This window comes from Episyrphus balteatus, chromosome 2, assembly GCF_945859705.1.
Source record: "Episyrphus balteatus chromosome 2, idEpiBalt1.1, whole genome shotgun sequence".
Taxonomy (NCBI): Eukaryota; Metazoa; Arthropoda; class Insecta; order Diptera; family Syrphidae; genus Episyrphus; species Episyrphus balteatus.
This window is the reverse complement of record NC_079135.1, coordinates 39,432,711-39,576,889: the sequence shown is the minus strand read 5'-3', so window position 1 is coordinate 39,576,889 and position 144,179 is coordinate 39,432,711. Positions and strand designations below refer to the sequence as shown.

Sequence of the window (144,179 nt, the reverse complement as noted above, 5' to 3'; positions counted from 1 at the left end):
ACCTTTCTTTTAATGTCTCACTCGATGGATTTTGAAGAAATTTTTGAAAATGTATTTTTTTTAGTCAAGGGGTTAACCTTGATTTTTTTCTCGAAAATCCGAAAAAAAATTAATTTGTGATTTCTTACATCATTACGATTGCAAATAATTCAGCAACCAGACCTCGAAGAAACTTTTGGGTTTCGGCTATGAATAGAGCTTAAAGAGACCTTTCTTTTAATGTCTCACTCGATGGATTTGGAGAAAATTTTTGAAAATGTATTTTTTTTACGCAAGGGGTTAACATTGATTTTTTCTCGAAAATCCGAATAAAATAAATTTGTAATATCTTACATTATTACGATTGCAAATAAAACTCAGCAACCAGACCTCGAAGAAACTTTTGGTTTTCAGCTATGAATAGAGCTTAAAAAGACCTTTCTTTTGATGTCTCACTCGATGGATTTTGAAGAAATTTTTGAAAATGTATTTTTTTTAAGGCAAGGGGTTAACCTTGATTTTTTCTCGAAAATTCGAAAAAAATAAATTTGTAATTTCTTACATTATTACGATTGCAAATAATTCAGCAACCAGACCTCGAAGAAACTTTTGGTTTTCGGCTATGAATAGAGCTTAAAGAGACCTTTCTTTTAATGTCTCACTCGATGGATTTTGAAGAAATTTTTGAAAATGTATTTTTTTTAGTCAAGGGGTTAACCTTGATTTTTTTCTCGAAAATCCGAAAAAAAATTAATTTGTGATTTCTTACATCATTACGATTGCAAATAATTCAGCAACCAGACCTCGAAGAAACTTTTGGGTTTCGGCTATGAATAGAGCTTAAAGAGACCTTTCTTTTAATGTCTCACTCGATGGATTTGGAGAAAATTTTTGAAAATGTATTTTTTTTACGCAAGGGGTTAACCTTGATTTTTTTCTCGAAAATCCGAAAAAAAATTAATTTGTGATTTCTTACATCATTACGATTGCAAATAAAACTCAGCAACCAGACCTCGAAGAAACTTTTGGTTTTCAGCTATGAATAGAGCTTAAAAAGACCTTTCTTTTAAAGTCTCATTTGATGAATTTGGAAGAAATTTTTGAAAATTTATTTTTGTTAAGGTAAGGGGTTAACCTTGATTTTTTCTCGAAAATTCGAAAAAAATAAATTTGTAATTTCTTACATTATTACGATTGCAAATAAAACTCAGCAACCAGACCTCGAAGAAACTTTTGGTTTTCGGCTATGAATAGAGCTTAAAATGACCTTTCTTTTGATGTCTCACTCAATGGATTTTGAAGAAATTTTTGAAAATGAATTTTTTTTTTGATTTTTTTTTCGAAGATCCGAAAAAATAAATTTCTAATTTCTTACATTGAAAAATAGATCTGTTCATTGTGAACTCGTATCTGTAAACCAAAACTGGTTTCGATACTTGTATCTGAAGATATCGGCTTCTGATTGTAAAAGAAATCGTTTGGAAGTCATTCAGCAAACAGATCTCGAAGAAACTTTTGGTTTTTAGCTATGAATAGAGCTTAAAGAGACCTTTCTTTTGATGTCTCACTCGATGGGTTTGGAGAAAATTTTTGAAAATATATTTTCTTTTGGTAAGGGCTTAACCTTGATTTTTTCTCGAAAATCCGAAAAAAATATATTTGTAATTTCTTACTTTATTACGATTGCAAATAATTCAGCAACCAGACCTCGAAAAAACTTTTGGTTTTAGGCTATGAATAGAGCTTAAAGAGACCTTTCTTTTGATGTCTCACTCGATGAATTTGGAAGAAATTTTTAAAAATGTATTTTTTTAGGCAAGGGGTTAACCTTGATTTTTTTCTCGAAAATCCGATAAAATATAATTTTGTATTTTTTTAAATTGAACGATAGGCCTGTTCATTCTTAACTCGTATCTGTAAACCAAAACTGGTTTCGATACTTTGATCTGAAAATATCGGCTTCTGATTGTAAAAAAAATCATTTGGAAATAATTCAGCAACCAGACCTCGAAGAAACTTTTGGTTTTCGGCTATGAATAAAGCTTAAAAAGACCTTTCTTTTAATGTCTCACTCGATGGATTTGGAAGAAATTTTTAAAAATGTAGTTTTGTAAAGGTAAGGGGTTAACCTTGATTTTTTTCTCGAAAATCCGAAAAAATAGATTTGTAATTTCTTACATTGAAAAATAGATCTGTTCATTGTGAACTCGTATCTGTAAACCAAAACTGGTTTCGATACTTTGATCTGAAAATATCAGCTTCTAATTGTAAAAAAAATCGTTTGGAAGTAATTCAGCAAACAGATATCGAAGAAACTTTTGGTTTTCAGCTATGAATAGAGCTTAAAGAGACCTTTCTTTTAATGTCTCACTCGATGGATTTGGAAGAAATTTTTGAAAATGTATTTTTTTTAAGGCAAGGGGTTAACCTTGATTTTTTTCTCGAAAATCCGAAAAAATAGATTTGTAATTTCTTACATTGAAAAATAGATCTGTTCATTGTGAACTCGTATCTGTAAACCAAAACTGGTTTCGATACTTTGATCTGAAAATATCAGCTTCTAATTGTAAAAAAAAATCGTTTGGAAGTAATTCAGCAAACAGATCTCGAAGAAACTTTTGGTTTTCAGCTATGAATAGAGCTTAAAGAGACCTTTCTTTTAATGTCTCACTCGATGGATTTGGAAGAAATTTTTGAAAATGTATTTTTTTTAAGGCAAGGGGTTAACCTTGATTTTTTTCTCGAAAATCCGAAAAAAATAAATTTGTATTTTTTTAAATTGAACGATAGGCCTGTTCATTCTTAACTCGTATCTGTAAACCAAAACTGGTTTCGATACTTTGATCTGAAAATATCGGCTTCTGATTGTAAAAAAAAATCGTTTATAAATAATTCAGCAACCAGACCTCGAAGAAACTTTTGGTTTTCAGCTATGAATAGAGCTTAAAGGGACCTTTCTTTCGATGTCTCACTTGATGGATTTTGAAGAAATTTTTGAATATGTATTTTTTTAGTCAAGGGGTTAACCTTGATTTTTTTCTCGAAAATCCGAAAAAAAATAAATTTGTAATTTCTTACATTATTACGATTGCAAATAATTCAGCAACCAGACCTCGAAGAAACTTTTGGTTTTCGGCTATGAATAGAGCTTAAAAAGACCTTTCTTTTAATGTCTCACTCGATGGATTTGGAAGAAATTTTTAAAAATGAAGTTTTGTTAAGGTAAGGGGTTAACCTTGATTTTTTCTCGAAAATCCAAAACAAATAAATTTGTAATTTCTTACATTGAAAAATAGATCTGTTCATTGTGAACTCGTATCTGTAAACCAAAACTTGTTTCGAGACTTTGGTCTGAAAATATCGGCTTCATTCGGTAAGAAATAAAAATCGATTGCAAATAAGTCCGCAACCAGAGGGCCCTATTTCAGAGCTTACTACATCAACTACATCAGCTACATTTATTACTTCAACAACCTCAAAAGACACTAGTTGATTCCAATTGATCGTCGGGAAAAATTTGTTATGGTTTAAATTGTGCAAATGTTCAAAAAGTGATTCGGGAAGTCCAACAGGCCGCCGCAATTAATGTTGAAAGTCATTGATGTAGCTGATTGTATTTTTTTAGGCAAGGGGTTAACCTTGATTTTTTCGCGAAAATCCGAAAAAAATTAATTTGCAATTTTTACATACATAGTTTGATGTTTCATATCAGCCTTAGCAAATATTTACAATATACCCACAATCCAGGTGCACAAATGTTACACATTTAACCTTTACCGTCTTCAATCCAAGCTCAAAAAATTTGTATCATATGCGACAACATGTGGGACACCAGATTTGTCGTGTTTATCATTAGCATAATTAAGACTACAAAATGAGGATTCACTATCAAAATATGAACAAAATATAAATCCAAAACAAAAATATTGTAATATCAATAATTAAGTGTTTTGAGAGGTCGATAATAATAATTTTGAAACCAAGACACGCTCCAAAAAGGACAACAATTCCGGATTAAATTAATAACTCCCCACGAATAGACTAGTTGGTTGGTCATGTTTCATGTGTCCGACAACTAGTCCATGATTTGTGTTCTATTTTTCTCAACTTATACACAAGGACGAAAATACGGTGATAATTCTCTCAAGAACTTTTCCATCCGATATGACACGTACTCGAACATATACCTCCACCACTATGGGAGCAACTATAAGATGGTTCAAATAAAACTTTACCAGCAACGATATGAATGAGCAAAGTAAAAAAAAAAAAATAATAAAATTATGGCGTGATGAAGAAGGAATCAGGCATTCAGGACGAAAGAAAAACAACAACAACAAAAACAAAAGAAAGTGGCGTTGGAGAGGAAGAAAATAAAGGAATTGTACTGAACTTGTTTTTCCCAGAAACACAGTCGACACGGGGAGAGTGATAACAGAAAACGTGAATAATAAAAGTAATTGGAAAAGTTTGAACTTTCTGAATAAAGAGCTGGAATATGAATTTGTATTTATGTTTTGTACATATACCTTCCCACTTAGAAGTCTTAAGGCACAACCCCAGTCAAGGCATGGCAGTGGCATTGAAAAACAAAAAGAAAAAAAAAAGACAAAGATTCTAAGAAATAGATACGAAAACTGCATTGCAAACAAAAACAACTAATCATTATTGCCTTCCAACTATATCTTCGGGTATTTTATAGAAAAAAGGATACGAAAATTTAAATTATTTATTTGAAATAGATTCCCTTGAGGGAGGAACTTTTTAATGAATTCTCCTATTTGGTCGTCATCGTCATGTCATTTCAAATAGAATCTTCACTTTTGTTCTTTTAGTGTTTTTTTATTTAAAACGAAATGTTCTTGAGACTCTCTCATTCTTATTTAAGTTTTGCTTTAATTTCTACTTTCTATTTTTCAAAGTTGTTTTTTTGTTGAAATCATCTCAAGTCCGTTTTTCTAAGTTGATCTGATGCCGATGTTTCAGATAAGAAGAATACAAAATTTCTTCCATTTCTTTCTTTTTTTTTTTATTATCTCCACTTGAGGAAAAAGTATACAAAAGAAAACTAATCAACCCAACCACCACGCATCGCATCCTAAAAAAAAAAAAAAAAACGAAGAACCCAAACAAGAAAATTCTTTCAAGCCTTCGACCTACTCTGGTATGATGGTTTTGGTTGAAAATATAGAAGTGCTGCTGATGGTTATGGAAGGGCTCTGGACAGTGGACATCCAGAAGCACTCAAAAACACTTCACAAATGGAAGCAATTACCTAAATGGAAATGGAGTGTAAACTATTCACTGGCTACAACCGATTAAGTGAAGAATGAATGTGAAGAGCTCTTAAAGGTTATACCTATCTGGTTTCAAAATCAATACCAGTGTTGTATATACTTGCTCTCGATTTTTTAAAATAAAACAACTAGTTTTGATTGCAAAATCGGGATATTAAAAAACGGGATTATAAAAATCGGGATTATAAGAAACGGGATTAAAAAAACCTGGATTTTAAAAAGCGGGATTATGAAAAACGGGAATATAAAAAGCGGGATATCGAACCCAATCCAGTTTTTAATATACTGAACGGACGTGATTGGTCGGCTCCTTACAACTTTGTGAAATCCGCATTAAGATATCGAAACCAAATCTTAAGAGAAGCGTTTTAATTAAATTTGTAACCAAATCAAATAAAATGCACGACTGGGGTCGCACGTACTTGCTCTTATACTAAAGTAACTCTTATGTTAAAGCTTTTTATTCCAGAAAATTAGGAAAATTTTATTATTTGATATTTTCAAGAAATTTCATAAGAAGTGTAAAAAAATAAAATCTGTTTTTATAATTAATTAAACACCGTTTTAAATGATGTTTTTCAAAAAACCAAGTATGCCATTTTATTACTTGTATAAAAAGGTATTTTTAGAAAAAAAATTTCGAAAAACGTTAGAGCCGTTTTTTAAAAAAATAATTTTTTATATATAAAAAATTTCTAACATTTTTCAAAAAAAAAGTTGGTATGCCATTTTTAAGAAATAATTGATTTACGCATAAAAACGAAATTTCAAAATTTTTCACTAACTCGTTTTCAAAAAATTGATTTTTCAAAAAAAAATTTTGAAACATTTTTTAAAAATCCAAAAATTATTTTTTTGAAAATTTTCTAAAATTTTAATATTACTTTTACTTAAACGCTTTTGTATAAAAATTTTCGTTGAAATCGGGTTAATCTTGTACGAGATATTCAAAAACCAAAAAAACCGTTCTATGGCAGGTACCGTTAATAACGGTACAAAAAATATTTTTTTTATTTCAAAAGTTGGCTCTTATGGTAAATACTAAACACAAAAATTTTAATCAAAATCGTTAGAGCCGTTTTTGAGTTATTTGGTTTGAATTGAGAAATTTGTATGGGAGGTACACTTTCTAAGAGAGATACAAAAAAAACAAAAAAAACCAACTTTCAGAATTCCATAAAAATCATCTGTACCAAATTTGAAGAAAATCCGTCCACCCGTTTAGGCTGTGGAAATGTGTACAGATGGACGTACAGACGCACAGACGCACAGACGCACGGACGGAATTGCGAGACCCACTTTTTTGGAATTCTCCATCATCGTAATGTTGGTTTTGATTAAAACCTCAAATTTTTTTTTCGACACGAAACCAATACTTGCCCTATTGAGCAAGTAAAAAATGTATTGCAAACCAAGTGCACCTCCCAACTAACAATTTTACTTCCACAAGGGTCTAACGAAGCTGTTTCGATTTTAGAAATATTGCTTGTATACGACCATAGAGAAGCCCTTTTGGCCCACCCGAGAAGCTTGATAGGCTTTAGAAGAGTCATATGCAAGTTGATTGGAGAGACTCAAAACATGTGTTTAATGCCTTATAGAAACAAGCAACATTCAAGATTTGAAAATCTGTATTACTGCTACAGGCTTTTAATTTTATTTAGAAGCTCGGAGCAGACTCGTCGAAGGCTTGTGAAAGTCTAAACGAGGTATATTCCAAATAGAATAAAGAAAAAAAAATATTTTTTTTTCATTTTTTTTTTGTGTATCTTACCTATTACATTTTATTTTTTCATTTTCTTCTTTGTTTTTCATCCAGACAAGTTTTGCTTCTGAAATTAAATTTCCAAACACAATTATATTAAGAAAAAAACTTCTACTTACTTGACGAATTTTGCTGGATTTGAACCTCGTACATCCTGGTTGAAAGTCCGGTACCTTACCCATCGAGCTACTCAGGTGTATAATAAAAGAGTTTCAAATTTGGAGTAGTTGAAACCAGAACTTTCTAAGGGCTTCCATTTGTGTTTTTTTTTTCAAAGTTATTATTTTTGGTTAGGTATTTTATGATTTTTTTTTATTTATAATTTTATTTAAGACTTAATAATATTATATTCTGATTGTCAAATCTTATCATTATTGAGAAGATGAAAGAGAATAACTTTTTACTCAAGAACAATTTTTCTGGAGCAGAAAAAAATTCGGTTTTTTTAGACTTTAGAGGTTTCACCCGGATGCCGTCAACTTGCATTTTTCCGAAGCAGAAAAAAAATTTTCAATTTTTTTGGGCTTTTTCTTAAAAATAAGAGAATTAACTTTGTTTTGAACTTAGGTAAAAATCTAAAATGTCTATCAATATTTTATAATTAAATAAGTGGAGAAGATTAAAATCTTGTTTTCCTTTCTTCTCTACTTACTTGAATATGAACTCCAAATTGGTCAGTAAACCATTTTTAATATCACTATTTTAAACCAATTACCGATATGAAAAGATTCACTTTTTTATTTATTTCTTTATAACAATGAATAAAAAAACCAAAAATGGTCAAATATTTCTTATTCCCGATTTCAAAGTCAAACGTCAAAAAGTTTAAAAATACATTGAGTACAATTTTCACAAAGACTGTGGACCTCAATAAGAAATTGATCGACAAAGTAAACTGCCTTAATTGATTTCTTATCAAATCATGAAAATCATAATGTTCCTATGCCTTCTACTTTTTAAGAAAATTGAAAAATAGACAAAATACTTTCTTTATCGGAATCACTCGTTTATTTCAAAAATAATTGATTAAAATAACTTCATTTTAAAATTAATATTAAGTTTATAATTCTAGCTTTTGAAAAAAGTATCAATCAAAACTGTAAGTGTTGCCGTTGTTTTTTAATAAATTTTTTTTAATTTTAAGTATTTTGTTTAGAAAATTGCCCCTCCCTCCAAAACGGGGGGACATTGACCCTCCCTCCTATAGTAAACAATGATTGTATTTAACCCCTCTACAAAATCTTATTATCAGTTCTTGGTGCTTAGGTAATCATACTTTCCCCTCAAATGTTTCTGTTTTACTGAGTAAAACTAAAAATGCGAAAAAAAAGATAGATTAAAATGGCCATACTTCGGTCAATTTTCAATGAAAAAATTTAGTGAGTACAGCATTTTGAAGGAAATTTAATCTTCTTTTTTTGTTTGGAGCAACGTTTATGTCTATTTCAACCCAAAAAAAATGTACAAGTAAAAAAGCAAAAAAACTCAAAAAATCGATTTTTTTGATATTTTTTTTATGATTGTTTCGACTATTTTGGTATGAAAATTTTTTTTTTCAATTTTTAAAAAAACATTATTCCAATAGGAAATTTAATTCTCTACAAAAAGTTTTATGTGCAATATATCAAAATTTTGCTTGGTTTACGAGGTATATTGAAAAAACCAAAAAGGGGGCTTTTGCACCCCTATCTTCAGTTTCCACCCTCTCATTTAATAGCACTCCGCGGTTTTATCTTCTTTTATAAATCATTGAACGATTCCTGCAATAAAAACCGGTGAACGTCTTACTTCCTTATTACCCTGTTTTTTTCGACATAATCAATAGCCTAAATACAATTTCTTTTGCAAAGCCATTTAAAAGAAGTCAGTTATTGGCTTTTGTTTCTTGTGCTTCTACAATGGAATTTCATGTGGCCGTATTGAAATTTCAACGAAATGTTTACATTAATGCTTGTAGAAATTTTAAGATTCCACTTGCACTAGGTTTCTAGGAAGCGGTTAACGAAAGTTAAGCCTCGAAAGTTTGAATTTTCGATTCACAAACTAAATACAAGCCCTGTAGAGATAATAGCTGCAAGAAATTAAAAATCTTAACCTCGTGGAAGTAAAATTGTTAGTTGGGCTATTTAATAATTTTTTATTATTAAAATCATAAATTTGTCATTCTGGCAGACGGCTTTTACCATGTCTTTAAAGATTTGTTAACCGAATTCAAATATATACTTATGATTGTAATAAAATCAATTTTCTAATCTAAATCTAATTAAATCAGTCTTGATGTTGTTTTTTTTTACTTCTTTATTAATGCCATTTTCCTCTTTTTTCTAATGTCAAAAAATTCGTTTTTTTTTTTATTTTATTTTTACATTCATGCATTATGCCTTTAAATGCAAATAATTTCGTAAAAGAAACTAATACATCGCCCTTAATAAGCATAAGTAAAAAGAAACTAAGTGTTTTGAAAAGAAACGGATCTAATATTGAATTCATATTCGGATAACATCAGAAAAGAAATGGTTATTTTTTGTTTGCTTAAGTTCTTAAAATAGTTTCATTTAAAAAAAAATTGGTGTACATAAATATGAAGATGAGACCCCAATTTTGGTAATCACATTATCTATGGGTCGGGATTTCAATTTGCGAACAGAAATGTAAAGACAAACAGGTTAATCAAATTTGATTAAGAAGTATGAACGTTAAACTAAATCAAGGGGCACGGTAGTGCCCAGCCAAGTTCTCTAGCAACTTTGGCACTACACCCTTATTTACAGGAAACAACTCAGGCCATTTTCGACCCCCCTCTAACTTCCACACCAAAGATACTAGAAATTTCAAACTCGCTTCATTTGTTAAGCTAGTCAAAACAAAACTCCTCACAAAATTTCAGCTTGCTACGATGAGTAGTTTCTGAGATATAGGGCTTCGAAAATCTCAAAAACCGTAACTGACTGACTGACTGACTGACTGACTGACTGACTGACTGATTCACTCACTGACAGATCATCAAAATTATGGAGAACTTCCCGTTATCGTAGAAACTTGAAATTTTACACGGTGATAGGACTTGTGGTGTATACAAAGGAAAAAATCGAAAATTTGAGATTTTCAATTCAGGGGGCGTGGCATCCGCCCATTTCCGCTGAATTTTCATCAAATATTATAGAGCACTTCTGATTATCTTAGAATCTTGAAATTTGGTAGAATGGTAGAGTTGGTTGTTTATACAAAGGAAAAAATTTTAAATTTGAGAATTTCAGTCAGGGGGCGTGGCAACCGCCCATTTCCGCTAAATTTTCATCAAATATTATAGAGCACTTCTGATTATCTTAGAATCTTGAAATTTGGTAGAATGGTAGAGTTGGTAGTTTATACAAAGGAAAAAATTTTAAATTTGAGAATTTCAGTCAGGGGGCGTGGCAACCGCCTATTTCCGCTGAATTTTCATCAAATATTATAGAGCACTTCTGATTATCTTAGAATCTTGAAATTTGGTAGAATAGTAGAGTTGGTAGTTTATACAAAGGAAAAAATTTTAAATTTGAGAATTTCAGCAAGGGGGCGTGGCAACCGCCCATTTTCACTGAATTTTCATCAAATATAGAGATTTTCAATTCTACAGCCTTACCTTGCAAAAAGTAGTGAAATCACAACAAAAACATTACTGTTAAAAAAAGAGCCAAGTTCTCCTATGTTGAAATTATGCTGGCACAAAAAGTACTGAGATGTAAAAGTGTACCAAGTTCTAAAGTTTGGGTTCAAATTCGTATCAATAAAATTTTGATTGTTTACTTGGCAATTTTTGAAATAACTTTAAAAATCGGAAATTAAAAGAAAAATTGTCAAGAGAACAATCAAAAATTTAAGTGTATGCAACTCTATTTTTTCATACGGAGGAGGGGTTGAAATACACACTTCAAAAATTTGCACTTTTTTCGTTATTTTTTTCTTACATTAGTGCTTTTAAAATAGCGCCACAACATTGCATAACCTATATATTGAACTGCTGGATATGTAGAACAATCTTGCATTTGAAGAGTTTGCCCAAGTTTGCACCCCTGAAAATAAAGACCCCTTGAAAAAAAAGCGACCCCTACTTATAGACTTTTATAAATATTATGTTATTGAGAAAATTTCTCCAGGGATACCTTTAAAAATATGTAAAGAAATAGTCTTCCAAATTTCAAAAGAATCGGTGCAGTAGTTTTGAAGTTATGAGGGGCACCGGCTTGAAAACATTAGTTGTGGGGAGAACGATTTAAAGTTTTGAACCCTGGACTAAAACGTATTAAAATGCTCATAACTTGATGAATTTGGTTCCAATAGACGTACAATTTGAAAACAATATTCTTGAGATATAAAAAATTTTTATTGCAAATAAAAACAACAAAACTGGGTTTCCCAGGAAAAAAGTGCCTATGTTTCAGTTATTTTTTACTCTTAGGAACTTTAATATTTTTTATTAGAATGAAGTCTTTAGTATTTGACTAAAAACTACGAGGTCATTAAAAAATGGTACAAATATGTCCATAATATTGCAAAATATTATACAAAATCAATTGAAAACGAAAACATTTTTTTTCTACATTTCATCTTTAAAACTTAATTTCTCAAAAACTGTTTAATGAAACAACTTGACTCAAAAAATAAAATAAATAACTAACTTTAAGAAAAGTTATAGCACATGGTTGTACGTGCATTTTATGATTTTTAATATTTTTTTTTTCTCCCGTCTAATCGGGAGGTAAGTGGGTAAGCACTTAAGTGGCTTTTAATGTACCAAGAAAATGAAAATTTTTCCTTCCGAATAACTTTTTTGTCATTTGGTAACTATTTGATGTGGAAAATGTGCCCAAATATAAAGTGTACCAAGTTCTAAAGTTTAGGTTCAAATTCGTATCAATAAAATTTTGATTGTTCTCTTGGCAATTTTTCTTGTAATTACCGATTTTTAAAGTTATTTCAAAAATTGCCAAGTAAACAAACAAAATTTTATTGATACGAATTTGAACCCAAATTTAGAACTTGGTACACTTTTACATCTCAGTACTTTTTGTGCCAGCATAATTTCAACATAGGAGAACTTGGCTCCTTTTTTAACAGTAATGTTTTTGTTGTGATTTCACTACTTTTTGCAAGGTATGGCTGTAGAATTGAAAATCTCTATATTTGATGAAAATTCAGTCAAAATGGGCTGTTGCCACGCCCCCTGGCTGAAATTCTCAAACTTTAAATTTTTTCCTTTGTATAAACTACCATCTCTACCATTCTACCAAATTTCAAGATTCTACGATAATCAGAAGTGCTCTATTATATTTAATGAAAATGTTTAATGGATGCCACGCCCCCTGGCTGAAATTCTCAAATTTTAAATTTTTTCCTTTGTATAAACTACCATTTCTACCATTCTACCAAATTTCAAGATTCTATACGATAATCAGAAGTGCTCTATAATATTTGATGATAATTCAGCGGAAATGGGCGGATGCCACGCCCCCTGAATTGAAAATCTCAAATTTTCGATTTTTTTCCTTTGTATACACCACAAGTCCTATCACCGTGTAAAATTTCAAGTTTCTACGTTAACGGGAAGTTCTCCATAATTTTGATGATCTGTCAGTGAGTGAGTGAGTGAGTGAGTCAGTCAGTCAGTCAGTTACGGTTTTTGCGATTTTTGAAGCCCTATATCTCAGAAACTACTCATCGTAAAAGGCTGAAATTTTGTGAGGAGTTTGGTTTTGACAAGCTCAATAAATGCGAGTTTGAAATTTCTAGCATCTTTGGTGTGGAAGTTAGAGGGGGGTCGAAAATGGCCTGAGTTGTTTCCTGTAAATAAGGGTGTAGTGCCAAAGTTGCTAGAGAACTTGGCTGGGCACTACCGTGCCCCTTGATTTATCTTGCCCCAGCGGGACCCCGTCACGCAGTTCAATGTATGCTTCTGCTAAAAAGCACTGCCATACGGCATTGGTAAAATATACAATTTTATTCGTGTTCACTTTAATAAAAAATTGCTATTAATTTTAAGATTGAATTCACGGAGAAAAAAAAACAGCTATAAAAACAAGTGAATTCTGTATTAAATTAAATGAATTTCTGCATGATTTTTTGCCAAGAAGATATCCGTCTCAAATTAAGTGGACAAACCCTCTAATTTACTTCAATGTGCTAATGAAAAATAATCCATTTTATTTAAGGTAAAAATCTTCTTATTTTTATGTGAAGACGAAAACAAATACTGGTTGCACTTTCCCTTTTTTTGGCTTTTTTTTTTTATTTTCTCATAAACTGAGTGCTTCTGTAATAAAGCATTCTCTGTTACATTAAATTTCGCATATGTTTGCTCTGTTCTCTATATGTCAATTGATTTACATAATCTGATTCCAAATTTTTCAGAATCCCATCAATTTTGACTGATCGTCCTCTATGATTTTTCCCTTTCCAAATATGCCAGTTCAGAAAAAAAAATAATTAATAGCCTTTGTAAATCCATATAATATCTATCTACTAAACACTGAATCATAAAATTGATTAAATAAATGTGTATACAATAACTAAATTCCGAAAATATTCAACAACGCATAAATAAATTAATTACTTCAACAATTCATACCTAATGCACATGTTTTTTTTTTTTTATATGAGAATCTGGCTCCTCTTTTAATCGTATGATGCTTGATTTTTCGAACTAACCTTAAATTGAAAAAAACTTTTAATGAAATAACAATTTTACTTTTTTTTAAATGTAGTTTGAATTTCAAATATTCATATTGTTGGACTTTTTGTTTACACGAGCTTAATAACTATAACAAAATTGGCTTATAAATTTTTAAGGTTAAAAATTATATTTCCCACTAAAATCAAAACAAAGAGACACGGAGTTATATTGGATTAGTTTTTTTTTTATTGTAATATAAACAGCATTATATGCACCTAATACTCGTGTATAGAATTTGAATTTCATGGGAAAATTATAATCAAATTCATGACAGAGAAGTTTATTTATACACTGACACGTGTCCTGGACTCAAATTCAAATTTTCAAATTCAGTATGAATAAATTCATTGATTAAACTTTATTTGAAATAAAATAATTTTAAGGTTGTGAATTTTGTTAGTTTTCACATGTGTACGGAATTTTTAAAACTTCAATATGCCACATATAAAAAAAAAATTAATTTGAATCTTTTGGAATATTCAATTTTTTTCCTGCTTTTCATGGATTTTGAAATTTTTATTCACGTGATAATGTCTTATAAATCGATGAACCATGCCAGCATCCGCGAAAAAGTTACGCCATTTTCTTCCGTTCCACTTGAAATTTTTAGCAGTGCGACAAAAATTTCAATTCAAAGTTAAAAATAAACTATTAGAGATACAAAAACCTTCCTTGGCTTATTTGAAAGACAATAACCTAAAATTTAAAACATATGAAGGATTTTTAAAAACTCCATCATTTCATAGGGGTAAAAGAAAATTGAAAAAAAGTGGCTATTTTCTGAACGCGACGTTGTAGAAAGTTGATTTTTTTTTAATCAATAGATTAATTTATTTTAAAGCTGACAATGATATTAAAAAAATTCTTAAAAATTTTAAAACCATGTTATAAATGGGTTTTTTTTTTATAATTAAGACCTTTGACAAAGTAGTGATTATAGGTAGGGTTTTTTTTTTGACAATTTGAAAAACGTCATTCGAAAGATAATAAAAAAGAAAAATGGTCTGATACGCATTGTTTTCAAGTCTCTGCGTTTCGAAATATTAATTTTTGAAAAACAACAACTTTTTTTGGGTTTTTTTTTTAGTTGGTTTTACTTTTTTAAATTTTTCGTAGCGTTCAAAAAATTTCAAACTTATACAACATGTAGTGCGCATTGCGCATGCATGTGCAAAAAATGATTTTTGACCGAATAACGGGAAAAATAAGTGTTTTGACCGTTTTAACCGTTTTTTATTTTTATCAAGGGGCACGGTAGTGCCCAGCCAAGTTCTCTAGCAACTTTGGCACTACACCCTTATTTACAGGAAACAACTCAGGCCATTTTTGACCCCCCTCTAACTTCCACACCAAAGATGCTAGAAATTTCAAACTCACTACATTTGTTGAACTCGTCAAAACCAAACACCTCACAAAATTTCAGCCTCCTACGATAAGTAGTTTCTGAGATATAGGGCTTCGAAAATCGCAAAAACCGTAACTGACTCACTGACTCACTGACAGATCATCAAAATTATGGAGAACTTCCCGATATCGTAGAAACTTGAAATTTTACAAATTTGAGATTTTCAATTCAGGGGGCGTGGCATCCGCCCATTTCCGCTGAATTTTCATCATATATTATAGAGCACTTCTGACTATCGTAGAATCTTGAAATTTGATAGAATAGTAGAGCTGGTAGTTTATACAAAGGAAAAAATTTAAAACTTGAGAATTTCAGCCAGGGGGCGTGGCAACCGCCCATTCCCGCTGAATTTTCATCAAATATTATAGAGCACTTCTGTATGTCGTAGAATCTTGAAATTTGGTAGAATGGTGGAGCTGGTAGTTTACACAAAGGAAAAAATTTAAAGTTTGAGAATTTCAGGCAGGGGGCGTGGCAACCACCCATTTTCACTGAATTTTCATCAAATGAAGAGATTTTATATTCTACAGCCATACCTTGCAAAAAGTAGTGAAATCACAACAAAAACATTACTGTTAAAAAAAGAGCCAAGTTATCCTATGTTGAAATTATGCTGTCACAAAAAGTACTGAGATGTAAAAGTGTACCAAGTTCTAAAGTTTGGGTTCAAATTCGTATCAATAAAATTTTGATTGTTTACTTGGCAATTTTTGAAATAACTTTAAAAATCGATGGTTAAAAAAATTGTCAAGAGAACAATCAAAATTTTATTGATACGAATTTGAACCCAAACTTTAGAACTTGGTACACTTTTACATCTCAGTACTTTTTGTGCCAGCATAATTTCAACATAGGATAACTTGGCTCTTTTTTTAACAGTAATGTTTTTAAAAATTTCTTGTAAGCTTTTTATATAAGAAAATTGATATAATGAAAAAAGAAAAAAAAAGGTAAATATTTGTTTTAGCTTTTTCTTGTAAATTATGATAGGATTCAAAAAGTTATTCCGTTTTTCTACAAAACATACAGATATATGTAAATATGTAAGGTCTTTATCTTTAGCTTAAGTACTTCACTGTAAGATTTATTATCTTATAATTTTTTTACAAGAAAGTTGACAAATAAATAATTTTTAGATCATTTTTTTTAACAAAAGCACACGACATATTTTCTCATGACGTTATCACGTAATCATCGTTCGTAAACCGACTTTACAGACAACCACTTTTTTTCAAATATTTTTAGTTTTTTTTTTTTTTTTTTGAACTAATAACTTTTTAAACTAGACTTATTTGGAAAATCCTAAAAACTTATAATTTTTAAACAATAAATTATAAATGTCTTTTCCATTCAAACAACTTCATCTATAATAAGAATGTCAAAAATTTGCATAAAAGCAATTCGTCTATGCGAAGTAAAAGAATTTTTTGTTGAGAGAGTATTTTTTTTTTTTTTTCAATACGCTCACTATACTTGCTATGGTATATCATTAATCAAATCATGGAAAAATCTGAAAGCATAAGGGCAAAAAAAAGAGTAAGTGCTTCTATTGGAAATATTATATAGGTCAATAGCACCATCATTAACACAAAGTTTTTTTCTTATGTTTTTTTTTTTTTTTTTTGTGTGTGAAAAGAATGATAGTCAGTTGAAGGAAGGCGTTTCTTTTTAACATTCTGTACAAAGGATTTGCTTTTTTGTCAAAAATAAATGCTCACTAGGCAATTTTGTGTGTGTAGAATAAAAAAGAAAAAAAAAATCGACGAGTATAGAATCTGTATACAAGGTGAATCGATGATGTCTATTATATGAATGGCTGGGTTTAAGAAAAGAAACAAAATTAACGTTTTTGTTCTCTTCTTCTTCTTCTTCCGAGAATCATAAACATTAGTCTTCCTCAAATCGAGTGAAGAAGGATAATGACAGTTAAAGCGAAATCGGAAAGTAAAAGGATTTAAATTAAACTAATGGCAGCACCCCCCAAGTGGAGGTTTCTGGGGGATTTGTATTATCGTAACTTTCAATAAGATGGATTTGATTACTTGTAATAGCTTTTGGCATGGTATTTAATGATTTCTGAACTTTGTAGAGATTTTATAGAAAAAAAAATTGAATAAAATGGGATATTTTTTGTATTTCTTTTTGCAGAGGTGAAAAACTTAAAAGAAACACTTGGCAATGTTTGGCTTGAATAGTTGGAGTTTTTGTATGTCATTTTACGTTATCTGAAATTAAATTGAATTTATTTTTAACTTTACTATACACAAAACCGATCAATTTTTAAATCACGATTTAAGAATTATTTTTGTGTGAGTATAATTTGATTGTTACGTGTTTAAGTTGAAATGTTGGGTGTTTTCATAAACGTCGTCGATTACCCGCTTGTTGTATTAATGAACACATTGATTCTGCCGAACTTTTTCAGCGATCACTGAATGTTCATAGAGGTCAGACAAAAACAAAAAATGACCACGGAATGAGTTTTGTTTAGTTGGGGTTGAGCAAAAAAATATTTCCTGTTTCATTTTCCGAAACACGTTTTTGAACAGCATATATTACGATCGCAGATCTGACTTTATGAACACGTCTATCGATGGCCTAAGTATCCAGAAGTCTAGGTTTGTATCCCAGCCTCCACCACCTTAAAACATTTTTTTTTTTTTTTACAAAGCCTCCGAGAGTATCATTGTCTTCTTAGCCGGATTAGGAGTTTAATTGTAGGTCTCTTCCTTCCAAATTAATTCACTACAAACTATTTATTATTAAAGTTCCGATTTGGCAGAGTTTATTTAAATCAACCAAAGCTTGTAAAACTCCTACAAGTTTCTTGATTCTATAAAGAATCAGGTGGGCTGCAAGCAAAGAAGGTATATGTACTTACAAAGGTTTTTCCATTAGCTTGAACCAATTTTTTGGAAGACAGGTTCCGACCCTATAGTAAAGAAACAATTTTCTTCTAGCCATTATATTATAATAAATATTAAAACCGTAAGTAAAGAAAACAATATAAAAATGTTATGACCATAACTCTTTCATTTCATTACACACAATTTTAGTTACTCACTTACTCATGTTTCATGTATCCTTGTGCTAGGTTTTTGATACCCTACACAATATAGGTCCTAGGTTTAGGACAGGAGAGTATACTTTATCGCACTTTTTCAGAGAGAGTGAAACAAGACTCAGTTGAGTGCGTTTGACATTTTTCCAGTCAGAGAATTCATTTCCTTTATTTATTTTTCTTTTCCTATTACCTTTGCGCAAAAAAAAAAAAGAGAAATAAAAGTTTGTTTTTTTTTTATTTTATTTTATGTTGCAAAAATAAGTTGATGAATTTTTTTTTATTGGATATTTTTATGGTTGAGAGAGCATTGAAAGCAATTTCAATTTAGCCTTGTACAGTTTTAGCAGGAACATTCTTTTCCAAATTATTTGATATAGACACATATACTTTTTTTGTTGTTGTTGTGTTTGTTTTGTTCGTTATTTTTCAATTTGATTTTAGCGGACCTACATAATGTAGCTGGAGTAACAGTTAGGACCGAAATATCTGCAATGAATGGTTTAAGTTGTTTATTGTTTTAGCATCCATATGTTTTTGATTTTTTTTTTTATATAATTCCTTTTCCTTTTGAGATTCGCATGAATGAACATTGTAAACATTGTCTTTTGAGTTATCCAGCAAATATACTGATATTAATCTTGTACTAAGGAACTGACCTTAGCAAGGAATGTAAACAAAGTGACTCCATCTTCTTGGAAAAATCTTAAAGTAGGTCAAAATTTTAAAGAAGAAAAACATTAAAAGTGAATATGTACAATAAAATAAAATGTTGATTTTAAGAACCAGTATTTGCATATATACATACATTTGTATTTTTATTTTTATTTCATTGCGTTTGCATTTGCATATGTATTTGCATTTGCATTTGCATTTGCATTTGCATTTGCATTTGCATTTGCATTTGCATTTGCATTTGCATTTGCATTTGCATTTGCATTTGCATTTGCATTTGCATTTGCATTTGCATTTGCATTTGCATTTGCATTTGCATTTGCATTTGCATTTGCATTTGCATTGGCATTTGCACTTGCACTTGCATTGGCATTTACATTGGCATTTGCATTTGTATTAGCGTTCGCTACTGCATTTGCATTTGTAAATGCATTTGTATTAGCGTTTGCTATTGCATTTGCATTTGAATTTGCATTTGCATTTGCATTTGCATTTGCATTTGCATTTGCATTTGCATTTTCATTTGCGTTTGCATTTACATTTGCATTTGCATTTGCATTTGCATTTGCATTTGCATTTGCATTTGCATTTGCATTTGCATTTGCACTTGCATTGGCATTTACATTGGCATTTGCATTTGTATTAGCGTTCGCTACTGCATTTGCATTTGTAAATGCATTTGTATTAGCGTTTGCTATTGCATTTGCATTTGAATTTGCATTTGCATTTGCATTTGCATTTGCATTTGCATTTTCATTTGCGTTTGCATTTACATTTGCATTTGCATTTGCATTTGCATTTGCATTTGCATTTGCATTTGCATTTGCATTTGCATTTGCATTTGCATTTGCATTTGCATTTGCATTTGCATTTGCATTTGCATTTGCATTTGCATTTGCATTTGCAATTGCATTTGCATATGCATTTGCATTTGCTTTTGCATTTGAATTTACATTTATTTTTACAACTACATTTACATTTGCGTTTGCGTTCGCAATTTGCATTTGTATTTGCATGCAAATCTTCTTCTCTTAAATTAAATATTGTTTAGCTTAAGTGAAAAATATAAAATGTTGTTTATGTATGGAAACATCATACTAAAACAGGAATCTATTCCACACCCAATGGAATCCCCTAATGTGGATCAACTACTGCTTTGGTCCATTTGCATCATATGATGTCATATTGCGTACTCTCCATGCAGATCGAGTAGTTTATACATATTCTTAAGAAATAGTATTTTTTCTTCTTCGTTTTCACATATACAAATGTTGACGATGAAAAAAAAAGTTGTCTTCTTCTTTCAAAATGAATAATGCACCAAACAATAATCCGCAAATTTAAATTTGAATATGTTTTTGACATTTTCTTTCGAGTCCCTTTTTTTTTGGTTGATAAAAGCAACCTATACGACTCGTGCTTTTACAAATAGGATACGACCGACAAGTCTGCGACGACGAAGACTACTCGACGTCGACAACTATTCGAATGAATGCTTTACCACATTTTTATGCGCCAACAGAGGAAGCAACAAAAAAAATTAGAAAATAAACGAATTTATTCCACAAATTGGTAAATAGAATATTCTGCATCTGCATTGGCAACAATTCAAAATATTTTATTTTCTATCTTTTTTTTTTGTCTGTGCCTGTGTATGTTTGCTTTTATGTCTTTATTTTGGTTTTTGCTACTGTGTCTGTGTTTAACGTTAAAACCATTTAAATCAGCTTTTTTTTCTTTAGAGAAGTTTGCATTTTGTGTTTAAAATCCGATTTAGTTTTATTTATTGGATGCAACCAACATCGACATGGTCAAAATAAGTAGGAAGAAGTTTTAAAACTTTTGGTATCAAAGTGCAAGGAAACACTAGCTAAAAGAAAATTAGGTTTTATTCAAATTTTCAGAAGAAAAAATCTTCTTTAAAGAAATGAGATGGTCAGTAAAGTAGGGTAAACATTTCAGAATATTATTGCAACTGAAAAATATTTGAAAAAACAAAATTTGAACTAAAAATATTTTGCATTGGGCTAGGAACACAAATGCGGTTTTGGTCGCGCAACTATTTCATCGCAAAATAGATCACAACGATTTCAATGACTGTGAGGACACTTTTCAAAATTTTAATAGCGGAAGCATTTTTGTTCACACGCATTAAAATTCTTGTGATACATTTTTGCTACCGAATAATCGCGCGACAAAAATCGCTAGACCTTGGCCTTGAACAAAAAGTTATTGCAAATGAAAAAAAAAAAAATTGTAGGTATTGAAAATACAATTTTTTTGCAAATAAAAACATTTTGCAATAAAAAAAAATATTGCAAATATGCTAATTTTTTTTATATCCAATAAAAATTTTATTTTCAATGCAAATTTTTCTTATTTGCAATAAAATTTTTTTAATGCAAAATATTTTTGGTTGCAACAACTATTTTTTAGTTGCAATACCTACATTTTTGAATGCGAATATTTTTCGGCTGATACAAATATTTTTTTTAATGCAATTTTTTTTTTGTTTGCAAAAAATATTTGTTTTTTGTTTTGAATTTGCAATGGTAAGAAAATTTACTAAAAATAAATATTTACATTTCTTATAGGGGAGGGTGGGACACTTTCGACGGTGGGGCACATTTGACTTTATCAATTGTAAAAAAGGATAGTTGATTTTTAAATCAAATTTTAAATGGCATTGTTGGTAACATGTTCTCTCCTACCATAAACGAATTTTTAAATTTCTCTCTCAACTGCTGTGTTGTCTAGAGTATTTCTTTGTATTTAAGTGATTTTGTGTAATATGCATGAGGCAAGCGATAGTAAATTTTGTGATAGTGAAATATAATGCTGTCCATTGTCCAATTCAAATTGTATTATTAAAACAGTTTTTAAAGAAGAATTATATTCAGAAAGAATTGTTGCCACCGGTTCTTGTTTTTGGGCATTCTCCTTTAGAGTTAAGGTCAGGCTTTGGTGTAAACCTTTTTTAACATATATTGTAAAACATTAATTTTGAGAATTTCTAACCTGTAATACTATATTCAATTTTATTTTCTACTTAAAGTATCTATGTTTCATTTTTAACATACTTTTTGGAATTTTGAAAGTTTATCTCAAATAACTACATCTTTCTTTTTCTATGCATCAGTTGTTAAAATTATAATATATAAGAGATATTATATCTCCCTTAGGTTACTATAGACCAGTGCCAATAATTTTTGAAAATAAAAAAATTATTAGCAGCATATGGGTGGTGGGAAAATTTAGGATAAATGGTATATGAAAGGGGAAAAATAAATTGCCCACAAAAAAATTGGGGGAAAGGGGGTGGGTGGGCGAAAAAGTGGGGTGGGTGTCAAAAATCATGTTTTTTTACAATTTCTGTCAAAACTAGACGTCCTAGCGAAAAAATACAAAAGCAAAAGTTGTAGGTAGTATAAATGTCTACAACTTTTACTCAAACAATTTTTTTCTATAACCTCAAAAATATTGGAAAAAATGCAAAAATACGATTTTTTGATTTTTTATTTTTATCTTTTACAAAAATGGTTGGATTTTAACAAAACTTGGTTAAAAACTACTTTGTTATGTTTTCTATCTATTAAAAATGTTTTTTGAGCAAAAAGTGAATTTTTGGATTTTTGACGAATTTAATTTGAAAAAATAGCCTGTTTTTCAATCAAAAAAGTTACCGAAAAAATTTTTGATTTTTGAAAAGTTTGAAAAGAAAATATTTAGATTAAAACCTATTATTTAAGATTGTGTGGAAAAACTATACTTTTGTTTTAGAAAATATTGAGAAAAATTGAAAAAAACAAAAAAAACGATTTTTAAGATCGATTTTTCCGTAAATGGCAGTAATGTTGGCGAGAAATAATTTTCCATAGAAACCAAACTATACTTTTCTAATGGCTTTTGACCTTCTTAACTTGAATCTAGCATTTGAATAGTTCAAACGTGCAAAGTTTTTGAGATATTGAATTTTGAACGCCCAAAACATTATTTTTGTGATGTTTTGACATGGTTATATGTCGAAAACGTAGTGTGATAGATTTTTTCTGACTTCGGATTCGAGCTCAGCGCACAAAAAACCATTAGAAAAATATACTTTGATTTCTATAAAAAAAAACTTTTTGTTTAGTGAATTCGAACAAGGCATTCGATTTTTTCTTCCCTGTTCGAATTCACTAGTCAAAAAGTTTTTTTTTATAGAAATCAAGGTATATTTTTCTAATGGTTTTTTATGCGCTGAGCTCGAATCCGAAGTCAGAAAAATTCTATCACATCAAGTTTTTGAGATATTACCATGCAAAACATCACAAAAATAGTGTTTTGGACGTTCAAAATTCAATATCTCAAAAACTTTTCATGCAAGAGCTATTCTAATGCTAGATTCAAATTAAAAAGGTCAAAGGCCATTAGAAAAGTATAGTTTGGTTTCTATGGAAAATTGTTTCTCGCCAATATTACTGTCATTTACGGAAAAATTGATCTTAAAAATCGTTTTTTTTGTTTTTTTCAATTTTTCTCAATATTTTCTAAAACAAAAGTATAGTTTTTCCACACAATCTTAAATAATAGGTTTTAATCTAAATATTTTCTTTTCAAACTTTTCAAAAATCAAAAATTTTTTCGGTAACTTTTTTGATTGAAAAACAGGCTATTTTTTCAAATTAAATTCGTCAAAAATCCAAAAATTCACTTTTTGCTCAAAAAACATTTTTAATAGATAGAAAACATAACAAAGTAGTTTTTAACCAAGTTTTGTTAAAATCCAACCATTTTTGTAAAAGATAAAAATAAAAAATCAAAAAATCGTATTTTTGCATTTTTTCCAATATTTTTGAGGTTAAAGAAAAAAATTGTTTGAGTAAAAGTTGTAGACATTTATACTACCTACAACTTTTGCTTTTGTATTTTTTCGCTAGGACGTCTATTTTTGACAGAAATTGTAAAAAACCATGATTTTTGACACCCACCCCACTTTTTCGCCCACCCACCCCCTTTCCCCCAATTTTTTTGTGGGCAATTTATTTTTCCCCTTTCATATACCATTTATCCTAAATTTTCCCACCACCCTTATGCTGCTAATAATTTGTTCAACTTTTGCCCTCTGAAAACCGGATTGGCACTGGTCTACTAGCAATGTTTTACATTTTCAATATACCTATTAGGTAGTACCTTACATAAAATATATCAAAAGCAAGTACCGTATACGGTACTTACACCAAAAACCCTTAAGAAACACCATAACATGGAAAAGCTTTTTAAATTTTCAAATTTAAGCCCCACTTTGATGCCTGATCTAAAAATATTAACTAAAGCGGAAAACTTCAACTCAACATGGTTGAATGAAGAACACTCAAAATAGTTTTGCAAAGTGCAATATTTTACCTTGACAACATTATGCATATGAGATCTTGCTATGTATGAATTTCTCAAAAGAGAGGAAGAGCTGATGAAATAATGCTTAATAATAATCTCATCTGCTGGTTCCTTTGGCACTCATTTTCGTATGTGTGTAGAGTAGAGGTACATCATGTAAAATGTAATGAAAAGTGAAAGTAAGTTTATAGTTGGATGTTACAGAGTATTAGTTTGTGCATATACAGCAGAACTAAGAACAAGTACCAGAAATGCACTTTCTGGAGTAGATAGATACGGATACCTAATCCAAAAGCTAGTAATGGTATTTAACTTCGTTATTATGAATGGAACCTTAATTTTAATTTCATTTGCCTTCAGTGCTGTTATATCTGCATCTTTCGTTGGAAACTTTATCATGTCATGTTGTTAGTTGCGATAGAAGATAGAAAACAGAATAGCAAATTAACTTTGACATAAATATTTCATGTTTGAAGTAAACATTTAAGATCTATCAAAATTTAAGCTGTTGTCTGATTTAAATAAAAAAAAAAATTTAAATATAATTTTACATACCTAATTGAAATTTGAGAAATCCTTTCAAAGCTCTCAAGAATAGAATATATTTTTATTGAGTTGTTGCCCTAGGATTCAAAATAGCACCTCAAAGAAGAAAAAATGGTTAGGAAATTTGTTCGCCAAAGTTTAATACCAATGCTCAAAGTCACAGTCCAAGAAGTTAGTGAAATACCGATCAGAAAAAAAAATATAGCCAGACATCTGGTTTAGATGTCGCATGCCTAATAATGAAGATAAAGTTACCTTATTCTTCCAATCTTCAAAGGGAAGGGCAAATTACAAAATAACGAATAAAATATTGGAATTGTTGGAGAAAATGCTGATTTGCGATGTAAGATGCTATTGGTTTCGCTATTGGATTTTTGGAAAAACAAATTTTATGCTCCAAAAACATGTTCCGCCACTTTTTTTGTTTTATGTCTTTGTTTAGTTTCCAGTATTATTTAAAATATTTGACAGAAAGAAGGACATTTTAAGTACAACTTTGAAAAAAGAGGACAATTTACTGTTTTCTTTTAGTAAACATTTTAAAGAAGACACAGAAACGAAAAACAAGACTCTGTCCTACCTAAATAAGGACTGCGAAAAATAATTAATCTGTCTGATGACCAGCGCAGTTGCAATCCTAATAATTTTTTTCTTTATGCACAAAAACTAATTTTTTTTTCAAAGCCAAACCTTGCCAGTTTTTTGTGGAAAAAGATATCACTTCTGCGGTAAACTGAAACCAGTGAGACTTATTGATTGCATGGGAATAAAATAAAACTAATTGCTTGCTGTTTGTTTTGAAACTTGATAGGCTTATTGGTTTGTTATTAATTAAGAAAAACTAACTAAATTGATATATTCTTTATCTATGCATTTTAAGCTCAATGTTATTAATTTATCAAATGATTAATTTTGGTGATGCACTGCAAAATTGCAAAAAAAAAAAGCTTTTTTTATTTAGAAAAATATCTAGTTACCTATTCCAAAATTCATTTTTTTGCAATAAAAAAAAAATATTGTGGTAATTTGATCATTTTCTGTATGAAAACAAATTTTGAAAATAAAAAAATTTGCGTTAAAATGAAAATGTTTGCACTTTATTAGGAATTCAAAATTTCCACCTCAAGGATCTTTGGTTCCACGTAATCCTTTTTTTTTTTAAATTATTGTTCGACCTTAAAAGAATGTTGCTCTTTTTTATTTGCCTGTGTTATACATTTAAACAATTCCATTTATTTAATCAATTTGTTAAAAATATAAAAACAATTAAAATAATTTTATAACTTTTTGACACCAAAATTAAAGCATGCAAATAAAAAAGTGATAAACTATCTACAATCTATAAATAGATAACATTTTTAACATTTTCAGAGCGCACTAAAATAATTAATTTAATGCAAATATTTGTAATTTAATCTTTCGTATAAAATTTAAATTGGTTTACTGTTTATTGCTGCATCTCTCCAACCAACACTTTGTGGCATAGATATTAAAAAACGCAACCACACAAAAAAAAAACTTAATTAAAATTATACAAAAAAAAAATCATTCAAGCTTAATAGTCCGTAGAATTTAAATTACAAATTTGTTTTATATACCTAAATTTCTTTTTTGTTTTGAATCCTTTTTTTACGTTTATCTCATCGCGATAAAAATACTAATCGTTATGGCTATGTCCGATGTTTCAAAAGAAACACACAAAAAAAAAAGGAAAACCATATCCAGTATATGCCCTCCAAACTTAGCCTGTGATGACCACTCTGTCATAACTCATTGGTCTTTTGTTAAATTTTTATTCATTAAATTTAATGTTACACAAGTGACCTTTGGGTGATGGTTGGTTAATATCTAAGGCCCAAAGTGTCGGTGGAAATTGTTGTTTCATTTAATTATAACAAACAAGGAAATGAATATTTAAGGTAAATACATAATAGATATATAGCCTGAATGGCTTTAATTACATGTCTGATGTCCCTAAGCTGTTAACAGCTTTGAATAATGGTTAGAATCCGTTACATTTTGCATTGGAAAATTAATGAAAGCATTTGTAATATATACACCATGTATTTATAAATGTGTAATGGTATATGTATATATGTTTGTACATTTGGGATGAATATTTTGCTGAGGCAACGGAATTGTGGTATTTTATTGACTATAGAAGTATCTGTTACCCTTTTATTGTGTATTGTATTTTGGTCAGCATATTGCAAAGCCACCGAATAGACAGATCCTGATTGACACATAAGCTGCCAAAATGAAGGATTAAATGATTAAAATGTTCGTTTGAGACTATTTTGTTGAATAGATTGACTTAGACAAATTAATATCGACAACAACATGAATGAATAATTTACGACTGAGAATGTTTACTGATTTTGATTTTAAAGACCACTTTTCTTCTCTGTGTGTTAAGGAAGGCATAATTAATTAATCTATTTTGGGATTAGATGAAGGTTTTAGTGAAAGAATTTTTGTTTTTTTAAATATCTGTTCGATGAATGGGAAAATGGGAATGACAATGGAGGCGCTATATTTATAGACAGAAAAATGAGTGTGGGTCACTGGGACGTATGAGTAACATTTTGTTGTGTAGTAGAAGTTAAATAGTTAATATAAATTTTCTAACACTGACTAAGTTTTCAAAAGGTGTAAAAATTCTCCAATATAAAAAAGGTCTTCTTGTGATTAAATTTTGAGTTTAAAAGTTTTTCGTTAATAATCCAAAAATTTAATTTTTCACGGGGCAAAAACGGTAGATATCGACGGTTAAACTGCAAAACCTCGTAAGTCGTTTTTGGCTCTTTGTTTAGAAATCGAAAAAAACCTCTTTAAACAATTTAAAAAATGAAGGAAATAAAAAAATTGTTTATTTGATAACTCAAATCAACTATTTTTTCATTTCTTAATTTTTTAAAAAATTGTTCAAGAGGTTTTTTTCGATTTCTAAAAAAAGAGCCAAAAACGATTTACGAGGTTTTGCAGTTTAACCGTCGATATGTAAGTTTTAATCTCATATTATAAAAATAGCAGAAAACAGTTTATTTAAAATAAATATTAAAATTCCTTGTCATATCGGGAATCAAGTTTGTACAAAGAGTTTCATGGAAAAAAAAACTGCAATTTTGCTTAAATAACGCGATTTTTTTCAATCTCCATCACCACCTCCTCATTTAGTGACAAAACGCAAGCAAAAAATACTTCCTTCAAAAGCAGATGATGTGTTGTGAAATTTTAAAATATTTTTCTTTTTTTACAGAAGATAGTTGGCAAATCAAGAAAAAAAGTTATAATTATTGTTTAGTAACGTAAAATCATTACTTACACTGCAACCGATACACTTAGTAGTTTCGAAACTACTATACTACTTAATAAGTTTACATATTTCAACATTAAATTAATCAGTCTCAACTCGACTGCAACTTCATTTCCTTAATAGTTCATTTGTTCATTTCTCCATCGCAGGATAACGTGGTTTAATTCATTAGAAATATGTCTACCTTAACTATTGTATGGATAAGGTACCGAACAGACAGAGGTTTCAACACACTACTACATATCATGTTACAAACTCAATTAACTGATTACTTCTATCGCCCTAAAGTAAGTTTTTTTTGTAGCTCATTTCTAAAGCTAACACACCGACAAATACTCGGTTACCTACCATTACCATCTGACGTACCTGGCACAACAATAATTCTTCCAACGATATCCCTTCTTGTACCTTTAGTTTCTCAAGAGATGACAATTTTGAAATGAGTGTACTTTTGCAAGAAAATGCAATTAAATAAATTGAAATAAAAAATATATACATACTTTTACTCGTACTGACGACAGATGGCAAAGCCAACACAATGTTTATGTAAGTGATGGGTAATGAAATTGAAGGATCGATGTCAACATATATTTTAACTCTTCCAATTAATCATCTGATAAAACTTTTTGAAATCGATATACATGGAAGTTGAGGAAGTAAAGAACTTTTTTAATCAAATGAGAAATTAGGATGTTCTGTCAAATACCTACAAAATAGTTATTCAACTAGTGGAGTGATTTCGAAAGCAATAAAAAACACATGGAAGAAATTTATATGGCGATATCTGTAATAGATTTTAAAGACGTGAAAAAAAAAACTGTTAATAATAGGTTTTTAAACCAAGAGGAACATTTTTACCGGTTATGAAGTTACTGCTTGTGCTTTAGTTGTGTAGTGTAGTATATTTTCCTGGAACGATTAACGAGGTGGTAGAAAACATCAACTTTTATCTTACAAAGAAAATATCATAAGTCTTTAGCGAAGAGTTACACTCCAAGCTAGAAATAAACTGGAAAAGAGGAAACTGGAAATGAGAAGGCCCAACTATAATAAGCATGAATTCTCATTCTCAAAATTTACCATCAATGGACAAAAAATGAAAAAAAAAGCATCACTAACAAAAATAGACGCATTTTGAAGAATTCACTTTTAATCGGGGATTGAGCCCAAAAAGTCTGAATTTGGAAATGCCATTCTTTCATCAAAAACTTTGTTAGCAAAAGTACCCTTTGCATTGAGCTCGAAAATTCAATTTTTTTTCGAATTTTGTTTTCTGAGATAAATACTGTATTATCTTCCCATAAATATGGTAAAATTGTCTTCTTCGAGCTCAATGCAAAGGGTACTTTTGCTAACAAAGTTTTTGATGAAAGAATGGCATTTCCAAATTCAGACTTTTTGGACTCAATCCTCGATTTAAATTGAATTCTTCAAAATGCGTCTATTTTTTTTAGTGCATTTTTTTCATTTTTTGTCCATTGATGGTAAATTTTGAATAGTATAATTATATTTTTGTGTTGTAATATTTGGTAATTTTTAGTTTCCCGTAATAAATTCAGTTCTCCACAGATTTTTTAACAGACACACCGAAATTATGACTTGCAACAGAAGATGCACTAATTTCAATGTTAAGTTCCGCCGTTTTGCCCAATTTTTTACAAATTGGAGCCTTAATAAGTCTGTCATTTTTATACGTACTTGAAACACGTAAAATGCATTACCTTACCTTACCCACGTTTAAAAAGAACGTTTGTCAAAATACTTTTTTCCTTCAAAAATTAGTACTTTTTATACAAAAAATGCATCTCCGAAGCATAATACCAAGGGAGCGGGTCATAATTCTGCTTGTCAAAATTCTGTACGACAAAATTCTGTGGGGTCAAAATACTGTAATACCATAATTCTGTACGTCATTATACTGTAAATACAAAATTCTGTACGTCAAAATACTGTATCAACAAAATACTGACATGCAAAATTCTGTTTTGTAAAATTCTGTACGGCAAAATACGATATTTTTTTACAGCATTTTTACAGAATTTTGATTTACAGAATTTTGATGTACAGAATTTTGAAATACAGTATTTTGACCAACCAGAATTTTGCTATACAGAATTTTGACTTTCAGAATTTTGTTCCTACAGCATTTTGCACATACAGAATTTTGACATACAGTATTTTGGCATACAGTATTTTGAATACAGAATTTTGCAACATACAGAATTTCGACCCCAACCCTAATACCAACTATATGACTGACATTGGCCATCATGAGATTCACCATAATATACTTATTAAATAACCGTCAACTTCCTTATTTTATGTTTAACCGTTACAGATTATTCTCATCTGTTAGAAAAATGTTCATTTTGTCAAAATACTTTTTCCGAATATTGTATGTTGCCGATGGTAGTTCATTTTTATCAAAAATTGAAATAACTTTCTCCAAAAAATCTCGATCCCATTATTTTGATGTACCTACTGTCAGATTCTGACCCTAATAAATTACTGACCTGGGGGTGCGACACTATGTTAATCATATGTTTTTTGAGTCGCTGAAACCGAATCTGAAGTCCATTCTGCCCCCCATCACGACATGTTTTTGAGAAAACCTAAAAAAAATGTAACAATCACAAAAATTTGTTTTTGTTTGATTTGAGGGTGCGACTATGTTAATTATATGTTTTTCGGGTCGCTAAAACCAAATTTCAAGTCTCTTTTGCCGTATCACGCCAGGTTTCCGAGATAACCTCAAAAAAGCTAGAAAACCTGACGTGATCGAGTAGGTACAACGGACTTCGGATTTAGTTTTAGCGACCAAAAAAAAACATTATAAATATGATTTGTAAATAGTGGCTTGAAATTTGAAGTTTTTAATTTTTTCTTTAATGTTTACATAACATATTCTAAAAATTTGTTTTTCATACAGTTTCACACTTGTTACAAAAATGTGTCACGCCCGTTACATTTTTGAATTGTTTTAAAAACACGGTTTTTACAAATTTCTTATGATTGCTGGAAACGTAATAAAATCTTCTTTCATATTAAATACGATATCCACGACGTTTCATTAAAAAATCTACAATATGCCTTCTTAAAGTCACCGAAACAGGCTGAATTGATTTTCTAATCGCAGGTGGCCATGGCACAGAGGAATAGGTAGATGACTTCAGAGCCAGACATAGTGGATTCGAGCCCAACGGTCGGCTAAGAAGTTTTTTTCTTAATCGCCAGCTTAACTGAAGCCACCTGTGCGATAATATGAGACAATTTTCAACTATGTCTCCTCCTCTGTGCCAAGTAGTTCTATGTTATATGTTCTTTCTTTGTTTCTATCTGTCTTTCTCTTTGTCATTGTCTGGTGTTGTCTCAGCCAAATGGCCTCAGTTGCCGTGCTGTTAAAAGCTGAAACACAATCACTCTTTGCCGTCGATTTTGACAACTGCCAAAAGTTCAACCATACGAAACCTGTGTAACCTCACACAATGACTCTTTTTCTACGTACGCTTTTTTTGACAAACGTAAGGAAACGTAAGAGAGCGAGCAAAAGTTCAACCAGACTGAACTTTTGCTCGCTTTCTGACATTTATCAGACATAGTTACAGTCACACACATAATTATTCGGCCATATGTGAATAAAAAAAAAATAAATTATTACAAAACTAGGTGTGTTTTTTTGTTTCTCTATATAGATTTTGCACAAAAAAACGACATCGAGATATTTTAAATAAAAACAATTTACGTTTTAAAAACAATAATAATTTAATGATGTTGTAGACTGAGTTTTATTGTTTGTTCTGTTTAAAAAACAATTTATTTTGATTGGTTTTGTTACTAAATGATTAAAGAATAAACAAATTTCTATGCATTTTTTAAACACATTAATATCCTTCTTTATTTTCCCACTTTTTAAATCAAGATAAAGACTTGGCCCAATAATTTTGTAAGTGACTGTGTTTTTTTTTATTTGACAGCAGATTTTATGTTTCAATCAGCTGTTCGAAGTCAAAGTGACAGAAGCGCGCTTTGAGGATTTCTCAACGTAACGCGATGACGCGTCTGGCAAAGCATGATTGTGTTTCTGCTTTAAGTGTAAGTACTTCGTACATTTATGTACTTTGTACTATGAATATAATAATTACAATGATTTTCTAATGTCACACCCATCGCATCTTTATTTAAGAGTTTATGACGTTGAAAGACAGGTTAGCTAAATGTAATTAAAAAAATATATTAACAACTTAATACATTAGGTGTTGAAACTATTAAATATCTTATTAAATAGCTTCTATGTCATGTCACTGTCACACCCGTTACAATGGAAATAATAATAATGCGCATATACACATACATAATCCGTTCCATTCCATAATCCGTCAGCAGGTACTTTGTGAAAAGATTACAAAATTATCTATGAATCTACTCGTATAAAGGAAACTTGTTATAAAGGGTTCACAGGAAAAACGGCACATTAATTTTAGAAATCAAATTTGAGCCTTGCTAACAAAATAAATAAATGATATACCTATGCGTAAATAAATTGAGTTTTTCTCGGAATGAGTTGGAATGGAATGAGTTAGAATGGACTATGAACCCTTTTTATTAAAAATGCTGAATCTACTAAACCCTATAGGAAACTTATTAGTCTGGATTCTAATTTTCAAATCTAATCAATGTATTTTCCAATGAACAGACTCATTGGATTTATTTAAACAAAAATATCTCGACCCATATGTACCTAAATATTTGAAAATCAAATAAACTGTCAATGTCATTGACCTAAATTATACAAATATTTACCTCATTTGCATTAGCCACTCAAATGTAATCCAACAAAAATATTATTTATGATTTATCACAGCACAGTGTAGATATCTGCATACGAATCGCTGATGCTGTCTCACTTTCTCTATATTTTCTAGGTCCTCATATCGACCCATTAAAATTTCATAAGCATTTGAATATTTCCAATGCTTATATTTGCTGCTGCTGGTGCTTTTTGTCCCTGAAAAGCGTAAACCAAGCATAGCAAGAGCAGACGCATTTACATTTCCATACAAGCATTTCTATTAAAATCATATCACATCCTTTAATACGACTAGCGGAAAGAGTGTGATTTGTAAAATTATGTGAGCAGGATTTGAATGTAGGCTATAGGCACCCGCCAGCCTTAATGTAATAGTGTAATAACACAGCGTACAGATAAGATAGTACTTGAAGTGGTGTGTTTGTGTATGTGCGAGGACATTTAAGTCACCTCATGTGTATGTCACCATACAGTAGTTTCCACTTTAGGACTTTTTGAGTGTTTCAACTTAATATTAACCTTCTCTCACTTGATTTGAGGGCATTTATATTCTTAAAATTAAGAGTCCTTTATTTCACACTGTTTTTTCATAATATAATTTTCTTTAATTTGAATTCAAATTGAGGGTTGGGGGAAATAATTTCAGGCAGTTTTGATATTGATTAAAATAGGTATATTTTTATGAGAGTTTGGATTAATATTTCAACCTAAACTTTAACGTACCGTCAAGACTTCAAAACACTATGTGTAACAATAGGACATTGTTTAACAGGTAGGCACGGCGAACGACTTTGGTGTGGTTTTCTAACGATTTCTGTATTATGAGCTGTATGAATGAAGAGGAAAAGAAGGAAAAGTTCAGCGTCTTGACAACACCAACGATTCAGCTAACTCAGGCCTTTAAAGCCTATCCTTGTTCATAAGAAATTCTTTGTGGTTTAATAAGCACAGGTGATTAACTTGCTAGTCTGCGTGGTAATAAAATGGAAATGTCTAAGGTCTACCTGTGTCGGGTTCCGTCTGACGACCACTTTAACTTTACCTTAAGTGATTAACTTGCTAGTCTGCGTGGTAATAAAATGGAAATGTCTAAGGTCTACCTGTGTCGGGTTCCGTCTGACGACCACTTTAACTTTACCTTAAGTAATCTAAAGCAAATTGCTTAACAATTGCACTAAATAAATTTTATTTGTTCAGTTTCAATAGAAGTACAACAAACCTGTCAAGAAATATGAAATATTTAATTCAAAAACGGGTCTTAAGACTTTGTTAAAAAAATATCTAATAAAAAATATTACTTTTTGAACCGATATTAATAGCGTTTTCGATTGGCTCTCCGGAAGCGTCCGGAATCATTCAGAAGCCTTCTGAAAGTGTTTTATTCGCACAAAACTGACAGACAGAACGCTTCTCAGAAGAGAAATTCTCTTCTCGATTTGAAATCAGAAGCACTAATACATGAACACTAAAATGTCAACAAAAAAATACTCACTCATTCTTTTTTTGTTGTCATTCAAAAATTAAAATTAAATTAAAATTAAAATTAATAAAAAGATTAAAATGGGTACCTTAATGCAGTGGAATTATTTTTTTTTTTACATTTTCTTCTTCCGTCGTCTTCAGATTTATAATTTTTATAATTTTTTCGTTTGAAAAAAAAAATAATATCAATATTTAAAACTTGAAATTTCACAAACACAAAAAAAAAGAGAATTAAGTGGAACCGACTTGGCCTGTTCCATTCGATTTCAGAATGAGTGAATTCTTGAGTGAAACCAATCGAAAACGACATAAAAAAGTGGGTCTTGCAATTCTGTCTCTATATCAAGTTGTAGCAAAAACTACTGAATCGATTTGTTTTAAAATTATTATTTTCCATATGACTTAAATGGAAAAAGTTATTTTTCTCTAAAACGGGTCTAATGATTTTGATTTGAAATAAAAAAAAAAATAAACCGTTATTAACTGTACTTTAAAACTTTCTCATATACGACTTAACCGAATTCGACTGTAATTTTTACACAGAAGCCGTAATATTAAAATGTCTAAAAAATTTCAAAACCCTCAGCGTTGGATTTATTTTAATTCAATTTTTTGAAAACGGTCTCATAATTTTTTACAATAAAATGGTTCCTACAATTTTCGAAAGTAAAAATCCAAAAATTCTTTGTTATAAAAGAAATTAAATGGAATTAATGGATATTAAAAGCCCAACTTTTAGTCCTTTTTTACAGTTCTTATAAAATGAATGAACGATTTAAATTAAAATTAGCAAATTTTACCATAAGAGCAAATACATGCGACCCACTTGTGCATTTTATTAATATAAAAAACAACGTTCCTCACTATTCATATTCATATTGTATTACTGCAACAAATTAAGAACAAAACAGATTAAAGGAAAATTAAGTAAAACAAAAAATTGCATGTGTAACAAGTCTGTTAACACTAATCACACTTTCTCTTTTTATTAATTCTGCATTCCAGCAGGTTCCAAAAAGATTCTCTTCCAATTTAACATAGAATGTATTTTGCAGTCCACATGGTTCTTGTCTGAGATATTTGTTTCGTGCAGTTTTTTTGTAAGTACTGAGTTTGTTTTGGTATAAAGTCGGTAAATTAGTCTCTTCGAATACTGCACTACCGACATACTTTCGAATATTATGCTATTTAATGGTTGTGCTAAAAATCAATTTCGAATTTAGGTAACATTTGATTCTACACTTTGCTAAATTTTTGAAAATAGTTTGGTTCTTTCTGTTCTGCAATCCCCGAAACTGTTAAGTATTAAGTTGAATTCCACAAATGTTCACAATTATTTCTATAATTTATGTTCCCATTTTCTAAAAGAAGGGACAGGATGTTAAAAGCCGTGTTTTATTCATACTCAGTATTTTACTGAGTAAACATTTTATGCTCTAAATAACAAAAAACGATTGCTTTTATTTATTTTTTATAATCCTTTATTGTTCAAGGGTAAGAAATTTATAGCTTTGAATAAACTTCGACAGAAAAACGTGCCAAAAGGTGACAGTGACTACGAAAATTATTCTCACACACTTCAATTACATTGGAAGAACAGCCACACAAAAAAAAAGTTCTGACGTGGGGCAGCGACTATGTTAATCAAGTCCATTTTGCCCCATCACGTCAGGTTTTCGAGATAACCTTAAAAATGTCACCGCCACACAATTTTTTTTAAGGGGGGGGATGATAATTATATGTTTTTTGGGTAGCTGGAACCAGATTCGAAGTCTATTTTGCCTTATCACGTCAGTTTTTCAAGATAACTTCAAAAAAAAAGGTCCTTCCAGTTTTTCTATGTTTGGATTCGGTGTCAATGGAACGGACTTTGGATTCGGTGTAGTGACCCAAAAACATATGATTAACATAGTCATAAATATTACCTATAAAAAAGCAATTTTCACATTGACCAATGCGCAACGGACTTTTTTTCTGGAACTAAAATTTGCTAAACGATCATTGAATTTATAGCCAGTTAATACCTGTCATCAAAGAGGAACAACAAACCGAAATTCTGGACAGAAGATTAGAAGTTAGGAACTTCTCTTACTAGGACTAGTCCGTAAACTCAGACAACGATACCTGCCAGTGGCGGAGAGATCTAAAAGCACAATTAGGCGACGACGCGACGCACGCCCTACTAACAATTTTGCTTCTATAATGCTTTACAGAAGCAACAATTGCATCTGTAAAGCTTTATAGCTTTACGGGCGGTCTCGTTATTTTACCTAAAAAGAAGTAATATTTTCCAAATCTTTTTCTTGTCTTAGCAACATTTTCAGTTCAAAGTTTATTCTAAACATTTTTATTTAGTACAGAAAACATAACGTATCTTGGTGCAAATTCAAATCACTTAACGAGCTTAATATTTTTATTTTGTAATAAATTTGTATTTATAAATTTTGTTTATAAATTAGGAGCAAGTACGTGTGACCCAGCCATGTTGTTTTTGACATCAATGAAGTTTGATGCATAATCGTAGCATAGGTATAAAAATGATTAGAAAGTTATTCAAAAACAATTCTTCGGCTAGTACTGTCTTGCTTTAAAAAACTATAGACTTCCTAAACTGATAATGTCTATCGTCATATATTACCTTTTACTACCGCAATTGTTGAACTGACACTCATCTCAGATGCAGATAGAATAAAAAATTATTATACTTCGAATTCGTTTAAAAATAGATTGTTATCGCAGAAACTTTCAATATGTTTTGTTTTTATTAAAAAAATATAAATATAAAATTATTAATCCAAAATATATGGCTTATTATCAGTCTCTATATATTATTGAGCTTTTATATAAACATAGTCACTTATTAAATATTGCTATCTTCTTCCTCATCTTCAGATGAACCAACCATTTTCTCGTATATATCCGAAACACCATATTCCTGAACAATTCTCAAGTTTCGAACACAACCCTTGACTGGTGTTACCACACAAAGTGGTTTTCTTCCATCAAAATATCCATTATTACGCTGATATTCTATATGTCTTGCTTCTAAGAATCCAACAATCCAATCAAGACACGGACACTGCCATGGATTTCCTTCGATAGAGATCTTTTTGAGAAATGGAAAAGTTGCATTAACTTCTGGTAAAAATGTCAATTTATTGTGATCGATAAGTAACTCGGTTAGATCATTGAAACCTTCTAAGACATCAGCAGGAATTTCTTCAATATAATTATTGCCAAGGTGTAGCTTTTTCAGTTTTTTCAAAGGTGCAAACATTCGAAGATCCAATTTATCATGAGAATTATGCCCTAAGCTTAGATAATCGATACTTGGGAGACCAGAAAACGTGTCATGAGGTAATGTCTTGAGATTATTTCGATTAAGCAGGAGTTTTCTTAGTCTTGGCATGGATTCTGCGAAAACATTTTTGTTCAAATTTATCAAATTGTTTCCACCCAAGTCGAGTGTGTCCAAGCTCAGCAAAGATGAAAATGTATCCTCTCCAATTTCGGCAATGTTGTTATTCGACAGAAAAAGCTTCCTTAGAGATCGAAGGCCAGAAAATGAAGTGGAGTCAAGAACCCTAATTGAGTTACCAAAGATATAGAGATTTTGAAGAAGACTCAAATGTTGAAACGGTTGTCCAGAAAGGCCACCGATATTGTTCTGACTCAAGTCCAAATGCATTAGCTTAACCCGGTTAAGTCCCATGAAAACATTTGCGGCTAGAGATTCAATGCTGTTGTAGGACAAATTCAAAAGCTTCAAGTTAGACAAGCCTTGAAATGCGCGATCTTCAATATTTTTCAAAGGGTTTGATATAATGTTAAGGGTCTTAAGCTGAGCTAGCTTTGAAAAACTGTTTGATGGAAGCTGTAAATATGTAACTGATTTGTAACAAGAATCTAGTAAACTTTCTATTATAAACTTACCACATCAAGTAAGTTCTCGTTGATCGATAAAAACTCCAGTTTCGGGATCTCGCCAAAAAATATTGTCTTCAGAAGATTATAGTTTAAATTCAAATATTCAAGTTGCAAGAGTGTTTGAAATGCATTTGGTTGCACTGTTTCCAAATTATTGTGAGAGAAATTCAGCGACCGTATATTTGACAAGTTCTCCAACATGGAACGTTCGAGCACGTTAAACTGGTTATCACTGGCATCTAGAAACAAAAGTGTGCTTCGTGGATTAAAATAACTAACTTTAAGAGTAGCCAATTGCGTGCCAGATATATTTAAACTCTGCAACGAAGTTAGATCTTTCCATCCATGATCGGAAGCAATTATGTTACCAGCACGAGAAAGATTGAGCCTTTCAATCACATTCAGGTATTTGGCTTCATGTTCTAAAGTTTATCATACAAAAAAAAAAAAATTGTAAGATACAATAAAAATGCACTAATTTATATGGTTTACCTCGAACAAAGAAAGAATCCCCAACTTTATTTACAATTGTAACATCTTTCCATTGAGGTGTCATTTCTTTAGATAGATCAGCCAGTGAGGCTAGATTAGAACAAGTTACACTATCATCGATTCCATTTGATTGGCAATTTTGGGCTCTCACAAACGGGTTTAGAATGAAGAAAATCAAAACAAACTGCGACAGCTTATATGCTGACATCTTTTTATTTGTTTGCAATAAGTTGGTGTTTTAATCCGGCAAGGCAGTAAGATGTTTCTTCTAAGGTGGCTCTGAGACAACTGTTGAGATTGAGACTTTTCTTGAAGTAGAAGCTTTGTTGACTCTCTGGTTTGGTTCTGATTCTGATAGCTGAAAAGCTAACCGCAACTGAGTGTTCTTTGCACATTCGATTTATTAAGAAAAAATGTGCCTTCAAGAAAATCTAGCCAAACTTTGCCATTCAAAGGTAGTAACATAAATTAAATATGTTTGAGAGTTGAAAAAAAGTATAGCTATTATCCTTAAGTTAAATATTTAGAGTTTTTTTTTGGCAATTTTCCGAACATGTCTTTAAAACTTTTTTTTTTCAAATAAATAATAAATCAAATAATTGATTTGATTTCAGACAATTTTAAACTTTTTTTTCACGAGACCACATTCTAATGACTCTGATACGACTATAAGCCATAAATGCGTATCTGTTTAAAAGTTACTGGTAAAAAATTAATAACTTGTTTTTTTTTCAGATTTTCCAAAAAAATTAAGATGGTGAAAAAAATGTGTGTTTAAGAAATATCCATCAAAAGAAAGGTCTTTTTAAGTTCTATTCATAACTGAAACTTTTATCACTGGCCATAAAATATTTGAATGACTGTAAAATCCATTTTATCTCATCAAAATAAAGAGAAATTTCGTTCAAATTCATAATTTCTGAATTTGAAAGAAATTTTGCTCTATTTATGAAAGAAAATGGATTTTAGAGACGTTGAAAAAGATTTATCGCCAGTGATAAAGTTACAAAACAGGCGCCCTGGTTGCTTAGTTATCTGCATCCAATTTTTTGTTTTCTGTTTTGGAGGCCGATAACCTGGAATCATAAGTTCGAAACAAGTTTTGATTTACAGATAAGAGTTCGCAGTGAACAGGCCTATGAATTTATGTAAAAAAATTAATAATTTTTTTTTTTCAGATTTTCGAATAAAAATCAAGGGGCACCTACCCCTTGGCGAAAAAAGTGCATTTAAAAAAAAATTCCTCCAAATCAATCGGGTGAGGCATCAACAAAAAGGTATCTTTAAGCTCAATTCATAACTGAAAACCAAAGGTTTCTTAGAGATCTGGTTGCTGAGTTGCTTGCATCCAAATATATATTTTTTTGTGGGGACCAATAATTTATGACCGCGACTTTGTGTTCATTGAACCACATTTTGATTATAGCCTGTACCTGTGCTATTGATCATTATCCTGCTAATGGAAAACCTAGGTATAACAATGGCCATTTTTCTGCAGCTGTGGAACTCGAACCAGTTATAAAAAGATTATTTTTAACTTCCCTTACCAATATACCTAGATTCCGTTCTAGAGCTTGTTATATGTAGTCGACCGCCGGTGATTATAATTAATATTGTATTCTGTTTTCAATGATAACGATTAGGTTTTCCTTTGAACCTTTGATTTCTAAAGTTTTCTTCCACTGATTTTATGTGATTGGACTCATTTGAGTAGTTTTTTTTTTTTCTAAAATCATAAAAGGTAAAAAATATAAACTGAACATTGCGGCCATTAGTAACCTTTTGCTTATAGTTTAAAGACCGCTTTCACTAATCTTAAATTTCCTTGACTTGAAAAACTCGGAAAACTTTAGTTAAGAAGTGCAGTAGAAAACTGCGTGCACGTTATTACAAGAAGTCATAACATAACTATAAAAAAAAAAACCTGCCAAAAATCAAAATTAGCGAATTTGACATACGGTTTTCCATACAAAATCGACAAGGTTACTAAATTATTACAATCCGAGAACTGTTAACCCTTTCGAACCCAAGCTATGAAAATCAATATTAAAAAATGTTCATCACATCACAACTAAGAAATATGAATAGCAAAAAGTTATTTTTCAAAATAATAAAAAGCAAAACAAATGTGTTACTCTCATGTTGCATGTAAGTAACATGCACTGCCTATGACCACCAAAAAAAGTCGGACAACTGAGAAAATAACTTTTTATAGAACAATAATATAATTCAATATAAGTTCAAGTGACCTCAACTCCAAAAGTTTATAAAGCGTTTCGCCCAGGAACAATAATATATGCTACTTCTTCTAAGCCAAAAAGCAAAACACTTTCTGGATTAACTTTTTTTATATCTTTTTTTTCAAAATTATGACCATATAATAAAAAAAAAATTTTTGCAAAAAAAAAAAGAAAAAATGTGAAATTCAAATCCTTTTTCGATACAAAAAAAATTAAAGGTATGATATTTGACTAAATTTTTGTAATAATCCAGTAACTAGGCATCATTATCTTTCAATTGAGCCCTCGAAACCTAAAAAAATTTTTAATGGAATATTTTTTACCAATTTTTAAAAATGTGTTACATGAAAGTAACGCTGGGTCCGAAAGGGTTAACATAGTCTACCAAATGGTAATTGCTAGCATATACCTACCTACTCGCGCATACAGCATTTTAGAATTCCCATACCTATACTTAATAAAAGTATACCTGGATGACGAATATTAAAAAGATATTAAATGTATAGAAAAAAGTTAATTCATTTTGTATTTATAAATTCTTTTTTTTTTTTAAGTAAAAAGATTTTTCCCAACGGTAATTATCTTAATTGCTTAAATTTGCTCAGTTTTGCTAGTTTCTCATACCTAAATGAAGCTTCATTTGGATTTGGACTCTCTCAATATTGATTCATGCGCAGAAAACACAAAGATTGTTGATTAAATATTTGTATACATATATCTATCTATCAGCTGTTGGATACATGCCCCTTTACCGCCACCAGACGCCATAACATACAATATTTCCTTTAGAAAACAGAGTTACCAATTTGTTTGTTTTAAACTTGTTTGGCATAAATAAAGGGTATTCGCAATAAATTATCACAATAAAACGCATGGATGGTTCGCACAAATTTACTTTGTTAGCTCAAGTTGCTTAGATTGAATAACTTTTCATATAAAATAACAAATCTTTATTACAAAAAAAAAACTAATAGAATTAGTTTGTCGCAGGAAAAATACAATTTTGTATTTAAGTTAAAAAAAAATATTTTATTTCATATACACTGAGGGAAAAGCCACCATAAAACAACCTGAAACCAATGAAAACCACATTGGTTTAACTATTATTCCGAATGATTTTGTGTTGAAGATGAACATTTTAAAATCAACGTGGAAAAAAGGTTAATTTTTTATGGATTCGTATCATAAAGTCACATAAATCAAAGTAGTTCATCTTTGAAACAACGACGTTTCAACTTCAATTTATTTTTTTCCCTCAGTGTAGGTATTGTATTTTAGCTTTAAAAAAATGTAATGTAAATGTAAAAATGTAAAAATGTAATGTTTTTCTATTCAGAAAACAAGTTTTCAAAATTTTGGGATTTTGATTGTGTGGTGTTTTGAAGAAAAATTTAATGAACAAGAGGATTTTGTATTAAAATTGCAACATAAACTTTTTTTTTGCCTTAGAAAATTCAGTTTTAATGTAAACAAAAGCCTTAGAATTCTGTGAAGGAATCTTTTTTTTTTCTAACTTTTCAAAAACACTATTCCTATCATTTGTAGCACATCGATAACTCTGTTGCACTTGTCGTGTCTCGTGTACCTACTCAATCGCTGTTCACTTTTATTTAATAATGAATCTATCTTCTATCTAACAGCATGAGCCGGCAAGAGATTCATTTAATGATTCAGTGTATCGGTAACCTTCAACGTGTTCGGAGCTATTGTTTAAGTTTAAAGTTTTAAATTTTATTTTTTTAACTTCCCTTCAACAATATTGCGTCATTTATAATAGGTGCATTGATTACACTCAACTAAAAATAACTACATATAAGCAAAAGATTGATTAGAATACTAATAAATGATAGATAACATTATTTGATACGCATTCTTATATTAAAAATTCATATTGTGTAATGAATAGTTTAAAAAATATGACAACTTGCTGGTTTCGAGCTGTGCCAGTAATTAGCAAACAATTACAGCAAAATGGCAAATTTTTTAGTACTCAAACTGTCATTAACCCGTTACCCAAATCAACTTTTGCTGATCCAGTAATTAAAGACCAACCTGTTATTGACACAAAGGTATTATTTGTCTGTCAAGTTGTTTTTGTTTACTACTCGTTTTTGTTTGACATTAATCTAATTGATTTGTTTATAATTTTGCACAGAATGTGGTCATAGCGAAATCAACAAATCCGTTGACAGATTCGTTCGGGCGCCATCATACGTACTTGAGGATTTCATTGACAGAAAGATGTAACTTGCGATGTGAGTTTAACAACTTGTTTTGCATCAATTTCATTGATAACATTAAAAAGTGATAAAATGTATTCGTGCTTGTGACAATACGCTTACATAATTTTGTTTGCGATGATAGGTATTGAACGAGATAAGAATCCAAATTAATGTTTCTAGAATAGTAAATGATTACCATATAGATGAATGTATGTTGTAGAATGAACGGGTGAAAATTTAGCATTAGGAACAAATGCTAATCAGTTTTCTCAATTCTTAATTTTTGACTAGGAAATGTTTTTTCTTTAATATTTTTTTACTGCTCAAATATGAAAATATGAAAATATTCCTTGGATTGAACACATTCCCGGTCGAAGTAAATATAGTAAAATAATCAAAATACCAGAATATTGACCCATACTATGGTCCTCGATTACAAAACGATTGTTGACTATGGAAAAGTTGTGAATTCAGTAGATATTTACAAGCAAAAGATATATTTTTTTTAACAAAAAATGCACTTGTTAATAAAAAAAAAAGTACTTTTTTGAGCAACTTAAAATATATGGCTAACTAAGCAACTTAAAAAATCGTTCAATTTATCGCAATAAAATGCACGATCAAGGTTCGGACTTTACTTCGATCGAAGTAGATTTACTTCGATTTTGGGAAAAAAAATAAAATCTACTCTCCTACTTCTCTTTTTCAGGATCTACAATCTACTTCTATTTCTTGATTGAAAAATATTTTTCAAATAATAAATTTAGAGAAAGGGATTTAACTTCAACTTTAAATCTTGTCGAGGCATTGAGAAATAAAGCTCAATTGAAATCTGTAAAGATGAATGGAGGTCAATTATTCTTCGAATTCAAGATATAAATAAAGTTTATCAAAGTAATTTTGACTGATTTTGAAGAATTCCTGATCAAAAATTTGTTAGATTACGCTGAATTAACCGTTTTACCCCAAAGCACCGTTACACAGAGAAAAATATGACCACCTAGAAACTAACAGATTGCCATATTTATTTTACTGCCCATATGTTTTATGAGAAAATCTTATTAAAAGCAACGATTAATAAGGTTTTTTTCTAAGGATTTGTTATTATTTTTATAGAGAAAATACATATTATTAAAATTTGAGTGAAAAGTTCTTTTTTTTTTGCAACTTGGCACTAGAACAAAAATCGCGATCAATATTTTCATAGCGGGTTGTAAGGTGGGCGACTAATGATTTGAAGTTTCCAGTTCGATTCCCGGCCTGGTCATCGTTTTTTTTTTTTTTTTTTCTTTCCAAAACCCTTCAAGTGCAGATTTTAAAACAATAAGGAAAACCCGATTGTTTTAATAAGGTTTCCTTCTTGGATGAAAACCATAGAGAAATCTTATTGTTTTTGTTCTCTTTTATGTGGTCTATTTTTCTCTGTGTACAACCACTAGATGAGAAAGGTTTTTTGGAAAAGATCATAATAAAAAAAGTAAAGAAAAATAATTTTGTTGAAAAATAATTTTTTTAGAATAAATTTTTGTAAATAAATGTTCTGAAAGTTTAATTTTGAAATCTACTTCCCAAATTTTGGATCTACTTCACTTTTTTTTCAAATTTGCTTCGAAATTTTGAAACTGAAGTCCGAACCCTGTGCACGATTCTAAATTTTGTAAAAATCTTACTATCTACTTTGTACATAATATGTGTACAGGTGAGTGCGCAGATGCATAGACCGCCAAACGGTATGACAATGTTGCTTAACTTTAAAGTTGTTAAAAGTTGTTGATGCATATGCTGAATATGCGATTATGTTTACATAAATAAATATTAAGTATACGGTCCTCGAGTTTTTTTTTTTTAAGTAATTAATAAAAAAGTAATCTCATCTGTTAAACGGGAATTATTAATTAACGATACTTACTTCATAAAACATAGTATACCTATTTTATTAAAATCTTATTTTCACAAGTGATTCAAATAAATGAATTTTTTTTCTTGAAATTTGAAATGTTGATCAACCGAATACCGAATAATCAGAAAAAAGGTGTACATTTCCAAGCGACAAACTACTTTGCAATGATTTAGTATTCTAAATGATATAGGTAATAGTTACATTAGTTACACTTAATACTTTAGATAAGACGGTATCAAAAAAAAAAAACTTATTCAACACATAACCTAATATATGTAGTAGGTATACTTACAGAAAGGGTTGTAGAAATATCAATTCAAAAACAATACAAATATTGACTAAAAATATTTTGCATTAAAAAATCTTAAATGAAAATGCTATTGAATGCTAAATGTAGGTAGGCATTAAATATATATAGACTTAATTTGCTCCAAATAGTCAAAATTTAACGCACATTGCAATGATTTTGTTTTTATAAAAAATATTTTTATTTTCTGTTATTGCAGCACTTTTTTAATGCAGAAAATGAATTCCTTTTTAATTGCAAACATTTTTTATTTGCAATAAATATTTTTTTATTGTATAGGAAGGCAAATTCATTTAAAAAATATTTTTTACAACCCTGCTTACATGTAATGTTAGTTTCATATGAGTACACTATGGTGTATACGTACTTTTTTTTATTATTTTTAAAAAGTTCAGAAAAATCGACGCTAAATTCGGTAGGTTAAGAGAATATTAACAGTCTTAATTTTTGTGTAGATACTCTAGATGTTAGTCATAAGGTCTCAAAAGTTCTACTAAAATCCAAGATCAGAAGGCAAAAAGTATTATTTTTACTAATCTTAAAAACAGTTAATTTTTACCAAAATTAATGTTTTTCACTTGTGCAGCTAGGACGAATTTCCTTCAAAAAGTGCACGCTTTTTACAGGAAGCAGTTCACCTAAAAAAAAAATAAAAGGTTGGAAATGTAGAAAAAATGTAGACAAAATTGTTAGATTGAACAGGTAATTATGTTCTTCAAAATTAATAGCACTGTGTAGGTAACACCAACAAAATAGTCAGGAAGGGATTGTTAACCTGAATATGAAACGGAATGTACAAACGCAATGCACAAGAAAATAAATTAAATTGATTTTTTAATAAAAAAAAAGTTCTTTTGAAATAAAACTTTGGGTTCGAATAAGTTGATAAAGTTAAGTTTAACTTTCTGCTAACGCAAAACTGAGAAACTGAATTGTAGTAGTTAGTAGAGAATTGACTTGATTTATGAGCTATTAAAATATAAGCGGACCAGACTTCAAAAGCGTTTTCAAGAAAAGGACGAACATATGTAGGTCATATACAGAATTCGATGAAGAATTCACAAAAATAACTTTGCAAATTTTGTAAAAATCATTTGTCTAAAATTTCATTCAATGCGATCTTCTTTCTTAATACGGTGCTGTTATGATGGGATTATAAAACTCTCCTAAGTATCTTCTTCACACTATAGTGATCCATAGGACAACAAAACAGATTTTTGTCTTCTTTTAAACAATTCATCATGGTAATGTTGGTTTCTTAAAACTGAACTTTTATGAAATTTAACCATTTATATACCTATACCTACAAAGCAAGAAAAAATGCATCGTTCGTAATCATAATAAAAACCTCTTTTTCATCAACAACTTTTCACTATTTTATGCAGGTAAGTACTGCATGCCTGCTGATGGGGTACCTCTCAGTCCAAAGTCCCACCTTCTTACTACAGATGAAATCTACTATCTGGCCAAAATATTTGTCGAGCAAGGAGTTCGTAAGATTCGTCTTACTGGTGGAGAACCAACCATCCGTCGTGATATCGTCAGTATAATTGGTATGTCGAAATATTTCATATTAACATCAAACTCTAATAAATTTCTTATATAGAAAAACTAAAACAAATACCAGATTTAGAAAATGTTGGTATAACAACAAATGGTCTTGTATTAACAAGACTTTTAGTACCAATGCAACGAGCTGGGTTAGATGCAATAAATGTTAGTCTTGACACTTTAAAGCCAAATAAGTTTGAAGAAATCACTCGTCGAAAAGGCTGGGAACGTGTAATAGCTGGTCTTGATCTTGCTATTCAATTGGGTTATAAACCAAAAATCAATTGTGTTTTAATGAAAAACTTCAATGAAGATGAAATCTGTGACTTTGTAGAATTTACAAAAGACAGAAATGTTGATGTTCGTTTTATTGAGTATATGCCATTTAGTGGAAATAAATGGCAAACTGATCGATTGATGTCATTTAAGTAAGTTTAGGTTTTCAGTTAAATCTAACAACAGAATATTTAACTGTTGATATTTAATAGAGAAACTCTTGAAGTAATAAGGAAGCAATTTCCTAATTTTGAAGCATTAGAAAATGGACCAAATGACACTTCGAAAGCTTTTGCCGTGCCAGGATATAGGGGACAAGTGGGTTTTATCACCTCTATGACAGAACACTTTTGTGGAACATGTAATCGATTGAGGCTTACAGCTGATGGAAACATCAAGGTTTGTCTTTTCGGCAATAAGGAGTTTTCACTTAGAGATGCAATAAGAAGCAAATGCTCTGAAGAAGAGTTGATTGATATTATATCAACAGCAGTGCAAAGGAAAAGAAAAAAACATGCTGGTAAGGAATTTGCAGACATTTTAAGTACAAAAATTTGTTTAAGACCGCACACAAAATTAGAATTCTTTCCTTTGCTTTCGGGCCAGTTTCACAGTCAAAAATTATGTTTAAATTTTTAGATGGAAATGAGTCTTATTAATCTGCGAAACTGGTCCTTAACCGTTTTCATCTTTTTTTAAACCTTTTTTTCTTCAATAAAATGAAGTATGATTTTGTGTTTTCTTATAGTTTAATTTTTACTTCTTTATTTTTAAAGGAATGCTGAATTTATCGCATATGGAAAACCGTCCGATGATACTGATCGGTGGATAGTATTTTTAGTTATTAATTTCAACTGTATATATTTTTTTTTATATAATTAAGGTTAGTTTTGCTATTGTCACAAGATTTTACTTTGAAAACTTACAACATACAATTTTAATAAGAATGTTTCTAATACCTAAATAAATATATATTGTTTCCTTTTTTATTTTTAGTTTTCCAAAATTCCGCACAAACTTATATGCAGTCAAAATTACTCTTCTTGTCAAAGCAACCTCCAGAACAAAATCTTCGAAGATATTTTTGCCATTTGACTCATGTTGATTCCGATGGTAAGGCAAAAATGGTTGATGTTTCACAAAAAGATGTCTCCGATCGTCTGGCCACTGCAAAGGCAACTGTTGAAGTTGGACCGCAAATTGCAAATCTCATCGAATCCAACAATATGTCAAAGGGTGATGTTCTTTCAATAGCTCAATTAGCTGGAATAATGGGTGCCAAAAAAACTTCAGAACTTATCCCACTTTGTCATAATATATTTCTATCATCAGTCAAAGTGAATGCAGTTCTGAATAAATCAGAAAATTCAGTTATTATAACAGCTACTGTTCGTTGTTCTGGAAAGACTGGTGTTGAAATGGAAGTTTTGACTGCAGTATCAATAGCTGCATTAACTGTATACGATATGTGTAAGGCTGTGTCACATGATATAGTTATTAAGGATGTTCGATTGTTTGAAAAGTCTGGTGGAAAGAAATATTTTAAGCACAAAGAGTAGGTAGAAATAGATAATTTGTAAAAATAAAATTAAGTTCAACTTAATTTATGTAGATTTGGTAAGAATACCTAATTCTGCCTTTAAGAAAACTTCTTTTTAGTATTAAATGAAATGGTGTATGAATTCAAAAATAGGTATCAATATTTTTGTATTTTGTATTAGTTGTTAATAATATAATATATAAAATATATAGAAATCAAATTAAAAATGAAATAAATAAATGAAATAATTATTTGTAATTGTTGTTTCATTTATCAACTTGCTGCAAAAGAATGTCATTGAGACAAAATCGATATTTCTTGGATTAAAAAAATTTCAGATTCATGGTTATGGCTTATGTAGCACTGAATTACGAAATACGAAATTGATTGTAATTTTGCACAAACATAGTTCTGCCTGTTATCTATCAACTAGTATAAATTTCATTCATTTGTTCCATTCATCCGTTGAAGAAAAAAAAAAACGGTTGAAAACGGTCCAAAAACTTTGGACAAAAAAAAAACCCCAAAAAATACTCCAAAAAAAGTAGGTGTTTTTCAAAAATTCATATTTCGGAACGCTGCACAGTGGTCGATTTTGAGTCACTAGGTGGACTTAATTCTTTTATATGTCTTATTGGCTCGGAATATTATTTTTAAAGTGATAACGTCTTACAAATCGATGAACCCTAATCTCCCGTTCTTCCCGTGCCTGTTAGCAGTTTTTTCACCTTAGCTGCTATATTCATTATCAATGTACAGCTTAAACTATTACACTGGTTTACAAGGGTTTTGTTGCCAAAACAAAAATACGCTTTTCTGAAGGTTTTCGGTGTCCTGAACTCGAATCCGAAGTTAAAAAAAATTAATCAGCTCCCGTTTTTGAAATATTACCGTTAGAAGATGCAAAAAAACGTTTTTTTGGGTACTTCGGACCTTATTCTTTTATATAAGGAAAATTGTTTGAACATATATAGTAACGGTTTCTATAAGAACTGTTTTCCATCTTTCAATGCCTGTTTAAATCTTTCTGATGTCTTTTTTACTGCCCGAGATATCTTTAATGGGAAAAAATATTTCTTTTTCCCAAATTTTTGACCGTTTTCGAGCCCTTTTGACCGTTTTTTATTTATATCTTTTTCGTTTTGATAGATATATTAATCAAATTAAAAGGGAATATAAATAAAAGCCAGGACTATATTTGTGCAAAATTTCAATCTTTTTCATAGTCACATTTTTGAGATAACGGTAAAAAGATGGTCTTTTTTTGACACGTAATATCTTTTTACATAGAGCATTTGTAAATTTGATTTATTTTAATTTTGAAAAGAGATAATATAACCTTTCATTTCATCTATCACACATAACAGTTCATGCTCTACAAGCTAGACAATCTTGAACAATGTCCTTCCGTAATAAAAATGGTCACCTTAAAAAGAGCGAATTGGTACCTGAAAAAGACGAAAAAAATTGTTTGCGGCGGTTTTCGGCACTTAATTTTAGCATCAAACTAAAGGTAATGATTCAAACTACAAAATATAAAAAATTCACGATGGCACTCTTCGGCACTTCTTTTTTAATCGTCCAAGAAGTAAAAAACAAACATCTGAAAACTATCAAAAAAATGCCTTACAACATTCAGTTAATAGAAATAGAATTCGACGTTTTTTTTTTTTTTAAACAAATTGAATTTAAAAATGCATACCACTAGCATTTTCTGACATTTTTTTGTTCAACTCAATTACTCACTTTTATCATAAACTATCACTTTGTAAACACTTGTTAACTCGTGGACGTTAAAATAGAGAGTGAGCAAATCATGAATGATTACATTGAGATGCTTCCCATGAATAAAATAACGGCATCAAAAAATTATTTTTGTTGTTTTTTGTTGTTTAAGAATATTTACTTTCGGCCTAACGGTGTTTTTTATGTCGACAACAACTTCTTTTTTCGACCAGCTACGATGTACTGAATCGACCAGTGTGCGCTGAGACTTAAAATAAATCCGTATCAGACCCCTTACTTTTTTTTCATTTTCTTTTCAATGGCATTTTTCAAATTGACAAAAAAAAATGTCCTCTACCTAAAATCAATACTTTATCAAAGGTCTACCAAATGTTTAAGTTTTAAAACACAGTTCAACTTACACTGCACAGCAAAATTAAACTTTTTGTATGATGAATAAACCAAACAATACCTTCCCAAGGTTTTTGATGTGCTGAACTCGAATCCGAATTTAGAAATATTCTATCAGCTCCCGTTTTTTAAATATTACCGTTAGAAAATGCAAACACTTGTTTCTGAAGTTATACTGCAATGTGAGGGAATTTTTTTCAACACTTTTTGTGAAGGTTTGTACAAGAATTGCTTTTCTGCTTTAAAAATCTGTTTAAATCTTTGCTATGTCTTTTTTATAATCCGAGATATTTTAATTTGAAGTTACTGCAGTTTGAAATAACGTTATTGATAAAATAAGCCAAAACTCACGGACTTAAACTTAAGATATCTCGGATAATAAAACAGATATCGGAAAGATCTAAACTGATTTTCAAAGAAGAAAAACAGTTCTTATAGAAACTGTTAAAAATTACCTCACACCATAGCATAACCTCAAAAACAGCCAAACACGTTTTTTTCGCAAGTTCTAACAGCAATATTTCAAGAACTAAGACTGTGGGAATATTGGAAAAGTATTAGTTTGGTTCATTCAAAATAAAAAATAGTCAAACTTTGTTGACCAGAGCCACAGCCAAAAAACGTTTTTTGCATTTTCTTATGACAATATTTCAAAAACTAGAGCTGATAAAATATTTCTGACCCCGGATTCGAGTTCAACACACCAAAACTCTTGAAAAAATACTGTATAGTTTATTCATTCAAAACTTTGTTGTGCAGTGTTATCTTTCAAATAAGCTATAGAAGATTTTTGTAGAAATTCAATAGTTTAATTTTAATTGAAATTTATGCCGCACTGCAAAAAATTTCAGGTGGAAAGGGAGAAAATGGCGTCACTTTTTCATGGATGCTGCCATGGTTCATCGGTTTATAAGACGTCATCACGTTAAAAAAATTTTGATTTTTTATATGCTCGTAAAACCATTGTTTTTGAAAATGGGCGAGTGCTTAATTTTGAAATTTTGTTACTGGATGATTAATAAGTAAAACTTGAAATCAACAAAAACCACAAAGACGCTAATTTTAAAATCAAAATAGAACGACGTTTGTTAAAAGTTGTTTTCAATCATAAAATATCCTTAAATCAAAGTTGTTTGAACATTGAAAAAAGTATCAATTTAAATAAAAAAGAAAAAAATAGTAGACATTGGGAATCGATCCTACAATCCATGGGTCAGTAGGAGAGTGCTTTAGCTCTTCAGGCTATCTCACTTTTGAAAATTGGTCCGATAAACTGCAATCTGCAAAGTAAAGCTGAAGTCTGATAGTAATTTTAAAATTTGCTTCAAATTATTTCAATTTTAATTTGAAGATGTTTCATGTAAGTTTTTTTCAACAACGTTAAACCATATTGCGATATATTCAGTATTCATAGTTGTTATTTAACTGAACCTCGAATTTTTCCAAAGCAATTTGAAAAGGATATACCAATACCTACACTCCAGTTTTTACTAAAATCAGCTCAAACTGATTTTTTTTAGAATTTTTTTCAAAAAAATTTAAAATCTTTCCGATATCTCTTTTATTGTGCGAGATATCTTTTCAGTCAAGAAGCCAAAGACTAACTTGAAGCCTGTTTTCATTAGAGCCCAAATGAGATAATTACGAAAATTATCTCATTTCGAATGTCAAATTCTATAGAAAAAAATTGAATTTGAAATTTAAACTGACCTCATTTGCGAAATTATCTCACTTGGGTTTTAGTGAAAGCAGGCTATTAATCAATTATTAATTATTATTAATCTAAAGTTTTATCATATAAGCAAAAGACTTAGGGCCATTTGCTGAAACGAAACTTATATAATTTAATTTGAACATATAAGCTCTTATTCTCTGCTTTTTCATCTGCCTAAACTGTCATATAAAGATTTATGTAGAAAATAAATGCTTAAGTTTCGATTCAGCAAACGGCTCTTAGGTACTTAAAATTAAGATATCTCCCACACTTAAAAAAATTTTTGTTTTCATATTCTCAATTCAGATTCGAGTTCAGTACCCGTCATCATTTGTGATGTATTACCATAACTGTTGATGGCGAATCATTTGTCCTGATTTTCTCAAAACAACCCGTCACTGTCTCTACTTGATCTTTAATCCAAATTAAAGATGCAAAGCTTAATAATTGACGATTGATTTAAATAGTCATGCTTCTAGTTTTTTTGGAATTTCTCAACGTATATGCTTTATATTTTTAACGTTTCATGTTACATCAAAATATTTTTCCAGCTTTTATTATCTCGAAACATCTGAGCGATTTCTGGTAAATAAACCGTGATTTCATAGGTTTTTTTGTTCCCGGGAAATAAATTCTAAAGGAGATTCACGACTGTCCAATAAATTCCGGGGGAAAAAAAATTACCCTAGTGTAGTGGAAAGGTTTCTCCACTCATTAAAATTGATGAAAGTTTCAATATCGGGTCATAAGTGACAGCATAAATGCGTCTTCATATGTCCACGATACTAAAACTATTGTTGGATCAGCCACCAGAGCCCCGAAGGTCTACAAGTGTCTTGATTATTTTCTTAAATAAAAAAAAGACTTCTTAATGTTCTTGTGAGCTCTTGACTCTTCGACGGTTCAAAGTAGAATGATTTTTATTTTAACATTAAACGATAAAATTACATAATAAGTAACAGTTAGAAATTACGGTTTAACTTTTAATATGAGAGAACGAAAGTATAAACTGCAGTAAAATGAAAACGTAATAGATTATTTCGTTAAGTGACAGTGACTCAAAAATATGTTTATACATACATTAAATGAAATGTACTTATGTACTAGATTTTCTTGTAAGCAATAAATAAATCAAAATAATTCGAATAGTTAGATTAAACTTTAAAATGTAATTGTTGTATTTGTTAAAATATATAGGTTTATATGTTGATTAATGTTTCAGTTCGTTACAACCTCCCCCTCTGTCGCTGAAAACGTCCCGATAATGCGACAGGCTATTGGGAATATTGGGAATATGTTCGTATACGTCTGGGTCTTGAAGATCTTCTTAATATTTGTATCTCTTGTTGCGGGATTGATTGATTTGTAGCTTCGTCGTTTCTTGGAACATCGATACTTTGATTGGTTTGAATATTAGGTTCTTCTGACTCTACTGATTTGCGAGGTCGACCTCGAGGTCGAATAGGATAAATTGGATTGTTGATTGTACCATCGTATGGTGTGAGTGATGATACGTGATGTGAACCAATGGGTTGGTCTGGTTTGTCTGTAGCTGACAAAATATAGCAGGAGGATCCCTTCTTCTTCAGAATAATGTAGGGGCCATCACGTCTTGGCACAAACTTCGAGGTTATACCTTGCTTTGCTTTACTTTGCGCGTGTGTATCCACCAGGACCAGATCACCTTCTTTAAACGCTTGTTGAGGTCGTCGTTTTTGGTCTACATATGCTTTGTTTTTATCTTGTAATAGCTCTTGCGATTCTTTGGCCATTTTTAACGTATCTGCAAGCTTTAACAAATGAGGTGTGATTTGAGGAATGAAATTTTCTGACTGCACAACTTGCTTCAAATCCGTGTGTACTTCGAACGGTGTTCGAAGCTCTCTTCCAAACGTAAGGTATGCTGCTGTGTATCCTGTACTTGCACATTTTGCTGTGTTCATTGCAAAACGAATTGCTGCTAATTTCGAATACCATTCTGTATGATTCTGCCCAACACATATTGAAAGTTGTGTTTTAAGGTCCCTGTTTTTTCTTTCTACTGGATTTGCTTCGGGATGGTAAATTGGTGTAAACGTTTGTCTTATACCCAAACAGAATGTTAGTTTTTGCATTAGCGCTGATATAAATTGGGAACCGTTATCTGAATGCATTCTTCTTGGTACCCCATATCGGAGAATAACTTCATCAAGCAATTTCATAGCACAATTCTCTGCAGATGCCTCTTTAAGTGCAAAAAGCTCTATCCACCGGCTGCACAAGTCTTCAACTATAAGAATCCACTGATGTCCGTCTTCTGAACGTGGAAGTGGACCAAATAAGTCCACTGAAATAACTTCAAATCGCTGGTTACTGCTTACAGTTTGCATTAGACCAATAGGTTTTAAGTTAGTTGGTTTGTACTTCTTACATTCAGGACATGCTCTTACGTAGTTTGTTATGTCTGACCGCATACCTTTCCAGTAATAAAGCGGAGTAATTCGATTTATTGTTTTGTCAATACCATAATGGCCTGCTGTTGGAGCATCGTGATAGTTATATAATATTTTTTCTTGCATTGATCTTGGTGCAACCAGCTGTCCGTTTTCAGAAACTTCTTCCGAGCAATACCGGTATAAGATACCATCAACCATGATATATCCTCGACCAGTGTGAAGTTGGACATTTTCATCATCTGCCTCAAAGGAATCAATGATTTTTTTAATGACCGGATCCTCTAGCTGAGCGTCACGAACTTCTTTTGCTCCTTTTGCCGGAAAATCAATTTCAAACGACATGCATTCGCACTCAATGTTTGTATGGGCTAAATTGCAAGGAGGACGAGATAATGTATCTGCCACAACATTTTGTTTACCTGGGGTATACTCTAAGTTTATATTGTAAGTTTGAAGTAACAAGGACCAACGAGCAAGTCTTCCTGTTGGTGATTTCAAACTAAATAACCATTTCAGTGGCTGATGGTCAGTTAAAATCGTTATTTCCGCTCCCTCAATATAGCCACGAAACTTTTGAACTGCCCAAACAACAGCTAAAGCCTCACGCTCTGTTGTCGAATAGTTGCGTTCAGCTGGAATAAGAAGACGACTGGCATATTCGATTGGATTATAATATTTCTCCCCCTGGAGCAAAACAGCTCCAAGCGCATAGTTGCTTGCGTCCGTCCATAAGAAAAACGGCATATCTTCTTTTACTTGTTGAAGGATAGGTGGCGAACTTAGAAGCTGTTTTAGTTGTTCAAAAGCTGTTTGTTCTTCCTCTGACCATTTCCATTTTGTGTTCTTTTTCGTAAGGTTTGACAAGGGCTTAGATACTTTTGCGAAGTCTGGTATAAACCGACGAAACCACGAACAAGTTTGCAAGAAAGACATGAGCTGCTTCAAATTTTTTGGACTTGGGCGTTTCATAATAGCGTCTGTTTTCTCCGGGTCAATCTTTAACCCTTCAATTGTTAAAATGTGCCCGAGATACTTAACCTCAGATTTGCAAAAATAACATTTTTCTCTATTGAGATGAAAGCCGAATGAATTTAGTCTATTCAATGTTTGTTGTAAGTCTTTAATGTGTTTTTCAAAATTTTCTGAACAAATAATTATGTCATCTAGGTATGCTAGTATAAGGATGTTGGGGAGCCCGTTTCGAAATTTGTCGATTATCCGTTGAAACGTTGCCGGCGCGTTTTTCAAGCCGAACGGCATACGATTAAAGGCATAGATTCCGAAAGGTGTCGTGAAAGCCGTTTTGGGTTTATCAACATCAGAGATTTTGATTTGCCAATATCCTGATTTCAGATCTAAAGTCGTCATAAATGGTGTTGATTTAGCAGCGTGCAATAAATCGTCTATTCGAGGCAATGGATACGTATCTGTAATCGTAATCTTATTGAGGCGTCTATAGTCAACACATAAACGTATATTTCCATCTTTCTTTGGTATCAAAACAACCGGTGAAGCCCAAGCTGATGAAGTTTCTTCTATAATACCATTTTTTAGCATTTCGTCTAACTCTTCGCGTAATTTGCCTTTCATTGTAGGAGATAATCTGTAAGGAGTTGTAGCAATCGGTTCATGTGTAACTGTTTTGATTGTGTGCTCAACTCCTTGAATCGGTGCGGAAATGTTTTCAAACAGACGTTTCTTATCTTCTATCAAAGCTCTTAAAGTTTTCCTTTCAGACTCGGAAAGTTGAACTGCTTCATCATCTCTTAAATCAACATCGATCGAATTTAAGCTTATAGGTATAAAATCTGTATCTATTTCATTTTGTTTCAGCTTTTTTAATGGTGGAAACAAATTACATTCATTTGGGGTGTTGTAACTTAAGGGAAGTACGCTCTCAAAGATTCTATTAATTCCCGCTGGTGAATATTCATTTGACGGTAAACGGTTTTTCGTTGGTGTTTTCATTATTTCTGACTGGTTGTTTTGTTCAAACCAAGTGATGAAATCTTCTATAGGAGACTCAGGCTTTGTTAATTTTTCAATTTTAGCTTCACTTAAAGAAACAGCATTATTGAGTTTTGATTCTTCCAATTTGAATTCAAAAATCTTGTTTGGTTCATCTTTGTAGTGCCATGTACGCTGGGCTAAATCTAGTACTATCCCCGATTGCTCTAAGAAATCTATGCCAAGAAGTGTTCTATTATCTTTTGCACTAGGTAGGCAGATAAACCGTATTTGTTTGAAACGTTTACCAATGATAATGCAAGCTATTGTCGAGTACACTAGTTCTTTTCTGACTGTTCCATCAGCAAGTGTGATTTCAGCGAACACTTTTTGAAAATTCTTATTTTTCTGTTTGAGTTTCTGGAAAAGTTGATAGCCAGCTACGCTAGTTCTTGCCGCAGTATCAAAATATGCTTGCCCATTCAAACCATCAACATTAATGTTTACCGTAGGTACACTTCTGCCTACAAGAGTTGTGTAGATTGCATTAAATTCTAGTTGTTTTGGACTATCTGTTTTTAAATGCTTATTGCAATTAGGGCAATTTGATCGGTAAAACCCAGGGGTACCACACCCATAACAATTCAGTTTTGTGTTTTCAGAACTATTTATTTTCCTTTCTTTTTCGAGCTTCTTAAAACAAACTTCTGCAGAATGATTCTTCTTTCGACAAAAAGAACACCGAATGCTAGAGTTGGATTTTTCAGGAACATCAACTGGGTGAGGTTTGGTACTCATTTGGTTTTCATTGAGAGACAGTTCAATTTCTCTTGCCCTATTCAAAAGATCTTGGAATGTTTGGACGTCTTCTCTGGACAATCTTTCTCTTATTCTTAGGCTTATTTGGGAAAACAGCAGATCAATAATCGTTTGTTCTGGCAAAGTTTTCTTTAGTTGAGAACACAACCTTCTCTTTCGACAAATAAAAGAATCTGTAGTTTCGCTTATCTTTTGCTTATCTTGAAGAATTTCCGCAAATATTCTCCAATCAGGTCTTGGAGGACTGAATGCAGTTCTTAGCAACTCAATTGCTTCATCAAATGTTTTTGCTTCATGTTTTACCCCTTTCCACCAGGATGAAGCATAACCATCAAGTAGAAGAGGAAAACTAGTAAGAGCAAACTGATCTGAAATGCTCACAGCATTTTTATAAACGATTATGGTTTCGATGAAATCTTCAACCTTAGAACTATTGCTCCCGCCATTAAACCTTGCATTGCATGAACTAAATGTACTCCTAGAACCTTCTCGCACATTAAGACTTCCTAACAGACTAGAAAATTGGCTTTCAGTTAAACTTATGCTTATTGGAACCTGTGCAGCATTACTAGTAGATTGACCTTCATTTATGACATTGCCTACTTGACTTTGAGTAACATTTAAAGGAGAATCATTTTGCCTGGTTGTATTTTGTGATTTATCCTTCTGTGGAGGCGGCGGCGGTGGCGGAGGTGGCGAGTGTTGCACACCAGTGTAACCAGCGGCTTGTGAGTTCGCTGTAGTTCGTGTCATGATATATTGCCACAGAAAAAACAATGCAAAAACTCCAAAAACCTCAATCAAAAATTTCAAAACACCTCAGCAAAAACTTTATAAAATTTCAGCAAATTATCAAAATTCTACTATCCAGCAATCTTTAACAGCAACAGCAGTGCAACAACAACAAAATATAACGGGGAGCGTTTTTATTGATCACGTGGAAAACACACGGCAAAGCAAATCAATAGGAACAAATTATTCGATGTTTGGTATAAATATTTAATTTTTTTTTACGATGGGCGCCAATTGTAGTGGAAAGGTTTCTCCACTCATTAAAATTGATGAAAGTTTCAATATCGGGTCATAAGTGACAGCATAAATGCGTCTTCATATGTCCACGATACTAAAACTATTGTTGGATCAGCCACCAGAGCCCCGAAGGTCTACAAGTGTCTTGATTATTTTCTTAAATAAAAAAAAGACTTCTTAATGTTCTTGTGAGCTCTTGACTCTTCGACGGTTCAAAGTAGAATGATTTTTATTTTAACATTAAACGATAAAATTACATAATAAGTAACAGTTAGAAATTACGGTTTAACTTTTAATATGAGAGAACGAAAGTATAAACTGCAGTAAAATGAAAACGTAATAGATTATTTCGTTAAGTGACAGTGACTCAAAAATATGTTTATACATACATTAAATGAAATGTACTTATGTACTAGATTTTCTTGTAAGCAATAAATAAATCAAAATAATTCGAATAGTTAGATTAAACTTTAAAATGTAATTGTTGTATTTGTTAAAATATATAGGTTTATATGTTGATTAATGTTTCAGTTCGTTACACTAGGAATATTTTATGCTTACAAAATACATCGCAAGTGATAGTGTCACAACTCAAAAAACAAGATTTTTCCAACGTAACTTTGAACAATCGCGTTTTGTATCAATCAAGCATTTTCCATTGAAAATCCTCGATTGAACCAAATTTGATGCTGCATATAATTGTTTGTATGAAGTTACGATGCTTCTGCTCTCATGCGGCGAGTTTTGAACATAGAGTCCCACCATTTGGTACGAATGAAATCTCAGCTTGCGAAATGTACAGTACATAGCCTTTGGGGATAGTACGATAACTAAGGCGTTGAAAATTAGTAAGGGAATTAAATACTAGTCAAATACTAGTATTTTTACTATGAGAGGGGTCTATCTCTTAGCCACCCCCCTCCCCGTTTAGGAGAGAGGGGCAATTTGTGGTTCAATGGGTTCACATCAGAAATAGGCAAGTGTCTCAGTTTGGAATAGGTTACATTTCAGGCCAATTTGATGGTCTGGAGCGCCAGCACGCAACTACATATGTACAATAGATTTTACTCAATGCAACCGAGCTTGCAGTACCTAATTTGATTCAATCGACTATTCTAATCAAAAACTTTGACTTAACCAAATTAGATGCTACCTCAAGTCGATTGTAGCAAGTAACGTGTTGGGGCCCCAGCTTTATCCCGTTTGTAATAAAACATCGTTTTCTACAGCTCTATAGTGTCCAAGGTTATTTTTTTGATTGAGAGAGCATTCTAGAATGTTGTTACTTCTTATTCGATTAAACTTTCATCTGCATTTGATTGTTCAAATTGTGAACTTCTGTTAAGCACTATTTTCATCTATTTTCCTAAATTTAATAGGCGCAAAATTTTAAACGGTTAAGTACATTGCTAAAGCCATTTAAGTAATTTACTTAACTAAAAATCAGTCTGCTCTTGACTTAGTAACTTACTAACAAGGCTTTAGTATTTTACTAAATCGTTTAAAATTTTGCGCCATTCTTGACCTATACTTTACACTCTAAAAGAATCTTAAAAAAGAATGTAAATCGTTTTCTATAAACAAATATCTTTTTTTATTATTGAATTTGCCATTATTAAATGGAACCTCAAAAATACAACATTACGTTCTGCAAATAATTCGGTTATAATTATGCGCGTGATTTAAATTTTATATTATTTTAAAAAATGTTTTTTTAAATATCATTAAATATGCAATTTCTAAAGCCAGTGAACATAAATCTCTTTCTCAATATTAAAAAGAGATTTTTTCAAATTTGGTTTATTTTTGTTTTGCCTGGCTAACATGTTTCTAACAACGTCTTTAATGCTAATTTAATAATAATAATAAAAATAATAATAAAAACGTTTTTTGCAATGTATGAGAATTCGCTGAGTGTTATTTTTTTTTAATAATTATTATATAATAATGAAAAAATATTATAATGCAGTTTTATAATAAAAATTAAGAAAAAAAAAGAAAAACTTTTAAGTTATTATATTCATTGGAGGCAATGACTTGTGTGTAAAAATGCAACGTTCTTCATACTGCCCACAATCGGCATCCAACTAACCAACTCTCGCTAAAAGGGGGATAGACAAGACAGATATTATATTTGTTTTCTTTTTTAAGTTTTAGTTGGAAACCAAGACATTGCGATTGGCATTGCTTGACGATGAGGAGGCGTCGGATTTCTTTTCGTCCTCTTTACTATCTGGCATTTGTTCACCACGAATGCGGATGTTGTGATCCTGTTTGAACTTATTGATCTGTTGTCCTTTTTTGGAAAGATCTTGGTTTATCACTGTGATGGTTTTCTCGATGAATTCTTTGTTTTCCAGTAATTGCGGCAGCACGTCCTTGACTGTTCGTTCGCACAGAACGCCACCAATCAGACGGAAGCATTTTCGATCATCGCCGACTAACTTAAGTGTTTCTATCACAGTTCTGAAAGAATTTTGTTATAGTTTTTTTTTTTTATATTTTAAGAAAGACAGACAATCGACAGACAATTGAATGAGTCGTGTAGATTCGAGGTTAGGATATATTTTTTTTGTGGTGGACTTACTTGTGTTCTTTAAGGTCCATTTCCAGAGTGTTGAGGTTGTTTACCAAACTTCGTTGTTCATTTCGTAACAATTGAAATTCTTGGATTATTTTCTCATTTGGTTTTTGATCTTTAGCGGCTTCGGATGCCATTGTTTTGGGCTAATAATTGAACAGATGCACAGGCACACGAAAGATGAGAGAATTTACAATTAAAATAAATTAAATGACAGTTCGATTCAGATGGGGGCCGTGCGTTTTTTTTTTTTTTTGTACAGAAAGAAATGAAGTTATTCGAGACTCGTTTTGGGGGGTGTCATTTTTTATAGAGATGTGTAGAAATAACGATTTTTCAAAAGTAACGAGTAAGGGTAATGTTAAACTAGTATTATTTACTAATTCGTTTTTTTTTCGTATATTTTGTTTTTGCATTCAAGAGAATAATAAAATTGTAGGTATGTTCTTATTCACATAAATCTATTGTACTAGTCTCAGTAATAGCTGCGTTCCTTTCGAAATATTTATCTACTTTTTAGTACTTAAAGCTGCTTTGAACTACTTTTTCAATATAGCAAAGTAGTTCAAAGTAGTTTTAAGTACTAAAAAGTAGATAAATATTTCCAAAGGAACGCAGCTAATAAACTAGATAGTAGATTATAGTTTTTTTTTTAGTCGAATTGAATTAGTATTTAAAAAAAAGAGTAAACTTTGTGCAATCTTAATCAATTTAGAAAATTATTTAAAACCTTTTTTTTTTGTTTTGTGATCAATAAGGTTTAAAATAATTTTCTAAATAGAATCGAATTAGGTCCATTTTTTTTTTTCGATTAGACAGAGGCTATTATAGTTTTATGGTTAGTTTTAATGCCGATTTTTTATGAGTCGATTTTCGCCGTGCGGCGAAGCCTCAGGTGACTAAAGTGAAAGAAAAATCCCAGTCGAATTAAGACTTGACCACACCGTAAGGTATGCGGTGTTGATGTGTCAGTTTGAAATTTTTTTCATACAAAAGTACCAGTCATACCTTCCGGTGTGACCAAACCTTTCCCAAGTAACAATTGAGCTTTCATAAGAGTCAATGCAAGTTTTTTTTTGGCTTTCATAACAAGAAGGTGGGTTAAATTCCTGATCCGAGGCTGAACCACGTTTGTACAACTGGCCCTTAGGGCTAGTTGTACAAATATTTAATCCATGGATCAGCAACTTTTATCTCTTGAAATCGGTAATAAAGTTGAGGCTTAGAACTGGTTCAAGGTCCATATATGTAAAATTTGCCACATCCATGTTTGAACCGAGGTTGATCCGCAGCTATCCGCCGAAATCGGCGAGTCAAATTCCTGAATCAAGGCTGATCCACGATTGTACAACTGGCACTTAGGGCCAGTTGTATAAATATTTAATCCCTGGATCAGCACCTTTTATCTTCTGAATTCGGTAGCAATGCTGAAATTTAGCACTGTTTCAAGGTTCATACCGAAGTTGATCCGCAGCTAATCCGCCTAAATCGGTGGGTTAAATTCCTGAACCAAGGCTGATCCACGTTTGTACCAATTGGCACATAGTGTAACCACAGTGTTTTGACGCATACATATGCAGCTTTTCGCACATACTTAGTCAAAGCCCTCAATCTGTTCACACATACTTTGGCAAAAGTATCAATCCGAGCTTGTAGGCAAACCAGTGTGACGTCAGAAGTTTCCTATCTCCTTCTGTGTATCTCTGCTCGTGGGTCAAGCCAACTTCCATTATGCAACTTAGTAGGTCAAAGCCGAGTAATGCATTTTGGAAGTTCTTAAGGAAGTTTCAGGTTGGTTATAGAACTGTCGGCACACGGATGCAAATTTGGCAGGACAAAAAAAATAAAAAAAAAATTATGATTTTTCAAAAAAGTGGTCATAAAAAAAATCTCTTTATAAAGCCTAGTACATACTTGGTGAAGCAGTGAATCCATACATTTCTTTTTTGGTTCAAAAATTGGAGAGTTTTGCCTTACGATGTGAAGTAGTTCAAGTGCAAAATGTACGGGAAAATTGAAAACAAACAAAAATTGTATGAATAACTTCACGATTTGCTTCACAAGTATGTACTATAGGCTCTTATATATTTTTTTTGGAATTGTGAATACAATATTCGAATTCCTCTACATCAATTTTATATATGATTCTTTAGAAAATATTTAGACCGAAAAAAGTTCTAGCTACATGTAGGGATGTCCGACAAACAATTTTGGTTCTATAAATCTTTACAGATGCAATTGTTGCTTCTGTAAAGCATTATAGAAGCAAAATTGTTACCATGTAAAAGTATAAACCAAATTCGCACCCGTGTGGCCTATCAAGTCACAAAAAAGAGATGTGTCTACTGAGGTTTAACATTCAAATAAAACGGTTGTATTATAAAACACTTTTAACAAACTTTCAAATGCAAAAAATTTAATTAAATCACCAGCTACATTTTTTTTACGTCAAAAAATCAAACCTTGGGTCCCTGTTCTATAACCTTTTCTTCGTTTCTAAAATCTATTTTCTAAAATAAATAAAGCAATTTTTTTTTTCAAATTCAGAAGTAATAAATTAAGAAATTATGACTTTGAACGATTTTTTTTTTATTTTGATGGTATAAAAAGGTTTTTTAAGTGAATGTTTTATCGCCAGTGATAAAAGCCCTGTTCCTTTGGGAGGTGGCAAAGTACTACTAGTACTTTACTAGCGATTTTCAATGGAACGCACTTTTAACGTATTCAATACAAATCGTATCTACTCGGGATGATAGTACTAGATTAACCAAAACATCTACTAGTAGTAAACTACCACCTCCAATGGAACAGGGCTAAAGTTACCAGGCACTGGTTAAAAAAGACTATCGTATAAGAAAGTACTACCCAGCAAACGTAGAACTGCAGAAAAAACTGGTGAAATATGTACGTAAAAAAAGTACTTCTCTTCCACTGAAAAAAGATAGGAGCTCGGGAAAAAACTCAGTTATATACTTTCTGTATATAAGAATACGTGAAGCATCTATCTCTTTCTTGCATGCAAGATGAAATGAATTTCCCCTCCATTTAAAGTACAGACAAATGTACTTCTAAAGTACATCAGCGAAGCACATCTGGAAGTGCTTCTGATGTACTTTTTTAGATACAGAAAAACCACTGAAAATTGTACTTTTAAAGTACTTATTTGGAGTACTATTTCACGGGTTTATATCCGTACTGCTAAAATCCATATTTTAATTTCATCTGAAAATAAACGAATCTTCAGAACAAACAAACAATTCTTTTCAACAACCATTATTAATTTAATATTTTATTGGAAAAACACAAAATAGTTTTTTTTTTGAAAACAAAATACATAAAAAAAAGATCCCTGTGACGCGTCTGTGGCCTGCCCAGTTGAGAAGAATGAAAAAGAAAAAAATACTCTGCAGTCTGCACTTTGGTGGTAGTTTTTGTATCTTTTTTTGATTTTTTTTTTCTAAATGCTCAAGGCTGAAGCTGCTGTAAACTCAGTCATTGATGTCTGGAATTGATCGCCACTAGAAGACAGAAAAATCAACAACTTTATAATTTATCAATTTTAAAATCAGCATACCTTTATTTTCCAATTCAATTGGTGGTTGTTTTTGTATCATTTTTTTAAAGACTTTTTTGTAAATGCACAAGGCTGAGGCTGTGCATTTTGATGGTGGATATAAATTTTTGTGGCGTGCCGAAGAATTTGTGTGGTAGATTATTTTGAGGAAATAGTTTTCACAAATAACACTCAACACTGAGAAGATAATATATTTTTTAAATTAAATTGTTTTAATTTTTAATTTTTATTCTTCAAATGGAGCACCGAAATTTTTTTTTTGATGTTGCTGTTGCTGTGGCTATCAAGGTTTTACTGGTTTCACTAGAAAATATAAAATGTAGGAAAAGTCAAATCAAACGAGAGCCGCCATTACAAAAGAGACAAAACTTTGTGCATTGCATACATCGCGCTCTTTTCCTCCCATTTATCAAAGAAGAGTTTATTTTTTCAAGAGAAACAAAACTTCTATTTTTGGAGGGGAGAGATTTTGGTAAATAAGGAAACACATACATCCTCAAAATAAACTTTGTTGGTGGTTGTATTTTCCCCTAAACTACTGAGGTTTGGTTTGCAGGGTAGTTTCTCTCAAATTCGCTCAACTAAAATAGTAGTGAAATTCTTTCACGGTAACACTTTTATCGAGACTCGTTACAAATTCGAGCTCAGAAATATCATCACCACCTGTCAGCTATCGAACGGAATATTTTTTTTTACCCATCCCACCCAAATAAAACAGATCGAACAAGAACAAGTAAGCAGACGCAAGCAAAGTGTGTTGTTTATTTATTCACCGGTTTTTTGTCCGCACTATAAATTAAAGAAATAAAATACACTATTAATTTATCAATTACCTAAACGTGTAATCTAAACAAAAATATGTTACAAAAGTTTTTGGATTTTCTTAATTATTGGTACTTCCGTTATTTAATGGTCACCGAACTATATATTGTGGAGAAATGGGAACGTATTACAATTCGTAAGTTTTTTTTTTTTTTTACAATAAATAAAATATTTTCAATGACGTGTATAATTTTGTAAATGTTTATACAATTAATAATTTAAATAATATCCCATTGTTGTTCTTTAACATATCAATTATTTCCAATTAAAGGAGTCAGAGAGAACACAACATGAGTTGTTGAATTTAAAGTAGATTCGTTAAAGAAAAATAAAAACAAATTTCAAGTTCACACGCACTTAAAAGTTCTTGGTGTGGTGATAACGATAAGATAAAAATGATGTGTTGGTGGGGGAGTCGGGTGTCATGAGAATGGAATTTATTAAACATATTTTAGTGGTGCCAAGTAATTTAAAAAAATTAATGCTCGCCAATGTCGTTTTCCATTTTCCATTTCAATTTTGATCTGAGATTTCTTTCTGGGGATTTCCATCAAAAAACGATTTTTGACCTTTTTAACTTCCTGTGGTAAAAAAATGTTTATTTTTTATTTAAAATGCAGATCCAGATTTTTTGAGCGATTTAACTCTTGCACTAACTCAACTACACCCGAGTAGTGATGTGCCTCGGGTATATACCAATCGGGTGGGTATTTACAAATGGGTATTTACCGGGTTTATACCGGGTAAATACCCAAACGGCGGGTATATACCCAAAATGAGGGTATTTACGATTTACAGACGAAAATGAAACATCCCACTAGGGGGAGGAGTGATGTCAAGAAATATTTTTTGCATAAATTCCATTACATGCCCTTTAGAACGTTTTCAATCAATACTTGTATTTTTAATAAGCTTTTATTAGCTTCACTTGTAACAAACAAACTAACTAGCAATGTAATAAAATCGAAGAAGTTAATTTTGACCGACTTCCGATTATCGTATCAAGCTGAAACTTTGTACACATATGTAGTTCAGACGTCAACACAATATTTTGGTGGTCAGGGGAGGGGCGTGAGTGGGTCGAAACACCCCAAATCAATTTTAGCCTTCAACTTATTGTAACAAACGGAAGCTTAAAAACATTGAAACATTCCAAATCAATTAAATGGAAAAAAAAATCATGGAGGCTTATACAACATACAACCTTTGTAAGTCGAATACCTTCAATAATGATAAGAATAAAAAGTAAAATACATAGTAAAATATATAATTTTAAAAACAACGCTTTTATCACGCATTAAAAACTATAAAATAATTTTGTTAGTTTATGTCAAATGGTTAGTCTTAAAAAAGTAAAGCGCGCTTTGTTCAAACTTATTAATAAAACTACACACAACCGCTCTACGCTTTTTGATCTAACCATTTGATATAAGTTAGCGCCTGATTATCCCGATAGCAACCAAAAGCACGTTTTTTTCTTGATTTTTCCATAAATTGCAAACAAAAAAAAATATTTTTTTTTAAAAACCCACTAGATTTTTGTATGAAATTTATTGAATATTTCAAAACACTCCTTTTCTTGTGCAATCAGCGGATGCTGATTTATTGATCTAAATCCAAAAAGATCCTTTCCCGTTCTAAAATCGATATCTCAGCGTCGAAATCAAACTTTAAAAAAGAAAATTTAAGCTGGATAAACAAGTTATCCGATCCATATTGGGGTTAAGCTGGAAAGATTTTTTCCAAGTTTTTAGACCAAAAAAAAAAAGGAAAAATTTCCAATTTTCTTTTTTTTTGATTTAATAGGATTGAGCCGAACATGTAGCTTGAAAAAAAATCATTATGATTTCTCAAAACTAGAAAGTTTGAGCTTTATCTTGTTTAAAATTTTGGAATTTTTCTTTTGATCCGTTAATTTTTTCCGCTAGTGTCTTTAATTAAATAAAACTTTTTTTATAAATAGGGCCGTTTTCAAGCCGTTTCAATTTAAGCGGATTTTGCTTAAATTACTTTTTTCTTGCTCATAACGTCATAACTCTGAAAATATCATTTAAAACTATACAACCGTTTTTGAAAAACAAACACTAATAAACGTGGGTGAACAGAAAAATTAATTGTTTTTTCCTCCAAAATTTAACACAACAAAATAACCTCAATCAAGACCGAACAAGTGTGCCCCTGTCATGTTTATATAATATAAGGAGCCTATTTCAGAGCTTAATACACTGTTTACATCAGCTACATCAATGACTTTAAACATTAATTGCGGAGGCCTGTTGGACTTCACAAAGCATTTTTTGAACATTTACACTATTTAAATCATAAGAAATATTTCCCGAATTTCAATCGGACTCAACTATTGGCTTTTGAGGTTGCTGATGTAGTTGATGTAGTAGCTCTGAAACAGGGCCCTGATGACAAACAATCGAATTTGTAGCGATTATAAGTAAATACCCGTTTTTACCCTCGTTTTGGTAAATACCCGATATATACCCAGGGTATAAACCCACAAATGGTATATACCGGGTATTTGCCCATCACTACACCCGAGTATAATTAATCATACTGTTAAAGAAAAATGCGGTTATATTGTCTCAAGGTCTTAACAGGTTGGTTGTTACCAAGGGCGGATCTAGGATTTTTTACTGGGGGGCGGCAAAAGGGATCAGCAATAATAGTAAGAAATAACGTGGAGTATCATACGACTGACTGCAAGCAGCAAATTTTAACGACGCACAGACACAGTGCGGGCACATTTTTCACATCAAATACCTACCAAATGACAAAAAAGTTATTCGAAAGGAAACATTTTCATTTTCTTGGTACAGTAACAAAAACTTAAGTGCTTACCCGATTAGCCGGGAGAAAAAAATATTAAAAATCATAAAATGCACGTACAATCCTGTGCTATAGGTAACTTTTCTTAAAGTTAGTAATTTATTCTTTATTTTGTTTTTTGAGTCAAGTTGTTTCCTTAAATAGTTTTGTGAGAAATTAAGTTTTAAAATATGTATACAAATTTTGCAATATTATGAACATATTTATATCATTATTTAATGACTTGGTAGTTTTTAGTAAAATACTAAAGACTTCAATCTAATAAATATATAAGTTCCTAAGAATTAAAAAAAAAAAAAAAAAACTGAAACATACTTTTTTCCCGGGAAACCCAGTTTTGTTTTTTGGGCAAACTCTTGAAATGCAAGATTGTTCTACATATCCAGCAGTTCAATAATATATATGTTATGCAATGTTGCGCTATTTTTACCCACTTCCAAAAAGGAGGAGGTATTTTTTTTTTTTGGACTGAGTGAACAAATTTTGTAAGGTGGAGCCTTTCATAGGAAAGGGATGCAACAAACAATAAAATTCGCATTTCCAGCCAGAAATAGAAAAGAGTTTCACTCAAGTTCTTTCTCTGTTATTTTATTCATATATTTTAACAACTCTTATAATTTCATTTGCTTTAAGTATTAGCCACCCTGGATTCACCCTTGGTTGTTACCATCGGCTTGAGGCCGAAGTTTTTTCTTTAATTTTGATTTTGAAAACAAATTTTTCCAAAACTATTCCTAAAAACAGATTCCTTTAAACGGATTTTACTAATCCAGTTTAGTAATTTATAAGTAACATACCAGTCAGCTTTTTGGCTTATAGCCCTATTCTGCTATTTGATCGTGAATCGAAAGATTTCCTTTCTTTATCACGTCAAACTGGCTTTGAAAAACCTCTAACTTTCAGAAGAAAAGCGTTGTTCCCGTCTATTTTACAAATTCTAAGGAAAACAAATTAGGCCGTTAGTAACTTGCTGAAATGGCACGTCATATATATATATATATATAGCACGTCATTTTAAGTATAACCGTAGTTTTTTAAATAATTTTTTCCAAGCTAAGCCAAGTTTTCAGAAAATTTCTCCTCCCGGCTAAACTCACGCTACTTGTAGAACATATGTTAATAAAATAAAAATATGTCAGCTTTTTACCTAGCGACGATGATTTACAATGGTTTCAAAAAGGAGGATTAGGCCCAATTTATTCACAATCCATTTAGTTTAAAGTCACCATTTAAAATCTTTTCATAAAAGCTGTTCTGAGTTGTTTGGAACAAAAAGGGCAACTGATTTTTTAATAAATTCGCATATAAAAATATTTTCTCAGCAAAAGGGTATACATACATTTTATAAAATGCTGTAAAATGGGTTGTAGAAGTTTTATAATTTTTTTAATTAGAGCTTGAAAAAATTGCTATTAAATACTTTAAGAAAATTGCTTTTACTCTTTTGGAAAAAAAAATTGGGTATCTAATACGAGTATATTTTTTTTCAGTTTTTGGATAAATAACTGCTCCAAATGTAAATTTGTATGAACGTTGAATGAAAAAGAAAACAAAGGGCGAGTTCATAAAGGCAGGACTGCAGTAGTTCTGCAAAATAGAACCTCCATTTATTCAGCCAAGGACTGTCGAAAAATGTATCCAACTTATCAGAACTATTTATATTTGTTTCTAAGAACGAGTACTAAATTAGTCAAAATTCACTCGTAATTATAACAATATTATCAATTTATTTTTACAGCACTGCTGCAGCCCTGCTTTATGAACTCGTCCATACTCTTCAAGTTTTCGTATCCATGAAATTCTTGATTCCCAGAGTTTTAAAAATGTTAAAATGTTAATTATATTAGAATTAACTTAAGGAAAATTATTAAAATTGCTTTTCAATCTTTTTGCTTCTTAAATTCGTAATCTACGGTTTTTGACTTTTTGTATTTTTTGTGAAACCAATATTTAGCTTTCCGTTACCACAATTAATTTTTGATTTTTACAATCTATTTCCTTACAAATTGGTTTATAGTTAATTAATCGTAAACACTCATTACTTTTATTTATTTTTAGTGAACTCTTTGTACAGAATGTAATTCAATATAAAAGTTTTAGTGAGCTGAAGTACCTACAAATGTGTTTCGACCAGGAAAAGTTCGGTTTATCAGTTAAATGCTGTTGTACCCTTCCAAGACAGAAAAATTTGGTTCGGTGTTTACCGACACTTATAAAAAACGCAGAATGAATACACTGTGAATTCTTTTGTTTTAGCACCTAAAAACAATATTTCCCGTTGCTTGACGCAAGTTAACAAGCAGAATTAAACGTAAACACGTAAAAAATAGATAGATGATGACATCTATCTAAAAAATGTTATCAGACCTCAAATCAAAAAAATCTTCGTAAATTGTTTCTTTTTATGTAAGGTCAACTTCTCTTATTCACTATTTCCTTAAGTATTTAAACTTCAAGAAAGAAATCTGAATTTTGTGATTTTCTTATAAGATAATTATTTTACAAAATTTTTAAATAAAACGTTTATTCATTGTATCGATTGCTACCATGTACATTGTACACATTTCATTAATTAAAAAAAATTCATTAATAATAATAATACAAAAATTAAAATTTTTTTTTGTTTGAAAAAAAAAAAATGAAATCAAGTTTTATTTATTTCTTGTACCGTTATTGCCTATTTGTTTAAAATCAGCAAACTATTTGCAAACTTGGCATCACTACTTAGAATGCACCTGCCAAATATAAACCCCACTGCACTGCACATACGAAGGGAAATAATATTGTCACAGAGAATGACAAAAGCACATTTCTTGCTTTTGTCATTCTCATAAATGCAGTAGTTAGTTGGCTTTATGCCGTCATAACTAATTAGAGATCTTGAAGTTCCAACCGGCTTTTAAGAATTATGATCCAAAATCTTATCGATTTTATTCATTTTTGGTGGCTCCGATACCTTTTGGTAACAGAGTTGTATATGGTTGAAAAATGGGAACGTATCCTCATTCGTAAGTTGAATGAAATAAGTACTATTCATTGAAGTGTATGAATATAGTATATACCCACTTGATTTATAAACTACAATATATCTTATCTTAAATAAAATTTTCAATGACTAATGTATTAATTTTTTTCTATTTGCAGACATTATCTTCGCAGTACTCTTCATACTGTTTTGGTATTTCAATTACTCAGTTCTCCTATCTTTTACCGGAAATCTATTAGGAGTGACCCCGATATCTGATATTCTTCAACAACCATCAAAACCAGTTTGAGGAGGTTTTAACTATATAAATGCCATTATATTATGTATGCAATGTGTTCTCTTATTATTAATATTATTATTCAACAAACACAAACTGCACACACATTAAAGTATTCCGGAATTAATCCCACCAAACTTAATCATTCGCACTCAAATCAATCAGACATAGTTCTGCAAAATCATTCATATTAACTACTTATACCTAACTTTATATTATAGTATTTAGATAATAAATGATTAAATTCTACACAAAATATATAATATGGAAATTATTCAATTAAGAGAAAATGTATCTTAAAAATCGGTTTCCATATGAGTAATAATGTACCTATAAATGTCAGAGAGAACTATTTATGTCAATATGATCCATTCTTATTGAAAAATCAGAGTAAAGAATTCCTCAAGTGATTCTATGTAATTTTGTGCATTGTTTGTATATTTATACATGACTTGTTAACAATTTATGTATAACAAATGAGGTTATTACTCTATTGTAGTACTAATTAATTTAGTTTAAGAAAACAAAAGAAACATTAAAAACAAGCGCAAATAATCTTTTTATCCTTTATGTATTTGAATTAAAAGCAAAAATATATGTGTTCTATTGCGAAAAAAGAATTGTTTTTGAAAAAATTATTTGTTTCAGATTGGAATAATAAGGATGTATTAACTTATTCAATGAATTAGTCTTAAAACAAACTGTTTCCTACGATATATTCATTTGCATTATGGGGAGATTCGTAAAAAAATCGATCTGAAGATAACAGTCAGGCATGGCATAAGCTAGCGAGCTTAACTTAGGAGTTAAGAGTTTTGGGTGATTCACTAGAAGGGAAATTGATTTTTTGCAGGATCAAAACACAAAATACGAAGGTGTAAATAAAGAAGGCGTCTTACTTTTGGAATAAGAAAAACATTATTTTTTTTTTTAAATTCGCACGTTCTCATAAAGGACTTATCCGATTTCAACGGTTATTTTTTTTTAATATAAAAAGTGATTTTTTTACTGAATTAATTTGAAAAAAATTCTTAGAGAAATTAAATAGCACACTTCGTTTAGTGGTCAAAACTATTAAAAACCATGTTTTAGTAATCATAAAAACAATTTTAATATGAAATTCTTTAATTTTCTAATTCTAAAGTTACAAAATTACAAGAGTTAAAATATTAGGGGTATTCATGAAACCGAAAAATTTGGTAAATGTGGTAAACGCAGCTGTCAAAATTTGTATGGAAAAACTCTGAATACAATTTGACTGGGTCTTTAAGAGATTAAAAAATAACAGAAGCATTGTAGTTTTTAGAACAATTTTTCAATCATGAAACGATAATGGGGTATTGATAAATATGTACATTTGTGCATATTATGTGTTTTAACTTCAAGTTCATTAAAACTTCAAAATTTTCGAAAATGGATATTTTGTGTCGCGTTACTCTTTTCCGAATGGCAAATGCTTTGGCATACGGAAAATTAGTTTCTATAACATAAATATGTGATAGCGGAATAAACAAGGAATTTATTAAATGTTATTTTTTGAATGAAAATCAAAGTAAATAAAATGTATGTATGTACCTACAGGGAATCTTCAAGCTAAAGTATACCATAACAAATAAAATGTTATATTGGTGGAACACGTGGGTTTGAATACCGGTAAGGTTTAAAATACATATTTTTTAGTAACGTTCTGCGAAGCGGGCGAAGGTTTCTCTAGTAATACATTAAAGGTTTTAAGCAAATCTTGGTAGATGAAAATTCGACTTAAAAAGATAGGAGTTCAGTAGAAGATAGAAAAAAACAGCCTTTCTAAACTTTGAACAATAGGAGGATAGCTGCAACTGCAAAAATCCATTAATTCAAGGATAAAGAAACAAATAATTACGTTTACCCCTCAGAAAAAAAATTACTCAGTAAAGACGTGATTATTCGACCTTATCACGAATTATATTCGTATCGGAAATTTGCTACAATTCCCGAAAAACCAGTCACAGAATCCGATCGTAATGGAAGATTTCATAAAAATCGTCACTACGATCGGATTTTGTGACTGTTTTTTATCGGAAATCGTAGAAAATTTCAGATACAAATGTAATTCGTGATACAGCCGATTAGTAACGAATTCTTACCAGTTTCGAAACATATTTTAATTTAAATAAAAAACTATATATTTATTGTTTATGATAAAAATGCATGATTTATTTTCAGGTGAAATATTGTTTCAAATGTTTGTCTCGAAAAAAAATAATAATCTGTACATTTCTGGTCTATTTTTTGTTTTTTTTTTGTTTAATTTATTTTGTACAACAGCAACCATTAAAATAACTCTCGCAAATTTCTCTCACTCGTCTAAGGCATATTTATAACATAAATAAATCACTAGCGTCTAAATGTAAGAAGGAAAAAATCCTAGCAGTTTTAAAAAATGTTTTTTTAATTTTTAGCAGCATTATGGTTAAGTACGTCCAAATGACATACGCAAAAAGTGTAACTCGTAAGGCTTATTCAACTTTAGCTTTTTTGGCTATGTTAAGGCTTGTGCTAATAGAAGAATTTTCTTCTTCTAAAGGTGGTTCAACAAGGGGGCGTTTAACAGTTGTTGTTGAAGGGTCATCTATGGGATTGGCAGTGGTGGTGTTGTCATGTGACGTTATATCGGTTGTAACGTCTGCATTTGTAAACTCTTGAGCGTTAGCCGATGATTGAGGTGTACTTGGCGCCGTTGATTCACCATTTAGCTGTTTTATACTCGCTGATAAATCACGATTTTTGGCGTCCATGTCTTCCAATCGCTTCTTGAGTTCAATAACTTGTGCTTTTAATTCAGCAATTGTCGTCAAACTTTGGTTTAAACGACGAGATTGACTATTCTGTACCTGCAGCATTCTATTTACCTGTACAATGATAGAAAGACAAGCTTAACAACGTTTTATTAGTGGAGTTACTAAAGCTAATAAAGCTGATTTTGATGATCTTTTTTTTCAAACCTCGGTTAATAAAATACTTTAAAGTCTATAGATTAAAAATTGCCGCTGTTGCCGTTTTGATTTTTTAAATTTAATTGAAGATTTTTGTGCACAAAAAATTTTGCTTAAATTTCATAAATTTACTAATGCCAAAAGATTGTCTAGGCAATTAAAGGAAAACAACCAAATGGGACTGAAGGACAATCTTCCATCGTTTAGGCAATAAATGCAATTTTCTCACATATTGACTTCAAACACAAAAAAAAAAATATTTGAATACAACGGCAACATCTGCAATATTTAAATATACATTTTTAAAAAGCTAGAAGCTTATTCATATTTGTTAAACTTTGTTAAAATTAAGTAAATTGAGTGAAGAGTTTTTGAAAAAATGGTTTAAAACTCAGATTTTTGAGAAAAAAAAATTATTGAAAAAATTTAAACATGTGCTTTTTAAAACTTTTTTGTGATATTAAATGCATTTATTTTTCAATTTTTTTTGGCCACATTTATTATGATTTGAAATTATAAGAGGAAATCTCAATATGTATTACAGTTTATGAAAAAATTAAAAAGTATTTCATTTTCGAAGAATTAAAAAAAAAAAATTTAACTGATTTTTTTTTTAGGTTCAACATTTAAATATAAAGTTGTTCTTTATTCATTCAATAGCCTTTATTGTTGAAAGTTAAATATCAAAAGTTTAAAGATCTTAGTTGCCAAAGTCTTTGATAAAATGAATTATTTCAATGCAAAATTCATTTTTTATCAAAAAAAAAACCCATGAAATTGAAGTAATTTTTAATTTTTTTTCCTTTTCCTCTTCGGAATTCCACTGATATTATCTATGGCCAAAAAAAATTTTTTTAAATAAATTCATATTTTACTACGAAAAAGTTTGAAAAAAAATCATTTAAAAATATTTAATAACATTTTTTTTACAAAATTCTGCGTTGAGGACCATTCTTTTAGAAACTCTTGATTAAATTTAGTCGATTTAAAAATTTTACAGACAGAAATGAGATTCTGGCTTTTTTAAAAACATGTATGTAAATATTGTAGGTGTTGCCGTTGTGTTGAAAATACTTTTTTTTGTGTTAGAAGTCAGTTTGTGAGAAAATTGCATTTATCGCTTAAGGCTACACGGTGATTTTTCAATCGCCTAACCAGTCAGTTTGTAAGCAAGAGGGGTGAGGATTTTCCTCTTTTTGACGTTTGTTCCTAGAAAATGTGAATTGGAACGTGATTGGGCACAACACTGTGTAGCCAGGCCCAAACGATGGAAGATTGTCTTTTACTCCCATACATTTTTTTTTTCCTTAAATTACCTAGAGAATCTTTGGTATCGTTTATTTTATGGAATTTAAGCAAAAAAAATGATTTTGTTCAAAATCAATACAGCAACATCGGCAATTTTTAACCTATAGACCTTAAAGTATTTTTAATTAACGAAGTTTGAAAAAAAAAAAATCATCAAAATCAGAGCTGTTCGGCCGGGTTCTCTAATTATTTGCTTTAGTTACTCCACTATATGAGGCATTATTCTATGCAAAAAGACATGTACCTTAACGAATCCCTTTTTGTATTCCTGTTCCATTTTCTTGAAGTAGGCCATTGTTGTACGTGCTTCCTCACAGCATTGCCCACCATCAGCATGCGACATTGCTGTCGGAGGTGCTTCAATAGCCGGAGCCTGGGACGTCTTTGACGTCTGAACAGACAAATGTAAAGGCTCAACTGTCGTTTGATGCAGTCCAAGTAAAATGTTAACTTTATGTCTCATTTGATCGCAACAAACACTCTTCGAGGAGCTACTTGCAATGGCAGTTGTTGTCGAAACTGTTGATGTCGAGCTACTCGAGTACATTGTGTTGCTATCAACAAATGACTTTTTCAACGAATGTGAGATTTTTTCATCGAAATGTTCGATAGCCATCGAAGATATATCTCGCAATTCCTGCAGCACTTCATGCGGACGAAGTGGTTTGGATGTTTTTGAAATCAATCGCAAAATGCGAAATATTTCATCCAAAACACGACCGGGAATAAAACAACACAGATTAAGATCCATGTATTTGGAATAGGTCATTGACAGCATAGAAATGCGCGTTTCTATGCAAGTGAGTATGTCTGCATGACGAGCTAAACAATGATTTCTGAAAAAATACAATCACCATCGATGTTAAATTGCAATGAGTCATAAGGATGGAATGATTTCCATTTAGAAGACATACCTCCTTTCAGACTCCCGACGTGGGAGCAACGCCTTGATCCTCTTTAGGCTGAGTGAGTGTTGTTTTACAACTTTATTGAAACCACAATTTAGAATGTGCTGACAAATCATATCGAGTTTTTTGCAAATCTTATTGACAAACAAACAAAATAAATAAAAAAACATGAGATGTAATTATTTTTATCACCCAGAGAAAAAAACAAAAACAGAAAAACAAAGAAGGAAAAAAAAAAATAAGAGAACGTTGAGACGAGGTAAATTTTTCCGCTTACCAGACGTTTCTTGGCCACTTCTTCGTAGGGCATGAATTCGAAGATTTGTATCAACATCACATTTGGTAAATTGAGTATATTCATTTTGATATTTTAATTAATATATTTGAACTTGTTTAATTGTTGATGCAAAATAAAATATTTTTTTTTTTTAATTTGGCAAAAATGCAAAAATTTATAACTTTACCGACCACAAACAACGGCACTAGAAATAAATACACATATGGAAAAGATAGGGTTGCCATAAGTATATTTTTATTGATGACTTTTGGTTATGGGTGTGTTCATAGTCGTGCGAAATTTTTCTTCAAAAACAAAAACTATCAGAAAACGGATAAACGCGGATCACGCTTAATTTTATAGCCTATTTTCACTAGAGCCCAAATGAGATAATTAATTACGCAAATTATCTCATTTCGAATGTCAAATCACATAGAAAAAAAATTAAATTCGAACGCTGCTGATGCGAAACCATAAATTTTCTAGTCTCCAAAGTCGACAACGAAAATGCTAACGAAAAAATATCATCGAGTATTCAAAATAAAAAAAATTCAAATTAATTTAAAATCAAGAAAAAACTACCGAAAATATTTTTTAACATAAGCCTGGTACGCTGCTCGCGCTAAATTTTAGCTGAGATAAAATTCCCATACAAGTTATCGATAACTTGTATGGGATCCATTTTATCTCGGCTAAAAATTTTCGATAATTTGTATGGGAGCTAAAATTTAGCGCGAGCAGCGTACCAGGCTATAAGAAATAAATGAATTAAAAGTGAAAAAACGTCAAAACTGCTCTTGGAATTAAGAAAAATGAACAGACTAAAAGACTTTATCAAAAGGCTTTTCCAATGTGATGAGATTGAATTTGTATTTAAGCCTGGTACGCTGCTCGCGCTAAATTTTAGCTGAGATAAAATTCCCATACAAGTTATCGATAACTTGTATGGCATCCATTTTATCTCGGCTAAAAATTTTCGATAATTTGTATGGGAGCTAAAATTTAGCGCGAGCAGCGTACCAGGCTTTAGGAATAAAAATAATTTGTTTTACAAACAAACATATAAATGAACAATAAATCGAGAAAAAAGAAATTTTTCGTTCAAGATTTCGTTATGATATCCCGACAAACAATTTTGGTTCTATAAAGCTTTACAGATGCAATTGTTGCTTCTGTAGAGCATTATAGAAGCAAAATTGTTAGTAGGGATTGTATAGAAAATTTCGTTTCCCTTCAGCTGCGTACCAGGCTTAACGAAAAAAATACTATCGAGTATTATGTCAAAGTAATAAAATTACATATAAAAAAATTCAAGAAAAAACATCAGAAACAAAAAAAAATCTTTTCGCTCCAGCTGCATACTTGGCTTAAAAATAAAACAAACTTAATCAAAATAGAAACAAATTTCTATTTTCATATCTTTTTCAATCATATTTATTTACCAGCAAACTAAAGGCTTGGCCACACCGGAGGGTACGCGGTAGCGGTAAGGGTAGCGGCAACGATATTTGTATTAAAAAAATTCCACACCCGAACGTTGATGTGTCAGTTTGGAATTTTTTCCATACAAATACCCGTACCGTTACCTGTACCTCTACCGCGTACCCTCCGGTGTGGCCAAGCCTTAATGCTCTATGTTTCTATTTTCTCCCTATCGACAAACAAAAGCCATCTGTTGACCAGAATAGGAACTAATTTTTGGTTCAATGAAAATGATCCCGATATTTGTTTGTTTTGTTTGCCTGAGCCCAAATGAGATAATTTCGAAAATTAGATCAGTTCAAATTTCAATTTAATTTTTTTTTTTTCTATACGATTTGACATTCGAAATGAAATAATTTACAAGGAGGTGTTTCTTTATTTTTCCGGATAAGAATAGATCGGTGAGATTTCTATTTTCATGAATAAGATGGGGAAATAAAAACAATTAAATAAAAACTTTTGTATTAGGTAATTAATTATTTTTTTTCCCACAATTTTTGTTTACAAGAATTGCTCTAGAACGCATTTTAATTTTGTTTTTGTTGAAAAACTGACAGCTTCTCAATACACATACACACAACTGCGTATGTGTGAAAGAATATTCCAAAAATTGAAGGTCTGATCTGGAATAAAAAGAATGCATTTCAAATATTCCAGAATGGATAAAGAAACAATAGGGGTATTCACGATCCGATGCAACTGGTCTTGTATCATTGCAAAAGTGCAAAAGTGTAAAATCTTACAACACTACAACAACAAAATATATGGATTGAAATTTTACAATGGTCTTGCACTTTTGCAATACCCTAACCCTATTGCAAAATAAAAATACAATGGTGTAAAATTTTTTTGACAGATGGCATCTCGCCGTCGCGTCGCCCATGATGAACAGTTTATCTTTTTTATTCTGTTTATAAGGGTTGTCGCTACTCTTGTCCCGTAATTTAGTTTCTTTTAATGTAAAATAGTTAGTGAAAATTAATTGACCCGAACAAAACAAAGAATTAAATTATAAAAAATGGAAAAAAAGAAGAAGCAACGGTGGAGAAAAAAAAAACATCATGAATTTCATTCATGCTTCAATATTTACTATCGTTCACGATCCATTGTAAAAAAATAAAATTTTACATTTTTACTAGGCTTGTTGCACCAGATCGTGAATACCCCTAATAAAAAAGTTTATCCGGAATATTCCGAGGAATAAAGAAACGCACAAGGCGTGTTCCACGTTTTTAGAATATTCGGAAAAAATAAAGAAACAAATGATCTCATTTGCGCTCTTGTGAAGACAGGCTATTAGGTCACAGTAATTTTTTAGCGACAGATCCAAATGACTGTGGTCATAAATCTGAACGCATCCAATTAGCCAATTAGCGATGAACCATGGTATAAAAAGACAAGGTATGATCATTAGAGCCGCCATCTTACAAAATGGGGTAATAAGGTTTTGACGTTTGGCATTTGGCAAAGTCAAAAGCAAGAACAATTTCCAAGACAAATTTGTTTACAACAACAATTTCAATGGGCTGGGCTGTCAAAACCTTAAGTAGCCATAAGTTTTGACAGTTCTCGATACTGAGTTTTTTCTAATGATCCTACCTTCTCTTTTTATACCATGGCGATGAACAACACTTTTCGGAGTTTCACAACTCCGAATTATATTTCGTTTCGTACTGTACTAGTTTGTTTGACATTACACAGCTGTTCGTTTTTAGCATCTTTCGGAAGTTATATTTTTTTGGCTTCTGGCAAAAAATTTATGAAATTAATTTAAACAAAAAAAATTTAAATAAAAATAATAAAAATGCCAGAGTTTGTCCAAGGGACATGTGAGGAAATGTGTCCAGAACAAGAAGTAAAACTGTAAGTTTCAATCTAAACCTTATTCACACCAAAGTAACTAAACTTTTTATTTAATTTAAGCCGAACAAAAGAAAGATTACTTCATTTCTATGAATGCAAACCTGGCCAAAAGAATGTCCCTGGCATCCTTGTCAAGTCATTTTCCCGCTCAGCGGCCGGGATAAAAATACCTAGAAAAAAAGATCTCCGTACACAACGTTCACTAAACAAGACAGTAGAATACCTTTTAAAAGAGTAAGAAAAAGAACGTCTTTTTCTTTGAATTTCATTCAAGAGTTTCCTTTCAGAATAACACTTGATAAACGAAGACCCTTTAATTATGTCTATGATTTTGTATTCGACCGTCTAAGAGCTATAAGGCAAGAGATTGTTATGCAAAATTATGATGCAAAGGCAACCATAAGACTGTTGGAACCTATGATTATGTTTTTAGCTTACAGTCGTTACAGGTTTGTATAAATATATTTTAAATTTTCTAACTATTACAAAACTTATAATCTGACCTCGATTTAAGATTATGCGAAGAATCAGTTGATAACTTCGATCCAAAGATTTGTGAACAACATTTGCAAGAATGTCTCAAAAGAGTGCTCTGCTGTTATGACGAAATTCATGCAGAATCTGGTTTTGATAAAATGAATTTAAGTGAAATTCGTAGCAGAAATTTTATCGAATCCATCTACCAGTTGTTTAATTTGGGATCAATAGAAGCACTCAAAAGAAGTGCTCATTTGCCTGCGGAAATAAAAACCGATCCTGTATTCGCTGGAGTATATTCTATTGCCCTTAATCATTTTCAGGGAAACTTTTACAAAGTCCTTCAGGGTATAGCTCGTCTTCCTCATATATTATGTGCAATAGCTTCTCTTAAATTACAAATTATAAGAAGGTAATTTGAACTTTGTTATTTAAATACAATTTTCTTTAACATTTTCTTTTTTTTTATAGGCAAGTGTTCTTAATATTTGCTTCCGCCTATAGCAGTAAACAACTTTTGTTGCCAGTAGAATGGCTAAGAAAATTACTTCTTTATAGCAACAAGATCGATGTTGCCGAAGATTGTAAATATTTTGAATTGGAATACTTTTCAGAGAAGGAAGCTATCAGATTTTATAAAAGTGATTTTAAAAACGAGAATGTAGCAATAAAACAAAAACATGAGGCATTCGTTGAAGAGAAGTTAAAGAAAATTTATTTACCAGAAATATTATTGTTGAAAAAACTATGAATTTTATTTACACTCCTTTTTTTAATTTTATGAAAAATTTATTGAATTTTATACTATCATTATATTGATTAAGTTACTTAAAATTGTAAATATTAGGTCTACCTAAACTTTTTTTTTAAATATACAAAATTGAATGTCAATATTCTTTGAGTTTTCCTAACATGCAAAAAGAAAAACCGTAGTTGGTGTTAAAATGTTAAGGGGAAAGGCACTAATAAACCTCTAAAAAAAAGTACATATGAGTATTTCGTGATTAGAAGAAAAAATTCTTTTCAAAGACGCACTCTTTTAAAATAAAAAAAACAGGAAAAGGATTCTAACATGATACAAATTCTGTTTGGTGATAAATTCTGGCAAAAATTTTAAACAAATACAATTTTTTTAATAAATTAAAATTTTGTTTACAATGGGATTGGGAAAAGATGGATTCATTTAAAGAAAACGGACACCAAAACATAACCGTTATAAATGCAAAACAAATATCTCGAGAAAAAAACTGATATTTACTTTGGAATAATTGAATTGTAAACAAAATGATCTAAAACACAAACAAATCATACCATTGTTATGAATTGATAAAATTTATACGAAAATCTTATAACAAGAAAACTACAAGAAGATCAAAATTGTTGAAAAAGAGTTTTGAATGAAATATCTCTTAGCCCAAATTTATCAGAACCAATTAAATTTAAAACAAGAAATTTTAAAATTTGTATGACATTTGACAGATAATTATAATGGAAATTGAATTTAAAAGCTGCGTTCCTTTGGGAGTGGGAACTTTTATCTACTTCTAAGTATGTACTTAAAACTACTTTTGAATTACTTTTGCCATATTGAAAAAATAGTTCAAAGCAGTACTAAACAGTAGATAAATATTCCCAAAGGAACGCAACCAATAATGTCGTTTTCTTTCACTCTATTAAGGAGTACTCTAAATTTTTACTCCTTTCGCTGGAGTGAAAGAACATAATTAGAGTAATTTATTTTTTTGTAATTGTGTGTGTGACAAGGCAAAAATGGATAATTTCCTTGAAAAAAATAGTGATAATAGCCCTAGGGAAAAATTTTATGAATTGAAAAAAAAAAATTAATATTAATAACATAGAAGCATAAAAAGCGTTCGTTGTCTGCTTCTACACGAAGACTCAAGGCGCAGAAATTATCTTCAAATTTCCTTTTGATTTTCGCTTCGGTGCGTCGCGCTCTTCTTCACGTCGTATTCTGTGTATCTTGTGCGTCTACGTTTTCGTGTGGAAGCAGACTATGTATTTTAATTTAAAAAAAAAAAACACCAAAATATACAAACAAAATAAAACAACTCCAGTAGGGTCTATGTGCAACGAAAACTTTTGAATAAATTAAAAACGTTACTATACACGCAAATAATACACAACCGACGAAGCAGACTGCACGACCGACGAAATAAAATAAAGTAGAACAGCAAAAAAAAGAACAAGATAAAAGAGAAACGTCAAAAAGAGTCACAAATTTTTTTTCCGGAGACTCACGGTAGAAAATCTTCATTCCCTTTTTTTCGAACTTTATGTCTCCCTTGCTCTTATGTGCGTTTCACACTTTGCGTCTTCGTGTAGAAGCGGACTTAGTTTTACTTTTAGTATATTTTTCATTATATTTCTGATCGGTTTTTTTCAGCCTAATTAATATACACCCATAGTTTGATCATTGTAAAATAAAAATATCCCATCATCGCAGAAAAAAAATGGGATTTTTTTTTTATCTGGCACAGGATTTTTTTTTTATTGATAAAGAACACTGGCTGTTTTATTCGGTTTTTTAATTTCATTTGGAAAAAGTGAAGAATTAACGAAATGATGGAAGAAATATATATGGCGGAATATAATATAATAGGAAATATATTCATAATGGTTGTTCTTGTTAATAACAAAAGAATTTTAAAGAAAAACTTTTCGCATTTTTCTCTTTTCAAACAAATTTTTAAAATGTCAAACTTCAAATTCATAAGTGTGTGTGCAAATCGGTGTAAATCTGACTAAAAATGTGGAGTAAATCCGGGGTACTCCGTAGTTCTAAAATTACTCCGGAGTAATTTTTTTTTTACACTTTTGTGGCGTCAAAGAACACAAAACCTTCAAAAGTGCAAAAATAAGTACTAAAAGGGTACTCTCATTGGAGTGAAAGAAAACGACATAAGACTTGAACTATGAAATATATATGATTACAATTTTTTTATTCACGCTAGCTTTGAAATAATTTCAGCATATCTCCACTATGGAAAAAGTTGCTAACATCATTTTTAATTTAATTAAAAAAAATATAAAAAATTTATTTTTGAAAATTTAAATAAAGAAATTATTATAAATCGACTGCAGATCGAATGTTTGGTTGTTTGGAAATCAACATAAGAAATTGTTGAAAATGTTTGGGTTTTTCTTATGATTTGGATAAGTAAAAATAAGAAATACATTTTCAACAAAGAATGGTTGTTAAATTGAAAACATTCTTTGGAAATCATGTTCTTTCATTAATATTCTATCCATTAGTGTGGCATTTGGTTTTTAAATCCTATTAAATATCGTTATTTAAAATTTGATCGCTGTAGGGTAGAAGGGGGAGCATTTGCCAATGGGGTACCTTTGCCACCCCAGGTTTTTTTCCTAACCAAAAGAATATTAAATACCGAAAAATCATTTTCTGTTGCACATTTATGATTGAAAACTTTCCACAAAGTTTGACAGCTTTTGGCTGGACACGAAATAAATTAGACGCTTGTGTTAGTTTTTTAATGTTGAGAACCAAGATTTGAAGATACATAACCGTCGTAAATTTTAGATATTTGTCTTGTTAAATTACTTTTTCATACAAATATCTTTTGAAAATTATGTGTACTATGCTGTGTAGAAGTTATTTTTTTACTGTTTAACTTATAAAAAAGTTATAACTAAATTTTTGAAAGATTAGCTTGTGGGGTGCATTTGCCATTTGTTTTTGGGTAGGTTTTGCTCTGGCAAATGCACCCATGGGGTAAATTTGCCAGAAGCGAGCTTCCTCAAAAGAGGATGGCAGGATCCTAAAAAATCAATCAGTTCTTCGTATTTTCAGCTAAAAAGAAGTTTTGTTTATGATTATTGGTTTTATTTGTATTAACTTTGATATTTAGGTAACTGGCAATCCCTCCCCACCACCGTGGCAAAGCCTCCCACATGGGGAGGCTTTGCCACATCACTTTTCGTTTTTTTGAATAAATTATTAAAAATAGAAACAATTAATATATCAACATGAAAAAAATATTTAAGTGAAGATAATAAAGTCAATAATAATATCAGATAAAAAAAAAATTAAAACAAACGTAAGAACTTTGCGTTAAGTCAATTTTCCTAAATCCTGGCAAATCCACCCCCTTCTACCCTAATGTAATGAATGATGATATAATCATCAACTAAAAATTGTACTATATATTAGAAGAGTACAGTACAGTATTATGGCGGCGCACAGGGGTTATGTATTTCGATGCGTGAATCCGATGTCCGTTTGAGCCGTTTAGGCCCGAGTTTTGTGTAATTGCAAGTATTTTTCAATTTTTACTTGCGATATATAGGTAGGTACTATAGGGAAAGTTTAGCATTCGTAAATAAAAATTATTTTTTTTTTTAAACGGCTCTAACGATTTTCGAAATTTTTTTTCTAAAAATTCCTTTTTATATAATAAATAAAATTGCATACTTGGTTTGTTTTTTTTTTGTAAAAGATCATTTGAAACGTCGTTTAATAAATTATAAAAACAGATTTTATTTTTTGTTTTTTTAAATTGCTAATTTAAATTTTCCCTAATTTTCTTGAATACAAATTGCTTTAACATTAGAGTTACTTTAAGCATAAGAGCAAGTACGTGCGACCCCAGTCGTGCATATTACATGTTTATTTAAGTAATATGTAATACAAAATCAACAATAAAGAGCAAAAAGACGCAAGCATGCGGGTCTGATGTAAAAAGTGTTGGTAATTCTTTTCAAGTCAAATAAAAATTAAAAATAAAGAATAAAAAAAATTTGAAAAAGAAATAGGTACATAGGTATGTGCATGATTTTCCTTCACAAAAATAGGTTTAAAAAAGTAACGAAGATTTTGAATTGAATAAACACTCAATTTGTTAAAAAAATAGAAATAATTTAATGCAACTTCTTTACAAAACATAAATAATAATTCAATACAAGTTATTGGATAAAACCTGAACAATAAATACTTCAAACCAAATCTAGTTCGAATAGTTAACAGAAAAAGAAAACATAACAAAATTCACAAGCTTATATAAATCAATAATTAAAAAAAATAATAAAAATCAAATATATGTACATAAGTACCTACTTGCTTCAATTACATCATTATTTATCTGAATCTTTGAATTTGTAAGCATTCTTCAAATGAATCAATTGATGCGATTTTAAATTAGTCGATTGAGCAAATCTCTTTGTACATCCATCAAACGTACATGCAAATGGTCGATAGCCAGTATGAATACGTGCATGAGTTCGAAGATTAAAGTCCAACGAAAAACGTTTGCCACATCCTTCAAAGGTGCATTGAAATGGCTTATCTCCAGTGTGCACCACCAGATGGCGATTCAATTTGGAATTATCGATAAAAGCTTTGCCACACTCGGCACATACTTTTGTTTTGGGGCCATGAGTGTGCATATGCTTACGTAGACTTGAAATGCTTTTAAAGACTTTTGGACAATTTTCGAATGTGCACAAATAACCGACCACATTTGGTTGGTCAAGACAATGTTGGGAAATGTGTTGGCGTAGTTTTGTAACGTCTTTGAACAACATTCGGCATGATTTTATAGTGCATTTGATGCTTGGTAAATTATTTTCATGTGATTGGTCGGATATTTCAAAGTTTTGCTCTACTTGGGGTTCTTGTTTGATCTTTCTTGGCTTTCGTTTGACGGTGGGTTCTGTAACTTCGTGGTCAGATTGATCGGAATCATCTTGAACCCACATTACAACTTTAAATTCCGATTCAATTGTTTTGATGCAGACTTCTTTCTGACACCAACGTTTTGCAGGCTTTTTAACATGATCATTGTATTTTGGGATCTTCGGCGGAGTTGATAGAACATTTTGAGCTTGTTGTTCTCCAACAGCTTCGGTTAGAACTTCAACGTCGTTTGCAAAGTTTGCATTTTGAGAATCTTCTTTGCAATCATAGACTAAAAAGTTTTCAGCATCAACACATAATGGAATATCGTCTTCGGTAAAGAAAACCAATTCATTTTCTTGTAGATCGTGTGATTTTGAAAGCAGCTTTTGATCCATTTTAGCAATGGCTAAAGAATTTACCGACTATGGAAATATTTTTCTAAAATGTTGGCATTTCTAAGAAAATAAAAGGTAGTACAGAGGTACTCACTCTGACAAATTTTGTGTAGTTTTTGTTCCAACAAACTTTCACTATTCTTGAAACAGGGTGTTTTCTATTGATTGTTTATTTATTATTTATAGATAAATTATACAGTTATTTATATATTTGAAAATATTGTTTATTTAAATATGGCGCAAAATATGGCCGAATTTGGAATTTCCTTTAAAAAACAAGATGGATGTGATTTCTGAATTTAAAATTTAAATTTGTTTGTGACGAAGGAGTACATACATATTACGCCGTTAGCTGTTAGCTGCTAGCGGAATATGGCCGTGTTCATAAATGCAACTTTTTGTCTGTTTGGGTGCATTCAGCCATAACAATCTAATTCATATATGATGGTAATAAGTCAACGTTTACATTGGACGATTTTTGAAATGAGGATTTCTTTGTTCTTGTTTCAGTGAGAATTATGCTAAGTAAAGCATTTTCCATACAAAATTTCGTTAGCGAAATCCTGAACGGAAAATTTCGTTTTGCTTTTCGTTTTTCAGTATGCAGCTCTAGTGAAAAATTGGAGAGTTTTCGCTCATTTGTCACTTTTTACTGTCCTGTCCTTTTTTTTTACTCCAAGAGCAGTGTTGACGGTTTTTTTCATTTATTTCTTGCTTTAAAAATTATTTTCTGTTGATTTTTCTTGGTTTTAAATTGATTTTGAATTTTTTTATTTTGACTTTGACAGAATACTCGATGATATTTTTTCGTTAGCATGTTTGTTGTCGACTTTAGAGACTTGAAAATTTTTCGTTTCGCATCAGCAGTGTACTAGGCTTTAACTCATAAATTTTGAATTTGAAACAATTAGCTTTATAGGGATGTAACCGAATCTGTCAAATCCAAATCTGACAGCTCCCACTTTGATGAACATGACAAATACAAATTTTAAATTTAATATAACACGGGTTTTAAATTAATTTTCGTATAAATTTATTAGCTAAATTGTTGCTGACTGTTTAGACTCTTGTTAAATTGATTATTTTGTTAAAAAACATAACTTTATAGGTAGTTTCCAAAAATGTTTTCAAATAGAAAAACAAATGTCAGGATCCAAGCTCTTCTTTCTTGTTCCATCTTCATATTCAAGCAAAATTATATTAAAAAACATAAAATTGATAATTTTCCAGCAGTTTTATGGAGTAATTTGTTCATACCTACCAAGGAGAGCATAAAAGAAAAGGAATTTTAGTTACTTTTCAACAACTTCAATAGGGTCTTCCAAAGATATTTTCCAAAACTTACAGTTTCAGTTAAAAAAAACTTAAAGCTTGTTTTCAAAATACAGTCTTATAAGATAATTTCGAAAATTAGGTCAGTTCGAATTCAAATTGAATAATTTCATATTCGACATCCAAAAAGAGATAATTTGCAAAATTATGTAAATAAATTATTTAAAAAATACTATCAGTTTATAGGATATTGTTATACAGACAGAAACTAGTATAACGATCTTCTTCTGGCACTTCTCACTTCATCCACCTTTTACCCATAATTACTTAACGCTTCTTAAAACATATGTTGTTTATCTTAATGAGTAAAACACCCCAGTTCCGTTTGGTAACAATTTTAATAAAATATTTCAAGCATTAACAAATTAATTATTTTTAAATTTCGAATAAAGAAGAAATCTTTGCAAATGAAAAAAAATATTAAATGTGATGAAATTTATCTAAATTAAAAAATATTGAATGATAAAAATACCTGAAGCATGGAATTATTAAAATATTAAATAACTTCTAAAATAAAACATCAATATTATTTTCTTAGATAAAAATAAGATTATGTTAAACGTCGATTGAAAGAGGATATGATTTTTTTTCAAATTCATTACACTCAATAACAAATAGTAAAAACGACAAAAACAATTACTGCCCACAACAAATCAATGTTTGTTGTTGTTGGACTGAAATTTCGCCTTTTAGCGTGAAATGGTATGCTATGACTATGGTTTTGCCCTTGCGGAACAGTTGAATCATTTATTTTCGGCGGTGGTGGTTTAGCACGCCCTGGAATGCTAATAATTGGAATTGGAGCCGACTTAACATGATTTCCTCCCATTCCAAAGTTTTTTTGAACGATTCGTCCATTAAGCGGTTGTATGGGACGATTATTGTGCGTAATTAATTCTCCATTATGAGTGTAAAGTTGACGAAAACTGTCAAGCTGTAATTTAAAAATTTTAAAATATTTATTAAATAATATTATTTTAAATTATATTACATATTACACAATCATAAATGTAAGTGCACCCAAAATTTTACCCATAAAGATGGAATCCTAAATCAAATTTAAGGAGTTTTTAAATTAAATAAATGTAAATAATAATCACAAATTCGTATCAATGTTGATTGTTCTCTTAACAATTTTTCTTTTAATTACCGATTTTTAAAGTTTGCCAAGTAAACAATCAAAATTTTATTGATACGAATTTGAACCCAAACTTTAGAACTTGGTACACTTTTACATCTCAGTACTTTTTGTGCCAGCATAATTTCAACATAGGAGAACTTGCCTCTTTTTTTAACAGTAATGTTTTTGTTGTGATTTCACTACTTTTTGTAAGGTGTGGCTATAGAATTGAAAATCTCTGCATTTGATGAGAATTCAGTGAGAATGGGCGGTTGCCACGCCACCTGATTTAAATTCTCAGATTTTAATTTTTTTCCTTTGTATACACTACCATTCTACCAAATTTCAAGATTCTACGATAATCAGAAGTGCTCTATAATATTTGATGAAAATTCAGTGGAAATAGGCGGATGCCACGCCCCGTGAATTGAAAATCTCAAATTTTCGATTTTTTCCTTTGTATTCACCACAAGTCCTATCACCGTGTAAAATTTCAAGTTTCTACGATAGCGGGAAGTTCACCAAAATTTTGATGATCTGTCGTGAGTGAGTTAATGAGTGAGTGAGTAAGTCAGTCAGTAAGTTACGGTTTTTGCAATTTTTGTAGCCCTATATCTCAGAAACTACTCATCGTAAGAAGCTGAAATTTTGTGAGGAATTTGGTTTTGACCAGCTCAACAAATGTAGTGAGTTTGAAATTTCTAGCATCTTTGGTGTGGAAGTTAGAGGGGGTCGAAAATGGCATGAGTTGTTTCCTGTAAATAAGGGTGTAGTGCCAAAGTTGCTTTTTTTTTTCGGCTGGGTACTACCGTGCCCCTTGATTAAAACAAAACAACGAGAGTAGAGTTTTCTTTTAACTTAATATACCTTTATCCATAATCACTTTACGCTTCTTAAACCATAATGTTCTTTATCTTAATTAGTAAAACACTCCAGTTCCGTTTGGTAACAATTTTATAGAATATTTCAAACATTAACAACAAATTTCGAATAAAGAAGAAATCTTTGCAAATGAAAAAAAATATTAAATGTGATGAAAATTTATCTAAATTAAAAAATATTAAATGATAAAAATACATGAAACATGGAATTATTAAAATATTAAATAACTAACTAATCAATATTATTTTCTTAGATAAAAATAAGATTATGTTAAACGTCGATTGAAAGAGGATGTGATTTTTTCATTACACTCAATAAAAAATAGTAAAAACGACAAAAACAATTACGGCCCACAACAAATCAATGTTTGTTGTTGTTGGACTGAAATTTCGCCTTTTAGCGTGAAATGGTATGCTATGGCTATGGTTTTGCCCTTGCGGAAAAGATGAATCATTTTTTTTCGGCGGAGGCGGTTTAGTATCTCCTGGATTGATAAAATTTGGAATTGGAGCTGACGCAACATGATTTCCTCCCATTCCAAAGGGATTATAGGGTACAAAGTTTTTTTGAACGATTCGTCCATTTAGCGGTTGTATGGGACGATTATTGTGCGTAATTAATTCTCCATCATGAGTGTAAAGTTGACGAAAACTGTCAAGCTGTAATTTAAAAATTTACAAATATATTAATTAATGTTACTTTAAATTATACTATAAATGTAAGTGCACCCAAAATTTTACCCATAACAATCGAATTCTAAATCAAATCTTATGAGTTTTTAAATAAAATAAAATGTTGCTTTGGCAATGTCGGTTATTGAAAAAAAGTTATTATACAAAAAGTCAAAAAGTGAAAATTGTCAAACTCATTTTGTGACAGTTTTTCCGACCACAAAATAGGATATAATGATGCAGAAAGCTTATTTTTTTGTTTAAAAAGCATTTTTTGTAGTTTTTTTCCATAAACAAATAGCGCTAAAAAAAAGAAAGAAAATTTTTGTACTTATGTAAATTTCCCACTTTTTCACTTTTTAGGTCATTGTAGTTAAGGCATAAAACTTGAAAAGACTTTGATGAAAACTAAACCTTGGTTAGATGATAATTTATTAAAATATCCAGGCATATCGGTTAGATTTTTGTCTAAAATTTTAATGGTTAACTTAATAAAAAAAATAATGTAAAATAATAATAAAAATAAAACAACTAATTGAGTTTTTTTTTAACTTAATATATATTAGGACAATAAACATAATTACAAATAATAAAAATAATACATTGTATTATTAATAATAATAATTAAACAATTGCTAATACTTTTTTGTTTGGCTTATTTTTATGTTGTCATTTTTTTTTACAGATTTCTTAAAATCAAATTAAAAACTAAAACAAAACATAAAGGTAAAATCTCTGAAATTGTTGTTGCTTTGCTAACACTAAAGAAATCATAATCACTATTACTTGATGGTACACTTTTGTTATTTATACGATCACTATAGGATTTATAGTTTATTTGTGGTTCCCGATTTACAGTATTTCTCCAAACAACTCTATTGTTTAATGGTTGAATTGGTCGGAAATTATGTGTAAGTGGTTCTCCAGCATGGTTATAGATGTGACGAAATTTTTCAATCTAAGAGAAAAAAAAAATAAATAAACGAAAAATAAACAAAAAAATAAATAAATAATATTTTAAACAAATGAAAATAAAATAAATTTTAATAAAATACAAATTGCAAATAAAAATTAATAAAAAAAAGATAATCAAAAATAAAAATAAATGCTGTGGAATGCTACTCGATAGCAGAACTAAACTTTACTGCATGTTTGAACCAGAGTTGAACCACAGGTCATATGTAAACGTAAACAAAGGCCAAATGAACTTTGTTGGAATAACTATGGCTCTAAATGACCGATTTCGGTGGATAAGCTGCGGTTAAACTATGGTAAAGTGATAAACTTGGTTATTTTAATATACAATGACAATTAAACCGGAGCTACAGCTATAATGCTGATTTTAAAATACCAATGTTGTTAAAAAACGCCAAGAAATGGCAACGGAAATAATTTTTGACGCTCAAATTGTGCGTTAGCCATCGTTCTATTTATTATTCCCAGCTCTGCGTAGGAAGTTTAAACTCCACTTTTGGTTAGAAGTTGTTCCACATTAACAAAGACCGACACGACAAAAACCGCCGCTGACAGAAATTCAACATCTGAATGTCAAAATTCGGGTTTGGATTTTTTTTGTCTGGTTTTTTGTCGGCGCACCCTAAATCGATTTCAAGTTTTAAGTTTAAGTTATGTTATGTTTTCGGAACCATGGACTTGCGTTTGTAAAGACGGAATATTTACAACGTCAGAAATATCAATGTTGTTTTTTTTTTAGAAAATATATAGCTTCCATATTTAATATTCTTTAAAAAGTCAATCCGCAGATTGAGCTAAATTTAAGCTCACATACGAAACTGTCAATTTAAGAATTTCAGCCAAGTTGTGCGAAGTTTCAGTGTGCAAATGTATGAACTTAACCAAAAATTTGAACTCAGTTTAAGATTCAGTTGAAGCTTACTTTGTTTAATCCTTCGCTGAGAAAGAAGGGGTATAGTTTGGTCTTCTCCGTCGCATTCATCTTGTATGAGTGGATTTAATGCGTATTTTTAAGAGCTGTTACAGTATCGAAAAAGGGGTTTAATAAACTATCAACACATCAACTTATATGGCTAATGAACACGTCCTTAGCAGAGCAATGTAAAGGAAAACCAACTAAACTCTAACCTGGTTACACTTTAAGTGGAATCATGATTTGTGGGAGCAAGACTGAAACCGAAAAAGAATTAAAAATCTTTAGAACTCATGACATACGCCATCTACTGTGGCATATTATAAACTTATGACATATTTGGCCGTCTAGCGACCCAACATTCCTGAATTCCTCCATCACCTAAAACTAATATAAACCACATCTATATTTTTCAAAGAGATCTCCAATTCGTGCTATGACATCATTTGATACTTTTAGACAAACTTTTGTTTAATTACCTGTGATCGGGAAATCATGACTGGCTCCTCGAAATCAATCCAAATCACCTCCTCACTGCAAGGAGGTGTTGTTAATGAGCCGACATATGTGAAATACTTTTCGTATTCTGTGCTGCCTAGATTGTGGAGAGATGGTGCACCTATAAATGGCACATGACGATCTGGTTCTTGCAATGAAGTAAGAAGGAATGCCAAGTCAGCATAGAAAGGATTATCCTCTTCCATTAGCTTTGAGAGAGGAAATAAAAAAAAAATTGTAAAGAAAATCGAGTTATTTCTGATTTCAACAAGAGATATAATAATTTATAACAGTTATAACAGTTTATTAGATTAAAAACTGGGAAAATCAACCTGCTTCTTAAGTAAGAGGTAAGACTGAAATATTTCTCTTATTGCCATAAACTGTTATAAATTAAAATGTCTTCCTTTGATTTTATCCCAAAACTTACATAATAGAAAAATGCCAAAACTGCAACACCCTCACTATGTCCAACTGCACTATCAAAATCACCATATTTTGTATTGTAAAACACCATATGCAATTCAGCTGGGAAACTTTGATTGTTTATCCGATCTTCACTACCGTAAGTGTCATTGTCGCCCCAATGGAAATGCAATTGCGCGAAACGAAATGTTCCGTTTAAAGGTCCGCCGCTTATAGTTGGTTCTTCATCTTCATAATCCAAATGTACAATAACTTAAAAAAGAAAATCGACTTTAAGAAAATTTCAAAAATGAAAAATTCCATATGTTCTAACCTGTATGTCCATTATTTAATAAATCACCAGAGAGAGGTTTCTCATCAAAACGTTTGAGCTGAAGATCGTTAAAACTTATTTGTTCGACGTTTAACAAATCTATGTTAATTGGGCTTTGATATTTTCCACTGCAACCATTGTATTGTTCGCCCCAATGATCTGGTCCTAAAAAAAAAGATTTATTTTTAGTTAAGTAAAAAAAAAATATTAAATGGCTACATTAACAGCAAGTTGTAACAAGGATTGCTTACCCATTGTTCCATCATAAGAAAAATCTTGAGCATTTGTGGTCCTGAGATCTGAAAATAATAAACAAAATTAGGGGGTTTATTTAATTGTCAAAAATAAAACTATAACAGAGAGTATGCAATTTTATAGCCTTATGCGGTCTGATAACGAATTCAAAAGTCTGGAAGCTTTAAATTACACCCTTAAATGGTTTTCGGGAGGTTACAAATTGCGAGTTTTCCAATCAATGTGAGTCGGCTTAATTGACACAAATTCATATTCCCCTAAGCATAAAGTCAATCTTGACGATGCTACAAATAGAACTCAAAATATAAGGTTTTTAAAAAAACCATATCGGCACTACTTTGGAGAGTTCTGAATTAAAAAAAAAAAAAACGAACAAAAAATTATACAGAAAAGTCTCCAAAACAAAGCCGCTCAAACAGCTTATATCTTGATTTCTTCAGGCTTAGGGGAAATATCAGAGCATCAGTGTTTATATTCAGAAAGTGAATTTGTGTCAATTTAACCTACTGTATGATAACATGCACTTATACCTCAAGGACAACAACACACATATGATTTCTTTAAGCGACTTTCGAGTTGGGGTGGACATTCTAACCTGATCTGATACGTATGTACATTAAGCACATAACAAGCTTAGAACCATGAAAACAAGAACGTGCGACCCAGATTATTTTTTATATCAGAGTTTTTAAATTAAGGTTTTCGGTACCTACTATTTTTCACTATTCGCACTGATTGAATTTGAATCCAACAAGTAGCAATTAATCATCGCAGTCATCCTACCTATATGATTAAAGATACTTCACCTTCATTATGATTATATGTTCCACTTGACATCACGCCCTCAAAAATACGTTTTCATTTAGCACCTACATTAATAAATTATCAACCAGTCGTACCACACGTACGGTTTCTATTTGTATGGCGACTGATTGCGAGTTAGATTAAACTTATGTATTTTAAATGTCATCTGATCATTCATGCAGAAGACTTGGTCTTTTTTTTATCTTTTTACTTGCGATATAGGTACTATAGGGCAAGTTTAGGATTCGTAAAAAAAATCGAACTCGAGATAACAATTTTACATGACATTACGATGATGGAGAATGCCAAAAAAGTGGGTCCGGCAATTCTGTCTGTCTGTCCGTCTGTCTGTCTGTCTGTCTGTCTGTCTGTATGTACCTCGAGCTACAGCCTAAACTATTCGAGTGATTTTGTTCAAACTTGGTAGTTAACAGTTTTGGGTGATTCCCTAGAGGACAAATTCGAATTTTTTTTTTAGGACCAAAACTAACGGTACCTGTCATATAACGGAAATAGAAAAGTTAATTTTTTTCAAAAACGGCTCTAACGATTTTGATTAAAATTTTTGAGTGTAGTATTACACATAAGAGCCAACTTTCGAAATAAAAAAAATATTTTTTTTACCTTTATTAACGGTACCTGTCATAGAACGGTTTTTTTGATTTATGAATATCTCGTTCAAGACCACCCCGATTTCAACGAAAATTTTTATACAAAAGCGTTTAGGTGAAGGTGATATTAAAATTTTATAAAAATTTCAAAAAACTCATTTTTGGATTTTTAAAAAATATTTCAAAATTTTTTTTTGAAAAATCAATTTTTTGAAAACGGGTTTATGAAAAATTTTGAAATTTCGTTTTTATGCGTAAATAAATTATTTCTTCAAAATGGCATACCAACTTTTTTTTTGAAAAATGTTAGAAAATTTTTATATATAAAAAATTATTTTTTTAAAAAACGGCTCTAACGATTTTCGAAAATTTATTTCTAAAAATTCCTTTTTATATAAGAAGTAAACATGCATACTTGGTTTTTTGTGAAAGGTCATTTAAAACTATATTTAATTAATTATAAAAACAGATTTTATTTTTTTTAATTTCTTGAAAATATCAAATTTTTAATTTTTTTAATTTTCTTGAATAAAAAGCTTTAACATTAGAGTAACTTTAAGCATAAGAGCAAGTACGTGCGACCCCAGTCGTGCATTTTATTTTATTAGACCTGGTGGACCAATGAACCAGAAAATTTTCAGGTAATTGAAGCTTTAACGTTTAATAGAGGTAGCGAAATGTTTTTTTTTATTTTTTACTTTCGAACTCATTGATCGATGACTACCTATGAATAGTACCTCACCCAACGCGTATTTTTTTTTTATTTCTGCACACAACAGAAGCTGATGTCAATAAACCATTAACACGCGGTCGTATTTTCATTGTACCGAATTGATTCTGTACGAAATGTATCTTAATTGTGTGGAATCTCTGAGGTGGAACACACATTCTTTGGTTTAATTACCCAATATACCCATTATAGGTATGTATGTAGACCTACTCTCATAATGTAATTGGTGAAAATTTTGTATTCACTAATTAAAACGGTTTTTGTGTGAAAATCGTGCAATTTGAGTAAATAAACATGATGTGTGCTTTTGTAATGAGTTAATTCTATTCAATTAAATGTTAAATTAGATTACACAACAAAATGTAATTGTGTTTATGAAATACACACAAAAAATGACTTGTCTCCTGTCAAAGCTTTTGAACAGATACAAGCATTTGATAAAAACAAATTGTTGATAAATCAATTATACTGATTTTAAAATAGTAATTAAATTTGAAAAACAAAAATTAAAAATATATTCAAAAGTGATGGTTGGAATGTGGTCAACACATTGCTCAATTTTTATCAGACCTACTCGAGATCATACTTCTGCTTCCACGAAATTTTATTTTGAAAAGTATCCATATTTTTCAATGATGTTGTTGTTGATGCAACGCCTTATAATATTGAATATCGGATAGGGGAGAAGGGGGTACATTTGACATTTAGTTTTTAAAGGTCTGTATTTTCGAAAACTGTTGATGTTTTCCAACGTTTTGTTTTTTATTTGATTTATTGACTATTCAAGATTATACTAACAGTAAATTTTTTAGTTTTACAACATTTCAACATTTAAAAAAATAATGTTTTCTAAAAAAAGTCATTTTGTCAAAAGTGCCCCGGGACCGGGGCACATTTGACTTTAAAAGGGGTACAATTGACAATGGTGGATTAAACCCCACATTGTGTGCATTATGTTTTAAAAACTATCATCGGATCTTGCTCGTCTATTGTTTGATTAGAAAAAAATACATTTTTGGTTTTAAACAATCTACTAAACAATATAACGAAAAATATAAATCAAAAAATTTATTTTCTAAAAAGAAGAAGAAAAAACAAAAAACCATAAAATATTTCAAAAAATTAATCCATTTAATTCTTAATCAAAATTAATCGATGTCGATTTATTTTTAAATAATTTGTTTAATATATATATTCCCCCAAAATCAACGTAAAACTGTGCTCACATTGCAAAAGTCAAAGGTGCCCCGAAGGAGCCTCATAATTGTTTTTCTTTCTTTTTTCAATAACTAATACTATCTTTTTACAAAGTTGGTTTTAATTTACTAAACTTTAAGCATAGTGCTATTAAAATATTGATTCACCATTAAAAAACTTCTTTATTAGGTTCAGAAATCGCTTACATACCGCTGGTCAAAAATTAAATCAGAAATACAGAAAACACGAAAACAAGTGGTACTCCGCGAAAAGTTAATGAAAGACTGAGAAATTTCACAAAATTTCTTTAAATCAAATTAAGCTTCTTTCTTCATCCAAACTATTCTTTACTAAGGGCACGATCATACCGAAAAACGCAAAGTCAAATGTGCCCCGGTGTCAAATGTACCCCCGCTTACCCTATGTATTTTGATGGTGGCAAAAATATCGAAAACAGCCATAAAAATTATAATCTGATAAAAAAGAAGTTTTTTTAATTTTTAATTTTCTCAAAAACTTGAAAGTATTAAAACATATGGACTTCAGTATTTGATAAGGAATCAATTGTGACACTTTATTTTATCAGCCATTTTTTGTATTGTAATCCACAATCTTGACAAAAATAGTAGGTATTTAATGTGTTTTTAAACTTTTTTTTCCCCAATTTTTTACTTTTAAATCGATTATTTCAAAAACAAATGATTGAAATAACTTTACTTTAAAATTAAAATAAAGTGTACAGTTCTAGCTTTTGAAAAAGGTATCCTTTATAACTGTATGTGTTGCCATTGTTTTTTAATATTTTTTTTATTATTTAAAGTCATTTTTTAGAAAATTGCCATTCCCGTCTAAACGGAGGCAGATAGACACCCCTCCCATAGTAAAAAAATAATCATATATAACTCCTCTAAAAAATACCGTAATCAAATCTCGGCGCCTGAGCTTATTTTTTTATTAAAAGGATGCGCGCAACCCCTAAACATCATCGAAAAATTCTGAAAAAATTAGGGTAGCATTATTTTGTGTCCAGAAAACAAGTTATCGGAAGAGCAAATCAAAATAATGAAAAATAATTTGCTTGGTCCACCCTACAGAACAGTCATAGAGTGCGTAATAAATGTAATAAATGGTTTGGGTATGATTGACAGCATTTTAAAACTTAGTTCTTAAAATCTCGCATTATGAAATCGCTTACACCGAAATCTCGCAATTACAAAATATATCTCTTAGCAAAAGCTCGCAATGTTAAAATTTCGCACACTTAAACCTTGAAATTTATAAACTCGCATTGGAATGAAATATTTATTAATTCACGCGCGCGAATTACCTAATTAATATTTTATTCCAATAATTGCTCAGGACGTATCACTCTTATGTTTTTTTGTTCGAAGAAAAAGATAGAAAAGGTAAAGGTTTAATATCTGTCGGGCTCCTATGTCAAGTTCATTGTGTTCAAGATCAACTGGAGATGATTGACCGCTTCGCTGATTAAAAGGACCTAATTCATGTGCAATTTAAATTTAAGGTAAATCACGTTCAAAACTAATAATTCTTATTTGATGCGAGATTTTGATATAGCGAGAGTACAATGTACATATTAGCGAGATTTTTTTCTTAAAAAGCAAAATTTTTGTTTGTTTTTTTTTTTTAATATTTCGCATGATATAATAATATTCTCATTACATATTTATAACAATAAATTTATCTACGTGATTCAAATTCTATTCCCATCCATAGACATACACCCTGAGACATCACACATCATAGGCGTGCTAATTTTATTGAACGAACTCTAATAACATGCTATTTTTTTTGTTCGAACAGTTTACAACACAACTGACAAATCATATTATGAGATGATAATAAATTTCGTTTAGATATAGTCCGGTCAAATTAGACTAAAATAAGGGGGTGAGGTTACATAAATTCCCAGCAAGCTGAAAATTGGTAGGATTGTTGGAAATACCATCATAAATAAAATTTAAAAAGTCCTCATCGATCCGAGTTGTGGAAAAAAATTTACGGGGGGTCAAAGGTCAAAAAAATGGGTTTTTCACGATTTTTAGCAAAACGAAAAGTCTTATCAAAAAATTTTCAATGCGAAAATTGTAGACCAGCTTATTATCTATAAAAAGTGTCATGACACTTTTTTTCCTCAGACCCACCGTTTTTGAGATATAACGATTCAAAAAGTTGAAGTTGAGTTGTAATCGTCATAATTATGCACACGTTTCCACGCCACCTTTGAGGTAGTGTACCTAGCGCGTTTTTTTTAATGTGGTTTCCCCGGTAGGCTTATTCCACGGATTTATTGGGGTTCATACAAAAAAAAAAAAATAGGTAGATTTATCCATCTGTGTCATAGTTCTCTTCCTCTTCAACTTCTTCTTGTTCTTGGTCCTGGATGCAAGTTAATAATGACACATCGCTTGTCTCCTCGTTGGTGTCAAATGAATCCTCAATTGTTGGTGATTCAACATTGGAGCACGACCGGTCTTGACAATTTGTGCATGCTACAGAACAAAACAGTCCAACTTTTTTGCAACCACATTTAGCACTACATCCCTTTTTATAGTTGCAAAAAATTGTGTTCAGCAGTTTTTCCGGTGCAGGTGGGAATAATGTTGGAACAGGTGCATTGTTGACCAACTTCCAACCCCAGTCTTTTGGGTCTAGCTGATAACCAAGCCAACCCTGAACTTGGTAATATACCCGAAAAAGATGTTGTTTTTGGAGGAAAGTTCGTAAAAACTAAATCGCGTATAAGCCTAATCGCGAATTAGCCTAATCGCGAATAAGCCTAATCGCGTATGAGCCTAATCGCGTATGTGGGGTCTTAGTGTATTTTTACTTGTCTTACATCTTCAGTGGTGTAAAACCGTGATGCACTTATACATTTCTATTCTAAACAAAAATTCCCGGAGAAATAGTTTCGGAAGAAGGGCTCCCAATCTTAACCATGGGGGAACAAAATTCAAGCTTAAAGAGACTGAGATCTCGGGAAGTTTTCAGTTGGGATCCCTGCTCCAGAAAACATATCCCCCGGATTCTTGTTTAGAATAGACCTGATTATGACGATTACAACTCAAAATTTTTGAATCGTTATATCTCAAAAACGGTGGGTCTGAGCAAAAAAAAGTGTCATAACACTTTTTATAGATAATAAGCTGGTCTACAATTTTCGCATTGAAAATTTTTTGATAATACTTACCGTTTTGGTGAAAATCGAGAAAAAATCGTTTTTTTGACCTTTGACCCCGAGTAATTTTTTTTCCAGGTCTCGGATCGATGAGGACTTTTTAGGTTTTATTTATGATGGTGTTTCCAACAATCCTACCAAATTTCAGCTTGCTGGGAATTTTTGTAACCTCACCCCTTTTTTTGAGTCTTATTTGACCAGACTCATGGTACCGATAACTTCCTTATAACTCTAGGTATGACAAACCTTTTACCATTTTGAAATTCCTCTTAGTTGAGAGTATTTTTAAAAAAGGTGGCCACCTAGGTTCCTTTGATTTATTTTGTACCACAGTAGTTTAAAATTTTTCATAAAATACTTTTTTTTCATTTTGCTCGAAAAACAGATTTCAAATTTTTTTTTAAGAAAAATGTGCAATAGCTATGAAGTTTTTAAACTTAATATGTACTCAGCCAATTATTGTAAAAAATTATAAAAAAAAGAAATAAATAAAATTCATTCATTTGTGGTTGTAGTGAACGAAAACACAAGATGATAAAATTTAAAATACACTGAACGAAAAAAAGTCAATATTTTATGAACTGGTTGCGATAGCACTTTTTTATATCTGTTTTTGGAACAGTCATAAGTGTAGCTATCAGCCATTTTAGGGTTGTCCATTCCCTATCGGACACCCTTTTTATATTCAGACCTATTCTAAACAAAAATTCCCAGGGAAATTGTTTCGGGAGAATGGCTCCCAATCGGAAAAATGGAGAAAATTTCCTTTTTTTTTTGCTTTCTCCATATTCTTAACCATTGAAGAACGAAATTCAAGCTAAAAGATAGTAAAATTTCAGGAACTTTTCTGTTGGGAGTTTTTTTTCAAAATATGCCTGATTATGACGATTACAACTCAAATTCAACTTTTTGAATCGTTATATCTCAAAAACGGTGGGTCTGAGGAAAAAAAGTGTCATGACACTTTTTATAGATAATAAGCTGGTCTACAATTTTCGCATTGAAAATTTTTTGATAAGACTTTTCGTTTTGCTAAAAATCGTGAAAAACCCATTTTTTTGACCTTTGACCCCCCGTAAATTTTTTTCCACAACTCGGATCGATGAGGACTTTTTAAATTTTATTTATGATGGTATTTCCAACAATCCTACCAATTTTCAGCTTGCTGGGAATTTATGTAACCTCAAATGTCTAATTTGACCGGACTAAAAACTTAAAAAAAAAAAATCATCAAGCTGTTTCAAAAAATATTAATTTTTCAAAAAAAAAAAAAAAAAAATGAAACTCAAAAAACAAAAATGTGTTTAAATATTACTATTAATTTACTGTTTCTGTTGAAAGAATTTTGTTGATGACTTCGATTAAGAGAAAATTAGAAATAAAAAAAAAAATAAAATCGAAAAAGATACAAAGACAAAATGGCAAGACCTTTTTTTGCATTCTATTGTTTTTGCATTTATAGAATGCAAAAACAAATAAGAAATAATATAAAATCGTAATGTCATTTGTGATTTTTTTCTCAATGTCGCCTTTTTTTAATTTAAAAAAATTTCTTTTTCATGTTTAACAACATAAAATATGAAAAAAACCTACAGCATATATTTGGTTTCAGTAGGTAGCTCCGAGACAAGAAAAATAATTGCCCTGGTTAAGGCGTCAGATTTTGGCTATTTTCTAAAAAAATTGATTTTAATAGAAAAATCAAATAAAAATAACGACACCGCCTACAGTTAAATGTGATACATTTGTAGACATTCTATGGTCAAATTAAAATAAAATACACGACTGGGTCGCACGGACTTGCTCTTACAGTTCAAAACACTTTCATGTTAGTTTACTTGTAGATTTTAAAAGCTGCCTCTATAGGAAGAGCCTACATTTAGGGCAAAATTTTGTTAAATGAAAAAAATTTTTTTTGTTATTTGACTTTTTTGAGAAAAACTAAAAATGCAGTTAATTGCAATTTATTGGGTTGGGGTCGAAATTCTGTATGTTGCAAAATTCTGTATTCAAAATACTGTATGTCAAAATTCTGTATGTGCAAAATGCTGTAGGAACAAAATTCTGAAAGTCAAAATTCTGTATAGCAAAATTCTGGTTGGTCAAAATACTGCATTTCAAAATTCTGTACATCAAAATTCTGTAAATCAAAATTCTGTAAAAATGCTGTAAAAAAATATCGTTTTGATAATGTAAAAAAGTGCGCGCGCACTTTTTTTTTTACAGCATTTTTACAGAATTTTGATATACAGTATTTTGCCGTACAGAATTTTACAAAACAGAATTTTGCATGTCAGTATTTTGTATTTACAGTATAATGACGTACAGAATTATGGTATTACAGTATTTTGACCCCAGAGAATTTTGTCGTACAGAATTTTGACAAGCAGAATTATGACCCGCTCCCCAATTTATTTCATGAAATCCCAATATTTACGGTGAGCTATAAGAATAATAAATAAATACTGAAATAAAAATATTTGACTAGATCCGCCGGCCGGTCCTTTTTACGAACATATTTATAGGTAATGCTAGAACTACATACATCGAAACACAAAGGCAAAAAAGTATAAAAAGTAACCAAAAGTACAAAATAAAAAACAAAATTAATTGATGTGACATTTAAAAATATGAATTATTTCAAAAATTAGAAACTTTTTTGTACTTTTTTCACTTTGTCTTTTAAAAATTAATACAAGTTTCAAGATTTCAAAACTCTATTTCTTGTATTCATTTTAATCAGCTACACTTCATTTCCAATCCTTATGACAATTCCAGTAGCTTATCCATAAATAATTAAAAAAAAAATATGAAACAAAGTAAACGAAACGAAAATGAATATTTAACTCAGGCAGGCCAATTAAATTGTTTATCCGGGTTTTAATAGAAAGTTATTATACTTATTTACAAACAATTTAATAGAAACCAATTATATATTTAAATAAAGTGATAATTGTAATAGGAAAATAGTCCAGTAAGTGTTGAATATAATTTGAATAAATTTTTAAGGGTCTTATCAGCCCTTTAATTGCTGTATTGTACCTAGGTGTGTCAGATTTAATATGTTTTGACTTTTGACGTATTTATGGATTTAAAATTAATCTAACCTTGAATGATTTTATCTGTGTTTTAACGAGCTTGATAAATTTTAAATTTGAAAATCACGTAGGTACATAATAAGAGCGTGTTAAATAAATTTGTTTTGTTTTAAAATGATTCAGATTGGCATGGTAAGAATTATGAGTGAATTTTGATTATAAATCACGTACCTAACCCTAATTTTATTACACTTTGAATGATGCCTACATTTAAAAACAAAATTTTGCGTATAAGAAAAGCTGATAATTTAAGTTGGTATCGAGAATAGGTAGTAAAATTCTGAGAATCAGTTCCTCCCATCTATAAAAATGATAAGATCTGACAAATGACAAACTTCTACCCAAACTTAAATTTAAAAAAAATATTCGGTACAAGTACTATCACTTACAATAATTGTTTATTAGAGAACGTGTTGATTTTTTTGCTAAGATTGTGATTACAACAAGCAATTACTTGTTTTCTTGTTCCGCCCCTTTAAAATATTAATATCTTTCAAAGTGATAAATTTAAGTATTGATTTTTTATACGCTTTTGTTTCCAAACCAAATTATAAGTGCTAAATCAATTTCTACTTTGCTGTTATTACCTTAAACATGAAGAAAATACTTTCGAGTAACGAGTTGACGATAACAGTTTTACAAAATTATGAACTTAAAACTGCAACAAAAAAGCTTTCGTAGCCTAACGACTCGGAAATAGATTCTCTACTGCTTGAGAGCTATTTGCACATGAAGAACTCAAGAATCAATATCTTATGAGTTGAAATACTCATAAGAGTATACTGAATATACTGAAGATATCTACTAAAGATTATTTTTTATAAATAAAATAGAAAACGTTAAGCTAAATACTCGATAACATAAATAAATAGAATCATAAAGTAAAGTAAAATACTCACTCAGTGTGGGTTTTTTTTATTCTTAGGCCAAGATACTCGCATTTGTATTATTCCGCTTACCAAAATTTAATCTTCTCGTTATTGAAATTGAGGCGTTATGATACATTATACATCCCACATAATCATGTCTCCTTATTTCAATATCTAATTCGTTGGAAATTTAACAACTCCGAGCAAACGATGTCAAATTGAATTCAAATTATAAAAAATATCATATTTAAATTTTACACAGTTGCGGATTTAGATCACTTAATGGCGCTTTCTCCATGGTAATGAAATCCAATTTTTACTTGTGATACAATTATATAGGGTAAATTTATAGGATTCGTACAAAAATAGAACTCAGGATAAAAAAAGACATGACTTTGATACAGAATCCGAAAAAATGGATTTCGCGAGTCTGCTTTAAATATATCCATATTCCCTAGACTAAAAATAAGTTCTCTTTTTTGGTCCAAAATTAATGGTACTTGCAATATGGCCAAATATGTTTACTGTTGGAAATAAGATCTTTTTAAATTAAAAAATATATATTTTAATAACGTTAGGTAGGTACCTACCACCTTCCATAGAACCGTGTTCTTGACATGGTTGTAAAAATATCAATACAAAAAATGCATTTGAAATTAAAAAAAAATTTTAGCAAATAAAAAAAATTGCATTAGAAAAATGTATTTATTGGAACTGAAAAAAAATTGCATTAAAAAAAATTTATTACAACTGAAAAATATTTGCATTAAAAAAAAATATTTATTGCAAAAATATTTTGAATTGAAAAAAAATGTTATTGCAAATGAAAAATATTTGCATTGAAACTAAATATATTTTTAATTAAAAAAAAATATTGCAAATAACAAATTTTTGATAAAGAAAAAAATTCAATGTAAAATGTATTAAATATTATATTTTTTAGCATTCGTCGAATTTCTTTAAATTTTGACGAAAAAATACTATCAAATTTTTGATTAAAAAAAAATTCAATGTAAAATGTATTAAATATTATATTTTTTAGAATTCGTCGAATTTCTTTAAATTTTGACGAAAAAATACTATCGAAAACAAAGAACAAAAACGTAAACAACGAAAAATTTTTTTTAGTACCTAAATTCTATGCAAAAGTTTCAGTGACCTTTAGTTTAAATACGTTTCGCTCAGATCCAAAAGTTGTGCTCATTAGTTTCAGTAAAATGCTGTTGTACCCTGATATCAAATTTACAGAGTAAATCGAATGTGAATGTTGCATAAACTCATGCTCTTAAAAAATATTGCCTGGCCAAAGTTATTCGTTTCATTATTTTCGTTTTTTACAAAAATAAATGATAGCACCTAACTGATCAGACCAACTATTGTATCTGTTTCTGTTTTAGTTAATCACCAAAAAACTATAATATTTATCCAGACTTAACTCAAAACAAGCGCTTTCGGAGTGTACGCTTAATTGATGTAATCTATTCTTAAATATGACTGAAACCCCTGCCTGAGCGTGAGCATACTCTCAGAAAATTCTTCTCAGACAATTCTACTTGAGTGACGACTATGAATTTTATCTTAAAATTTGACAAGGGAAAAAATTGTTTTTGTTTTTATTTTTGGTTTTAAAGATTTTTTTAAATTTATTTAGCTTGAAATTACTTCCCAGTTACTCCTTAAAATAAATCCAGCACTGAAAAATTCGTTGCTCATTAAATCAGATAGACATTTCCAATTTAATTGGATCAATTTTACTTTCTTGGAAAAATCTTTTACAATGACAATGAATCCATAGAGTTCTTTATTTTATCATCATTATATTCGTAAATTTAAAATTTTTGTTTCATAAAATAATAACAGGAAACTGTAAGTTGAACATAAAAATATAATTACATTCATTGGAATCATTATTCAAATAATATTAACTGTATATACAAACCATTTACAGTAAAACCCGGATAAGTGCCTCTCGCTTAAGTGCCTAACCCGCATAAGTACCTTTGTTTTCTTAGAACCAAAATTTTAAGCATTTTTTCACATAAAATTGATCTTTTAAGTACCTTTCGCTTAACTACCTTCCCCGCTTAATTGCCTGGCTTTTCAAATTTTATAATTGAATTTACTTGCAAAAAATTCTTTTAAGTACACATTTGAAACAAATTTGAACTGTAAGAAAAACTTCGTTTCCTAAACCGCTTTAAAATTCTACCATAGGTAGAAATTAGTTAGTTAGCTATTTTAAACATTCAAAGTAATTTTGTTTTGTGAAGATTATGTTTTTAGTAATCAAACATGTTTTTTTTATTATTAAATAAATATAGAGATAACTGCCTATGAGCACTTAAGCGGGTTCTTGTAAGTACCTTACCCGCTTTAGTGCCCATCAAAATGGGGCATTTAAGGTGAGGTACTTATCCGGGTTTTACTGTATTTTAATTGCATCTACCTAATTAATTAGTGTATTTCCTTAAAAATATATATCTCCTATATTGCATTTAGTTTTTGATATTATATAGATCTTCTTTTCATAACAACCATAACTAATTGCCCGTTAAATGATTTCCCTTGGCATTGAAATATTATTATTCTCGCTTTTTAATTCAATTGACATTTTGCAAAGAACAAAAAAAAAAAAAACTGCAATTGAGTCGGGGAGAAAATTTGCTTGAGAAATGTTACACATTTCATTTGTTTAAAACGGAATACTATATTCATTTGTAAATAGATATAGTATATTTCCCAATCAATTCAAATTAATTTGTATTGAATAATTTATTGGATAATAAAATGCACCTGGTGCACCTATTAAAGAGTATAAAACATCATAATATACGAAGTGCCGACTTCGTAGTCGTCGTCGTTGGCGGACACATTGGAATACCTTCTACCTACTACGTCATGTTTCACGCATTTAAGTTGGCATTTTGTTGCATAATTTGCTGAACTTCTAATTGAATTCAATTAAATTGTGTGCACTGTTAGGCGTCGGAATAAATATCAAAGATCAATTTATGTAGCTATTCGATAAAATCTTGGGAAAATGGAAACAAAATAAATAAACATAAAATGGAGTTATTAAGTGTGAATTGACCATTATTATTATTATCTGAGTAAAAATGTGCACTGTGCCAATAGATTTGTTAGTACGTTAGGTTATGGCAAACGATAAATGTATATTTATTGTTTCCATCTTAGACAGAAGCACGTTGTATCTACTAACGTCATTAAATCATTTTTTTTTTTTTGTATATTTTTATGTTTAATTTGAAAATAATTCCATGGGATATCTATCTTTGTTCTGATACAATGTAGATAATGCATTTCAAACAACTTCAAATGCCTAGTAACAATAAGATACGATATTAAGATATAAAATAGATACTTCTATTGTGTGGTCAGATCAGGAATGATTATATTAAAACCAGTTAGAAAGGGTTGCACCGTTTAAAATTGATGAATATGATTAAATTTACATGCAATGTGAAATATTGTATAAGCAGAATTCTTTTGTAGAACATACAAGAATTAATGCCAACCTCAATTCAAATTAGAATCAAGATCTAAATTTTGTATAATTGCCATGGGTTTGAACTTGCTAAACAAACGATTAGTTTATATAAAAACGTGATCGCTTGGCATGTGAAAAAAGTTACTGGTCGACGCTTTAATCTGTTTGACTGGATATTTCAATCTTGGCAAAATTAATAATGATACTAATTCTAGTTAACATTAAATTTTAATTGTTTTAAAGACTTTTAACTAGTTTTTAGAATGAGTTTCTTAGCTACAAAAGTTGTATTTTCTGTGTTGCCTCGGTGGGAATGAATAAGAGCGTTATGTGCCACTTGAATTGAAAATGTCAAGTTAGCTTTATTCAATTTTAAGAAATAGTACAAAATCGACTTTATAGTACAAAATTACTTTATTTGTAGACAAGTAATAATTGTATCTATTTAGGGTTTCTATAGAAATTAAACGTACTCCAAATTGCCACGAGAATTTCTGACATTCTAAACCATTATTTTCCATAGTCATGGGTTGATGGGCAGAATTGTGTAAATTTATAAGTTCAATTAACAAGTTCACTTTTTGTCATATTTTGCAAAAATATTGTCACTATGTTGTTAACCAGAAAAAATACTGGCTGATATTGTTAGTTATTTTGGGAGACACAAATTGGCGATATAAATAATTTTATTAAAGATTTATCAAAATTTGTTGCTAATTAAATGATAATTTATTAGGTAACACCCTATTTCATAGTTCAAACTGATTTTTTTTTCAGACTCAGTGAGTTTCCGCTAAATTTGTATTGCTTTTTAAATACTAATTTGTTGCACAAATCTCGATTTTGTAATTACAAATATTTTTCAAAGTTATTTTTGGCACATTTGGCTTTGAGGTTTGCATAATATTTTAGCATTCAATTTTATACATAAGATACAATTTCTTTTCACGAAAAAATGGTCATTACTACCACAGGTTTTTAGGTAATTCAGATAGACATTTAGGTAAGGATAAGGTAAATTAACTTTGAGCGGGATAAAATTTTAATATATTAGAGACTCATTTCATATACCTTAACAATCAGAAAATTAAGCACACAAATATGACCAAATTTTCAACCGAAAAATTTTCAGGTTGCGATCAAATCCAGGCATTCTTCCAATATATTCGATGTACCGAGGATCACTACTTTGTAAAAAGCTTGATTTGGGCTCAGGATATCCAATCCATGGCACTTTAATGAAAATCAAATGTTGTAGGAAAATTTGGCGTCGGCAAAATTTTATACCAAGCGAGTAGGTACCTACATACTATAACTTTTTGCCAACGCATCTTTCAAGAGCAGATACAAACTTGGTAGATAGCTAAAAGAGAAATATCCAAGGAGTGGTGTTCTCTCTAGTGTTCATCAGTAGAGAGTGGAGGATAATATTCAACGCAGAGCTGTATTTTTCTCACATCGATTCTAATCTGCCCAAAAAGCTCAAAATACAGCTTAGATGGGACTAGGAAACATGAACCATGAATAATAAAAGCCGAGAACGTTTCGACAAGTAGTAAAAAAATGACCAAAAGTATTGCACATAAGAAAAATTTCAATCAAAAAGTTGAACAAAAGTTTGAAATAAAGAAAATCAGCTTTACTGCAAAATTCTACCGACATTACAACTTCAAAATGGTCGAATTACCCAAATTTATAATTTTCCTAATCAATCATCAAAAAACATCAACTCGTTTCAGTATTTAGAATGTTACAAAAATAAAAATGTATTTCTTTAAGAGGATCACTATGGTGTATACGTAACTTTTTTTTTAAGGAAACTTTTGAACAGTTAATGGAAGTTGTTTCATTATTGACAAATTAACATCCTCAACAACAACTGATATAACTATAATGTCATTAATGTATTCTAGATAAATACCTATAAGCATGGACTAAAAAAATGTGCACTTGAAATAAAACACCTCACAAATATTATGATATTAAAAGAATATAAAACCATTAAAAACATTCACGAATTACGAATTGGATATGAACCAAAAACGTGAAATTTATCCAACGTTTGTAACCATTTGGCTTATAGCCAAAAAAAAAAAAATAGTAGGTACATCCAATCCGTTTGCACACATTTGTTTGGAAATTCTTACTTCTATGAGAACATTCCATCCCAAAAGGCCATCATTAACTAATTACCAAGTGGGCTGCCAATTAAACGTGAAGAGTTCGTACTTGAAGATACTTACATACGGTTCATATCAGTGCATTTTTATAGATGTATTTTTTGTTCATTTTTTTGGCAGCATGTGTTCTAATTAAATGTGTTCGTATTAATCAGAATAACATGAGTATTTAGTTCAACAAAAAATATGTACGTGTGACCCAGTCGTGCATTTTATTTTATAATTGATTGGTTCATGCAAAGGCTTATCAAATTCATCAGACAAAGCACATGTTGAAAAAAAAAAAATCGTCAGCGACAGAGTCTGTAAAACAGGAAAAAAAAACCTATTCACCTAATTATTTTGGAAAATATCTTTTTTTGTTCATCCATGAAAATAAAAATGTTCAGTAAAATGCTTCAGTTAGATACAATTTAAATCTCTGACTAATGGAATTTTTAATCAATTTTAATAAATTAATAAACTATGAAATGATCGAACTGATAGAAATCATTTAACAACACAAAAAAGTCCCTCACACGATCACAACTTTGACGGTACTTCCTCCGGATGATAGAAAATCAACATCATCTTCATAACAGATTTACTGTCGAAATGACCAATCTCCCACACGGGACCAATTATATCGTTGCAAATTGCTATATCACACGCTGACATTTAAGTGCTTCTTCAATGACTATCTTTGAGAATGATTATAATAACAATAATAATTTGTATTTTCCCTTTTTTGTTTGTCATTTTCAAATTGCAATGCCAGTCATGGAAATCTACCTACAATAAAAAAAAATATAAAATTGCGATCAAATTTTATGAGTTGACTCTTTTCGAATGATATTGTGTAATTTATAATTTTCGTAAATGCATTGACAGTCAATTGGCGGAATGACTTTTCGTGACAGTGAAACTCATTTAAATATTTAAATATTTAAACATTTTTTCTGTTTTGTTTTTCGATTCTATGACTAATAGAATTTTTGTTGCAATATGAAAGAAGCTATCAATGGTTCATGCCTATATAAAGTTAGATGCTTTTGTGTAGTAGAAAGGAAAATACGACAGCATATCCGTTTGAATTAGTATGGCTTTTATTGACATGACTTGAATGAATAATGTTACAATAGTTTTTTTCCGTTTGTCTAAAGCTGAGGAATATTTAAGATTCCTAGACAAGGTTAGTTTGGCATTGAATTTGCTATTTATATTTTTGGTATAGATGCAATTACACTCATCAATTTGTCATCAATATGTCAAAAGTTCATTTCGATTAAGAATGCAAAAGATTTCTTAAGAAAAAATTGACATCGCTGTCATACCTTCATATAATGACAAATAAATTACGATCCTTTGAAATTTAATTTTTTGTACAATTTTTTCATAAAGTTGAAGTATAGGAGGTATAAGTAGGATGGGAAATTATTCAAGGAAATCGGTCAATGCATTGAATCTCTGACGTCAACGAAAACCCCAAACATTGTATCAATGTGTTATGTACTATGAAATAATTTTTTCTCGACGATCACACGACATAAAACTTTAAAAAAATTTTTGAACTGCAAGAGCAAGTACGTGCGACCCCAGTGGTGCATTTTATTTGTTTAAATTTGATGAGAAAAAAGTGCACAACATCAAATTTATTGAAAATTTTGACCGTTACGTATGAGGGAGAGGGTGTCTTATTTTAGCGGAATCTTAAATAATAAGAAAATGATGTTTTTGCGTTTAATCTGAGTCTGGGTTACTTCGAAAATTTCTGCAAAAAAAAATTTTTAATTTCGATTTTTTTTTTTTGATTTTGAAAGCTTTAATATTTTTAAAAGTGTTGGAGCTACAAAATTGAAGTTTGCATCAATATTTATTTTCAAAAGCTTCAATTACTGGCAAAAGAAAAAACTTCAAAAAGCTATTTTTTGAATTGTCTCCTAAATTCGATATCTCAAAAACTTGGCACATTAGAACCATTCTAACGCTAGATTCAAATTCAAATATCAAAGGCCATTAGAAAAGAATAATTTTGTTTCTAGAGAAAAAAATATTTCTCGCTAGTATTACTGCCATTTACGGAAAAATCGATCTTAAAAATCGTATTTTTGTTTTTTTTTTTTCAATTTTTTTCAATACTTTCTGAAATAAAAGTGTTGTTTTTCTCCATACTCTTAAATAAAAGGTTTTTTATTGCATTTCAAACTTTTCAAAAATCAAACATTTTTTATGTAACTTTATTGATTGAAAGATGGGCTATTTTTTAAAATTTAAATTCGTCAAAAATCCAAAAATTAATATTTTTCTAAAAACACATTTAAAATAGATAAACATAACAAAGTTAGTTTTTACCAGGTTTCGTTAAAATCCAATAATTTTTGTAAAGGATAAAAATAAAAAAACAAAAATCGTGTCATATGTTATAGGTACCTACATGAAAATGGTGTGAGTGAAAGTTGAAGATCTTTTTATTATCTAAAAATTTTGTATTTTTGAAACTCACCCAACTTTTTCCCCCACCTTTACCCCAATTTGTTTGTGGGCAATTTATTTTTCCCCTTGCATATGCAATTTATCCTAAATTTTCCGACCACCCTTAGGCTGCTAATAATTTTTTTTTGTTCAAAAATGATTGGCACTGGTCTACTATTCCTATTAAAATGTTGTTTGGATATTAAGTCTTTTGAAAACTGCAAATTTTCAACATCACGGGCGAAAAAACACTTGACAGTTTTTAAATTTTTCACTCAAATATTTAGGTACTTAGGTAACTGCTATAGTAATCTGATAAAAAATGTTTTAATCTTTCATATAATATAAACACATCAGAGTTTAAATAAAACAATCTATATAGGTATTTTACCCGTAGTAACCTAATTGTTCAATTTCTAACAAAAAAAACGTAATTTTGTGAAGGAAACATTAATTTACCACCACAACGTATGAAGATATAATCTTAATTCACAACAAATTCCCACGATGGAAGTTATTTGTGAACAAAGTCATTGTAAATTGCTAAAAAGTAAACTTATTTTATGATTACATTCTATACGTATACAAATTAGCGAGCTGTCGCAATAATGGCAACTCATAAAAGGATTATTCATAAATCTTTTATTAGTGGCTATAATAATTCAAAAAGAGAATTTACAACTACTGATCATAATCTTTTTATTTCATTTAAAATTGAATAGAAACAATATATAATTAAAATATTCTTAAATAAAATTTACGACACACACGTGTAAACTAGGAAATAACAAATAGAAATCACGTGCACAAATTTCAGGTATTCATATAATACAAATCCTTGAAAAAAAAAAAACAAAGTTAAAGTTTAACAACCTCTCAATTTCTTTCAATCATTACATAACTAAATATCTGCTAACAAACAATTAGCAAATATAATAGCTTTCAAACAACTTCGCAGTCAACCCCAGAGAGTACCTCACAATAATCAAATTATTTATCAATAACAGATAGGCATAGACAGGTACAATGTCATTACAATAAAATACCAATCAACTTTTTGAATAAATTGATATTGTAATTTATATTATGGTATGATAATTGATAATTTTTTTTATTTATTTATTTCCATCATCATCGGTCTACTTGATAATTGGATTAACCATTGTTGTTCGAAATATTTCTGCGAAATGTGGTCCTTCATTTCAATATGCGGATGATCCTTCAATGGGGGACATCATTATCTTTATCATCCACGAGTGTATAAGATACTCTTACCTACTAATTGGAATGATTCACTTTTATTTATAACGAGTTTGTTGTACCTATTACCTATATAGAAAGAGTATAGGATAGGTATTGTGTTTCTGTTTTCGTGCATTTAAGATCTTTATGAATTATTTAGCCTAACAATTGAACTTGTGGACTTGTGCGGTCTCATCTCTCTCTCTCTCTCTTCCTCTGCTAATGATATGACAATTTGATGGCGTCTTAAATTTAATAGGCTTGTCATTCTATAAACCGCTGGTTGATGTACAATGAACATGCGGATGCGGGTTGGGTTAAATAAGTATAAAATTCTTCGTTTTTGTTTGTATCAATTAAGGCACCCGCTAGTGTCATAAACTGACACTGACCTGACCAACCGCATCGTTATTAATTTCCGCAATTAAGAGTTGTTAATTTATCCTCCCTTATCCCCTGTGTAGATCTTGCACTTCTGGGACTGATGTGAAGTTGGATAGACTATCAAATTATCGTGGGTATGCTTTATGTAATAAATGTTTAAAAGCAAAACAAAAAAGGTTTTTTTTTTGCGGCTTTGTGGGTTGTTAGGGATGAAAACTATTCCATTGCGACAAAAGCGTGTGATTGTACAGTGCTGTGCAAAACTAATTTAACCCTCTGTCTGGAAGGACAAAAATAAAAAGTGGTCACAAAAAAGTGTCTTTATAAGGGTGAAAATAATTTTTTTTGGAATTGTGAATACAATATCCGAATTTCTAGAAAAATTCTACATCAATTTAATGTGTGAATCTTTATAAAATAGTGAGACCGAAAAAAGTTCTTGTGACATGAAAAAGTATAAACCAAATTCGCAAAGAAGAGGTGTGCCGACACAGGGTTAACTATAAAATCTTTTATTGTTCTTAAAGAGTCTAAAAGAAGCTTTTGAAGTCAAAACTTTTGTTTTGTAGGTTTACCTATAATAAAGTAGACCTTCGAGTATGTCACTTTTTTGTGTCAAAAAGGTACAACTAGGAGCTTACTCTACTCCAACTTTAGCTAGAAGCTGCAAAATCACTTAAAGAAACTGCATTCGAAAACTCTGTTATTCATACTTTACAATACCGCTTTAAGTTCAGCTTTGCAAACGCTTCGTTGAACAAGCTTTATGAGCACTTCAAAATACAGAAAGGGACTCGTGAAGTACGAGTTTCTGCAACTTCAAACGTCATATCGAATTTACTCCAAACGTCAAACGCGAACAAAAAATTAAAAATCGACGAAGCTTGAAGCTAATGTCAAATACGAAGAATTAATAATAATAGATGATGATCGCACAAATTTATCACGATGACGTACATTTTTAATATGAAATGAAGTTTGTAGTTGCACAGCACTGTACCAGTAAATTTCTCAGGTTGATTCTTCAAATACTTGAGTATATAAAATTTATGATTAACTATCTATGGGGTAATTGCATCTAATGAATGATAATGATCAATTTAATAAGAATATTAAATAATTTTAGATTAAAGTAAAGATTATTATCTGTCGGCTGTAAGTGAGAAAAATTATATCTTTGTTGCTGAAAAAAATCTCGCAATATTCAACTACAGACAGAAACGATTCAGTTTAAATAAGATTGAAATTTTAGTTAAAGAAAAAAATAAATCTTCATTAACAATTTCATCAACAAAATAAACAAACAAAAAAATTGAATATGACTTCACGAAAGTTAAGAGACAATTCGTCACATTTTCACACGGGAAGTTATTACATGACAATTTGTATAATTAAATGCTATTGTTATACGGTTCTATATTATTATTATGCTTAGACGAGTGTATACTGTATAAATGCTAAGTAGGTTTAACAAATCCGTATAATTATGTTAGAATGTTGACAGGAGGTGTCAAGAATTAATTTCTAATGTAATTATTTTGTCATATTCATTCATTATGAGTGCGAGTATTATTAATTTATATAAATTTATGGCTTCTATGTACTTTAAAAGGCAAATAAAGCTAAAACATAAATGAAATACCAAATATATAATATGGCAAAAAGATGGAATTTTACAGTGCTTAGGTTAGTGCACTGAAGAGTTTAAAATGTTTAAAAAAATCGATCTATGTAAATTATTTTCTTAAAATAATATATCAACAAAGAAAAAAAAAAATATCTGTAAAAAGAGAAGCCAAGTTCTTCTGTTTTAAAATTAAGTCACGCACAAAAAGCACTAAAATATAATTAGAAGATTTCGTTTAAAATTTTTATCGATTAAATTTTAATTGTTTACTTAGCAAATATTTCTTGTATAAAGTAGAATTGTGTTCAGTTAATTAAAGTTTTAGGAAAATGTGAAGTTTTCGGTGTATACTTTGCTTTTTCAGGCATTTATGTGAGTGTATTAGGTACATAAAAATATTAAATGCATCAAGGATGTCAAGCCTGCTGAGCAGAAGGCGGTTTTTGTTATTTTTGAAGCCCTATCTCAAGTAGCACACTGGTGTATAAATTGGTGTAAGTTCATTAATTTAAAGAAAATTGAGAAAATTTAAAAAAATATGGTGTATTTATCAAAATAAGTGGTATACAAATTATACCACTGTCTTGTCATTTTTTAAGATTCCGTGCAAAAAATACACCGAAATTCAGTTGTTTTTATAAAATACCATTAATGGTGCATAAAATTATTCGATTTTGAAATACATAAACCAAAACGGTATATTTTGTACACTCTCTTTGATGTAAGAAGTACATCCTGTGGACATAAAATTCACCACACTGCACAGGTGTGAGACGCCATATTTTTCAATGACCACCATTTAAAAATGAAGACAGCGATTAATTATTTTAATATAATAGTATCGACCTAATTATCCCGCATTCTTAGTTTTTTTTTTCGATTATATTATAAGAGAACGCTTCTAAAAAAATTTAAAAACAGCAAAAAATTATAATTTTTGAAAAACTGATTTTTAAAATAAAAAAAAAATCATTAAATCGTTGAAATTTTTGAGGCGCTCAGTTTTTAGACGGGGTAGTATCAAAAATCAGTAGACAGAATGTGTTTCGTTGTTAAATTAGGCACTCAAATTCAGATTTTCTTATGGCAATATTGTGAAAGTCAATATAAATTCATTTTCATTTATTTCATAAGAAATAGTGTAAATTTTAATTCATCAAACTATTTGAGGTAAAAAAATAAACTTCGGTTCAAATTATAAATCAGAATAATTTAACTGGTGTATTTTATCCATAGATTTATTGTGTATTTTTCAATTTCAAAAGAATAATTTTTCACCAAAAATTAGATCATTTTTTATACCACTGGCGCTTTCTTATACCGAAAATCGGTTTTATATTCAAAATGTATATCACGAAAGTGCAAAAAATACTCCAAATATTTTGGTGTATTTTAGACTTTTGTGCTATTTCAGATATCTCCAAAACTACCAATCGGAAGTAGCTGAACAAATAAAGCGAGTTTGAAGTTTTTTTGATCTTTGATATAGAATTAAGAGCAAAGTCGAAAATGGCCTGAATTATTTCCTCTCCGTTTGAAATAAAATAATAACGCCAGCCGCCAAATACGTACTGTTTTGCCACTAAAATAGTTCCCAGATTTTATGTAGTGAAAAATTTCAAGGTTTTTTTTTTTCAAATTCCATGGTCTATGAATTGTATATCAAAATCGGTTTATTATTAGAATAGATTTAAACGTTTGGAGCTCTAATAATTGATTTAAGATTTTATATAGTAATTTTCAAAACATTTAAATTAAAAACAAAATTTCAACACCAATGAGCAACTTTTTCTATAGAAACAAGTTTTTTTTAAGTGTTTATTTAAAGTTTAAAAAATATCAAAAAATAATTCATGAAAAATAAACATTTTTTTTATGAGCTTTCTTATCGTTCCTTTTTATTGTTAAACTTTTAGTATTCAAAAATAATTTCAACCGTAATGAGTTAATGTCTTTTGCTATTAAATTTGTGTACCCAAATGCATACATTCACTGTTTCAATAACCACCACACAATAAAAATGAAAACATAAATTAATATTCGTTTGAAAAAATACAAAAGTTTCAAGGTAAATACAAACATTCCATTTAACAGCTGTTTCGCAATTGAATTTCAATTTTATACAATCATGTACACTACGCTGCGAGTGTCTGACATAAAAAAAATCCTTATTTTCATAACCTAACAAAGTTAAACTTAGCCTCTCGTTGAACCAACGTTGAGCTAGAAAGATGAAAGCAAACATAAATTTCATACAGGGAACAAAAAAAAATCGGTTCTTTTTCAATGTAAAATAACTTCATATTTACGTGTACACTCGGCCTCTAGTTAAACCAAACGAACTTTATCTATCTCAATATGAGAAATCTCTTTCATCAAATAAGTGCTAGGTATGAACAAATACACTACTTACACAAAGGCCACGGCCACGCACCTAATGTTAAAGTGAGGAAATGCACTGCTAACTTTTAAGTTACCAGATAGGTATTAGAAAATATTTTTGTATAATGTTTTGGAATAAGAACAGGTCATTCAAATTTGAAAAAAATATAACAAAAACATGGCAACTCTAACAAGTATGTACTATCAAAATCTTCACGTTTGCAAAATTTTAAGTTCTCCAATGTTTCCTATTTTTATTTTTGTTGGTTTTCTGTATATGCCAAACCATGCAGCCAACGACCGTTGTTGGACATTAAGCCACCAAGCTATGCTGAATGTGTAGTTTAAGCTTCTAACAAACATTATACACGAGATTCTACGAATTGCACAGCAAAACACTCATTCATCATCATCACATTCAAGTTTCGGGTAAATCAATACGCATCAACTGGTGCGAATGATTTGATTTCAAAATATCTATGGAGATTCCTTTATGCCGATATCGCTCGTCACAACCATAGCACGCAGCTGGGTCAATAGAACTAAATCCGAAACAAGATACAACCCATATATTGATGAGAACAATGTGTGGAATTGAACAATTTAGATCAATGATTTTCATGCAAAAAAAAAAAGAAATAAAGCAAATGAAAATTCCATCAATGTTGTATGGCAATCAATGGGTGACTGTCGTCTGTCTGTATAGTTTTCACGAGAATAACAAATATTTAAGAAATTTATTGCATTCAATTTTAGAATTTTATGTGACCCGGTGACAGATTAAATTTGATTAGAATTTAATTGTGGTTCAAGGTCTTAAGATTTAGACAAAATGGAATTAATTTGAAATTTGACCTTGAGTACATTTTTAAAATTGTGTCTGAGGATTTTGTAGAATTTAAAGTTCAAGTTTTTTAATTGATCTTGAAATTAATAAGGCCAATTTACTATGAAGACACTTTCTATGCACTCTTTTCTATTTTAATGATTTATAGTTCGAGCGACCGCTGCACGAACGCTTAAATCATTGAGTTAAATACAATTTAATTTTGGAAATGAAAGATGGCTATTAGTAGTTACGAAATCTACACGTCTTTCTGTCCGTATCCTGGCACTATTGGCGTGGCTAAGAACATTGTACATCTCATCGAGCTAAAATATGGTATTGGTATCAAATTAAATCTAATAAGGTTTCCTTTCAAACTTCAATGGTCTTTCTGGTCGAATCCTCACAAAATAACTTAATAGTTCTTGAAAAATGTCCAAAGAATATTGAAAATTACGAATTATTCGGGAAAATAAGGAATAATTAGAAAAAAAATAACAAAAATAAAAAAACTTAAGATTCATTATTTAAAGGCAAAAAGCATCATCTTAATTATTAATTTTTGAAAAATTCAAAATCGTTGGAGCCGTTAAAAAAAAAAAACTAATTTTGTATAAATAATTTTTATAAAAACAATTTTTAAAATAATGTTGGCATGTCATACCAAACCAAAATTTCAGAAAAATTCACCGTCTTGTTTTCGATTTTTTTTTTTTTTTAATCCAAAAAAGGTAGCTTTTGAAACTTTTAGTTTTGATTTATATTAAGAAATTAAAAGAATGGCTCTATGGAGCCGGTAATAAATAATGAATAGACCTTGAAAGATAGACCTTGTTTAAAACCTAACACTTGATTTTTTTAATCAAAATCTTAAAAGCAATTTTGAAAACAAAAAATTAAACTTTTCTAAAATAAGTATACGACAGGTGACGTCAAAAACTTCTCTGTACTATTTGAATATTGAAGTGGATCAACTCATCCGTTAAGGTTGTATAGACATACTATGTACATCGTGCGTGACAGACATATCCACAATTTTGGTGTTCTCTATCATCGCTATGTGAGGTTTCATTAACCGCAAGTAAAAGCACGTAGGATTAATTTTCTTAGACTTTTTTAAATTAATGTTACTAAAATCAAGGATTTTATAAGTAAGAGATAATCTCTCTATTTTATAAGAACTTTTACACTCACACTCTACTTTGTGATGATTATTTCATGTAACGAACTTGCTTAGGTACTTTAGTTGAAAGTGACTTTCATATGCACGAATTCGTAGTTTAATTAATTATTCAGTTCATATGCAATTATTGTTTTAGTGATTTATCATTATTTTTTCTTCTGGTACCACATAAATGAGTGTGTTTGACACTTCTTATGAAAATTGTTACCGCAAATAAATTTCACATGTGAGTATCTCAAAAGCACGACTTTCGTGAAACCAAACACTTTTTATAACTTTCAGTACTCACTTGTACTTTATTGTTGAATGCTTTTAGTCCAAGTGGAATAACTTTGTCCTATCTATTTGCACATTAACAGTGGCGTACGTTGAGTCGTCGGGGCCCCGGGGCAAGACTAAATTTTGGGGCCCCTTTCATATTTGGGGGCCCTTTAGATACATTTTTTTTGTATGGCTTATATATTTTTAGGTTTATTTTAATGTTTTAATATGTTCGTAATGCACTTTGCCTAAAATGATATATTTAGAGACCCCTATAATAATTTTTTTTAGCTTAGAATTGATAGTTCTTGGGGCCCCTGTTCTGAAGTAATATGTACATGTACATATTTGATTTTCCATCATCAAACATAATTTTTTTTATTGTTGGGCCCCTGAAAAATTCATTTTGGGGCCCTCAAAATTAAATATTTAGCGGCCCCTAATATAAAAATTTTTGAAGCTTAGAATTGATAGTTCTTGGAGTCTCTGTTCTGAAGTAATAAATACATATTTGAGTTTCCATCATCAGACATATTTTTTTTTATTTTGGGTCCCCGGAAAAACTAAAATTAAATATTAAGAGACCCCTAAAATAAAATTTTTTTAGCTTAGAATTGATAGTTCTTGGGGTCTCTGTTCTAAAGTAATGTGTACACATTTGATTTTCCATCATCAAACATAGTTTATTTCTTTTGGGGCCCCTGAAAAATAATTTTTGGGGTCTCAAAATTATCAAAATTAAGTGCTTAGAGGCCCCTAAAATATAATATAATTTTTTTGGAGCCAAGAATTAATAGGTATTGAAGCCTCTGTTCTGATGTAATATTCGGAATGCCACCAATAACGTAATGTTTTTAGTTTGTGCCCTGATGTATTTATGTTTGGGCAAAAAAAACAATTTTTTTTAACTTAATTTTTTTTTTAAGTACTGAAGTAAAGGCATTTGGGGTCCCTGCAGGGCCCTGGCCTGAAGTTGTTTTTTGCTTTTTTGGGGCCCATAATGTATTATTTGTGGTTGCAAAGATTTTTCAAGTAATATTTTTTGGGGCCCTAAGATTATAATTTTTCTTTTAAAAAAGCAGTTTATTTCCTTTTGGAGCCCCTGGGGTAACCTTTTTATCAAATCAATATATATTATGTGGCTACATTATACATTACACTGAATGACATAATTTGTCTCCCTTGTATCCGAAGTGATTCAAACTTATTTTAATTTACTTCGTAACTCAATTTATGCTAACAGTTTCCTTCTCTGCATTGTCTTCAGTTGGGGCCCTGAGGTCGGTCGGGGGCCCCGGGGCGTCGCCCCGCTTGCCCCAAGGGAGTGTACGCCCCTGCACATTAATCATTTTTATCAAATAAACAAAATCGTCTTCTATGGAGATTAAGATATGGTTTTCTCATGGATTATATAGTCACTACTGGACGAAATTGAAATGATAGGCACCAGCTTCCGAATACAAAAGGAATTATCATAATTGGTTCGCTCAGTCTAAAGTTATGAGGTCACAAGCATAAGAAAAAAAATATTACAGACGAACTGATAACATCCTCTTCTTTGGCAGTCCGTTAAATATCAGCAAGTTTTTAGGGCATAATAAATTGAATACCGATCCAATCTTTTTTTTTTTAATTAAAGCTAATACAATGAGAGTAAGAATCATTTGGATTGTAGTTTGCTCCGTCTTCATTGAACACAGTCAATAAATTTGAAAAACATGCAGTAGATCAAGCTTTTGATTTTAAAATGAGAAATTTCCTTCTGCTAGAATTGTTCGATTCGTTGAATAACCAATTGTTAGCAGTTGCATTTGGAGAAATCTTTTGGAAATAAATCGTATATAAGAGTTCAACTCACATGGCTTTTGTGAACTTAAACTTCTTCACATAGCCACCATAATTGATTTGAGGCAAGCGTTTATAGCGAAAATTACTAAAGAATAGAAACAGTATAAGTTTCAAAAAACATTCTGAGACATTTTTTTTCATAGAAAATGTTAGTAGGTACTGCAGCATCCTGCACACAACGGCATCTATTACATTGCCAAAACCAACTGTATGTTGGTCATACACCTTCTACTTTTTTCTCTGTATTTCGCTATTGTGGACGAATTTAAGCTTTACTTTGCCATCGTTTTTGAACTTATGTATTTTTTGTATAAAATAATTAATTTAGAGTAAAAAATGTATTGATTTCCTTTTAACTCAAATAAATAAAGAAAAAAATAAGCACAACTGCATTGTGCCTAGAGCAATTTGAAACTTATCTACACAAACTTATGCAATTTTATTCATGATCAAAGATTAAAACTATATAATGTGATACAGCCAGCAGCGTCTACCAAAAAGTACCTCTTTTCATCTTTCCTACTATGAAAGATCCATATAAAGTTGCAACTAAAAGCATTCAATGATGACTAAAAAAAAGAGTACCTATCATTATTTATCACAGAAAGTTTGTGGAAAGTAGAATTGCAATTTTGTGACAGCAACAAAAACACTAAAAGGCAATTAGCAGTCAAATTTCGAGAAAAACTTATCTAAGTAGGTACTTTCATACTATACTTTTACTTTTAAGGAGCATGCTAGTTATCATAAAAGACTGGAAGCTTGACACTGATGGATGGAACTTTTTTCTTTGCCAGTCTGTAGGTATACTCGTAGTCTAGACTATAAGTTTCAAGTCATATATGACTTGGAAGTCGGTAGTAAAAAAAAAAGTTAAACAAACGGGTGCAACTAACTGGTGGGCTAATGAGCCTAACTTAACTATTTCGAATGTGCACGTCTGAGTGCGATAAAATGGATGGAGCAATAAATTTTCTTGGGAAACCGAAAGTCTTTAGGAAAGCTAAACAATTTATGAACCTTTTTAGTATTATTTTTGTATCAATTAAAAAAAATCGACTTCTGTTTGAGATTTTTAACTTTACAAATTTTCTACACAGACCAATTTAAATAGATGAACATGAAAAAACATTTCACTTCAGCTTCTGAGATACAAATAAAACAAACAAAAAAAGTACATACAAAAAAGTCAGAACCGTCAGAACTTTGAACTTTTTAACAAAAAAACAGTGACATTTTAATTGTCTTGTCTTGAACTTGTCATAAAAACGTTCTCACATAAAAATATTGATATTATTGATACATGCTGTGCTAATCTCCCACATATACTCGTATCTACATATGCATGCACAATGTGTGTTTATTGAGAATACCACGTGCAGAAAAGCAGTCAGCCGTTGTAAGCCATTGTCCTCTGCTTCACTGCATTAAATCAATTGAAGACAATAACAACACAATATGCGAGACATTGCATTGGGGATATGTAGAGTGTAGACTTCAACTTTTATCACTATAGGAGAGCACGAGTGACATTCAGCCGATTGTGACATTTAATAAATCTGTGCGTCGCGTAGCGTCATGTGGATCAACTTGTGAAATGAGTAATTGTGCTTTTCCTCATGAATCACATTGCTAAACAAATCGTATGCTTATCAATGGTTTATTTATTTTCAATACCTAACTATGTCGTTCTTTAAAGATTTAAAAAATCATTCATTTGAAATAGTTCTTCTGATTTATTAAATTCTTTTTGTCTATTTGGGAACGGTAAGCAATTGATTTGAAATCAGAAACAAACATTTCTTTCTTTAAGATTTGTATCTCTAACATGATATCTTAAACGGAACTCGGAGGGTTGACAAGCAATGTTTGTAGAAGCAGCCTTGAATACATTACGTTCTTGCAAGGTAGATCAAAATGATCACTAACTTGGAGTAAAATCGAAAAAAAAAAAATATTTTTGGGGTCGTTTACTCTAACATTAAGCTAATATGAGTGCTTTGAGACGGTTGTTGAAATTTCTCTATTTACCTAAACATGAAAATTATCAATGGTGCTAGCAGAAATACAATTGATAAAAGGAGACTCATTTACGATTTTGATCTTCTGCCAAAAAGATTGTGTAAAAACAATAACTACACAGATCAAGAGAATTCAAGAAAATTTTGTGTGCCCTGTTCATTGTGAATAACTTGTCAGAACAGATCTCAAAAATACTTAAAATTTAACTTAGAGTTGCCACCTTTCAGTATCATTTGAATCGGCTCAGAAAAAAATTATTAAAAAAAGATTTTCATAGATTTAAACTCCAAAAACTATTTTAATAATGTACAGTGAAAATTGAAAAGTAAGTTTTTTTTTCAAAAATTTGGATAACAAATTACTTTGTATAATTTTGCAAATAAGGTGGTCATTTTGTGATACCTACAAAAATATTTTTTAACCGTTATTAACAGTGTCCGTATAAGACTTTACACTATATATATAGTGTTATTTTGATTTCTGAATTTCTCGTGATTTAGCAAATTTTGAAGAAAATTTTTATACAGAAGCATTAAAGTAAACCTTATATTAAAACTTAACAAAATGTTCAAAGAAAACATTTTTCGATTTATTATCTTTTTTTTTTTGAAACATATCAATTTCTTTGAAAAAATAAAAACATTTTTTTGAAACTGCACTTTTATATGTGTTAATTAATATTTTATTGAAAATGGCATTCCAAATTTTTTTTTGAAAAATGCTAGAAAATTTGTACATTAAAATCGGCTTTACCGACTTTTTTTTTTTAATTCCCTACTCATGTTCCAAAATGGCAGTCGATTCCAAAGATGGATTTCTTACATTTTAGTAAAATGTTGAATCGTTATATTTCAGGAATATATAAATTACATAAACAAAGTATATTAACTCTTTAAGTCTTTTTTAAGAGCATAAACAACATAAACAAAGCATATTTTAAGAAAAAAATGTTACGCATACGCCACAGTGACTCATGTAAATTGTCGTATGTGTCTTTAAACATTCGACTTCGATTCTTCAATTATAATGAATGGGGTACTTATCTATTAATCATAACGTATCAAAGAGTTTTTATTTTAAAAAGATCCGAAGGTTTTAAAAAATAGTTTTTAGGTTAAAAACTATTTTGCAGAAAAAAAAATATTCTCAAATGTCGGTCGATTTTGGTCGGAAATGTACGGTTTTCAATGTCCTTTAGTGGGCAAAATTTTAACAAAACAAAAAAAAAAAACAAATCAATAGCAGAAAATGAGTGATGAGGAAATTTTGGACTGATGGTAAAAGGAAAATAACAGATGACCGGATGTAGTGTCAAAAAATGAAAAAAAAAAAAACAGCTTGATTTTCATAAAATTTTGTGAATATTTACGTTTTGTTATTTTTAACATGTTATCTATGTTAACATCTTTAACAAAGCAACGAAAACTAGGTAGTTTTTAAAGAAGACTATACGTTATTTTGAACACATTTTTTTTAACCCACCGAAAAAACCTCTCGGTAGGTCCATTATTTTTCTCCGTGTTGTTTCAAGCAAAAATATACATTTTTGGATATCTACTAACGATTTTTTTGTTCTGTCGAAAAAACTGTCTTATTTTCAATCGAAAAAGTTGGTGAAAATTTTTTGAGTGTTGTGAAAAAAATGATATTAAAAAATAAAACATCCCATTATTGGCATTGAGTTTTTTGAAATATTGGTTGTTAATACATAAAAACATATTTGGTTTATTAATTAGTATATGTTTAAATGATTTATATGAATTTAAATGATTTTCAAAAAAATATGTAAGTCCTCCTATATAAAATCCCAAGTATTGGGATCATAATGTAAATATTTAAAAAAAATTTCAAATTCCAAGACTTTAAAAATTTGTTTGAGAGCATTGTGATAAATTTAAGAACAAAATTGTAAATTAAAATAACTATGGAAACCCTATCCTCCCAAGCAATAACGCATTATAAAAGTAAACATCCCGCACAACAATGGCTTATATGTTTTTTTTTGCACAATTTTCACTATACGCTAGGTATGGTCATGAAGATACCAATGTACCTTTATATTATACCTATACCATAAAGATTAACTCAAGAACCTGTTTTCCTGTTGCAGATGGTTCTTTGGTAAGAAATTTCTTACAAACCACACTCATCATGGCAGTTAAACCAGAGTAAGAAAAGATCCATTCTTGTGCAATCGTACACAATATACATCCCCACAACATCATACAAAAGATACAATGTACAAAATGAAATAGAACAAAGAACTCTTGATGACAAATTCAAAGAAAAAAAAAAAAAAAGAAGATAAAGTGGTAAAAGATAAAATATATCAAAAGTTTATGTATGGTTGGTTTCTTGAAAACTAAATCTTTTAGATTTAGATTAAAAGACCGAAACGACACGACAACGAAGAACGGACGTCTGGAAATCTCTTGCAAAAGATTACCTTTTTTTTTTTTGATTTAATCTGCTGCAATGTGTGAGATATTTCATCATCTGGCAGAGATCTTTTGAAATCTCAGAAAATATTATAACTACCACAATAGTTTTGAAATTTTTCTTCACACTTGTTGGATTTATTTTTTTATTTTTTTTTTTCTTATACATGGCTCAAGCTGAATATAATTTAGAAATAATTGACTTCAAATTGTAATTTTCAATTTGCTTCGCCAATTGCTTCAGTCAGTGAGTGAATCAAAGTTTGTTTGTTTTTTTTTTTTAGAAAACAAAAGTGAAAAGACAAAAATAAAACAAACAAAAAACTACGAGTGCGGCTTCTTTTTTTAAATTTATTTTTTAAAGACCTCAATCATAAAAACTAATAAAAAAAAATCATAATTTATGAGGGCAAATGACACATTTGAAACCTTTTTTTGGCTAGAAAGAAATTCTAGCTTGACTCAAAGTGTGTTTGGAATTTTAATTATTTTTTTTTTCTTTACTCCTAAAACCCATTATATACTCAAACTTACCCAAACAAAGTATCACAACAACAGCTTTGATCAACAGGGATTCCAAATGTGAAGAATACATTTTTAATTTTTTTTTTGTTTGTTATTTCTGACACTTTGTAAATATTTGATAAACAACAAATAAATATTTAAAACTTCTTACAACTTGCAACGCTTTGTTGCAACTGAGGAGTGTTGTATCACAAAAAAGATACACTCTTCACTTTACAAAAAGCCAACAAAGACAAAAACAAATATCACTTAAATGATTATAAATTTGACTAAATCAATGCAAATAAACTGTAGAAAACTTGTATATATTTTACAATTTCTATTGAATTTCAAATAATTTTCATAACAAGCATTTAAATTCGCGCTCGCACATTAACGAACTTTTATTCAAATTTGACATATAACTATCAAACATTTGCTAAAAAAATTTTTGAGCAACAAACACGCTATCAAACTTGACCGATGACAGAAAAATAACAACAAGAAAACAAAAAAAAATAAACGAATTCAACACGGTCGGCAGAGGGCGATCAAGACAGTTTCGCTGCCAGTGGATAAATGAATGGACAGCTCTAGCTCTGAAAAAGACCCCCAATGACCGACTCTGGATACGATACGATACGATATACCGACACCAACACCAACTATACGACAGCCCTGACTCGATAAATGGAAACAATTGTTTACCCGAGTGATGATAGTCACAGCTGATGTGATTGTTTCTTGTTGTTGTTGTAACTAACTATCTCTAAACTGCTGCTGGCTCGGGGATGGCTGGCTGTCAGTTGAGTAATATGACAGAAGACCAGTGGGAACGTGCCATACAATAGAAGAGAAGATATGAAATGCACGGGCAATCATCGATGAGTATCTCGCGCCCGATTAAAAACAAAAAAAAAAAAACTAAAAATAAAAAATAGTGAAAAAAAAATCAACCAAGTTATTGAACTGGATAAAGTATCTATGAGATACCAATATACCACTTGGGCGGGAATCGGAGAAGCAATTTACATTCATTATGCATGAGTTTCGTATGCATGTTGCATTGGACAATCTATATCTATAAGTACAACTTGCATGATATTGTTGCGGTTCTTTGACCACCTTTCTGCTTCAACTAGCGATACTATTACCTATAGTTTATTAGCACAGGCTTTTCAATTCCCATAGAATAACATACTTAGATACTTTTTTTTGTTGTTGTATTTATTCATTTTTTTTTTTTCTATAGATACTTGTATCAAGTCGGAAACTACTTAATTTGATTGAGTGACCGATGGGATGTTGCCGTTTTTTTTTTTTTTTTTTTTTTGTTAAATTGAAAGTTTGCTATGCAATTAAAGTTTTGATGCACGATGATGGTAAGTTCATATAGACAAGAGTCTTTTGTTAAGCAAGGGCTTGACTATATGGCTATCAAAAGAGAGTTCAAGGTTAATTGGTGCTTTTTTAAAGTTATTTAACTAATGAGGTCTCTTTTGTTTATGGATATTTTATGAATTGCAATCTATTGTTTTGCATTTTTTTTGATGATATAGTATAGGGAATTATTTATCTGATTTAACTTTCGGTTTTGAAGATAAATTATTATATTTTTTTGTTTTTTTTTTTTCGTTTTGTTTTTGTTTGAAGATTGCGGAACTAATGTTTTTTTTTTTTTGTTTCTTATTTTTTTTATTTTAATAAAAGAGCATCAACCTTCTTAAATTTATTATTGTGGTGAGATGTGCTTTTTTTTTTGTTGTTTATTTTTTCTTATGATGCAAAGTAATCATTTTTTTTTTTAATAGTGGAGTGCAGTTCCAACATCATTTATGCAAGATAAGAAATTTGTTTTGTTTTGTGTAGGCAATTAAAATAATTCACCCGAGACTGAGTTTAAGTAGTTGTTGGTTAATAAGTGACTCTAAGGTTGGCACTATTAAAAATGTTAATGGGTATAGTTTAATTACTTGTAGTGGGTATAATTGTTACTTAATATAAGAGATATTTAGGATTATTGCGTGGACTTATTAATTTTATGCAAGAAGTATTATAGAACATCAATTATGCATCATTTTGATTTTTGTAGGTGAATCATGTCAAAATGATGAGTAATAAAAATAAAATCAAGGTCAAGAGCAATAAAGGTCTTATGGGAATAGTTCTATTTAAATAAACTAAGTCGCGTTTGCTTTTTTAGATCAATTGCAATTATTGTCATAGTTCAAATTTATTATTTTGGATAAATTGCAAAATTTGGCTTAAGTATAGCTTCCAAAAGGGATAGTTTAGATGAAAATAAATAGTGTAAGCGCTTGTCACTTTTTGTTTGGAAAATAAAAAGTAATTTGAATCAGAGGATTCTGGAATACATAAGGAGGAATCACTTAATTAGGCCAAAGTTTTATAATTCTTTTAAATTTGTATCTCGATTTCTTTTTGTATCTCGATTTCTATTATTCACTAATTGAGTTGATGTTGTTTTAAGTTTCCTTGGCATTGGATGGAAGTCATGTAACTGTGCAATAAAAGACCAAATTAAAAATATTTTTGTATCGCTATTTCCATATAAATTGGCACTTAAAGAAACAAAAAACAAAATGTTTTAGTTTCATAATGAAATTTATTAATTATGTACATTATGCATGTATCTTATTTTGTAATTAAAACTATGAATGTATATTGCATGTAAAACAGAGTTTTTAAAGTCTTATGAGAAAAATGATTTCAATATTAAATAGCAATCATCAAAATAAGAAAAAATTATCAAACAAGTTGTTCACAACATTTATTTGCAAGCTAATAACATCTGAAAGTTAATGTTTTTTACTTGCTTTGTAGGGCATGTATTGGTTTTTAATCAAAAACCAATATTATGATTATTGAGAAATTCAACAAAAAGTATGGTTTATCGTCATGCTGTCCATTTACTCGCAGACAACTCTTCCGATTTGATTTAAAACTCCAATAAAGTTTAACCCCTTGTAGCCCCATGTGCCATTTCTGTAACAAACCGAAAATGATCGCACAAAAACTGTACAAACTAAATTTTTGTTTTTAAAGTTTCTAACATAATCTCTAAGTATTGCTTTATCAAAATAGTACGCCATATTCCTAATAAATGGCACCAATAGTTTTTAATTGGCAGTTAATGTTGAAAGTTGGGCTCTTTTTGAAAATAAGCAAAACTACGAAATTTAGAAAAAATAGTTTTTTCTGAATAAACCAAGGGGGTTTTATTTTAGGAAAGTGCCTAAAAATAAATATAAGATAGTTTTTTATTTGAATTTTTGCATTTTTGTATAAAAAAATATTTAAACTTATTTTGTTTTGCGTGTATTTTTCATTAAGAGCTAACAGAATTTTATTAAAATTTACTTGATGGCATTTATTGTCATCTTAAAGTATATGTATTGTGTTTTATTTGTAAAAAAAAACAAATTTTGTGGATTAAACAACAATGTTTTTGTTTATTAAAAATCATACCAAAAACTAAGATTTCAAAAATTTAATAATAGATAGGTACTTTGATGTAATTGCTTATATTGTAAAATTTAATTTTTGCTGGGTGTTTGCAGAATTGGAAAACTAATTTAAGCCCATTATATCGATTTCATTAGTTAATATTTTTTAGTTATTTCAAAATACGGCTTGGAAAAACATTAGGCTTACCATGAACAGAGCTCGTCTAATCGGGAAATAGATTTTTGTATAAGAAAATCTCAGCTGTGAAATGCATAGTTTTATTAAAAAAAGATGACCATTAAGGTTATCAGGTAGAAAGTCATTGGCCAAAGAGAACCAAAAGTACACACAAAGAATCAGTTTTTATGTACGACTTATGGTTTCCGCTCATAAAAAGGATGAATATTCTATAAAAAATCAGTAACTACTTTTGGAAAACCGAAAAAAATCCATTTTTCATTTACATATTTAAGTTTTTTTCACTATACATAATTAAAATTAAAAAGTAAGCTTCTTCGAAGCTTTTTTTGGTGGGAATCTGACTTAAGATAAACGGATAAGATTACATTTTGAAAGATTCTTAAGAAATATCACATACCACATCACATATTAATGGTTGTATTGGAAAAAAAACTAAAAAAAATCAAAACCGGCTATGGTCACCGGCAGTTATTTGTGTGCGAAAAAATAGGTAAGTGGAAACTTCTTGAAATAAAGTTCTTATTTCTGCATTTTGTTGTTCGGAGCCATTATTTAAGAAAAACATTTTTTTGTATACATAAAGGTACATACCTAAGAGTTTTGAATTTTGAAAAAAAAAAAAAAATTGTATGCCATTATTATTATTAATCCATACATCAAAATAAAATAAAAAAAAAAAAACAACAATCACCAATTCATCTTCAAAAAGTTGAGTTTTCAAAGAAAAAAAAAATTGTATTTTTAAATCCAAATTTAATATTTTTGAAATTTTTCTTAATTTGTAAATAAAGGTAAAAAAGTTTTAGTGCATTTTCTTAACGGCTTACGAAAATGTCAGAAATAAAAAAAAAATGGTTATATCACAGTTAAAGTTAATTGCGGTTTAAAAAAACATTTGTTTTTATTTCAAAAGCAGAACCTTAGGTATTTGCCATAGCTTAAATATTTATTTTTACTAAACCCGTTAGATCCATTTTGGATAAAAATAACTTTTTGCATTTTTATTATTATATATATGAATAGCATGTACCGATAATTTTTATCCTAAACAAAACATTCAATTCTTTCTATAACATGTCTTAATTTTAACTCGAGTTTGATATTTTACGAATCTTAAACTTGCCCTATTGCACCTACACACTACACATATCGAAAGCGAAAATGTAGCTGGAAAATAAAATATAATTATTTTAAGTGAAATTCACTTTTTCTGCCTTAAAATACCCTCATAAAAATATATTTTTTTTTTTAAAGATGAATCAAAAACATATTGTTATTAATTTTACATACATACAGACTTGTGTGTTTGTCTGGATTTTGCAAGGAAGGAGTTTAGCCAAATTGTGAAACAACCGAAAAAGAAACCTGAAGACCTTTTCTGTATTAATAAATAATGTAACTATTTTTAGCATTTCTTACGAATATAGATTCCGGAAATAACTTCCTTCCACTCTCAAAAAAAAAAAGAAACAAACACAACTTTTGATCTAATAATTTAGGAATCTTTTTGAACTGAACTGAATAAATAAAAACATAAAAAAAAAAAGTTACTTCGGCTAAGAAAGTTATATAAAGTTCGATGAATTTTCCATTCCAATAATACGAGTAATATTATTCGTATAAATAAAAACAAAATCACTAGACAGACACAAACTTGCAAATATTACACCCTACTGCTAATTTAATAAAGAGCACTCATATAATATTGACTAAATTATAATATATTCTAGGCTAAAAGTTTGTTGATCTTTTGTAAGTGAATTGCTTATAGACGAGAATATTTTGTTTGCCAAATATAATTATATTAAAAATCTATTTTTTTTTTTTTTTTATTTAGAAAATATTCCGTTGGTCAGCCTTAACCCTTTTTTTAACAAGTCAAATTATATAGCTGTAAATTAAATTTTAATAGAGGAAAAAAATTGAATTAAATGAAGGTTAATTTGTGTGTTCCCAACTAATATAATTCACATGCTAAATGCTAATAGCTGCAAAAATCATACCAAATGGTTTTATTTAAAAAAAAAAAATGGTTTATTATTCAATTTGTTTTGATTGCATGTGGAAAAAAAATCTATTTGAGAAATTTTAGGCAAATTGTTAAGCTTGTTTTGTAGATGATTCACTTTGCAAAAATACAAAAACAATTTATAAATATTCGGACTTGTTTGTTTTTAAAGTTTTTAAACAACTGATTTTTTTTTTTGTTACTGAAAAGCCTTGAAAGAACTAAGCCCACAAACCACACAATTTATTAGTTACACTCATAATAACAATCTATTTCATCGTCAACTCTTAAAAGTTTCAATATAATATTTATTAAGTTCAAGTTCAAAAACACACTTTTTTCCTCTGCTCAATAAATTCAATTTCTCTATTTAAAGTTATGAACCACTGCTCCTTGTTTGTACAAATAGAAAGGATATAGTTATCCTTGAACTTCTTTGCAAATACTTTTTCTAAAGTTAAATTTAAAACTTTTTGCTTGTTCGTATTCTTATTTACCAAACAATATTATCCGCACAATTTATTGAATCCCTTCGAACACCCTTACCTTCTTTACGAGCACAGTCTGACTATCCGATTCAATCGATTGACGTAGGTACATATTAAGTTTAAGAAGCTGATAAACGAATTTATGTTGTGGACGATAAACTCCTAGAGATATAGTTTTTTTTTTTTTTACTACAATATTGCATCTCAGTATTGAACTCTTTCTTCCTTAATGTAGCCTCTGCTAAGCGAAGCAAACCCAAACATAATGCAATAGGATGTACAGTCAAAGAAACTGTAAGAGAGTTAGTTCTTGGAAGTGTAGCAATGAAATGAAACTTTGAATTTTACAAATCGATTGCAGAACAATTTCCTGTTGAATGATTTTGTCTTGGTTGAGTCCTTTTTTTGTTTCTATAATTAAATTTTTTTACTTTGAATGAACTTATCAAACAACATGGGGTGAATAAATATAAAAAAAAAAATAAAAAAAAAAACAAAAAAAATATAAATAAAAGATTAATTTATGTCAAGTTGTCATGTACATAATCGTTTCTCTCTCTCTCTGGGAGATTTTCAAACAAGAAAGTTGTAGTTAGTTTAGAAAGTTCCATTTCGATATTACTTTTCAACTACAAACCTTTATCATAATAATAAAAAAAAGTTGAGATTTATTTTTTTTCATATTCCTGGAATATTGAAAATAGAAGGATTGACGTAAATATTTGAGTATTTATGTTGTCTGTAATAAACAGAGATATGATTTGATTGTGGGTTGGTTGAGAATATCGGAATTTGAATTTACATAAATCGAAATACTAGTGAATCAAAGACAAGTTTTTATTTTATTTATAACATTTAAGTAATGGGTGGCATTTTCAAATGAAATATTTACAAAGGTCATAAGGGTTTATTTCATTTCGTATGTGGGAATTTTAGAAAAAATGTCAATCATTGGATTAGAATAGCCTTATTTGACAAAACACTGTGGGCTAATAGTCTACTTATACAATGCATTGATTATACATGGTGGTGAAAAAGTTATGTCATTATGCAAGTTTGTTTTGTTTTTTGAGATTTTATCTCCACAGAGTTGATTAACTTACGGAAAAAAATAAGAAGTTCTACCAAGTGAGGCTTTACTTAATCGAGAACGTACCTCCTTAACCGAAACGAGAAAGAAAGCTTCAGCTATCTGTTAAAAATATAGCACTGACTGACCAATATGTACCTTTTAATCTATCATTTCCCATTTTTCCCGACCTGTTATAAAAAGGTTGAAACAAAAAATTAAAACATTCTTTAAAGAAGCATGTCACATATTTGGATACATAACAAGTCTTTAGAGAAGAGGTTAATTAAATTACCTTTTTGCAATATAAAATTTCAAAAAACATACAAAAATATTTGGTCCTATGCTTTTCCGAAGAAATTATTTTTTGACACGTAAGAACAAAAATTTTAAAAAAATTATCAACCCGTTTAAAAAAAAAAATAATTTTTCAAGAAAAAATGTTTTTTTTTAATTCAAAACTAAGAGTTTCGAAAATTTTTAGACAGTATGATATTTGGTACTTAGACGGTTCTCTTAAAAATGTTCCTTGAAATCGGCTAAGTCGTTTATGAGAAAGTCAGAAATAATTCTAAACAGGTAACAGGGTTCTCATTTCACCTTTTTGTTATTTTTTTTACAAAACAAACTTTTCGGTATGGACATGGCATCCATGTTGGATGCAAAATTTTTTTTTTATTAAAAAAACAAAAACCATTTGTATATTCTAAGCTACATTTTAAGACCATAACCATTAACATTGGGTGCGGCGTTCTTATGCTATAAGCGTTTGAAGGTGGCCATATTTTTCAAATTTTTTCAAATCTCATTTTCTCCGCTTTTTTTTTTAATATTATTTGACACACCTGCGCGTCAACGTAATTTAGGACAACACTGACGCAATAGTGTCAATCGTGTGATAGTCAATGTTTTATGCATTGACACTGTGAAGGTGAACGTTGACGGTGAGATGACAAAGAGAATATGGATTTTTTCTTGACGTCAGAGAGTCAACGCGTTGTATGGGAGGCACACATTTTAAGTGAGGTATTATAAAACAAAAAAAATTAGAACTTTTAGAATTCCATGATGTGCCTAATTTAAAGAAAACCCACCACCTCGTTTAAGCAGTGGAAATGTGTACACAGATGTATGCATAGACACACGGATGCACAAATTGACGGGCGTCAAGGCGAAAACCACTTTTCTTAATTTTTTTTTTTGACACGGAACCAATACAAGCCAAACATAAACTAAAAAGATTTGAGCTAGAAAAAACTTACAGCAGAAAAGAAATACTTCAAAATTAGTCTTATATTTTTTCGTTGGAGATGGAGACGTTAAAAAAACCTAAAAATAATTGTTTTTTTTTTTTTTTTAAGAAATTATTATCTTGTGTTCGGAAAAAAATGTTCAATCTTTCAAAGAAAACAATTACCTATTTATTTTTTTTTTAATTTTTTTTTTTTGATAATATTATTTTTGATTTAGATATAATAAAAATAAAACTAATCAAGAGCTCTCGTACAAATATTTCCTTTCAACATCAAATAACCAAATGAATAACATGATGGAGACTCCTAGCTAACCTTCTTAAATAGTCTTTTTATGTTACTTAGACCCATTTGCTGAAACGAAACTTTAATATTTAAGTAGAACGTAAAATCTTATTCCCTACTTTGTCTTATGTAGAACTTAAATTCTTCAGTTTTGTTTCAGCAAACGGCTCTTAATAATTTTCGTTTTCTTTAGCTAAACTTCAAACTTCTGCAAATGAAAATCTGTTAACCAATATTCTGTAAATGATAAAAGAGAAATTGTATAATAACAGTTTATCTTCTATCCTTTACAAAACGTTGGTATACCTACAGAATTTTGAAATAAAGAATTTTGCATTTACAGAATTTAAAAAAACTGAATTTTGGAATACAGAATTTTGGAATCCGAATTTCGGCACATAAAGAATTCTGACCCCAACCCGTCATAGTCCATCGCTCTAACCATTGCACCGCGGGGTTCTTTGTGCCCCGTCTTCCCCTAAATAGAATAAAGCGATGCAAGTTTCATTCTTTTATCGCAAAGTGAAAACAGACTGCTTTTGTTTAATTCCTATCAACCACATTTTACTGAGCCATACAAAATATCCTTAAGCTGAAAAAAATATTTTATTTAAAATACTCAAAAATATTTAAAAAAAATTCCAGGTTAAAAATGCTATATTTTCAGACTAAATTCGTATTATTAATATAAATTATGATGGGTTAATCCTTTGAGTCATGTGTTCTATATCTGATGGATGTACTTTTTCTCTTTGAAAAACCCACCAGCGGCAATGATAGGTTAACTGGTATGGTATTTATTGGAACCAACAAAAGGACTTTATAAACCCAATCCTTTGAAGATGCGTCTGTGTTGCTAGTAGCATGAATAATGTCCCATTAAAAAAAAAAGCAAAATATCATGTTGGCATATTGGATTGATATTTTTTTTTACAGTAACATAGTGAATGGAACGCATAAGCCAAAGAGAAAAACACATAGAACAAATTGCGAATTTTAAAGAGAATAATGAGAAAAAAAGAACAAAAAAATACTTCGATACAAAAATGTCAGCCATTAAAATAATGAGCATACACTTTTTCAAAGCATACATCAACAAATAGGGAAGTTTTTTTTTTGCTGTTGTGTAGCCCAGCACTATATTTGTATCGGTACTTATGGCTAAGCTTGCAATAAAGGACTTTAAAAGGACTTCATGGGGAAAAAATAAGAGCATTTCCCTACTTAGAATTTTAATATGAGATCATAGAATATTTGTTTTTTTTTTTTTATGTTTTGAGTTGTTGTTTGTAGCGGAATCAAATTTTGTATTTTTATTGGTTTTAAGGCTTCAAAGTCAAATTTACAAGAAAATATAAATTGGATAATGTAGTCGCAAGGACGTTCGTTTTAAATCTTTTTGCCATAAAAAAACAGATAGTTGGTCACCATAAATATGCTTATGCATTTTTCAATGGAAAATCTATTTCATTGATGTTGCCTTGGTTGTTTTTGTAACAGTCTCTTTTTGAATGCATCTCTTTTTTAAAACTGCAAAAACTAGATAAAATGGATATTCTAAATTAAAATTCGGATGAAACTGGAATATGTACATGTTTCAAAGGCTTAAAAGACAAGAATTACATTGACAGTCTTTTCAACCACATACGAGTCTTTAACTTGACACTTATTCATTCAAATTTATATGCCCTCCCCCCCCCCCCCCCCCATACAATTTGAATTTTTTCTTTTTATTTGTATGTAGTACTTTTGTACAAATTCCAATGTTTACGGAAATTATTAGTTTCCACATGGTGCGTGACAGTAAGTAACGTATGTACATTAGTTTAATTTTTTTTTTGTGCGTTTTTAAATTGATATTGATTTTCTTTTGTAGATATATCAATTTATCGAAATTGCAAATTGAATATTAAAAGGGATGATGATTGGATGACACTAGACACATGGATTTAATTTATGGTCAAATAGTTTAAGTTTGCAAATTATTGCTGAAGTCACAAGTGGTAACGTTATAGATCCTCGTGATATTTAAGTCTGATTGGAACATTAAATTTTTGATCAATGAATTGTTGAACTTAAAGTTTGTTGGGAAACAAGGTGAAATAGCAACGAAAGAAAAGGGCAATACACAGTGGTGGCTTTAATGCTTTTTGGCATGATCATTTCTTGAGAAAAAAATTATAACATTTGGTACACTGAAAAATGAAAAATACAAAAAAAACAGGCATTTTTATAAAATTCAAAATGGCAGCCAGAATAACTGATTAAATAGAATAATAGAAAACAAGCTATAGAGTATATAAATAGAAATTTAGTAAGATTGATATCAAAAAGGTTTTGTAGGTATGTATTTTTCATTCTTGCAGTGATGCTGCCTATATGGATTTAATTGATATTGAAGGTTTTGAATGAACAACAATAACCTGTGTTTGTTACCAACAAGTTCATATGCTGGAGTTATGACTATTTCAAGGGTACCAACACGATCATAAAACTTTTTGAGGTTATACTTCTTATGGGACGGTGCGTATGAAAATTTGTTTTTTGACAAGAATGTCAAAGGGATTATGACGCGACGCCAACTCCGAGACAATTAGGCAGCAGGGCTGTCGTTTCACCTTTATAGTTGGTAGCAGTATTTAAAAATGCAGTACGCCCCAGTACGGTTGAAAAAAAACACACAACACGTGGCAAGTTGCATGTTTCATGTCGCAAATTGCATGGCAAGAACCATGTGGCATGAATCATGGTGCAAGTGCATGCGCAATGTGGCATTCAATATGCAAAATGTGGCAAGTTGTATATGGCAAGATGTATGTGGCAAGTAGCATGGGGCAAGTTGCATGTGGCAAGTTGCATGTGGCAAGTTGCATGTGGCAAGTTGCATGTGGCAAAATGCATGTGGCAAGTTGCATGTGACAAGTTGCCACAAAAAACAAAAACAAAAACGTAAATATTCATTTAATATACTGAGTGAGAAATATAACTTCAGTCGCGTGTACATGTGTACACACACTCTTTTTTTTAGTAGTGCTAAGTCACTTTATGCTGAACAAGCTTAATTCAACAATTTAATAAAGTCCAAGTCCAAACTGACACATGTGAAAAATATTTAAAACACTTTTTAAAACCTATTTATTATACTTTGTATTGCATTTTTGTGCAATTAGCAACAATTTTTACGAATTTCTTATCAATTTCCGTAACCATAGCAAAAAATTACATATTTATTTTTTTTTAACTGTTGAAAAAATTCAAGGTTAACTTCTTTGTGAAAAAAGGCATTTTGAAAATTTTCCCCAAAATATTTCGAGTAAGACATCAAGCTCTATTCATAAAAAACCAAATGTTTTTTGGAGGTCTGCTTTCCCAGTAATTTACATCCAAACATTTGTTTTCTTACATTCGGAGGCAGATATCTGTGGACCAAAATCTCGAAACAAGCTTTAGTTTACAAATATGAGTACACAAACAACAAACATAAATTATGTATTTAGGTAAAAAAATTAAAAAATTATTTTTTTCAGATTTTCAAAAAAAAAAAAATCAAGGCTGACCCCTTGCCGAAAAAAATGCATTTTATAAAATTTTCTCCAAATTCAACAAGTGAGACATCAAAAGAAAGGTCTCATGAAGCTGTATTCATAATTAAAACAAAATGTTTCTTTGAGGTCTGGTTGCTGAGTTATTTGCATGCAAACATTTTTTCCTATATCCGGAGGAAGATATCTGCGGGCCAAAGTCTCGAAATAAGTTTTGGTTTACAGATATGAGATATGAGATATGAGTCAATTTACGTAAAAATAATTACAAATTTATTTTTTTTTACATTCCGGAAAAAATGCAAGGGGTACATAAAAAAATTACATTTTAAAAAAATTCCCTGAAAATTCATCAAGTGAAACATCAAAAAGCAGGTCTCTTCAAGCTCTTTTCATAAATGAAACTCAAGAGTTTCTTTGAGATCTGGTGCTGAGTTATATTTTATTTGTATACACAGGTTTCTTTAATACAAAATTTCTCATGGGGCCCTTGTCTCCGTTGGAGGCCCTCGAGCACTGTCCTAGATATGAAGTCCCTTTTTGTTCATAAATCAGGCCCCAATGCCCATAAGTCTATAGAAGTAAGAAAAATCACAACAAAAACATTACTGTTAAAAAAAGAGCCAAGTTCTCTTGTATTGAAATTATGCTGGCACAAAAAGTACTGAGATGTAAAAGTGTACCAAGTTCTAAAGTTTGGGTTCATATTCGTATCAATAAAATTTTGATTGTTCTCTTGACAATTTTTCTTAATTATCGATTTTTAAAGTTATTTCAAAAATTGCCAAGTAAACAATCAAAATTTTATTGATACGAATTTGAACCCAAACTTTAGAACTTGGTACACTTTTACATCTCAGTACTTTTTGTGCCAGCATAATTTCAATACAAGAGAACTTGGCTCTTTTTTTAACAGTAATGTTTTTGTTGTGATTTCACTACTTTTTGCAAGGTATGGCTGTAGAATATAAAATCTCTATATTTGATGAAAATTCAGTGAAAATGGGTGGTTGCCACGCCCCCTGCCTGAAATTCTCAAACTTTAAATTTTTTCCTTTGTGTAAACTACCAGCTCCAACATTCTACCAAATTTCAAGATTCTACGACAATCAGAAGTGCTCTATAATATTTGATGAAAATACAGCGGGAATGCCGGTTGCCACGCCCCCTGGCTGAAATTCTCAAATTTAAAATTTTTTCCTTTGTATAAACTACCAGCTCTACCATTCTACCAAGTTTCAAGATTCTACGACTATCAGAAGTGCTTTATAATATTTGGTGAAAATTCAGCGGAAATGGGCGGATGCCACGCCCCCTGAATTGAAAATCTCAAATTTTCGATTTTTTCCTTTGTATACACCACAAGTCCTATCACCGTGTAAAATTTCAAGTTTCTACGACATCGGGAAGTACTCCATAATTTTGATGATCTGTCAGTGAGTCAGTGAGTCAGTGAATCAGTGAGTCAGTGAGTCAGTTACGGTTTTTGCGATTTTTGAAGCCCTATATCTCAGTAACTACTCATCGTAGGAGGCTGAAATTTTGTGAGGTGTTTGGTTTCGACCAGCTCAACAAATGTAGTGAGTTTGAAATTTCTAGCATCTTTGGTGTAGAAGTTAGAGGGGGGTCGAAAATGGCCTGAGTTGTTTCCTGTAAATAAGGGTGTAGTGCCAAAGTTGCTAGAGAACTTGGCTGGGCACTACCGTGCCCCTTGATATCTTCAGGTTTTTTCTCAATACTATCCCAAAGATTAAAAATAAATTCCTGAATTAAGTCAAAATTGTTCTAATCCTCTTTAAATGAAAAGTTAAGATACACAAATGTCATTTGTCCATATTTTTCATAAACAAAGTATTTTCAGAATAAAAAGTTCATAGACCTTCAAAGGGGTTAGTTAACCTTTGGGAAAACAGAAATCATTTAAGTAATTCATTCTGTCAATCTATTACCATTTTACTGTCCCTCTTTATTACAATAAATCTTTTCAATAGTCCCGTTTATGTTTGCAAAAGTTGAAAGTGATTTCTAAGAACTTAAGGAATCCCTAAACTGTTATTAATCGTACAAAAGCCAAAAGGGCTTGGATTTAAAAAAAAAAAAAACATTTTTCAATTTCAAAGGAGATTGATAGATAAGGAAAAAAGTAAATTGTACCAAGCCTTTGGGGATGGTTTCCATAGAAGTTAGACATCAAGTTCAATAAAGGGTTCAATGTCATAAAATATTCTGCAGTAACAAAGTAATTATGAATAATTTGTTAAAAAAGAGTAATCACTTTTTTTTTATGACTGAACTCTTAATGCCAGCACAAAAAGAGGATGATGAAAATAGTGAAACGAGGTCGGTTGTTTTTGGAATGTTCACTTAAAATTGTCTTTTTTCCTTACAAAAATCCTATAATTGCCACCCTAGGCTAAAGGATATTTTGTTCTTTTTTTTTTTATTAGAACGTCACATGTCGTTTTGATTCTCAACCTCAATTCTCTGGTTAAATGGACATAGCTATAAAGCTGATTTTTTCTTTTTAATTTTCTACAAAATTGATTTGTGGAAAGGGTTCTCATTGTTCGAGTTTTTACATCTTTTTTTTTTTCTTTTTAAATTTGAAAGTGTATTCCAAATATTACTTTGAAGTATATTCTGAAGAAAATTAAAACGTGATTAATATTCAAAAGGGACACACTTTTACAATGGAGAGTTAAATAATTGTTTGTCTCAGTCTCAGGTGGCTTATTTTTATGACTTTTAACGACAATTCTTTCAGCTTCCTTTTGTGTATATTTTACATTATTATCATTTAATGTAACCCCTTCAGGTTTGTTTTTAAGGGTGATGAAGCCTTATATTTACTTACTCACGTTTAGATTCATGGGTTGTTGGGTTGTTAAGCTCTCTCCAATTTCAACAAAAACGTTCGAAAGCAGCAATTAGATATGCAAATTCTTTCAGATTGTTCTTCGATTTCCTAAAAAAAAAAAAAGGAGTAATATCATGATCCTTAAGTATCTAATTAGTTTGAGGGTATTTAAAGCTATGAATTGTTAAAGATATTTTAATTGGAATGAGGTTGAATCGTTGGAAGTCGATTAACGATGAATTCATAATTAATTAACTTTAACTAAAAGATTTTTTTAACAAAGATGTTTATTCTTCTTGGAAATCCCTAAGAAACCTTTTGAATAAGTTTAAAGAAAGATAGGATGAATAAGAATTTTGACAAATTTCTAAGAATCATATACATTTTTCCCAGAAAAACTCGTTAAATAGAAAATGGACTTGCTGTTTATTCAATATTTTACATTATTTTTTTTGTTATTTCTATATTTTTTTGTAAATGATGCCACTGATTAATTTTGTTTTATATTATTCATAAGAAACTTAAAAATTTATTGCCAAACAAATTTTAAAAGAGAAAAGTTATATTAGGGTTTGTGATGAATGACCAAAATCCGTAATATCAAAAAGAAAATCCCCCAAGCCGAAATCCCTAAGACAGAGCTGGATAAAGACAAAATGTCCAGGAAAAAATCTCAAAAAAAAATCTCCGAAAGATAATTCCAAAATTTTCACTCGTATTTAATTGTAAGTTGCGATAAGCTACCGCAAACATTATGCTTGGTTCAACTTGCTGTATATTATCATCATGGTTAAGGCACACGAATGTAGGCCAAAAAAACGAAGGTTCATATCACGGTTGCTTACACTATTTTTACTTGCGATATAGGTACAATAGGGCAA

General features: G+C 30.3%; 7 protein-coding genes across 10 annotated transcripts; 2 read left to right on the top strand and 5 right to left on the bottom strand.

Moving 5' to 3' along the window:
• Positions 1-37,132: 37,132 nt before the first annotated feature.
• LOC129911797 (insulin-like growth factor-binding protein complex acid labile subunit) lies at positions 37,133-39,181 on the bottom strand. Its single transcript, XM_055989739.1, has 3 exons — positions 38,841-39,181; positions 38,355-38,770; positions 37,133-38,295 (listed from the first exon to the last, which is right to left on the bottom strand). The coding sequence occupies exons 1-3, from the start codon at positions 39,046-39,048 to the stop codon at positions 37,282-37,284; spliced, it is 1,638 nt and encodes a 545-aa protein (XP_055845714.1). The 5' UTR covers positions 39,049-39,181; the 3' UTR covers positions 37,133-37,281.
• Positions 39,182-42,725: 3,544 nt separating this feature from the next.
• Positions 42,726-49,051, top strand: LOC129910556 (molybdenum cofactor biosynthesis protein 1). The gene is given in 6 exon segments (XM_055987982.1): positions 42,726-43,149; positions 43,236-43,335; positions 46,895-47,062; positions 47,116-47,488; positions 47,549-47,937; positions 48,333-49,051. Coding segments are annotated over 6 exon segments (1,785 nt in total). The 5' UTR covers positions 42,726-42,978; the 3' UTR covers positions 48,917-49,051.
• Positions 49,052-61,093: 12,042 nt separating this feature from the next.
• On the bottom strand, positions 61,094-61,783 carry LOC129912020 (probable prefoldin subunit 2). The gene is made up of 2 exons (XM_055990102.1): positions 61,544-61,783; positions 61,094-61,422 (listed from the first exon to the last, which is right to left on the bottom strand). Exons 1-2 carry the CDS (start codon positions 61,672-61,674, stop codon positions 61,110-61,112), a joined length of 444 nt encoding a protein of 147 aa, XP_055846077.1. The 5' UTR covers positions 61,675-61,783; the 3' UTR covers positions 61,094-61,109.
• A 12,518-nt stretch (positions 61,784-74,301) lies between these two features.
• Positions 74,302-77,703, bottom strand: LOC129911358 (uncharacterized). The gene is made up of 4 exons (XM_055989128.1): positions 77,503-77,703; positions 77,232-77,359; positions 76,562-77,153; positions 74,302-74,925 (listed from the first exon to the last, which is right to left on the bottom strand). The coding sequence occupies exons 1-4, from the start codon at positions 77,584-77,586 to the stop codon at positions 74,533-74,535; spliced, it is 1,197 nt and encodes a 398-aa protein (XP_055845103.1). The 5' UTR covers positions 77,587-77,703; the 3' UTR covers positions 74,302-74,532.
• Positions 77,704-80,698: 2,995 nt separating this feature from the next.
• Positions 80,699-82,215, top strand: LOC129910107 (germinal-center associated nuclear protein). The gene is made up of 5 exons (XM_055987371.1): positions 80,699-80,847; positions 80,908-81,081; positions 81,135-81,296; positions 81,362-81,736; positions 81,796-82,215. The coding sequence occupies exons 1-5, from the start codon at positions 80,789-80,791 to the stop codon at positions 82,073-82,075; spliced, it is 1,050 nt and encodes a 349-aa protein (XP_055843346.1). The 5' UTR covers positions 80,699-80,788; the 3' UTR covers positions 82,076-82,215.
• Positions 82,216-86,209: 3,994 nt separating this feature from the next.
• Positions 86,210-87,661, bottom strand: LOC129911002 (transcriptional repressor protein YY1). Its single transcript, XM_055988635.1, has 2 exons — positions 87,473-87,661; positions 86,210-87,405 (listed from the first exon to the last, which is right to left on the bottom strand). The coding sequence occupies exon 2, from the start codon at positions 87,376-87,378 to the stop codon at positions 86,440-86,442; it is 939 nt and encodes a 312-aa protein (XP_055844610.1). The 5' UTR covers positions 87,379-87,405; positions 87,473-87,661; the 3' UTR covers positions 86,210-86,439.
• Positions 87,662-91,019: 3,358 nt separating this feature from the next.
• On the bottom strand, positions 91,020-143,393 carry LOC129909011 (carbonic anhydrase 2). 4 transcript variants are annotated; one of them, XM_055985922.1, is made up of 6 exons: positions 143,296-143,393; positions 94,760-94,807; positions 94,509-94,673; positions 94,200-94,447; positions 93,751-93,978; positions 91,020-91,371 (listed from the first exon to the last, which is right to left on the bottom strand). In XM_055985922.1, exons 1-6 carry the CDS (start codon positions 143,309-143,311, stop codon positions 91,024-91,026), a joined length of 1,053 nt encoding a protein of 350 aa, XP_055841897.1. In that variant the 5' UTR covers positions 143,312-143,393; the 3' UTR covers positions 91,020-91,023. The 4 variants fall into 4 exon arrangements, with proteins under 4 accessions (XP_055841897.1, XP_055841899.1, XP_055841896.1 ...); XM_055985924.1 differs by having other exon boundaries at positions 143,300-143,382; XM_055985921.1 differs by lacking the exon at positions 143,296-143,393 and adding an exon at positions 128,158-128,972.
• Between the last annotated feature and the right edge of the window lie 786 nt (positions 143,394-144,179).

Coding starts and splice junctions, on each gene's coding strand:
- LOC129912020 (XM_055990102.1), bottom strand. CDS start 61,674: ATGGCATCCGAAGCCGCTAAAGATCAAAAACCAAATGAGAAAATAATC. Junction 61,423..61,543: donor ATGGACCTTAAAGAACACAA/GTAAGTCCACCA, acceptor AAATTCTTTCAG/AACTGTGATAGAAACACTTA.
- LOC129911002 (XM_055988635.1), bottom strand. CDS start 87,378: ATGGATCAAAAGCTGCTTTCAAAATCACACGATCTACAAGAAAATGAA.
- LOC129911797 (XM_055989739.1), bottom strand. CDS start 39,048: ATGTCAGCATATAAGCTGTCGCAGTTTGTTTTGATTTTCTTCATTCTA. Junction 38,771..38,840: donor GGATTCTTTCTTTGTTCGAG/GTAAACCATATA, acceptor GATAAACTTTAG/AACATGAAGCCAAATACCTG. Junction 38,296..38,354: donor ACGAGAACTTACTTGATGTG/GTAAGTTTATAA, acceptor ACATATTTACAG/CTTCCATCAAACAGTTTTTC.
- LOC129910107 (XM_055987371.1), top strand. CDS start 80,789: ATGCCAGAGTTTGTCCAAGGGACATGTGAGGAAATGTGTCCAGAACAA. Junction 81,082..81,134: donor GTAGAATACCTTTTAAAAGA/GTAAGAAAAAGA, acceptor GTTTCCTTTCAG/AATAACACTTGATAAACGAA. Junction 81,737..81,795: donor AAATTACAAATTATAAGAAG/GTAATTTGAACT, acceptor TTTTTTTTATAG/GCAAGTGTTCTTAATATTTG.
- LOC129911358 (XM_055989128.1), bottom strand. CDS start 77,586: ATGAATATACTCAATTTACCAAATGTGATGTTGATACAAATCTTCGAA. Junction 77,154..77,231: donor CGTCGGGAGTCTGAAAGGAG/GTATGTCTTCTA, acceptor GTATTTTTTCAG/AAATCATTGTTTAGCTCGTC. Junction 74,926..76,561: donor ACAAAAAGGGATTCGTTAAG/GTACATGTCTTT, acceptor ATCATTGTACAG/GTAAATAGAATGCTGCAGGT.
- LOC129909011 (XM_055985921.1), bottom strand. CDS start 128,218: ATGTATTCTTCACATTTGGAATCCCTGTTGATCAAAGCTGTTGTTGTG. Junction 94,808..128,157: donor TGTTGTGATACTTTGTTTGG/GTAAGTTTGAGT, acceptor TATTATTTTCAG/ATCTCAGGACCACAAATGCT. Junction 93,979..94,199: donor TTTTGGCATTTTTCTATTAT/GTAAGTTTTGGG, acceptor CCTCTCTCAAAG/CTAATGGAAGAGGATAATCC.